Raw genomic sequence first — 144,179 nt, 5'->3', positions numbered from 1 at the left:
GTGTTAAAAGCGGAGCTGAAGTCTACAAACAGGATCCTCACATAAGTCCCTGGTCTGTCCAGATGCTGCAGGATGAAGTGCAGTCCCATGTTGACTGCATCATCCACAGACCTGTTTGCTCTGAAGGAAAACTGCAGGGGGTCCAGTGGAGGCCTTCAGATAAGCCAAAAGCAGTCTTTCAAATGATTTCATGGCCACAGACGTTAGAGCCACAGGTCTGTAGTCATTTAAGTCCAGTTATTTTGGGTGTCTATGTGACGGGGATGATGGTGGAGCGTTTGAAGCATGAGGGGACTTCGCACAGCTCCAGTGATCTGTTGAAGATCTGTGTGAAGATGGGGGCCAGCTGGTCAGCACAGATTTTTAGGCAGGCTGGTGACACACCGTCTGGGCCTGGTGCTTTCCTTCTTTTGTTCTTTCTGAAGACCTGGCACACGTCATCTTCGCTGATCTGAATTGTAGGTGTGGGGGAGAGGGGGTTGCTAGAGGTGTGAATGGTTGTGTAGAGAGGTGTTCAGGGTGGGTGTGGGATGTTTTTTCATACCTGCAGTAGAACTCATTCAGGTCGTCTGCCAGTTGTTGATTTTCCAAACTGCTGGGGGATGGTGTCTTATAACTGGTGATATCTTTCATACCTTTCCACACTGAAGCAGAATCACTGGAAGAGAATTTGTTCCTTAGCTTGCCAGAATAATTCCTCTTTGCCACTCTAATCTCCTTTTCCAGTGTGTATTTGGCCTGTTTACAAGGCCAAATACAAGACTTTATACAAGACTTTATCCCCCTTTCTGTAAGCATCTTCTTTGGCCTGACGGAGCTGTCTGAGTTTTGCAGTGAACCATGGTTTGTCGTTGTTGTAAGTTAGATGAGTCTTGGTAGGAATGCGCACATCCTCACAGAAACTGATATAAGATGTTACCGTCTCTGTGAGCTCGTCCAGATCATTTGCAGTAGCTTCGAAAACAGTCCAATCAGTGAGAGAGAAACAGGCTTGTAAATCCTGCTCTGTTTCAGTAGTCCATCTTTTAACAGTTCTTAATACAGGTTTTGCAGATTTAAGTTTCTGCCAGTGATCAGAGAGTCCTAAAGCTGCTCGTGGGGCAGAGTGCTATGCGTCCTTTATCGCTGTGTAACAGTGATCCAATATATTACTGTGTCTGGTGTGACATGTGATGTGCTGTCTGTATTTTGGCAGTTCGCGGGAGAGATTTGCTTTATTAAAGTCCCCGAGAATGATTAAAACAGTCCGTGTGTTTTTGTTCTGTCTGTGATCAGATCAGCGAGTTTCTGTAAAGCTGAGCTCGCATTCGCTTGCGGTGGAATGTAGACACTCACGAGAATGAACGAACAAAGCTCCCGCGGCGAATAGAACGGCTTGCAGTTAATGAAGAGTGTTTCTAGATCTGAACAGCACATCTTCTTTAACACAGTTACATCTGTACACCACCTCTCATTGATGTAAAAGCATGTCCCGCCCCAGCGCGATTTCCCCGTTGATTCCGCATCGCAATCTGCTCTGATCAGCTGGAAGTTAGCCAGATGTAGCACGCTGTCCGGTATGTCGCCATTCAGCCAGGTTTCCGTGAAACACAGAGCAGCAGAGTTAGAAAAATCCTTGTTTGTCCGGGAGAGCAGAAGGAGTTTGTCCGTTTTGTTGGGTAGAGAGCGGAGATTTTCACCAGATGGATGCTGGCAACGCTGTTCGAAATCCATGCTGACGAAGCTTCACTCGCTTCCCCCGTCTGCGCGTCCTGAAGCGCTTGACCAGAGCTACGGCTCCGCCAACTACAATGTCCAGCAAAACGTCAGAATAATCAAAATCCGGTAAAAGATTTTGTGGTGTGTTCTGCTGAATGTTCAGCAGGTCATCCCTGGCAAAACTGATCGTGTTTGAGAGTCAAAAAACAGGAAAAACAAACAAAAACAGTACAAACACTGAAGAGCAAATACATACATATACAGTGCCCTCCAAAAGTATTGGAACAGTAAAGACAAAATTGCTCTGTTGGCTGTGGAGTCAAGACATTTACAAATATGATTAAAAGATGAATATGAGACAAAACTACAGAATGTCACATTTTATTATTGGGTGATTCAACACATATATGTTTTACCAGCTAAGAAGTTCAGCACTTTTAGAGTTTCATCCCTCTATCTGATGTGAGCATAAGTATTGGAACAGTTGCCTCACAGGTCTTTCTAAGTGATCAGCTGTGTCCTGTTGCATTAATTCTTCAGATATTAAAAGCAGGGAATGTGTCGTATCAGTTATATCCATTACTTCTGTATTCTGAATCTTACATTCGATGATGACGCACACAAACCAGCATGAAGATGAGGGAGCTGACTTTGAGAGAAAAGCAAGGGATTTGGATGCTAAAAGAAAAGAGTAAGTCAATTAGAGCTATAGCAAAAACAAAGGGCATGGAGAAATCAAGAGTTTGGAAACCACCAGCGACACCAGCAACCAACAACTACCTGATCGGCTGAGAAAACGACTGTAGTTGATGACAGACAAATCATAAAATCTGTGAAAATGAATCCTAAAAGACGTGTCTGTAAAATCACCAACAACTTCCAGAAAGCTGGAGTGATGCTCTGACAATTTACTGTCCTCAGGAGACTTTGACACAGAATTACAGATGTTAGCAAGATACAAAACTCTGACCAGCACCAAAAATAGAAAGGCAAAAAAAGCACAAAGGTGAACCAGAAGAGTTTTGGAACTGTGTTTATGGACCGATGAGACAAAGATGAACCTTTATCTAAGTGATGGGAAAGCAAAAATGTGGAGAAAAAAAGGAAACTGCAACGATCCCAAGCATACAGCCTCATCTGTAAAGCATGGTGGAGGTGGTGTCATGGCATGGGCATGCATGGCTGTCACTGGAACAGGCCCTCTCAACTTTACTGATGACTTAATGTATGATGACAGTAGCAGAATGAATTTGGAAGGGTACAAAACCCTCTTGCCTACCGATATTCAAGAAAATGCCACCAGATTCATTGGGAAGTGCTTCATATTGCATCAGGACAATGACCCAAAACACCCTGCAAGTTCAGTCAAGGAATTTATAAGGGCAAAGAAATGGAAAGTCTTAGATTGACCAAGTCAATCTCCAGATTTAAATCCGATTGAACATGAATTTCACCAGCTGGTAAAAACAAGTAATAATTGGAATTGGCTGCATTAAAGGCTGGGAAAAGCATTTCAAAGGATGAGACCAAGAGTCTGGTGATGTCTATGGGTCACAGACTCACTGCTGTGATTGTGTGCAAGGGATCTGCAACTAAATAATAGCTTTTAATCTTTTATATCTGCCTTATGTTCAACTGTCCCAATACTTATGCTCACATCAATGAGTGGGATGAACTCTAAAAGTGCTGTTCTTTTTATTTGGTAAAACATGTATGTGTTGAAACGGCTAATAATAAAATGTGACATTCTGTACTTTTGTCTCATATTCATCTTTTAATCATATTTGCAAATGTGTCTTGACTCCTCAGCCAACAGAGCAATTTTGTCTTTACTGTTCCAATACTTTTGAACTGCACTGTGTGTATATATATATATATATATATATATATATATATATATATATATATATATATATATATATATATATATATATATATATAAATATGTATGTATATATGCATATGTGTGTATATATGTATATTTATGTGTGTGTTTTGAAAATCTGTGATCTGTGGTTAATCAATTGTGTAATGATTTGAATCCTTATTTTTATAAAAAATAAAGTTATATAAAATGATACAAATCAAATATAATGTGCATTCAGTCAGCCATTATCAATTAAATAAACACATTCAGGGACATCAAATATTCCTCTGCCACATGTTGGGGTCCTGATCACCTACTATTTTGTGATAATGAATATATATAGCAGTTCTCAATTAGGGGCCCGATGTCCACTAGGGGGCCTCAGTAATCTTTCAAAATGGCTTCAAAATGATTTAAAATAATTTTCATTATTTAAATAATTTACTAATTGATAGTTGTGATAATTGCTAAACGTGCTCAAGATATGTATCATGTACCCATTTTTAACTAAAAAGAAAAAAATCTGAAACTTTACATGTCTAAGCTCTCACTTTTACATGTTTCCTCACTGTGGCGTACAGCCTTGATTAAACAAAATTGGCAGATTTTTAATTAGTCCCCTCAAGAATTGTCAGCAGATATAAAGTTCTGTGCTTTTGTTGTTTTTTTTTTTAGCTTCTACTCATGTATCCATTAGTTCACTCAAAAATGACAACTCTCATCATTTACTGAACCTCATGTTGTTTCAGACCTATATGAATTTCTTTATCCTGTGGAACTTTTTTTTGTCTGTTCAATGAAACTTTGAAAGAAACGGGGTCAAAAACATTACAACCCACTGACTTTAATTTTATGGGCAAAAAGGATTAATGTTCTCGTGTTCCACTGAAGAAAAAAATCATACAGGTTTGTAATGACATGACGGTGGATAAATAATGACAGTTTTGTTTGTGCATGAACTAATCCCTGAAGCAATTTTTCTGGCAAAAATTGCATGAAAAAACTTGCTGCACACATGATGCAACTCATCTAGCACTTTGGACACAGCGACGAGATGATGTCATAGTGAGAGGAAGAAGAGTTGTAGGAGAGATGTGGAGTGTGTGCAAGCCTCCGCAAGGGGGAGGAAAAGAGAGAGAAACAGATGGATGGAGAAGTGAAGAGTGAATAAGGCAGAAGTGTGCGGGAGAGAGAGGGTGAAGGAGAATGGGTGAAAGTGTCTGAACACTCACACACAGCTGAGGGTGGATGTGTTCTTAGCAACAAGCCAGAGGAGTGTAGGAGGAAGAGACTGGAGAATCAGAGATAGAGGAGTGGAACACTGACACAAATGTGTATGAAGGAGCAGGAATAAGAATTACTCGTATATTTGAATGAATTATATTTTGTCACTAATTGAATCGAGAAGAGGGCATTGAGGAGCTTGCCAGGACTATATAGACTTATTTAACGTGTGCTATAATAGAGAACATAAGCAACTCACAGTGATTTTTTTAGGTTAACTTATTGGATTGTTGTGTAAGCTGCCTCGAGCTTTGGATAGAAGCTCATTTTCACAGTATTTTTGACATTTATTTTACCTTTGGACTTGATCAGTCCCTTTTTATGGACTTTCTACATTGGAATCACAATGAGGAGCTCTCTTTATAATTCCAGTCTATTGGAAAATTTTCACTATATGGTTTAACTGATCTGTGCACCTACAACGTGGTAAGTTTTTTTTTCTTTAAATACTAAATATTTTCTGTTAGTATTTAGAGAACGTATCTTATTGCAAGGTTTTACAACGTTATTTGCTTTATTTTCTGTATTTTGTTGCACTATTTAAATCCAGTTATTGTTTAATATTATGAAAGAAAAAAAATATTTGTGTATGATTTCTTCAAGTACTCTTTACTGTATATAGGTTTATGCAATTAAAACTAATCATCTGAATACTTTCCTCTCTTATCTAAGGTGTCATGCATCCATTGATATAAGTTTGAGTGTAATCGTGTTGGTTAGTGGTACTTTATTGTAATTTAGTGCATGTCAAGTGATCCAGATATTGGAGCTGGCTGGTTGTCTCACTCTCATTTTCATTTAGTTGCAGTGACTGTGCAGTGAAGTCAACAGGTTGTTGGTCCATGATTATGCTTGCGTTTCATTTTGAACGTGTGGCAGATTTAATATGTACTTCATTTGCATGCAAAAAAGTAGCCAAGTTCAATTCAAAGGTCATGTTGTACTGGATGTATTGATCAACAAGCTCTTCAATCTTGACCTTCTATGCATTTCTGGCCTTTTATTCTTGAATGAGCTTCTGTGAATACACTAAGTAGGCATGGCATTGGAAGGCTGAATACAGAGTACACAAGAAACGGGCAATGGTGCCTGTGGCTGCATGTTTAAGTGAGTTCAGTATGACCTGTGTGGCAGGCAGCCAGAATAAGACCTTGTAAACATTGTTAACAATGCTGCTGCTTAACATCACAGAGATTATTGAGTTTGCTGGAAAGGAGAGATAATATTTTACTGTCACTTTTAAATACACACACACATTCTCCCCCATAATTCTTGGCTAATAGCATCCCTGACTAATTCTGACATAATTTATGACTATTAGCTTCTCATTTGGATCATGAAACTGTATTGACATGTAAAACAGCCAATCACAAACATTACATTTTTCCTTACTCCTGGAAATTTCATAAAGCAAGCTGATCATATCAGATCTTTCAGTTTTGTGCATAATTTTTGTGCTTTAAGCATCAGAAAGGTCTATAAACAGACTGTGAACAACACATGGGTGTGCCATCTAAGGGTGACACAAGGTCTTATTGTTTATTTCCTGAGATCAACTTCCCCTACTAAATCACTTCCTGTCCACTCTTTAGTATGTTGTCAAAAAAAACCCAATGCATCTCTATAATAAATATTCTTATTTTCCTCCCAACCTGTTGTTTTTGAAAAGTTCCTTTCTTTTTGTTCTTATTTGCTTTGGATGTTTGAAGGAACATTTAGACAATCAATGAAATGATCAATATCTGAAAATATGTAGCTGATTGCAGTGAAGAATAAATCTGCCAAGGACATTGTTTAGATTGTGTGCCATTGCTTTTGCTTTGGTAGATGAATGTCTGGTCATTCCACTTGACTATCTGGATAAAATGATTGTGAAAAAGAGAATGAGACGTGGGTCAGTATGAGAAAAAGTCAAATAGATTGGCACAGCAATTTTCTACAATTGATCATCTTATTGTGCCTTTGGTTGCCATTAGAATCATTTTCTATTTTAAGTAAGATGTAATATTTTCACAAAATTATCAATTCTATGGCTTGCCATACACTACTGACATACAGATTTGAATCTTCTATGTGTGTACTATAGAGATTGTGTCTTCTGTGTGTAGCAAGGTCACAGCGTCTGGTAGTGACAGCAAAGACACGTGCTTGAACCCAATCTGAAGCTCAGTGAAAGGCAAGATTAATTAAAAGCCCTGGCTTTCATCACATTGTGCTCTATACACTTGTAATATAGTACTGTACATGAAAGATGTGAGAAGTGGTGTGCAAAGCTGTGAGCTCTGAAGGAGTCATCGCCAATTAAAATTCCAATTAATCTTGCAGTCACAAAGAAGCTGATTATTTTATCCTTCTGTTGCATTATGTCCGTAACAAACATTTTCTTCAGTTTGACAATAAAATGGTTATTACGTTTTGATGTCCATTATGAATTGTATTTATTTAATGCACTTTTTGACTTTGGATCACCGCACTCATTCATTTTTTTATTAATTTTTTTTATCACCTATTAAATTATTTTAAAGTAAACTGATTTAAAAGTCAAATTATTTGCATGTGATGTACATTGCCTAATGTTTGTTGCCTAGGAGAAACATTGTTATTTTTAGGAAAAGGAAAAGGGGATGAAATATTGGAACTCAAACACTGGAATTGAATTTTTGCCCGCATAATGTCTGCAGTAGAGGCTTAAGAATAGTAACATAGCATCTTCTGGACAGCTGTAGGGTGAAATGACTCTGAAATGATTTTAGCTGCCCCAAGTGAAACGTTCCTCAAGCACTCAGTGTCACAGACGCCTCACTTTGCCTGGCACCTCTTTTTTTTATTTTTTTCTTCTTCTCGTATACCTCTTTTTTTTTCTACCTTCCTGTCTCAGTATCTCACTGAGGTGAATGTGCTCCACACTTAAAAGTTGGTGTTGTGAGTGGTAGTGTGTTTACCCTCTGCTTTCTTCTCCCAGCATCCCTTACACCTCTGTTTGTTCTGTGCCTTTGTCTTCCACGCTTTTACGTAGACAGAAAACGCATGCCTTGAAGATTTGGGCAAAACACATACGTGCAGAATGGTGTTACCTTTAGCCCTTGTGCTTCAGTGATCTCAAAAAGCCACATTAGTGTGCTTCTCACTGTGCTCATGTGGATCACTCACCCCTGAATGCCCTAACCTACAGTGAATGACAGAGAGAGAGAGAGAGTGTGGAAAAGGCGAGACTGTGAGGCAGCAAGCAGACTAGTGAACCATAAGACTGTGTAAACCAAATGTGACATAAAAAATGTTTGGCTTTTGTAAACTCACATCTAGTTGTTGTTAGTTAGACAAATGTGAGTGTACAGGACTAAGGTATGCATCACAAATGAGTGATATAACACTTCTGCCTCAACTCTAACACTGTGGTTTAACCACACTAGAACTCATCTTCTCTCAGCCTCACTGTCCAATCTAACACCACCTCAGAGAGACATACTAGACCATGTACTTATTTGGGAGAGACTGCTAAAATATGCAGTTGGTGTCTGTCAAAAAATATATGCAGCATGCAGACTCACAGAACAAGGGTGTCAAAATAAGATAAGCAGAATATCTGACTCTCTATTGAGTTATACCAGCTTAACATCCATGGGTTGCTTTACAATTCCTGATTGCCTGCATGTGTAACTTGTCTTATTAAGTTGATGCTTGGGAGTAGATAACAGAGATGAGAAACATAGATGGAAAAAACCCCCAGAAGAGCAAGTTTTATGCAGGTAATTGCCATCTTAGAATATAGATAGATATCTCTATATAGAGAACCTGACTGCAGGTATAGCACATGGTCTCCATAGCTACTGGTCACATGATTTTGCAGAAACATGTGACATTTTCTCTGCTTAATTGACTCTCCACAAGGAGTCGATGAGCCAGCATGCCTCTTCAGCTCTCCTAGTATTCCAGTTATTTTATATACTGAAATCCAAAAATGAATGAAATGATCCAGAGTCTGTATTTAGCAGATTTTCCATGACAAAATTTAATCTTGCTGTATTTCTTATTTTAGTATGCTTAAAGAATAAGACAGGCATAGCAAATAGTATGATGCACCGAGATTTACAAAGTGAATAGTCATTTGTGGTTTTAATGCAGCTCTGTTGTAGGTAAACATTCTTGTAATTGATTTATGCATTCAGTAGCACACACATCTATATATACTAATAGAAATTGCATATAATATAATGTCAGTGTTGTTTTGCTGTATTACTTTACTGTTGCACTGTGTTGCCATGGATTTAAGTGAATGTTCTTAAAAGGTGTTTAGTTTATCTTTTGTGCTTCTTATCTGTTGTATGTTTTCTCTCCAGCAGATAAGCAAAGCCAAAAGTGCTGTTGCATTTCAGTCTTTGTATACTACTACTGCTAGAATGCTTGTAATATGTTACTTTATTACCTTTCACTTTTATTCATTTAAAAAATTTTATTTAGGTATTTATTTGCTTCACTAATTTTCACATTATTTAGGTGAATGTTTGTGTGTGGTAGATTTTTATTTAGTTTTCGATATAAAAACAAAGGGATCATTTTCAATGTGTTTCTGAGGAGAAAATTCTCATTTTGGCATATTAATATAATTAGGGTATATTTCCACATAATTCAAATAAATCTTACCACTGTCAATGGTATTTTGGACCAGGTAATGTGAAAATGAATAATTAGACACTTTCGGTGTGTTCTAGCATTGATCAAACTGTGCTTTGGGTGAGTCAGAATATATACACATGATAAATTCTTTGTGTTGTTGATTACTTTGTGTTGTTGCAAATACATGACAAAACTTTGATAAGGGAGGAAATTAACTGAAGGTATAGTACCAAATGCGTAATCAGTCATTTACTTTTCTTGACCAAATCAGTGCATTTGCACTGGGGTGATGCTTTAAGATGTACTTTTCCCCCATTGTCATGGATTTACCCCGCTTAAGTCGACTGATAATCTCTCATTTATATCATCAGATGCTGTATTTCAAGCCTGAGTAATGTGATTCAGCTCTACAGCACGGAAGAAGGGAGGAAAACAATGTTCTCCCGCAACCACTGCAATGGACAGGATGGCACGGGCGTCCCTCAATATCCCCGACCCAAAAAGAAAACTTCAGCTCCAAAGAGAAGGCAGCCTAATCCCAAAGTTGCTTTGGTGTTGCGTGGGAAAATTCATCGTTTCTTGCAGGGATCTGCAGATCATTCTGTCCAGCCTTCTGGTCTTTACTATGCTGGAATTGAGGAAGAGGATGAAGAGGGGGAAGAGGATGTTGAAAAGCTGCAGAACTACTGCAGGAGAGGATTAGATTCAGCAGAGGTCTGCTGCTCACCTCAGGTGCCAAACGGACTTGAGCTGGGAGCGTTTTCTGGGGCAGCTTGTGTTGGGGAAGTGGAACTAAATCGAGAAGGAGGCATCAGAATTCCTTGCACTTTGCAGCACAACAGTAATTCCACAGTAGTTCAAAACCAAATGACCCAAGATCTAAATGGGACTAGGTTTTCATCTGGAAGAGGACTTGATGGTGAGCCTAAAAGACAGACGGAGACTTTGCTGTGCAGGTTAAATATGGCGATGCTGGATGAAGTCGTGGAGGGGAATAATGAGGACTATCAAGAGGAAGAATCGAGTGCTATCGTTGAGCACATTCTGAAGGAATTGCGAGGGATCAACAAAATTCAAGAGGAGATTTCAGACTTGAGGGAGTACCTGTCATCTGTTCGTGGCTCTGTCGAGGAGGTCTCTAGCTGTGTAGATGCCGTCCTAATGGAGATCGAATGCATGCGGTCTGGAAACAAATCTGGTGTAGAGACTTGGCCAGGAGCAATGGGTGGCACTGAGGGTCACTCCCACCACACGCACAAATCAAATAACACTGTTAGTATGGGCTGCTACACTGTTGAATCCTCAAGTAGCTGTGGTGATATGCTCTCAGAATATCAAGTCGTTGATGGGAAGCACAAAGAGCCACCAAGGCAGTTTGCTTTCAATAGTGTTGAGATGCCAAAACACAGTGAACATCATCCTTTTACACAAGAACCAGCTAATCAAAGGTCCGATGTATCTCAAGATGCAAGGAGAAGGAAGCTTAGCTTTGGTTACCTTGAGCACCAGGATGGACAGGACTGTCCGAGCACCAGTTCCCTATCTTCGGGTCAGAGTTCCAAGTCTGAATCTGATCCAGAAAGACCCACCTCTGAACATGGAAAAGCAAGGGGTGAAAGACAGACCTGGAACCCAGTGGCTTTAAAACATAGTGGGAGTGGAGAGATTGGTTGGAGCGAAGATGATTCTTGCTCCAGACAAGGCAGTTTTGAAAAGGCAGAGTGCTGCATAGGTGAAGTGGACAGCTGGGACCCATCAAGAGCTGTAAGTACATGTACGATGGGCACCTCAGATCAAATATCCATAGTATCTGGTAAACACTACAACTCTCCTGTTAGTACAAGCAATAGAGAAGATTGGAAGCTGTATGATGCAGAAATGCTGCCTGAAGAACCTGGTTTGGGCTGCCATAATTGCAATGCAGATAGTAAATGTTCTCAGAGCTCTGTTTATCAGAATCATGTGTCTTGTGAAAATTGCGTAGTCCCATTTAAAAGTGAGTCAACAGAAAGTGTGATGATTGAGCCATCTAGGAGCCTTCTATATGAAGGTACATGTGATCGAAATGTCCCAGATTGGAAGCCAGGCTCTGCTGATGACAGTAATGTGGCGTTTAATGTAAAAAAGTTTGGTAGAGCAGTTCTTGACTTCAAAACTGCCTTTCGGGGAGCTCTGAAGAAGATGGATGGAGCTAGTGCTACTTTGCCTGGTGAAAGGGTCGGAGTCCATACGCAGATCTCTCCATGTGAGGAACAAGGAAAGGTACATGTCGTAAATACTGAGACACCAAATTTAGACATGCCTCCAATAGAGATGGAGACTACACAAACAGAAACAAATTATTCTGAGCAGCCTCAAGCCATCGGTACTGAGAAAGCTTTCTTAGAGATACCTCAATGCATCTCCACCAAAGCAAGACCTGAATCTCCTCCTCACCAGCAAAATATTGAACATTCAGAACATCCAAACTCTCCAGGGTTGGACTCCTCAACCAGTAATGCATCAGAAGCTACATCTGGACATCCAACCAATGCTCATTTACCACAGTGTTTCTCTACAGACATTATCCCAGACTCTTTTTCCCCCGAGGAACTAGCAGTAGAAGAGGAGCAAAGAACACTGGCGGGGGAAACACAGCCTTCCACCGATTCCTCTACAGAAGGAGGTAGTGAAGCAGAGCTTAGTCAGCGGGATGCACGTCGTCTGAAGTGCCTCAGGACTTTCCAGCAGATTCTAAGGGAGAAGAGAGAGTCCAGAAGACAACTCAGTATAGTGACCATGTCAACATTTTCTGAAGATGATTTGAACCCAGGTATATTGAGTTTGGAGGCTCCAAACTTTCCTGTTCATTGTCCTCCTTCGTTGTCACGTGTTAGAAGTTCTTGTCTGAAGTTTCAAAAGTGTTAGTGAATTTCTGTGAACTCAATCTTTTGAAATTTATGTCAGAAAAGGAAAGCAAATAATTCTGATGTGCTTTTCCATGGCTATGCACATCAAACATGTCTCACAAATAATATTTAAACACTTTTTTTGTATCTGTAAAATATCAGATCTCATCAGAAACGTAGCCAGTGGGTGTTTGGTCCTTTCCTGCAGATATATTAGCAAGCATCCTGCTGGGTGTTAAACTAGTCTTGTTCCCCAGGCTCAAACAAACTAATTACACTCATCGAATTGAAATGAAAACAAATCTGACATGAAAGAAGATTGCAGAGAAAATTTAGAAGCCATTATAAATGAATCATACGTCTCAGTGAAACTTTTATGAACTGTCTGGATCAATTGCGAAATCCCCACAGTTAAGCAGTTCATGTTCTCGGTCCATATACACAGGGTTATTAAACTCCCTGTCTGCAGATGTAAATATGTTCTTGGACAACAAGTTGAATTGCGTTATAATGTTATGTCTAATTAAAGAGTGCTGTTTAGTTCCGGTTAAAAATGGTGTGATAGCTTGATGTGCTGTTTGTTGTTATTTTCAGATGGAAGCCAGGATGAAGATCAGGTTATATATTTTTTATATGGTTTAAAAAGTGCCTTGATGTTTTATGTTTGCACTGCTAGAGATAAATAATGCTGTTTGAAGGTCTTTAGTGTGCATGGTGCTAACAGGCTCCCTTGATTTGGGTTTCCTGCATTGTGTCGAGTTACTTGTGTCTACATTTTATTTCATTTTTTTTAAATCATGCCTTGTTCTCATGGCTGTAGTCTATGCTGCATTGTAAACATTACACACATTTTCAGTCTGTGTTATTGATTGTGGCTCATTAAAGTATCCCTCCAGGTTATACTGTATAAAATGGAAACTGTGATGGCAGATTCATTTTAAGGCCTAGAGTTGCTGAGTCAGTTTTATAGTAACGATTTTTCCCTCAGCCTTTTTGTTTTGAGGTGTTTGGCATTACAGATGATTTTGCATAGGGAATTTATTGATTTTGTTGCAATTACATTAACAATTAATCTCTTTTGGAGTAAGAAATGCTTCATTTAGTGCACAGACTGTTGTCAAATGATGAGTTAAAATTAGATAAAATTATCAGTTTTTTGACACAGCACAGAGGTGGCATAAATGCTACTTCAATAATTTGTCCTAATTATATAGTAAATATAAATATATTTTAAATATATATTTTTTACAAAGCTTTATATAATTGCTTCTTTGAAATATAACTCTTTATCTTTCTGCATTTACATCAAAAGCAAAAATACTTTTCTCTTGTTAGATTTAGGTTACTATTGTGCATCTTGAAAGTAAATTAAATTGTGATTTTCTGACAGGAAGTTACATTAGAGAGTTCTGAGCCTTTGCATGTCTAATCTTGTCTTGACTAGAATTGTTCTCATGACTGAAACATTCTGTTTGTGTATTCGTGAATATAGTAGTGAAAATCAATCAACCAAACAGCAGGGTTTTCTCTGTTCCTCTTTCTCCCCATTTCCCACGTTTTAATTAAGTGCTGTTTCTGTTGTCTATGTGAAACATTAACATTTTATATTTGTTTTAATGCATCACAATTTGATCAATCTCTTAACAGAATATCAATGGAGACCATAACAAACATCCATGGGCCAAACCTGGGTATGATCTCTTACTCATTCACTTTCACTGTTTGAACCATGTTGTTGTTGTTTAGCTGTTCTTTACCAAACATTCATTTTCCATTACTGGAATATCCATATTATTATCTTCAGGGGAGGAGGAATATTTGGCATTGATAGCATGCCTGACCTTAGGAAGAAGAAGCCTATCCCCTTGGTTAGTGAAGTGGTGAGTGATTCTTATTCTTCATTCTTCAATTTTAATCTAACTCTTATCTAATATAATTGAATATTTAGCTGAAATCTGATCTGATCTTTTCTCATAATTTTTTTTAATGCTTTCCTTCATAACTAGGCCATGGTAAGTAAACCCTTCTATTAGTGAATGCTTTGTGTGTATATATATATATATATATATATATATATATATATATATATATATATATATGAAGAGTTTATTTGCAAAAACAGATTACTCTGTTTTTAAAAATGTCCAAAAATCATGTTTTTTTTAATGTTATCATGCTTTATTGTGTTAGTTAAAACCATGATTTTTGAGAATTGTTAAAAAAGGAGTTATCTGTTTTTGCAAATGATCTCTTCATATATATAATTCGTTTTTTAGGTCTAAATTGTTATTTAAGCTATAACACGGTGTCTTAAAAAGACATGATGTAAGAAGATTCCAGTGACAAGCAATTTGTCTGTCCACACCGAAGGCAAAAGTGCTGTCATTTTTTCACACACAAAAAATATAATATAAATTATTATTCAGATGTAGATTATATGTCAAAAATGATTTGTGCTCAGTTTCATTTTCAGTGTGTGATACCATCATCTTTGATTTGCTGCTCGATTCTGGTGAGATTGCAGTGAGCAGTAATACTATATCACCAATGAATGACCATATGGCATTCTGTCTCAAAAGAGTTTGATATTACAAGTGGTCCGTTTTTGTTTATAATGAATTTTGGTGTTCATGTCAATGTGTCAATGTAATTTTCCAGCAATCTCATAACTGAATGTCTTCTCTTCACCCTTAAAGAGGGACATCTTATGTGACTGGTGCATTAAAAACCAGACAAGTGTGCATACAACTGAGAAACAGAGCTCTATTGAAGTGCTCGTATTCTCCTCCAGTTCACTGACATGCCCATGAGTCAGAAATGGGGAACTTTCATCAATCAGTCTTTGTTGCGACACAATAAAACTGAAACCCACACAGATACATTCGACATGCTGTGGAGGGGACAGAAAAAAAGCAAAATAAAAACTTAGCTTGTGACTTGCACAACAGTTTTCATGCTTTTTTAAAAGAAATTTGTAAAAGATGTTTTAAGCTGAATATAAACAAAGGTTATTGCACAACTCTGGAAAACTCTAATCTGAATGGTCAGTCGCTGAATTTGGTGGTCAAATATTTCTGTGTAATCAAACATGGACGCTACATTCATATATTAAACATATATTGTACAAATATTAAAACATTTTATCATTAGAAGTTAATATATATTAACATACATATGTTACAAAGAGTAACATTATTCAATAGTGCATTATCCAATAATAATATATTCCATAATAGTGGTGTTCATTAGTTAAACACTTGCTTTAACATTAAACATTTACAATATGTTACCCATAATTAGAGCTTTCGAGAATTTTATACGAGTGATAAATATTATCATGTTTAACTCCGTTTTTAAAAATGTCCAAAAATGTTCCATCCAAATGATAAATAAGGGAAAAAATACGCTGCAAATTGATTTTTCTTCTTTTTGTTTGTAGAAATGACATTTTCTCCTAGCAATGTAATATCGATCCTTGTAGTTAGCTTGCAGGCCTTTTTTCATTGACTGAACCTTAACCATGACCTGCCAGCCCCCTCACTCACCCTGTACCACAATTGACTTGCTGAGCAATTTGGTGGCTGGAGAAAAGATAAAGCCTGGCCATTTGCGTGTTTTGAATTACTGTCATTAGCTATGAGAGGCTAAATTGTGCTCTTATCTCTGTTCTCATGGAAAATCAATCTTTGGAGTATTGGTCTGCCTTTAGCTATGTAACAATCACTGAGAGTTCAGCATGTTGTATCAGCGGTCTATCTAGGTTGGTTTTTGTGGGTGTTGTTGGTACTGTTCTTTATTATGGTATTTCTTTATTTACGGAGTTAGCTATGAAATGCTAAAAGCTATTTAATTAGGCATGGTACCCTTAATGGCCGAATAGTGCTTAGCATATTAATGGGAATGTAGTAGACACAAGCATAGAACAACATTTACCAGGTGTTTAAGAACACATTAAAGACAGTTTTGCTAAACCGACTGGGAGAGCACAAAATGGTATGAGTACTACTGGTATAGGCACATGTTCATATTCATCCTTTGTTCCCGTCTCAGTCTCTTGTGCAGTCCAGGAAAGCAGGGATCTCTCATGCATTAGCTGCACGCTCTTCACTGAAGGACGAAGAACTGGTAAGAGATGCAAAATACACAATCATCTGTCATCTATCTGCTTCTCACTTTATCAAGTTGTTTATGCTGTACCAAGAGTAGCGATTTTCTTCTTCATTTTTTGTGACGTACATTTGAGTGAAACAGATTATCGAAAAAGAACAAATGGAGTGCAGGACTTGGTTCATCATTGGTTGTTGATTAGATGGAGGCAGATCTAAATGCAAGCTTACAGTAGATTGTGTGTGGGGTAAATGATTAGAAGAGTCCAGCATATGTTACCAGAGGGAAGGAAAAAAAAAAAATTTAATTTGCATGGATAAACTGTTCAGATGATGCGTTTAATAAAAGAGAGGGTGTATTTTTATGCTGACTTTAATGGCATTGCAAAAAGGAAAATAAGTCACTGAAAAGCCATGATTGACATCACTGATGATCAATGTCATGTGGCCACATGTATTATAACCAGTAACCATGTGACAGTTTGAATGTAATTTTCTGTAAATAATGATTTGATTTGTATCATATGTCTTCATTAAAAAGTAATACTTAAATATTTTTTTAAATTAAAAGAAATAATTGTCTTTCAGCAGACTTCAATAATTTTTATAGCTTTATTATCAGTGTTTTTTGTCATTTTTATAACTTGACACTCCTTTTAATTTCATTGCATGGCATTGTTTTGTTTTTCGTGTTGTAATGATAATAGAGTAATTGTTGACATAATTCTAGTTAAAATGTCTTTTTATCAAAATGTAAAGTTACTCTTCAAAATGACTCTGGACGGATGAATGTTTTTGAAAAGAAAAAAGATGTATGCCACCTACACTTTATGTAGATAAAGATGTGATGTGGCTCTCATTTGGTGATCCGTTTGACACCTGTCTGCCCACTTCCATAACTACACCTACAACATGAACCAGGCCCAGAATTTATAACGAACATCTTTGTATTCTTACCTTTTTACTTCTCAATGCTTTTTCCTATTTTCAATTTGATCCATTTTTAACTACTTCATGATTTTTCATTTTAACACGTCCTGCATATGTGATCTGGGGTTTGTTTAGAAATGTCGTCTTGAGGGTTGCGTCTAGGGCCCGTTTCTGTCAGAAACTATTTTTACTGTATTTTCTCTCTCTATAGAAGAATCACGTGTACAAGAAGACCCTTCAGGCTCTGATTTACCCTATTTCTTGCACGACACCCCATAACTTTGAAGTGTGGACGGCCACCACGCCTACCTACTGCTACGAGTGTGAGGGCTTGTTGTGGGGCATCGCACGGCAGGGCATGCGCTGCTCAGAGTGTGGCGTCAAATGCCACGAAAAATGCCAGGAGCTTCTCAACGCAGACTGTTTACAGAGTGAGTCACCAACCAAATACTGAAAAACAAGCAACAACAAAACAAGCCTAAATGTATTATTACTGTAGTGTTCATACAGCAATTACAGTTAGCTGTATTTATTTTAAGCGCTTACACTTATGAATATTACATCTGTGCCATTGACAAATTCTTTTTATGAAAGTAACCAACTCACTGAGGAGAAAGCATGTAAAAATTAGTAAGAAATATTTAAGATTACGCACTATGCAATTTATGAAATAATTGCCAAAAAGGTACAAATGTAAAATAGTATACAGTGTTTGTCATTTATTTTATCCCTTTTTTATTGCATGTTTTATTTTGCAATTAAATTATATTATTAAACACTTTTCTACAATTGCTAGGAGCTGCTGAGAAGAGCTCCAAAACGGGAGCAGAGGACAGAACCCAGCATATCATATCGGCAATGAAGGACCGCATGAAGATAAGAGAGAGGAACAGGCCTGAAATCTTTGAAATTATAAGTCTTGTGTTCAGTGTGACAAAACTCAACCATGCTCAGCAGATGAAGGTCATCAAACAGACTGTGCTTGACGGAACATCAAAGTGGTCTGCCAAAATATCCATCACGGGTACGGAAGCAGGGACAGCTGCTATTGCTCTGATACCTTTGAGTTATCTACATTTTCAAGGAATGGTTGTATAAATGCAGATTTCTTATAGAGCTTTTAATAACATGCACTGTGCCAGCATTGGAATACATTTTTCCATTTTTATTTATTTTTGCTGATTTTGGGTTAATCTTACAAGAGTCTGTGTGTTTATGTGTGTTTTCCAGTGGTGAGCGCTCAGGGCCTGCAAGCTAAAGACAGAACTGGTTCCAGTGATCCGTATGTGACCGTTCAAGTTGGGAAGACTAAGAAGAGAACCAAAACTATCTACGGTAACCTCAACCCTGTGTGGGAGGAGACATTCAACTTGTGAGTCTTATACAATATTTTCTGTTCTCTTTGTTCTTTTGGAATCCTGTCTTTTATCTGCCGTGTTCTTTCTCATTTCTTTTCAATGTAATCAGGAAATCATTGCTTAGGTCTTGTTATATGTCATCACCCTTTTTTCCAAAGGTTTCTTTGGAGGAGTAAAAATAGAAACAAGAGTATATAGCTGTAATAGCATAGCTCAGGTAATTTGGTTGGTATTGGGATCTCTGATATTTAAATGCACACTTTGGTATCATGGAAAATCTGATCACTGTTTGTTTGATTGTTGAAATCTCTTTTCAAACCCCACAGGAGATACATGAAATTACTGGAGATTTTGCTCAGGACAAGAAAAATTAAAAATCTGAGAAGCAGGAGACTTTAGCAAAAGTGTCTATTTGCTCTCCATGTTATCATATTGCAGGCTAGGAGAAATAATTAGGTATTAATATAAGATTTTAAAGAGACCTCTTTGGCAAATTTTCTGTGCTACAGGGTTGCAAGTCAAAGTTTTTAATTGTCATATGTACAGTGTACAATGAAATTCTTACATAAATTCTTTCAGCTTTCTTGCAGAACTAAGACAACAAATGATTTACAAAAAATTTGAGGCAGATTTTAAAGGCATATTTAAAGCATACACTATGAAAAAGTGTTATACAGGAAGAAAGTACTGCATTGCATTACATTTTACCAATAATCTAATATGGCATTATACAGCAGAAATGAAGCAATAATCTTTAAAATAATCTAATAAAGATCTTGAGCATTACTGTGAAATTGCCATGGTTAAGCATGGTTGTAAGACAAAACTGCATGACCCCCCCCTTAACCATGGTAATGTTTTAATAGCCTGTTGTTTATAAAAGCAATAACATATTTTCAAGGATATTTTCAAGAATGTTGGTAACCAAACAGTAGCTGGTAGCCATTAACTTCCATAATTTAAAAAATAAAAAATACTATGGAAGTCAGTGGCTACCAACAACTTTTGGTTGTTTGGTTACCAATAGAAGAAGAAATACAGGTCTGGAGCAATTGAGGATGAATAAATGATGACAAACATTTCATTTTTGGGTGAACTATCCATTTAATTAAAAAAAAGAAAAGAAAATGAGCTATTACTTTATTAAAAACGAATTTATTCCATAAGCTATCACAGTAAACATTTCTTACAAGTAATAAAGTTAAGTTCATTAACATAACTGTACACTGTTTACAGTTAGTCAAAAATGTAGCAACTTGTGCTAATATTGATTAGTTGTCAACTCTCTGTTATGAAGCAGCTGTGATTTGTTCACAAATTGACCTTTTCCTCCCCAGTGAGTGCCATAATTCATCTGACCGCATTAAACTGCGTGTGTGGGATGAAGATGATGATATAAAGTCTCGTGTGAAGCAGCGTCTGAAGAGGGAATCTGATGACTTTTTGGGTCAGAGCATTATCGAGGTCCGAACCCTCAGCGGAGAAATGGATGTCTGGTACAACCTTGGTAAGTTTCTCTGCCTATGTACTGTGTTTCATTGTGGGGTGTTATTGAATTGTTTTTAAATTATTCTCTGGGGTTTTGAAAGTACTGTAGCACTCCTGATATAAAGCTGTACAGGCATGACGTCAATTTGTAGACAAACTTGAAGTCTAATTTGCTGTGGGTCCTCTCTGGAATTTTGAAAAGTTTTTATGTGTTATTCTACAAAATAAATTGCACGCCGTTACATCTCAAACATGAATTTTGAAACCTTCATGTGCTTTAATGCCAGTTGTTAAAAAAAATGAAAGCTAAAGTTGCTCCAGAAGGGCTAATGAAGACCTTATTTTTTCATAAATCTAAAACTGATATTTGAAAAACCCATTAGAAATTCTCAAGGGAACCCATGACTAGACGATGGTAATTTTCTTAAGAGTTTTAGGACGACAAACTGAATGGCTCCATTGTAGGCTACGTCACACAAGAAATGAAACCATCTGTCTGTTTAAGTGTTGCAGTTGCCGTGCAGGTCACAAATGATCTATGCCTAAAATATCAACTGTAATTTGTAAATATATATATATTTAATTCTTAATGTTGTAAAAATCCTATAATGGAATAATTTGCATGCATTTAGATGAAAGAAAAGATTGTAACTGTGAAATATGCCAAATTTTGCTTTAGCTATTCATGAAAACCTGCATAATGAATTGAATATGTCGAACATTGGTGCTAGAACTTTTACAGTCCGTCAGATGGTCTACAGCCACGTGGCTGCTTCTGTCTTTGCATAATAATGTTACAGAAATGAGAAAGTTGTTCTTCAGTTTGTCATTAGAGCTCAGTACATTTGTCTAATCTGTTCTGTAAAATGGTTTCTAAAACAATACATTGTTTCTGATGGAACTATTCAGTATTCATTTTAAAATCTTGAGTTTGAAGATACTGTTTGTTTTCTCTTGTTACTGGATCAAGGGTCACCATTACAAGATGCGGTAAATGAAGAATTGTCTTTCATATCAGATATGTAATGACCATGTGATATCTTGCAGAAAAACGCACAGACAAGTCAGCGGTATCAGGGGCCATCAGACTGCAGATAAGTGTGGAAATTAAAGGAGAAGAGAAAGTGGCTCCTTATCATGTTCAGTACACCTGTTTGCATGAGGTAAACCTCTACACACACCACTTTGAATTCTTTTTAGATGACAAATGTCTGTGTACACTACTGTGCAAAAAATGTGGGGTTTTAATTTACTTCACCGAGGATGCATTAAATTATTAAAAAGTGACCATAATAACCTTCACATTGTTAAAAAATATTTCTATTTGAAATAAATGCTGTTGCTTTGAGCTATTCATCGAAGAATGCATCATGGTTTCCACAACTGTTTACAACACTGAAAATAATGCAAAATATTGAGCAGCAAATCAGTATTTTAGAATGATTTCTGAAGGATCAGGTGACGCTTAAGACTGGAGTAATGATACTGAAAATTCAGCTTTGTATCACAGGAATGAATGACATTTTAAAATATAATAAAACACGTATTTTAAATTGCAATTTTATTGTACAATTTTAACTGAAGTTTGCATCAAATAAATGCAGCCTTGGTGAGAATAAGGCTGTGAAAATATTACAGATCTTTCTAAAATCTGATCCTAACATAAATCATATCTAAAATGTTAACTGTATGCTTGAAAGCAAACAACTCACAATCATTTCTATAGCAAAACATATCACTGAGCCTCTTTCTCCCTCTTTTTTTGTAGCATTTTTTTCACTTTGTGACGGACATTGAAGGACAAGGTGTGGTGAAGTTGCCCACGGCACGAGGAGATGATGCCTGGAAGGTCTACTTTGATGAGGTTGCTCAGGATATTGTAGACGAATTTGCCATGCGCTACGGAATAGAATCCATCTATCAGGCCATGACGTAAGGAGCATTTTGTCTGTATTCTGACAGTCCTTTTCTGTCGATAGGAAATAAGACCTATTAATCCTATTAAACACATTAATCCTGATTAGGTATTTAAATGGTGGGAATGTAGTAATTGCTCACCCTCATGTCGATCCAAACCCGTAAGACCTTTGTTCATCTTCGGAACACAAATTAACATATTTTTGATGAAATCCGAGAGCTTTCTGACCCTGCATAGACAGCAACGTAACTACCATGTTCAAAGGTACAAATGCACGTCAAAGACTGACACGGAAGAGAAGAAATTGTTGAATAAAGTTTTTGTTTGTATTTGCACATAAAAAGTATTCACGTTGCTTCATAAAATTGAACTGCTGATGTCACATGGACTATTTTAATGATGTCCTTACTACGTTTTTGGGCCTTGAATGTGGTAGTTGAATTGCTGTCTATGCAGGGTCAGAAAGCTCTCAGATTTCATCATTTGTGTTCTGAAGATGAATGAAGGTCTTATGGGTTTGGAACAACATGAGCATAAATAATGACAGAATGTTTGGGTGAACTATCCCTTTAATTATAAATAATTCTGATTAATAAATCGATACTAACACAGACTTCTGTCTATTCAATAGTGGGGCTTGTTTTGGTGAGAGGCAGTCAATCACATTAGACTTGTTGTTTATGAGATGAAAAGTCCAGATTTCCATATTTATTAAAGGAAATGAATATCAGATATTTAAAAGTGACATTTACTATTATTACATAACTGTACAACAGTTAAGTAATAATAGTAAATGTCACTTTTTGAATAATAAAAGCATGCTCAGTTTCTTACTGGATGTCTGTGTCTGTCCACCTGTAGGCATTTTGCATGTCTGTCCTATAAATACATGCTGCCTGGTGTTCCTGCGGTAATGAGCACACTCCTGGCCAACATCAACGCATTCTACGCTCATCCCACCTCAGTCACCACTGTCTCCGCCTGTGACCGCTTCAATGCCTCCAACTTTGGGGTAATGCTAACTTAGCATCGCACACAGCCAATATAGCCCGACCAAAGGACGGTTATAAAAAGTGATGTAGCTTTACTTTTTCTTTGTTACTAAATGAAAAAGTACCTTGTTATTAGAAAAGCTAGTATTTTGAATACAGATGTGCTTTTGTATGAATGTGCAAACATTTGAAATAAATACATTTTTATATTCAATAAGCATGCATAAAGTGACAGAGAAATATGTTGTTATAAAAGATTTATATTTGAAATAATTGTTCGAATAAATTCCTTTCAACTTTGTATTCATGAAAGCATCTTGAAAAAATGTGTTGCCATTTCCACAAAAACGTCACGACTGTTTTCAGCATTGGTAATATATAAGAAATGTGTCTTGAGCACCAAATCAGCACATTAGAATGATTTCTGAGGGATTATGTGACCCTGAAAACTGGAGTAATGGCAGCTGAAACCACAGGAGTAAATTATATTAAAATAGACATATAGATTAATATTAAATAATTATTAAATATATATGAAAACATTTCTTTTATATAGTAATGTTCTTCTAAAATATTAGTTTTTAATGTATTTTTAAAAATAATTTAACGTAAAATTTGATAACATTTAAAATGCATTTAAAAATCAAACTTTTGAACAGTAGTCTGAATTACTGAGTAGTTTAATGATACTGATGCATACGATATAATCTGAAAAATCCCCACAGCTAATGCACGGACTAACTGATTATCTATCTCCAACATGTAAACACAGAAAAGCGGAGTGATTCACACATTCGCACAGCACAAACTCTCCAGTTCCCTCCTTTTCTTGTACTGGACCCTTCTGTTGAAGGAGTCTTGCTCATACAAGGATTCTGAAAAGATCCAGCATGGTGAATAACTGAGATCTTGTCAGTGTCCCTGAACCTTTGATTCCCTTTCAGATTTTCTCATTGCCATCAGACGGATTTATCCAAAAGCCTGTCTGTGGTGTGTTTGTACAGTATGTTTTTGTTCATAAGTGTGTGTGTCCATGCTCTGTGTCCTTGGCTCAAGGTCTAGATTCCATTCAAAGTGAGATTGGTGTCACAGAAACACAGAATCTTGTGGGGCTAGTTTTTGCTCTGAATCTATAACTAAATCATACTTTGCCTTTCAAAACACAGAAAGAAACAGCCAATCCTTTTGTTAAATTTTATTCACCGCTGAGTCATTTTTCTCTCTGTTAATGCAGAAAGATCGCTTTGTGAGACTGCTGGATCAGCTCCATAACTCTCTCCGAATTGACCTGTCAACATACAGAGTAAGTATTCATCATGTTCATTACCTTAACCTAATCTACAGGCAGAGTAGATGCAGTCTAGGATGGTGTGGTGTAAAACAAATTACAGCTTATTTGGAAAATGACACACATTTAAAAAATATTTTGCTTACACATGTTAATTACCTTCGTTATGTTCTTTTTTTGTCATCCCATTTTATTCATTGTTGTCATACTGCATTTCTCAAGCTCTTCACTGAAACTGTTGTCTCCTTGGTAAATGTTTTTTTATTAGGGCTGGCAGTTATTCATTTATTTTAATACTGATAGATCTTTAGTCATTACTAAGTCATTAATCTTTAAAACATTTCATTTTTATTTTATAATCACCAGAACCAGAAAGAGCTTTATTGCCAAGTATATTTGCACATACAAGCAATTTGTTTTGGTGACAAAAGAAGCTTCCAGTATGTTTTCCAAAATGTTTGTTTTATGCACACATCATGATTCGCCAATCAGTTTACATATGTACATTTATTTATTTAGAATTATGTGTTTCAGAACTATGTTCATTATAGTGCAGTCTGAGATGCAGCTGATCACAGTCAGGTCTATATATATGTTTTTCCACTGGTTTTGGGAGTGTCTAGCATGCATACATTTTATAAAGATTTATAGACTTGATCGGTAAACATTGTCCGTGTGCATATATAAGTGATGCGCTGTTCATGTTTGTTACTTCTCCTCAAGTATTAATTTCACCAACGTCATACGGTGCTTCTCACTCAAGCTTCCTGTGATCTTCATTCTGTCCCTTTGATCTCCAGAATAATTTCCCAGCCAGCAGTAAACCACGTCTAGCAGATCTCAAATCCACAGTGGATTTGCTGACCAGCATTACATTCTTCAGACTGAAGGTAAGATAATGTACCTCTAAATCAGATCAAGCAATGGCATGCTGTAGTGCCCTTCTTATTGTTTTATACTGGGATGTAGGTCTTATTTGTAATACATATATTGAGTGACAGATCCTATAGAGATGAGTAATTCAATTGTGTTTCATATATTCTTGAGTAAACACTCCGTCATTTCTGTCTGCCTGAGTTCATACAGTAGAAGAGGATAATAGAAGGTTTGAGATGAAGATTGATCTATTTGTGCTGTAAGAGAGAGGCTTTTGTGCGGGCTTTCATAACGGAGATTAGTCACTATTGATTTGTTAGCGGGTGTTACATTGTTTTTGTATAGATGTATTCTTGTCTTCTCTGGTGCCCCCTGTGTCCAGGTTCTGGAACTGCAATCTCCCCCGCGTGCTGCCCATGTGGTCAGGGACTGTGTGAAAGCGTGCCTCAACTCCACTTATGAGTACATCTTTAACAACTGCCAAGAGCTGTACAACAGACAGTTCCAGCCGGCCGCGGAGCCTGTGAGTAAATACATTCGCATCATGCACAGGTGTATGTTTGCATACACACAGATGGGATGTGTACGCTTGTGTTTGACAGTAAGTTTGGATATCTCTGTTTAGATGATGTCATTATCAGAGGTTGAATTTCTCATGGGTAATACCAGCATTTCTACATGGGACATCAGCCTGAAATGAGTAATATTTCATAGAATTTATCTGTTACCATAGAGACCACGTTTGTTCATAAAGGTCAGGCCCATGAATCATCAATTCTGAGTTTCTTTCATAGACTTTTAAAGAGTCTGTCTGTCTGTCTGTCATTGTGTCTGTCTGTCGTTGTCTGTTTATCGGTCTGTCATTCTCTCTGTCTGTTGTTGTGTCTGACTGTCTGTTGTTGTGTGTGTCTGTCTCTCTGTCTAACGTTCTGTCGTTCTATCTGTCTTTCGTTGTGTCTGTCTGTCTGTCGCTCTGTCTTTCATTGTGTATGTCTATCGGTCTGTCATTCTGTTGTTCTATCTGTCTGTCTATCTGTTGTTCTATCTGTCTGTCTATCTGTCGTTCTGTCTGTCTGTCTGTCTGTCTGTCGTTGTGACTGTCTATCTGTCTACCGGTCTGTCATTCTGTTGTTCTATCTGTCTTTCTGTCTGTCATTCTGTCGTTGTGTCTCACTGTCTGTTGTTGTGTGTGTCTCTGTGTGTGTGTCTGTCTGTCTATCGGTCTGTCATTCTGTTGATCTATCTGTCTGTCTATCTGTCGTTCTGTCATTCTGTCATTCTGTCGTTCTGTCTGTTGTTGTCTCTGCCTGTCGTTCTGTCTATGTGTCGTTGTGACTGTCTATCCGTCTGTTATTCTGTCATTCTGTCTGTTGTCCTGTCTGTAATTGTGTCTGTCTGTCTATCTGTCTGTCATTCTGTCATTCTATCTGTCTGTCGTTGTGTCTGTCTGTTTGTCTGTCTCTGTCGTTGTCTGTCTGTTGCTGTGTCTGTTGTTCTGTCATTTTATCTATGTGATGTTCTGTCACTTTTGTACAATTCTGTTGTTTTATGTCGTGTTGTTTTATGTCGTTCTATATGTTGTTTTTTATCTGTCGTTCTATCTATTTCTTTCTATATCTGTTTTTCTGTATCTATCTTTTTGTTGTTAATTGGTTATTTTATCTGTTGTTTTGTCTGACTGTCTGTCTAATGTTCTCTCATTTTGTCTGACATTTTATGTTGTTCCTTCTCTTGTTTTGTCTGTTGTTTTATCTGTTGTTCTATCTACCTGTTTATCTATCTTTATCTTTCCATCTATTGTTCTGTTGTTCTATCATTCTGTGTCTGTTGTTCTGTCGTATCATGCAATTGTTCTATACAACAGAAACCACAAGAAAAGAAAAAGGTAGAAGAGGGTGAAGAAGAGGAAGACAAGACAGATGAGAAGGAGGAGGAAAATGCTGCTGTAGAGGAACCAGGACCAAGCATACAGAATTTGGACTTCTGGCCCAAACTTATCACTTTAATAGTTTCCATCATAGAGGAGGACAGGAACTCCTACAGCTCCATCATAAATCAGTCAGTCACTGCACAGATACACACACAATATTGCACGCACACACACTGAGCTGTTATGTTTGACCTGGTGTGTCCTGTGCAGGTTTCCTCAAGAGCTGAAAGTGGGGAACGTCAGTGCTGAGGTCATGTGGACACTCTTCGCTCAAGACATGAAGTATGCACTGGAAGGTATGAAGAAATATACATTTATATGTATGGGAAGCATGTTTGCCCTTAAAGGGGTCGTGAACTGAGAAACCAAAATTCCCTTGATCTGCTAACATATAAGAGTTCATTGTACTATAAAAACATCCTGTACATTTTATAACTCAAAACTTTCTTGTTAGTCTAAAAACAGCTTATATTGAAGGCAGTCTGCCAAAACGACAGATTGTGGAATGTATGACTGATGTAATAGTGTGGCTAAATACCGCCTCCGCAGAGGAAGATCTACATCACTGCCTGTGTTTAGCCCCTCCCACCGATTCACGCATGTAGTGTAAATAAAGAGAGGAAAACACAGGTCTACGCAGACATCAATGCTCTGATGACAACAGGACGTTTGTGGAAAATCAGAGTCTTCGCATAGCCTTCCTTCTTATCCCAACATTTGGAAAAAGAGGATAAACTTTATATTTAATGAAGTTCCAGACCACTTCAGTAAGAACTTGGTTCTTTATTCATTTTATTGTGGATTCGTTTACAAACAAAGCACAATTTGATGCAGAATTTTCAGAAAGATTGAAACAAAAGACGATGCTATTCCGACTATTTTGGATCAACACACAAGTCTGATTAAGGGAAAGGGAAAGGGAAGTGGTGTGTGGCCAAGTATGGTGACCCATACCAGGAATTTGCGCTCTGCATTTAACCCATCCAAGTGTACACACAGTGGTGAACATACACCCGGAGCAGTGGGCAGCCAATGCTGCGGCACCCGGGGAGAAGTTGGGGGTCCAGTGCCTTACTCAAGGGTCTCAGTCGTGGTATTGAGGGTGGAGAGAGTGTTGGTTATTCACTCCCCCCACCTACAATCCCTGTCGGACCTGAGACTCGAACCCACGACCTTCGGGTTACAAGTCAGACTCTCTATCCATTAGGCCACGACTGCCCCTTTAAGCTAAATCACGATTAAGTTTAAGCTAAATCACAGCAGCAGCGTCCATCTGTAAAGGATGTAGGCTGTCAAACATACACAACTGTTAGCCAGTCACAGCAGTGGCATTTGCTTCCAAGTCTACAATCTACCACTCCTTTTCAAATGGAGCGTTCTGATTTGGGGGGTTAAAAACAGGACGGAAAATAGCTTATTACCTCTAAATTATGTTTTTTTTTAATGTAAAAATCTTGATAACATTGTAAGTGGACCAAAAGATTAAAAAAAGGGCAGTTCATGACCCCTTGGAAGTATGTCTGTGTTCACTACAAATTTATTTGATATTACTCCTAACATCATTCCATCTTTCCTTTTTATCTGTCTCTGTGTTCAGTTCTTAATCATATCGTCTACAAACATTGGAAGAATGGTAAAGGTCATAATGCTATAAGGCCTTTTGGAGTCATGAGAGTGTGAACTTGGGCATACGTTTCTTGTAGTAGTTGCAAGATAAATACACCACTCTGTTGCATGCATAATGTGTTTCCTCAAAGGGGGCATTAATCTACACTTTTGTAACATTTAATTTTTTTAACCCTTTTTTATGTTAATTAACATTTCTTTGTACGTAGTTTAGTTTACATGAACATATTCCATTGCCAGTTCTTTGACCCTTGAATTAATCAAGCCATTTTTACTACTGTACCTTTGAGAAGTAATGGGAATTTGCAATTGAAATGTGTTGAGATTCCAACATATTAGGCACTGCCTCATCCTTTAAAAACAGCTTTTATAGCTTTGATACAAAGTGGAATGTTAGTAGAGTTAAGGTGATCAAGTGCAACATCTGCCTCCTTACTACCTCACCACGCTTATGTGGGCCATATTGCTGAGTGCTGAATAATACATTTAGCCTGTGTTGTGTTAATATGCTAATTCTTGTGACTATGCACATGAATGACTTGTTTTTGCAGTTTAGTTTGAATAATTTTCAGGGTGGGCAGGGGAGGGAGCTTTGCATTGTTAAGGTTTCATTTCAAAAGAGCAAAGCAAATCCTGTTTTCGATGATAAAAGGTTCAAAGCACTCTTTTTGGTCTCAAGTCCTCACTCTCTCATTGCTACAGCAGAGTTAGAGAATAGAACCCTCTGGTTTCCTTTTAGATCTTCCAAGTAGGAGTAAACTAGAGTTAGATTCCTCATTGAAAAAATTATCTCTTCCTTTTGATGCCAGCATCCTTTTCTTTCAAAACCACCTCTTTCATTGCACACCTGAACTTTTTCTGTTCTTCCTCAAATGTTCTTCATCACGCCATTCTCTCTCCTGCCTTGTTTTCTTGATTTTAGCACCTGCCACATTCCATATTCGCAGACTTGATTTTTATGCTGGTAAGACATACTGTTTGGTTAAGTCTCTGTGAGAGTTTATGTGTGCACATGCAAACTACTGTTTGCGGGTTGGTAAGATTTTTTGATGTATTTGAAGAAAGTCTCCCCAAGACTGCATTGAATTTATCAAAATTAAATGTAAATTAAAATGTCTTTCTGTTATGTTAAAGCTGAATTTTTAGCAGCCATTTTTTTTTTATTGTATTTTATTTATTTTTTTATATAAAAACGCTTGTTTCCCCAGAACATGAGAAGCTGAGGTTGTGTAAAAGTGCGGACTACATGAATCTGCATTTCAAAGTCAAATGGCTCTACAACGAATACGTCCATGACCTGCCCGCCTTCTCCCACACCGTCCCAGAGTACCCATCGTGAGTCACGCCTCTTCTAAAACTCTTCCAGAGCATCTTTAGCTAAACTTTTCTCTCTTTTCTTCAAATAACCTGCAGTTTGTTCTTCTTTTGAGTAGTTTTATGTTCTCACTCACACACTGTCATCACCTACAGTCCCAAATCGACTAGGATCCCTAGTTGATGCTTTCCTCTGTTGTTTAAATGTTCTTGACCACTTGCTGCTTCGCTGCCCTCCTGCTTTATTCCTCCTCCTGTTTCTCTATATTTCTTTTTCATTTCCCATCTGTAGGTGGTTTCTGCCATTTGTTCTCCAGTGGCTGGCTGAGAATGAGGAAGTGTCGATGGAGTTTATGCATGGAGCCCTTGAGAGGGATAAAAGAGAGGGGGTATGGTTCAGAAACTGCTGTATAACCTTTCTATGTGGTCCGCTCTCTTATATATATGGCTTCTTCGCTCTTGGTCTAACAGGCTTTAAAACAAGTTTAAAACAAAATTGCTGCTTGCTGTCTACTACCTGTTAGAGGGATGATTTTTCTTCAAATTGATAGATGTTTTCTTTGTTATGTAAAGGGCAAATGTAATGCCTTCATTTATTTTAGATACTTTTCAAATGTCTTTTATGAATAAAAATTAACTATATATTGTATAAAATGCAATATATTGTTCAAAGTTTGGGGGTTGGTAAAAAAAAAAAAAACATCTATATAAAAATGTATTTTTATGTTTTTGAAAGAAGTGTCTTATGCTCTCCGAGGATGCATTTATTTGATCAAATATATTTTCTATTTTGACATATTTTAAAATGTGATATGTTTTTTCCTGTGATGCAAAGCTGAATATGCTGATTTGGTGCTTTTTTTCTGATTAATATTTTTGTGGAAACCATGATGAATTTTTAGATCAAAAGAACCACATTTACTTAAAATATAAATCTTTTGTAACATGGTAAATATTTTATTGTTACTTTTATTCAGCAAGGATGCATTCAATTGATCAAAAGTATTTGTTACCTTTAAAAAAACCCAGCTCTTTTGGGCCTTGTCTCAGACTTTCAATCCTAAAACATGTAAATGCTTCATAAAAATATGAGCATTTCATGTTTTAAATTATGATAATATAAACAAAGAGTGAATTTTAATGTGTATTGTTAAAATATCTATTTTTATTATTTTCCACCACACAAACCAGTTTGCCCCAATTTCTTCCCCTGAAAATTAAAGCAAGAGCATGCCTAAGATGAAATATGAAATGTGATGTGTGAAGAAAACCTAAAACGTCACTTTTGAACAATATTCTTAGCATCATTTCTAATCAACATGCCGTTTTGTCAAGTTATGCAAAAAGGTGTAAAAATATGATTTATTTCTGTGTATTTAGGATTCATAAAATGTTGTTGTTCAGTGCATATAATTCTCATGACATTTGGATGACATTTAAGTAGAGATATTAAATAAAAACAAACAAACCGAAGACACAGGGCAAAAAGTTCCCGTAGCGAAAGAAACATCTCAGACTGAAAACCTCTCCTGTCTTTTCCACAGTTCCAGCAGACATCTGAGCATGCTCTGTTCTCCTGTTCGGTCGTGGACATCTTCACTCAGCTCAACCAAAGCTTTGAAATCATTAAGAAACTAGACTGTCCTGATCCTGCAGTGGTTGCCCAGTACAATCGACGATTTGCCAAGGTGAAGATCAACAGACCTAAACCATACTGTATGCTACATTCAAAAGATGTTTCCAGAGAAACTGGAAAATAGACAAGCATAGTCTGACAGAAAGATAATAGATGGGAAATGGAGGCAAGAGACATATAAGCTGCTGGCACACAGAGTGTTTGTCTTTAGACCATCACCATCTGTTTCTTAGCCTGTGAGTCATATCTAACTTAGACGTCTGACGCAGAGACATCTTTGTTGAATCCTACACAGGTTTTGTAGGAGCTGAGATGCATTTACATTTAATTAGATTTTAGTAAAGATCGTGACTTTACTAACTTACATGTAACTTACTTACATTTCACCGCTGGTTATACTCTGTATAATTGTGTATGGGACGAATAAAAATCTTGAATCTTGACTAAATACTAAATGCAATTATTTGACGAGATCGTAATCGTGGTATTTTCTGAAATAATTTTTATCAGTAATCAGCATATTGAGGTCTATTTCAGGGAACAAAACAGCAACTTAATGCATCTTCAACAACGTCAATTTGTCTGCCATTCCAGATTATAGACTACAGTTCAGTACAAGGTGTAGTTCATTTACTCTACATACCGTATAGGTGTAATAGTGTTCTTTCTTTTCCTTTTTCCCCTTTCTCAATCAGACTATCACCAAAGTGCTCCTGCAGTATTGTGCTATTCTAACCAAGAGTTTCCCCTCGTACTGTGAGAAGGAAAAGACGGTGAGTGTTAACAAACACTATATTTGTACCCAATTTTTGATACTTTTGATACATTAAGAGTCCAAGTAGGTCTAAGTTCTGTCTCTCTACATGTATATCTTTCTCTGTCCTCCTCGTACTGTTTGCTCTTTCCTGCCTCTGCTGCAGCCCTGTGTGTTGATGAACAACGTTCAACAGATGCGTGTGATGTTGGAGAAGATGTTTGAGTCTATGGGAGCCAAACAGGTAAGTGAAACGTGAAGTAATTACAGGCTTTTTAAGCTTTTTTGTTTTTGGGCTACAGTTGCAGCACTATTACAAAAACCTTCTGCGGTGGTACTATTATAAATTGACATACAATACAACAGGGAAGAAGCCACTGCAAATATCCAGGAAACTGGTTACCAATGGTACTTTTTTGTTTGTGCAACAAAAATGTGGTGCCTTATACGGTACACTATTGTTCGAAAGTATGGGTTTGTGAAGATTTTTCTTACATTTTTGAAAGAAGTCCCTTATGTTGACTAAGACTGCATTTATTTGATCAGAAATATAGTAAAAACGGTAATATTACAAAATAAATTATTATTTAAAGGGATAGTTCACCCAAAAATGAAAATTTGATATTTATCTGCTTACCCCAAGGGCAGCCTAGATGTAGGTGACTTTATTTCTTCAGTAGAACACAAACAAAGATTTTTAACTCAAACCGGTGTAATCTGTCAGTCATATAATGGCAGTCAATGGGACTCACGGCTTTCAGAGAAAAAAAAAACATACACAGACAAAACCAAATTAAACCCTGCGGTTCGTGGCGATACATTGAGGTCTAAAGACATGAAACGATCGGTCTCTGCGAGGTACTGAACAGTATTTATATCGTTTTTTTAACTCTGATCCACCGCACTGTCCAACTGTCCTGAGCGCGTTCACAACAGCCGGCACACGTTTTTTTTTTCTCTCAAAGCCGTGAGTCCCATTGACTGCCATTTTATGACTGACGGACTGCACCGGTTTGAGTTAAAAAAATCTTTGTTTGTTCTACTGAAGAAACAAAGTCACCTACATCTTGGATGCCCTTGGGGTAAGCAGATAAATATCAAATTTTCATTTTTGGGTAAACTATCCCTTTAAGATTTACACTAACTCTGTTTTAATATATTTAAAAATACAATTTATTTTTGTGATGGCAAAGCAGCCTTTACTCCATTTTTTAATGTCTTATTATCAAAGAACAGCATTTCTTTACTGTCCCTTTTTATCAATTTAATGCTTCCTTTCTGAATAAAAGTAAAAACAATCTTACAGACCTTTAACATTTGAACAGTAGTGTACATCATTTAGCCAAAATTTAAAATAGCATCACGTTAACTCAGGATGCACCGAAATACCCTGAATTTGTGTGTAGTGTTTGTGCTGCTTAGAGTATCGAGTTGTTTGCTTGTGTAACTGGAGAAACTGAAGTGTATGGTTTTGGTTTGATGACGCTGGGCCGGCTGGCATTTTGTGCATGATATACTTCTAGTGAGTAATGAACTGAATATTTATTATCTGTCATGAGTTCGTCCAAAAGTTCCACATCTTTTTGGAAATACTGGTGAATCATCAACTTCAAGACACGAAAATGCCATTTCTATTTTTTGGACGTCAGTGTGTTTCTCAGTTTTTGCGTCCATTTTTCTATAGATATGTGTGTGTGGTGAATGTTTATAGTAACTGAGCTATAACCATACACATATTTTTTTTGTGTGTGTGTGTGTGTGTATAGTATACTGTTGAGGAAGAGCGGGTAGGTGAAGTGATGTATTTTTGAGATGGACCATCCCTATAAACCCTCTGTGTGATTTGTGTGCTTTAGTAGGTGTTGTGTTTAGACCCTTTCACTAGGTTGTAGTGCCCTTTGCACCACCTTATGCCACCCAAAAGATTCAACCCACCGTAGTGTTGTTCTCTTAGTATAAAATCCTTAAATCACTTAAACGTTGATCTCTGTTTTCACTCCCAGCTGGAGAATGAGGAGGAGCCAGAGGACGATGAGGAGGAGGTGTGTTGAGAGCGTTTATGGATGGGGTCCAAAATTAAGCGCTAATTAACTGCCATTCATAAGTCAATTTAAATTGAGAAAATTATGGTCCATCTTTTTTATTATGGTGCTCGGCTGCATTTAATATTTTGGTCTTCTAAACTATCATTTAAACTTCTTCCAGTTAGACAAAGATGTGTATTTGTGTATGCAAATGCCAATGTAGTCTTGTTTATGAGTGTATGTGTTCAAAGCTAAGGGTCAAAAACACACAATTCTGATTCTTTTGGTCTCCCTCTGCTCAGGCTATCACTGATGATGAAGGCAATGAGGTCTGTACACTCAACAGGAGTGTGTGTGTGTGTGTGTGGGGGGGGGGGGGGGGGGGGGTGTTTTGCAAGTTTTTGTGTAAATCAGCAAGGCAGTGAAAGTCTTCTGCTACTACCTAGCACCTTCTTTCTTTTTTGTTCTTTGTTTTCACTATCACTCATCTTGTTCTTTATTTCTCATTACCAGTCGGATGAATCAGATGCTAAGGTGAGATGCAACGTCTCACTTGATTGGCTTCTTTATGAAGCTGTTTATCAAACATATGAAACATTATAAATGGCTTTTTACACTGACAGAGATATGCAGTGACAAAGTGACCGGATGCAATGCAGCAATTACATACAGTTTACGCCTACTAGCAAGTCACTGACAGTACAGCGACTTCTTAGCACTGAGATTTTCAACAGAGCAGATAGTTGCACTACAGCTGAAAGGTTTGAGGTCATTTAGGTTTTTTAATGTTTCAGTATATTTTGCTATGTAATTTATTCCTTTGATGGCAGAGCTAAATTTTGAGCAGCCATTACTTCAGCTTTTAGTGTCACATGATCCTTAAGAAATCATTCTGATATGCTGATTTGGTGCTCAAAAAATATTTGTTGTTATTATCAGTGTTAAAAACGCTTAATATTTTTCTGGAAACTGTAATATATTTTCTTCAGGACTCTTTAATAAATAGAAAGTTCCAAACAACAGCCTAGGTTTTAAAATGGAAGGGTTTTTTGTTAACCATTAAAGTTTTTGTTCTAATGTTTTATTAATTTAATGCATCTTTTCAAAATAAACTTATTAATTTATTTTCCAAACATGAATAAGATCTTATTGAGCCCAAACTTTTAACAGTAGTGTAAGTGAAGCTGCATTTATTTTTATTTATTTGGTTATTTATGTCATTGTCATACATGTCATTTAATTGTTTATTTATTATTTTTGTCTGACTTATGTATCTACATCTTTTCCATTAGTCTGGCATTTCGGATTCAGAAGGATCAGAGGTATGTTAAGAGATCATAGTCAGTGCTTTTTAAAGATGGACTAAAATCAAAAGCTCGGCTGATATACAGTACAGTCATCTGTCTGCTTTTCATTTACTCATTCATTCATGTTTGGTTTTTGTTAAACATAATTAGAGATTGTGACAGACTAAAGAAAATACAGGGTTTGAAACAGAATGGAGGCGAGTAAATGAGAACAATGTTCATTTTTGGTGAACTGTCTCTTTAAGACTTAAGGTAGTTAGTAGAATCTGATAGAGCAGATGGGTCTTTAGATTGCAGTCACACACATTAAAGCCTAATTGACCCATTAATTGCGACCAGATAATTTAATGTAGCACTTAAGCTTTTAAAAGAATCAAAAGCTTTCATTTCTACAGCTGGGATTTGTGCCTTGATTGATTCCTGCATCCATCCAAAAGCAGTGAATCTGACTAAGAGCATGAGTGAGGAGTGAAATATGTAGGTTCTCTGTATTCATATAGTAAAGAGTTAGTCTTAAATGCAAGTTAAATCCATACAAATGCGATATTTTTAATTGGAAGTGAGTGAGTACTCAATGTGATATGTCCTGTGGAGTTTGTGTTCTAAACTCCAGCTGTGATATTAATGATTGCAGCTGACTTAACATCAGCATCATTACATAATACAAGCTAATTAAATCACAGCTCCACATGAGTGACACCATGAAAGATCTGGAAAGTCCATTGAATAGAAATGACCTTTAAAATATACTATAGGGGTGAATTCAGCAAACAATAGATGCACTTTGTTGTTTGTGCAGTTATAGGAATTATTCACCCAGGAATCAATATTTGCTGAAAATCTACTCCCCTCAGAGCATCCAAGATGTAGATGAGTTTTGAAAGATTTAGAGAAATTTAGCATTACATGACTTATTCATCAGTGGTTACTCTACAGTGAATAGGTGCCGTCAGAATGAGTCCAAACAGCTGATAAAAACAACACAATAATCCACACCAGTCTATTATGCATGTTTTTGAGAAACAAATCCATTATTAAGGCATTATACGAATCCATAATAACATTTCCTCCGTTGTTTGGAGATTCGATCTGACGGCACCCATTCACTGCAGAGGATCTATTTGGTGAGCAAGTGGTGTAATGCGATTTTAGCAGGTTGGTATATTAAATTGGAGGCACACTGGACTGTAATTGGAGAATGTATGATTTATTTTTATTTGTAGATTGACAACAAAGAAAAGGAGAATAAGGTTGGTTTTGTAAAGATAAAAGTCAACCCATTTGACTTTAGTGGCTGTATTGTGTGTTGTGAAACCCTGTTGGTTGTATACCTTTCAGTAGTTTGTATCGTGCTCCTGTGATTGTGGTTGAGGTCTTGTTTTTCGATCATGGGCCGTCTTTAATTCCCATAGTTTCCTGTCCTCCCTTCAGTATTGTATAAAAAGTGGTCAAATAAGGATAGTTAACTAAAGATTAGTTTTGGGACCGTGTTGCCAGTCAATAGAACTGAATTAGAACAGCAGCAGTTTTAGGCTCAGCAGGCACTCTTCTAGTGATTGCACCTAAAGTGGGATTCCTTTGCTTTGTGTTATTGTGTCCAGGCATTTTTAAAGCCAGACATGTACAGACATTTTTAAAATTAATTCTGCATTTTAAAAATGACGCTGTGAAGCGATGACAAATATTCTGCTGTCCTTGAGTTCGTGTGAGTCAGCTGTTGCTGTCAGGGTCCATGGTAATGTTCTTTAGCGGTGAACTTTTTGACTGCCACGTTGGTGGAGTGTGTGGGGAGAAACAAATACTGTAAATGCGTAGATAGAGGCAAGAAGCATCACATTTAATACCCAGGGCAGTACTGTTTGATTAAAAAAAAAAATTCTTCAGAGTCCAGAGTCGATTTATTTTTTTAACCTTCTGTTCATCAAAGAATCATGGACCAAAAATTGTATCACTGTTTCAATCGATTTCTAAGCAGCACAACTGTTTGAAGACATACTGCTAAAAATTGAGCATTGCCAGAATCAATTACACTTTAAAATATATTAAAATTATCCTTAATATAGTTGTTGTTTTAAATTCTAATAATATTTCACAATCTTTGTTTTTACTGTATTTAAATACAGCATTGGCAAGCATAGGAAATATCTTTAAAATAACATGAAACCTTACTGACTCCAATCTTTTATGGAGTACTGTTGGTGAATGCCAGTTGATAAAATCAGCCTGTCCTAACCAGGAACGATAAAGCCTAACCTGCTGCGACTGCAATAAGTATTCTAATATTTAGTCAGTTCTTTTCTGTATATTAAATATCAGATATGTTCTGATTGCTGTCATTGTCACATGGCACAGCAGTTTTGCGTTCCGGTTGTCATTGTTGGGACAATTCTTCAATCCGCTCTGTCTAGCTGTTTTTAATGCACAAGTGCATCCTATGTGAATGGCCCCTTGAGCATTCGGCTGCTCCTGTTCAAAATTTCAACTTCCTTCTCTCTGCCATTCATCCATCTGTTATTGACTGTTGTTTCTCCTTTCATCTGTATGTACAGCTTGGCAGGCAGAAGGTGGGTTTGTGTGAGCTAAATGCTTCAGTTTGATGTATGGCAGTCGTAGTGAAGTAGTCAGTGTCGTCGTATCAGATGCTTTGAGCAGATGAATCAAATATTTAGGGAGCCAGCTTCTTCTCTTCTATTTAATTTCTTCCTCTTATTACCCGGTAGAATTATTTATCTAGATTCTTTTTCTTTCCCTTCAGTTCTGTGAGCGGAAGATATTGTGGTGTTTGAGTTCATCTATGTGCATATTTGCGTTTGGTAGCTCTTTAAACTTTGTCTTTCATTCTTATTGTCTTTTTGTTCATTCTTTCTGCAGTCTGTTGCTAAGAAAGAAAAGGTGTGTACACTTACAGTATTTTGTAATATTAGTACTTAAAGCCTGTGTGTGTGTATACAGTATATAATGTACCTATAGGTGGATGAGTATGAGTACTCTGAAGCGACAGCAGTAATCGATCAAATACAACTCGATGGAGTGCAGCTAAAGGCATGAAATAGAACATAAAGTCTTGAGATGACTTTTTAAAAGTTAAACTAGTTCTAACCCAGCACACCATCCTAAGGATGCAGTTCTTGTGCTGCAAGATGTTTAACCCAACCTTCTGGCCAGTAACCCAACCGCTGGATTCGTCCATATTTTACCCAGCGCTGGGTTGTATTTAACCCAGCATTTTTTAGAGTGCATGTATAAGATACATTTCAAACATAAACCTTATCATAATCTGTAGGCCTGCTGTGTGGAATTATTAAATCTGAATTTGTTTCTTTCAAGTAAAATGACAGTATAGTGTAACAGAGATGTAACTCTTTGATATAAAATTTTCTTGCATTATTCAAGTTCCAACATTGTCAAAATACATAAATATACACATAATACACTAACACACAAGTTTGGGGTCAATAAGAGTTTTTTTTTTTTTTGTATACGTTTTTTCACACTGAATTAACCAAAAGAGACAGTAAAAACATTAATAATGTTACAAAAAAAGAAGAAATGTTAAGCAGCATAACTGATTTCAGCATTGATAATAAGAAGTGATTTTGCTATTTAAATGCTTTTTTTGTGCAGCAAATCAACAAATCTGATTTAGAAGATTTGTTAAAGATTGTTCAAATTTATTAAATGAATGTGTGACTGAAGACTGGAGCAATGATGCTGAAAATCCAGCTTGAAATAAATTACATTTTAAATGTATATTTTTACATAGTCATTAAACATGTAGACATATTTTGCATCTGCCCCCAGGTCCGGGATCATCTTCATGATGTTTATGCTAAGTTATAACAACTAAATTAGCAAATGTTTGCATTTATTTCCCTTAATGTATTGAATAATGCATCATATGTGCTCATTTAGATTTAGCTTGTAAGAGCCTATATTTTCTGTCTTGTGTGTTGTTTGTGTGTTTCTTTGATTCATATGTTTGCTTCCATGTTCTGGCATCAGGGGGAAAAGAAGGACAAAGAGAAGGAGGTTTGTGTACACACACACACACACACACACACTGTTTGTCTGTGGTAGTGTTGCCCCTAGTCTCTGGATCAACAGGGCTCTGTGTGATATTGAATGTAATTTTGTTTCTCTGTCTCAAGGATGAGAGCACGACCACAGAGGTGGGTGATGGAGCTGAGGTAATAAGCTGATGCACATCTGTGGGTGTGTGTGTGATACTTTCTGAAACATGATAGAACAAGGTCTCATTAGTGTGAGGAGCAAGTGTGTGTATAAAATCTGATGGGAAGGAGAGATGTGTGCTGTTTGGCTCTGATTCCGTCCCCGAGGCTCCAGTACCTCATTGTCATAGAGTCTTGTTTTTAGGTGGAATAGGATTCTTGTGCCCTGATGTGACATAAAAACAATTACCCATAATTCAAAGCTTAAATAATGATGTGCCTTAGGCAAATGATATGATTTAGCTGTTGTCAGTGAATAAACGATCATTGTTTTGGTCAACACAGTAACAGATGCTTATTAAACTTTTTCCTGCTGTCTTGGAGTGTTTTTCTAGAGCATAAGTCTAGAACACTCATTAGGACAATCCGTGTGTTTTATGAGTGGTTTAAAGTAGTCTTGTGTCACCTAGCTTTTGACTGAAGTCTGGTCAACTTTGCTACTCATTTTGGAAGTTCAGATCATTTTAATGACTTGAATCTTTGAAACTTTTTCAGCAAAATAAACAAATTCTTATTCGAGTCATTTTGTGTAGTTAATTTAAAATGTTATATTTTCAATAGCCAAATTCCTCACACACCACATATACAAATTTTAATCATAATCTGAATTAGAAAATCATTGTAATGCAACCAAATGATAAATTTACAAAGAGACTTCTTTCAAAAACTTACCAAACCTTTGATAGGTGGTCTAGCCGGAATGTATGCATATTCAGATACTGAACTGACACCTGAAGTTGCCTGAACTGCATTCACCAACCAGAATGTAATCACACTAAGCAAATTGTCCATCACTTAATACACATTACATAAAAAGATACCTGTGATAAGGCTCACACGCAATATTTATCATGTGTAATTTTGCTAACTCTGAGAGATGGTGATATGAGCTGTGTCACCTGGAGCTTTCAGATCACTATCGCTATTGGACTCCAGTTTAACCTGGTGTCCGCTGTGATGAGTAAATGCTGTTGTCAATGCCAAACACTGATGATGTGAATGTGACCATAGACAGAGAGTAGACTAGACCTTACATCTGTCAGACTAAAATTGAGTTTGACTTTGAATGTGTTTCCCATTTTATTTATTCTTTTCATTTTTATTTTATTTTTTAGCCCAAAGATGAGGGAAAAGAGGTGTGTGGTGTTTCTTTTGCAGTTTAAATGTTAACATTCCTGTATTTATCTAACATTCGGAAGCATCTGTGCAATCGAGGATTTGCTCAGCTGTATAATTTTCTCTCTGTTCCTTTTCTTTTGTTTTCCCCTGTTATTTTCACCCTGTCCCTCGGTAGAAAAAGGCAACAGTCGACACAAAAAAGGTGCAATAATCATCATGGGTATATATGTGTGTCTGTGTGTGTGTGTGTGTGTGTGTGAGTGAGACTGTGTCATGTTGTTTTGCTAGAAGCCTGGCTATCTCTTTCCTCCTCCTGAGACTTTCCCTATCACTGTGATGGCATAGTGCAAAAAGACGTTCAGACAAACATGCATTTATGATCAGTTCTGTGCATTCATTGGCCTCAGTGCAAGTCCACAAACCACAATTCAAATGTAAAAATTTCCACTAAATTTTACAACCAGAAAGTATTCAAATAAAAATATATCTCAAATAAACTATTTGTATACGTTTGCTTAAAAAGCTTGCTTGTGCAACCTTTCTTTAATATAAATAGCACTTGGTTTTATACTTTATCGCAATGACATATTCACACATTGAGATTCAAGTGTCCAAATAACTTTTGGGGCCACATTCTTGTGCAAATAAAGGATAAAGATGCTATTGTTCTATATTTTTTAAAGTTGTATTGGTGCTATCCGTCTTTGAATAGCCGTAGGCTAGAAGATAGAAAGCAAACAAAACCTATTTATAAGTTTTCTCTGTTCTACCACCCTGAACCAAATCTACATCCCTTACTGTCGATATTGTGCAATGTTTTAATTATCCTTTCTCAGCAGCATTAAACTGGATAAACAAATGTTTCCAACATTCATTATGGGAATGAAAGCGTAACTCCTCCACTCTTTGTTTTGGTATTTTTACACCTGCATTAATTAAGCTGTTGTTGGAGCTGACAGATGTATTGTGGAAGATTTTTCTTACCATTGGGAAAAACGGCTTTAATAGAGAATGTTTCCAATTTGTTCCGTGATGCTGATGTACTTGCAGAACCATGACAAACAGACATGGTGATTCCCCCAACCCCCCCACACACATCTTTTCCTTGCCTCTCCGCTCCTCTGCCTAGTATAAGTTCGATATTTTCTATTAAACACTTCTTCCCGTGTGTGTGTGTGTGTGCGCGCATGTGTTACTCTCAACAGCTCGACTCAGAGGCTGCAAATGTCCTCAATGACCTGCAAGGGAAGCTTAATTCAGTTCTGGATAACCTGAGTGGCATGTTTGCCAAGAGGTAAACTTAATTTTCTGAGCCTGAATTTCATCTGAATATCATTACTACAACGTTTCTGAGTGTTCTGCTTATAAATATCACCTTTGTCATAATAGCTCTGTCAGAAAATCACTATTATTGTTTTTATTTCATTTTTTAATTTAATTCTAAAAATATTTTATTTTATTTTGATGCATTTTGAATATAATCTTAACTATTAATGAATACAATATGAACATTGCACTACTATTTATTTTGGAAATAGTGTCATTATCACTGTGGCCTTGCTTGTTGGCCTAATTTTGAATCTTCTATTTTTCCCCCCATACCATTCCTATCTCCCTCTCTCTTTTTCTGTATGTGTGTAGTTTCCAGGCCCGTATGAATGCATGTGTGCGTCAGATGGCGGAGATCCTGTATCAGATTAAAGGACCTCTGAATCAGAACAATCGTAACACGGCGGAGGCGGATGCAGACAACGCACTGCGGCCGCTTATGGAGTTCCTCGACACAAAGTCAGTTCAGCTCAACTTCCTTTAGTAGTTTTTAGACCAGTTTCAGATCAGTTGTCAATTTTGCCAAACTAAGGGTCTCCATGTATGTCTATTTCTGTTTCTTGGCACACTTTTTATTCTAAACAAGAGCAGAGAAAAGTGAAGTAATAACCTGACAGCAGTTGAATAGCACTGTATCTCATAAATTCCCCAGGGAAATTCCCCCGACTGCCAAATGTAAAATGTACATACATACACATGTCTGTTTGCGATGTGTGTTGCAGCCTCAGCATCTTTGCGGACATATGTGACAAGACTGTGTTAAAGCGTGTGCTTAAGGACCTCTGGAAGAATGTTCTGATCTGCATGGAGAAAACGATTGTGTTACCTCAGAGCAGCGACAGCATAGTGAGTTATTTTACAGGACACTTATACATGATGTTTAGTGTTAGGCACCTAAAAACTAAATTCATGACACAAACAGTAGTAGTAGCTCTCAGAACACCATGTATGCTCTTTTACTGGCACAGAGTGGTCATTATCAATGCTTTTTATTATTTTATTTTATTTCTACATTTATTTTATTTTAGAAAAGAGCCAAATTTGTCTTGTTTTTTGAGACATCCGTTTTCTAACTGGTGATAACTTGTCTGATTTATTAGACTGCAATTTCTACAGTGTTTTTAAGTTAAAACTAGTTTTTAATTGAGATGGCATCTGCGCTGCATATGGCAAGTTGTTGAAATAAAAATGTCTAGGAGATAAATGCTTGCATAGGATTAGGCTTATACTTGTACTAGAGTAGACTACATGGCCATAATGGCCTTTCTATAGTTAACACACTTTTGACATTTGGGATGTTAATAATATAATACACTCTAAAAAAAGAAATGCTGCTATATAGCACTAAAAGTGGTTCTTGGCTCCTAATCATAGGGGAACCACTTTTGGTGCTGTATAGTACCATATCTTTAAAGGTGCTATACAGCACTTTGTCAAATGGTGCTATGTAGAACCATAAGAGGTGCCGTATTGCATTGCATTTCTTCAACAAAAATGGTGCTGAATAGCACCAACAGTGGTTCTTTGGCTCGTAAAGAACCTTTAAAGGGGCTTAACAGGTTCTTTGTATGGCAGTGGTGCTGTATAGCACCTTAATCACCCCAAAGAACCGCTGAAGAACCATACAGGAGCTTAACAGGTTCTGTATATGGTAGCGGTGCTATATAGCCCCTGAGTCATGCCAAAGAACCGGTGAAGAACCACTGAAGCTATACAGCACTAAAAGTGGTTCCCCTATGATTACGAGCCAAAGAACCACATTTAGTGCTATATAGCGCCAATTTTTTCTTAGAGTGTAGTTTTCAGCCAACACTGGCAGGCAGAGGTCTGAAATAATTTTTCCTTTTTTATTATTATTATTATTATTACAGGGAGCTCAACTTCTTACTGCTGCTAAGGAACTGTCTAAACTAAAGGTATCAACCATAAACACTTGAAATGTATAATCTATAGCCTAAGGCAGTGGGTGTGGCTAATGCTTCTCTCTCATTATAGGGAGGGGTGGAGCCAAAGAGCTTGTCACCAAGGCAATGTGTGATCCTGGATACAGCACTGGATTCAATCAAGGTTTGTTGGTGGATATGGCATGCCTGCTGACTTACAACACGTTAAAGTGTCGAGTTTCTGCTTAACTGTCACACCACGTCAACACATTGCACAAAAAGTGTTTGGGTTCTTGGGATCGGTGCGTCATTAAAGTGTGTGGGAAGGAGAGAGAAACTGAAAGAGTCTGAGAAAGCTGCTCACCACAGGCATGACTTCTCACACATAATAATGTGGTCAGACAAAATAATTTACTGTGAACTGTAGCACCTTTTGCAGAAGGAAATTAATGCAAATTTTCTCTCTCTCTAACCTGCTACTGGGTAGCTCTTCTTCCATGCTGGTGGGAACGGTTTAAAGAAAGTGTACCTGGAGAAGAGCCCTGAGCTGTCGTCGCTGCGTTATGCTCTCTCCTTATATACACAGACCACAGATGCTCTTATCAAGGCATTTGTGACCACACAACATGCTCAGGGTGAGATACATACCCTTGCACACGTTTAGTGGCTGACTTTTATCAACCCTTGCACATGGCCACACAATCTGTATAAATTATTTGACATCTGCAAACTCATATATTTTTTAAATGAAACATTTCTTCTTGCAGTTCAAAATGGTATGGGCATTAGGATCACCCCCAAGGAGAACGTTCGACCCGACAGAGGTGGGCCGAAGATTCGTTCATCCTTGACTCTTTGAAGAGCTAGAAAGAGAGAGTCTCTCTCTCTTCTGAATTAAATACAGAAATATAGGAAATGGCTGGAAAAATTTACTAAAATAATAATAAAATAATCTACAATAAATTTAAAGTATACAGTGCCTTGCGAATATATTCATACACCTTCATTTTTTTCACGTTTTGTTACTGCCTTATACTTAACTGCTTTAAATTACTTTTTTTTCCCACATCAATCTACACTCCATACACCATATCGACAGAATTGCCACAACTTCTTAAATGTATTAAAAATAAGAAAAACTTATAAAATAAGTACATTGCATAAGTATTCATACCCTTAACTAAATATTTAGCTGAAGCACCTTTACAACCTCAAGTCTTTTTTTGTTTGATGCGACAAGCTTTGCTCATCATCATTTGGCAATTATCTGCCATTCTTCTCCTCGCCTCTTCACCTCTCAAGCTCTGTTAGGTTGGATGGGGCAGACACACATTTCCAGGTTTCTCCAGAAATATTTGATTGGGTTCAAGCTCAGGCTGGACCACTCAAGGACATTCATAGAGTTGTCTATAAGCCACTCCTTCTGTGCTTAGGCCAATTGTCCTTTTGGAAGGTAAACCTTCTGCCCGTCTGAGGTTCTGAATGCTCTGGACTGGGTTCTTGGTCACCACTCTAACCAAAGCTCTTCTCCATCAATTGCTCAGTTTGGCCAGGAGGCCAGCTCTAAGAAGAATCCTGGTTGTTTCAAACTTCTTCCATTAAGGGTAACAGAGACTACATGCTTCCGTGACCCTTCAATGAAGCAGAATTTTTTTTCTGAACTCTTCCCCAGATGTGTGGCTTGACTCAAACCTGTTTCTGAACTCTACAGACTGTTCTTTTGACCCCAGAGCTTGGTTTTTGCTCTGATATGCATTATCAGCTGTTGAAGCTTTTATTAAGACGTGTGTGCCTTTCCAAATCATACCCATTCAATTGAATTTGCCACAGGTTACCTTCACTCAAAGTCTAGTAACACCCTATAAGCAATATGAATGCTCCTGAGCTAAATTCCAACTGTCCCAGATAAGGGTATGAGTACTTATGCAATGGAATCATTTATGTTTTTTATTTTTAATAAATTTGCAAAGATGTTAAAAACCAAAGACTCTCTGATGCCTTTGATATTTTTAGCATTTTATGAAAAAATTGCATTTCTGTTCCAGCGAATCCCCTTCTCATTACTTGATTGTTCTTTAATATTGTGTCTAATTTGATTATGCTTAAGCTACCCCTAGTTTTACTATATCATTTGTAATGGCACATTTTACAGCATTTCATTAAATTATTTCCAATCGAATTCCATATTTTTTAACAACACTCCACATATATACTACATATATTTGAGTGTAATATGTTGAATATACAGTGTTTGTGAAATGAAGGGGTTTGATTGACAGGCTCTGGGGTTGAGCGGCCGATTGGGGAAGCGGTGATTCAGCTGGATTTGTCGCCCCCAGCTGGAAACACTGAGCAGAAACTTGGCATCAGAGGTGAGAGCACTACAGCAATAAGAGCTAAATTTAGAACTGTGCATTTAAGTGTCTGGTGGGATAATGACGATTTAATCAAGTCTTAATGCTGAAAGCCCCAGTGGTTCTAACTCTTTATCTCTTTCTCTTCCAGTGATTGCAGTAAATGACATGAAATGGCAGACCTCAGGGATGTTTCGTCCGTTTGTGGATGTTAACCTGGTCGGCCCACAGCTTACAGAGAAGAAACGAAAATTCACAACCAAATCGAAAAACAACAGCTGGACTGCAAAGTACAACGAGGCCTTTCAATTGTGAGTAAAAACGCATCTATTTGTCTATTAAATCTGTGCTTTGAAACACCAGCATTTTCTATAAGAACATTACTAATACTTACTGGCAGTTAAACTTTTATTTAAAAGTATAAAAAACATGCATATTACTGAGATATGTGTATTGTTTCCCTCCTTTATTTCAATCAGTGTGTTGGGTAAAGGCGCGAGTCTGGACTGCTATGAGATTCAGATTACGGTGAAGGATTATTGTTTCGGTCGTGCGGATCGGGTGGTCGGGATCGCAGTGCTGCAGCTGCGTGACGTAGCAGACCGGAAAAGCTGCGTGTGCTGGTGCCCCTTGGGTCCACGTATCAACATTGATGAAACTGGGACCACCGCACTACGAATCCTCTCTCAGCGCTCAACTGATGAGGTTGCCAAAGAGTTTGTCAAACTAAAGTCTGAGACCAGACCTGCTGAAGAGGGGAGGTGAAGATGAAACTCAAGGTTGACCTCTTCAATTTATCATTAGGACTAAAGCAGACTGATTAAAACAGAAGAGAATTTGATAATACAAGACAAATGAAAACACTGACAGACAAACAAGCGTTCACAAACCAATCACACAAGGACCTACACTGTTTATAAAATTGCGTATATGTTTATTCAAAGCCTTAAGAGTCACTTAACTGTCTGACTGGCTTTGCATCACTCTACATGATGGACAAGAACTCCCAAAATGAGTGCTAGCATTGAGAATAGCGTTCCCACCGTCATGGAAAATCTGGAAATATCAGGGAATTTTGGTTTCCGGGCATAAAAATTATGGAAATGTAAAAAAAAAAAAAAAAAGTCAGAACTGAAATATTTAATCAGCTAGAAATCTCTGCAATTTTGTTTTACAAAAATGATCTAGTTGAGCAAACAACTTGAAAATTCGTGGAAATTTTAAGAAATCTTCAAAAGTCGGCACTAAAATATTTTGTTGGCTAGAAATTGGTATTTGTGGGAGCAGTCTCTGCATTTTTGTTTTATGAAAATGACTGGAAGTCGTGCAAATGTAAAAAAAAAAATGTAAAAATTTCTGTTGGCTAGAAATTGATTTGTTATCTGCATTTTTTCACAAACATTATCTAGGTATTCAAACGAATGGAAAAGTCAATAATCTTTTGGCTAGAAATTGATATTTGAAGGTGCAATCTCTGGATTCTTTGCAACAATGCTTACAAAATAATCTAGTTAATCAAACAACTTAGTCATACAAACTTTATTGTGTGGGAGGCCTGTGAGAAGAGAAAAGCAGAACTAATAATGTGCAGTTATTTCAAGCACATTGCAATGAAAGGTATAAATGGCATTTCAAAAAAATGTGAGAAGATGCGAGAGTTTTGCCAAACATGAGTCTGTGTGCTCATTCCACATGTTCTTCGTGGCCTTCTGAATGGGAGGAGTCTTACAGCAGGAGGAGTGGTCTAACAAGATTCATTTACATTGGCTGCCTATTCTTTGATTGACAGGCACTGATATGCACATTTAGACACATATTTTTCTCTTTTGGTCATGTTCACTAATGTGTTCCTGAAATCGTATCTGTGATACCTTCAATACATTCATCACCTTTGTCTAACATGAAAGACATTTCTAATAGTCCAACCGCTCCAAAGATGATGGTAATCTCCCCCAAGTCTTCTCAAAACAGATAAATACGCAAGTAAATCAAGACAAATATAGACCAACCAGTAGTGCCAGCCAATGAGAAGGGATGTACTGTATGAACGTTTGTTTACCTTGTGCCAAGTAGTTTGTATGCTCTCTTTTTGAGGTGTAATGGAGTTATGGTTTTTGTTTTGTTTGTAATATATGCACAACCAAACAGGTGTAAACACAGACTACCACATGTGCATGTATTTATTGTAAATTCCAGATTTTGGTCATTTGTTTATTTATGTTTTGTCAATATGTGGAAAGCTATTTATGTATTTTAAACTATGGAAGATATCACAAATTGAATCGATATTCTGAATTTATTTATAAATAATTTATTAATTAATGTGTGACTCTGATCTCTCTTTCTGATGTGCGTTTGGATGCATAGATCTGTGGTTGTAAATCCTACACTCACTCTTTATAACTTACTATATGACATTTCCTCTCTTCCATTGTCTTTAGTATTTAGAAACATGTCATTTTGAGTGTTCCTTCTCTCTTTAGAAGTTCCTCTAGAGGAATCCGATCCTGGTAGGACAGGTCCAGCCTTGCCTAGTTTGTTGTTCAAAACCACCAGGCCATTTCACTCCTTGACCTCTGCCTTTAATAAGGTGACCTGTTTTAAAAATCAATGAAATAGACTCGTTTCTGAATAATGCAGATCAATTGTTTGCATTTAATGTTGGTGTATTTTGATGTGGAATGCATATATTTTATGGGGGGGGGGGGGGGGGGGGGGGGTGAATTACATTAATTTTGTGGCACATAGTTTTTCACATGTGAAGTAAAGCTATACACATGGAAAAGTGTTTAGTGACAGTAAGTACTCTTTGTGTGTGTGTGTGTTTTTGTCTTTATATTCCGGTGGGGACTTAAACCTGAATACACACAGACTCATGGGGACTTGTGTCACGGTGGGGACCTAAATTGAGGACCCCACGGGTAAACAAGCTTATAAATCACACAGAATTAAGTTTTTTGAAAATCTAAAAATGCAAAAAGTCTCCTGTGAGGGCTAAGTTTAGGTGTAGGGTTGGTGTAGGGCAATAGAATATACGGTCTGTACAGCAGAAAACCATTACGCCTATGGAAGTCCCCACAAGGATAGCGAAACAAGTCTTTGTGTGTGTGTGTGTGTGTGTGTGTTAGTATGCACATTAGTGTTTACTAGTTCGGATTGGTATGATTAACCTGTTTTCTATGATTTTTCTTTTCTTTTTCTTTTAAATGTGTTTATAATAAGGTTACCTATAGTCATTTCCTCTTATAAAATGTGCTGTATCAGGACTATTTTAATGATTGTTAACTTACAGGATGGAAATGAGTCATTGGCCTGTGATAGCTTTCTACCTAAATTTATCCTTGAATAATTGGTTATAGTTTGGGGACATAGAAGTGAGCAAAATATGATATATATATATATACACATACATACGTGAGGCCTTGCATGACTGTGTAACTGATTATAATTAGCTTTACATAAAAACAGAAGTCCTTGTTTAGATGGTTAAGTAAACGTGTATATTGTGTGTGTTTAGTCTGTGTGTAGCCTTGTGGTCTTAGTGAACATGCTCAGTACTGCTGTACTTTGTCAGTGGTTAGAGGAATGGGGGAAAAAAAATGGGTAGCTTCCTTTTTTGGTGTGCAGGAAATCGATACTTTACTAGCAAGTAAGTGGGTGGGTGAGAGAGGCTGAGAGATGTATAGAGATCTTAACAAAAGTTTGACAGTCTGAGTTTATCACACAGTAAGACCAAGAGTAAATGTTACCTTAGATTAACTGAAACTAGAGTGGAGCAAGAAAGAGAAACACAGAAGAGAGCACTGCAAGCTGCCGCACCTCTTCCTTGTTTATCTAGAGTGTGTGTTGTGGGGTCTCTCTCTCTGTGTATGTGTGTCTCTGTGTGTGTGAGTGAATGAGTCTAGGCTGGATGCCTGCACTCCCTGTTTCCCATCAATGTAAAGTGAGAGCAGATGGAAGACTGAGAATCGAGAGAAAGGAGGAGGAGAAAGAGAAAATAAGAGGGCAAGACAAAGAGGAGGAGACTGTTTGGCTGACTTTGGCGATCTCTGGCTGGAGAAAGAAGTGCCACACTAGACCTACACACACTACGATGTCACCATAGGACATTTACGGTAAGAATCCTGAGGGTAAAGGTTAGGGGTGCAGCGAGGGGTCAAGGTCAGTAGAGGGGGATTCGTCAGACAGTCCTATAAAACACAGGAAGTAAAGTTGTGGGTGTGAGTGTGAAAGAGTTTTTTTTGTCTATCAGCAGTCTTAAAAGTGGGGTGGGAAGAGTGAGAGGTTCACGTAATAAACAGCCTGAGGACGAGTTTTTTTGGTTTTTGTTTTCATTGGTAATATTTGGTGTCAAAACAGACTAAAAAAAAAGTTGAGGTGTTTTGAAATTTGCATTCTGTTGGACTGTACAACTTTTTTAACCAGCGTGCTGTCAGAGAAAAATATGGCACACGGGGTTTAACTCTCCTAACGTTACTTTAACACCAGGTGAGAACTGATGTAAACCACTGCTGATCTTTTGTTATTCTGTGACAAAGTAAAAAAAAAACTTCATGAATACTTTTAATTTGATCACTTTTTTACGATAGTGATAACACAAGATTAAATGTTTGAAATTCTATGTATCCCACTGAAAGCATCTTAATTTTGGCAAGTATTGTAGTGTACTACACCTCAAACTGACTTGTTGCGTGTCTGTTTGTGTGGGGTCTCTAGGGATTATAGAATATAAATATAAAAATAAAAATGATATATACATATATAATGATATATATTATGATAAATCATATATTTTAAAATAACATTGTTGAGCATTAAATAATCCTATTATATGATTTTTGCTTGTTTTTGTATTTAACATTTAGCACTGTTGATTTACAGACTTCTAAAAATCAAGCAAGAAAACTCAAATGTTTGTCTTGTACTGTAACGTATTCTCCAGACTTGTTTAGTACATTCTGCTTCTCCCCAGGTTCAGGAGTTTGTCGTGTGTAGGACGGCTGCTTTGTATGTCTGTGACTGTAGCATGACCCTGAGTTCCTCCGGTGGTCCGTATAACTCGTCAAATACAGCAGATAAATAATGCAGTGACAACACACAGCAGGCTCTGTCTGATCAGATATGATTATCTCTCTGACAGGCTGTTATTGTTAATGGATAAATAATTAAAAGGTCATTAGAAATGACATGCCTTTATCTGGTAAAATGAGAGGCCTCTCCTCCTTTTGCTATACCTGAGTGCCTTTGTAAGGATTGGCTGAATTATTCATCAGCTCTTATCTTATAGATTTTCCATTTAGTTGTGATTTATCGCTTTAATGCCTTTACTAAAAAATTTTTTTTAAATGAAATTGTTAATTGGCTAGGTGTTCAAATGCAAGCAAGCAAGCTCATTTAAGCCTACTTGAAAAAGAAAACAAATCAGTATGAATAAGTGTAAGACAAGTAGATAAGGAAGTTTAGTTTAAATGTTCAATGTTTAAGTCCCATGAAGGGATTGCAGTAAAATCAGATAAAACAGAAGTAGCTGAGTTCCTCAAATTCTATTGTATTGTGATAAGCTGCTAGTATAACAAAAAGCGAGGAATAAACTAATATTAATAACAACAACGGAAGAAGGACAGCAACATGCCACAACTAGTGCGACTTTTTTGTAGATTATAAAAAGTAACAGGCAGATGGATAAAAAAACAAAAAGCTTAAATCGAAGGAAAGACCTGATCTGTACAGTACATAGATACCAGAGGCTGGTTGCATAAACTGCATTGACTAGTATTACAAGTCATTTATTTAATCTATTTATGGTCATAATGTAGATTGGCTTATTTTGAATCCCCTTGGTTAACTGCTAGTTGACCATACTAGTTTAAGACACATAGTAGCTATTTCTGCTGTCCTCTGAATATCATGGAGATTTGCAGATTGGTTATTTTGACCTGGACCAGTAAGCAGCCACACAGAAACTGCTAAGAAAAAGTACTTGAAACAGTACTCAGCTGCCAGTCAGATCTCCATCACAGGGCCATAAATGCCAAGCATCTCACACTGGGATATGTTACTAATTCAATTCACACATCTACTGTTTAGTCCCAGCCATGTATCTCCAGTGAGATGTTGTAACCTACCATTGCTCCTTAGCTTGAGCTGCCCATCGTGTGGCTCTTCCCATGATGCCCGCCTCTGACTGACTCAGTCAGCTTGTTTTCTACACCCCTGAGTAAATGATGACATCCCACTGCAACAGCGGCACACTTCACATTTTGCCTTCAGCTCACTACACAGACTTTTAGTAGAGGGTCTGCTTCAGGACAGGTTTGGTAGAAATGATGCTGTTGGCCTTTAATGTATAACTAGAGCTTCCTGTACTGTCCCAGTGCATTAGTGCTAGAGGAGCCCTTGTGTTTATTGAGATTTTCTGCTTGGAAAGCAACGGTTGAAGATAACATTCCTTCACTAGCCATTTAATATGTAAACTAGAGGGAAAGTTGTGTCTCTTAGTCATAGCCACCTTTGCCTCTGTTGACCTAATTCAGGTTGAACCTATCAGACCTTCTAAAAAAACTGTGGATGAGTTTTGCATGGCTTGCATGTCTGAGGGACACTTTGATAAACGCAGATTAAATTTGATCTTGCGTGTGACATCATGTTTGCATAACTGAAAGAAAAACATTTTCAAGGAAACATTTTGTTAGCCAAGTTTGGAAAGAAAACATCTGGTAAACCCAAATATTTGTGTAGAGGTTACTTTTTGTATTAGATTGAACTTGACTTCAGCAGCGGTGTTTCTAGCGAACTATCTAGCGATGCTGCTAAATTAATCACAATATTTCAGTACTGTGACAGTAGTTTAGCTTTTTTCCAAATAACAACATACAATAAATATAATATTATATTAATGAATGTTCTTATTATAAAATAATACGAATATTTATGGATTCATGTCATTACAAAAATACCTGTACACTACAGTCTACTGTACTCTATCTTCTAGTGAAATATTTCCCTGATTTGTTTTTAATCCATTATATTTATGTGTATGTTTTCTAATTTTAGCTGTAAAACTGTATCTGTTCAAGTTGGATCATATCACTCTCATAGATATCCATTCATTCATTCGTTATAATGTGTGATTAAAAGTTATGATTCAATTTTGGTATCGCCTATTAACAGCTTTGTTGTTTAGTAGGCTACATTTTGTTAGTAGCTGTAGTTGGACTATTCTTGAACTTGACAAACTGTAGTTTCAAGGAATCTCTCCCAGCACCGGGTCTGCTGTCATCTCCAGACTGGAGTTACTCACTAGGCATATCTGAGGAATCCTGCTGCACGTCGCTGCATGTTTTATACTGTCCTGAGATGCATGTGTCAAACAACATAAGCTACGTGTTGCAATCGAAACTCCAGACTGACACATTTGACACTTATAATGCAGATTACAGTTCAGTGATTAATTTGAATGTTGTATAATATATCGATGCTTTAGTGTATGGTAGCATTCACTGTTTTGATGTTACAGTGTTGTGTTGAACTTGTTGCTAATCTTTTATCTTTCCCACAGTCTTTACTACAGACTGCACTGTAAAAGTCATTAGCACTTCCTTCTATTGTATGATCTTTCAGCAGTTAATCAAAATGTTGCATTTCACAATGTTTTTCTCCATTCCATCTCAATTAACCAGACTGAGTTTGAGTTGCACTGTTAGTGTTTGTGCATTCAGGGTTTATACTGTTACCTATTATATTATATTAGATTAGATTACATATATAGGTAGCTAGACACACACAGTGACATTTACTTTTGTCTTCAGTGGGTTTCTAAAGAACCCCTTGTTCAATGAACTGCCCTACTTTCAAAACCACTTAAGTGGTTTTAGCGTCTGTGTTTTCACACCCTCATCATTTGTCCTATTATTTATCTATGTTTGTAATTAAAACCAACATTTATTAAAAGTAATAGCATGTGATACTTTAACTTTTCATTCATTTATTTGCATGCTCTTTTGATTCTGTTATGATGTCTATGGCCCAGCTTAGAGTTTTAGGTTTTTAAAAATACCCCTCAGGGCACTGTAAATTATCTGAAGTGGTGTGGAACAATAGTGACCAGAGCATGCCAGCACACATACAGGCATGTGGGGTATTCTGAGACACACAAAGCTCATAAGGAGACAGGATCTAACTTCTTCTGTATGCATATTTAACTTGGATTCACTAAGCCAGGCATGCATATGTACACACTCCTTTGCTTTGTTTTTGTTTGTTTTTTTTTTTTTAAACAAAACTGGGATGGTGTTGTAATCACATTTCACAGAAACAAGAAATCACAGGAAAAAAAAAAAGATTTAATGTTGTTGGCTTTGTGTCAAAGTGAAAGGTGGAAAACGATAGGGCACACAATAGCCCCTCAGAAAACTCACACACACATGACTACCACTTGACTTCTAGACTCTAAAGAACGCTGAAGGCGAACAGAAATGAGACATACAGCTTTCTGCTTGCAGCGAGTCAGTCACGCTCATCAGGAAAGTGAGTGAAACACACACAACGCACATTTTTATCAAATAATACGGCATTAATAGCGGTTCACTTCCTTGATTTGGTACGATTGCATTCACATCAGCAGCGAACCGTACCGGAGTTCACTTGAACCGTACCCCAGACACTCTTTTTAAGGAGAGGGTGCTCGCTGCAGAGCCAAATGTGAGGTGCTGGAGCTCTAGCTCCCCCTCGCTGGAGGTAATGGATGGAGATAGACACCTAACCACACCCTAACCCCACCCCTTATCCTATAACTAAACATAACTCCACCCATTACTTCACACAGAGGTGGAGCTGGTCCTCCAGAGAGAGGGAGCTGAAGACAGCGTTCACATCATCCAAACGAACCGAACTCTGATGTCAATCAAACCCGGGTGCGCACCAAAAGTGCTAGTGTGAAAGCACCCTTAATTAGTGATTCATTGACTCATTCATTCAAAATGTTTGATTCTTTTAGAGATGAAGATTGTATGAAATGGCCACTGAGTCATTGACTCAAATGATTTGATCAAAGAGACAGATTCATTCAATAACAAAATACACATTGCTGCTCGGAAACGAAAATTGGTCTTACTCCGGCTTTGTTAAAAACACTTTAGAATAGGGAACACTTATTCGCTATTAACTACAACTTTTTCCTCAATAAATTCCTAATTTGCTGCTTGTTAATAGTTAGTAAGGTAGTTGTTAAGTTTAGGTATTGGATAAGAGTAGGGATGTAGCATAAGGTCATGTAGAATAAGGCATTAATATGTGCTTAATTACTACTAATAAATGACTAATATTCTAGTCATTTGCATGCTAAAAAGCAACTAGTTAAGAGACCCTAAAATAAAGCTTGGGAAAGCAACACTTGTTATACACTATAAAAAAAAAAGACAAAAGTTGAGCCAACTTAAAATTTTAAGTTGGCTCAACTTTTTTTTTTTTACTTCATGTAGTTAACCATCATGACATAAATATTAAACCCCTGCTCTAGACAGTGTTTGTAAAATTGCCAGTCATTGTTTTTTCCTTCCAAAGAGAGGAAGGTCAGAGTATTGAGTGAGGATTTTCTAGGTGCTGCCTTAAATTCTTTATAGGGCAGTTGATGTGTGCCTATAATTATTATTTTTTTTTCTGCTTAGAATTTATATGTATATGGTCACCATTTTTAATCATCTTTGAAATTAATTTAGAATTAAATTGGCACAACCCACTGGAAGTTGAACTGGAATTTAAATTAAAATGACAGACATAAAGGCCTGGTTTCACACACAGGGTTTAGGTTAAACCAGGATTAGGTAATAGTTCAATTAGGACATTTAAGTACTTTTCATAAGCATGCCTTTGAAAAAAAAACAATACTTATGTGTATCTTGAGACAAAAAAAAAGGTACTGATATATTTTAAGATCAGTTAGAGCAAGTTTCTTTAAATTGAAACAGCTCAAATTTACATATTAATCTGGGATTAGGCCTAAACCTTGTTTGTGAAACCGGGGGTATATGACTCTAGTTTAAAGTATTTTAACTTTGTCTTTGAATTACAGTTCATTTTTCTTCTTTAAATTCAATTTACAATTCAGCATTCTCAATTTTAATTTCTCAAAAAGTTCTCAAACATTTAATTGGAATTTACAAGGCAAGTGTGTGCTTGTGAAAGGGAGAGCACGGGGGGGATGATTTAGAATATCCGAATACAAAAAAATGGAAAGTTTTGCCTCTTTTTTGTGGTTGGATTTTTCTTTTTTTTTTCCAGTCAGTTTTTTTCCCCTTCTGCTCACACCTTACTTCATTAAGCACGTCCTGCATATGTAAAGTTAATGTAATATATTTTTTTATTTATTAAAATTTCAAAGTTTCAATACGTTTTATATTTTAGTTTTCTCAGTGACTACTTTTTGTTTTTTGCTGTACAGTGAGGGTACAGCCTAACCCTACTGTGGTGGCAGTGGGACATGTGTTCCTGTAGCATGCGTGTTTGCAAACATATACTTGCATATGTGGTTTTCATGTGTGCGTATTGTCTTTCTTTGTCCAACCACTTGCACTGTCACTCAGTGACCCCCTTATTTCTGTCCTACTCTGCCTATTTTCCTGTAAATCACTCCCTGCATTTTGTGCTGCTGTGAAGAATTAACTACAGAAAGTTTGCACATTTGGCCTGGCGTGTTGTCTCTGTCTCAAAAAAGGCCAATGAAAGTTATATGATGGCTTTTTTATGAAGTAAAGTACAAAATTAGAATAATTATTTACTTTTTTTTCCTTTTCTGACGTAGATCTCAAATAATTGTCATATGGCCTATTTTTTTGATGCATTTACTGTGCTATTCAATGCTGTCTGCTTGCATTGAATGGAAGTGAGCAGCTTAAACATTCAGTTAAATATCTCCTTTTATGCTCCATGAATCTCAAGTCAAGTCACCCAGGTTTCAAACTACATTAATGTGAGTAAATGATGACTGAATTTACACTTTTGGGTAACTATATCCCTTTAAGGCTTCCAATTAAACTTGAGTAGGACATGTACTGATTTGTAAGTCCTTAAATATTTATTTTTGGTTTTCATAATGACTAGTTTTTTTCCCAGTGATGTGGATAGCATAACCAGGCTGTGGCCGCAGTGGAAAACAGCCCTTCCAGAGGTGCTCTAGCATGTGTGCTGTACGTCTAAATCACACACACATGTGGGTTCTATAATTAACTATAATTGTGCTGAAGTCACTCTGGAATTCTGTCCAATGTGTGGGTCTCATAAGTGCTGTTTCCTCAACTTGAAATGTGTGTGGTGTGTAAATGTGCAAATATTAAAATTTTGGGATATGTAAGATTTTTAAAAGGATCTTTTATGTTCAGCAAGGCTGCGTTTAAACAGTAACATTGTGAATATTATTACAATTTAAAATAACTATTTTCTATTGTAATTTATTTTATAATCAAATTTATTTATGTGATGGCAAAGCTGAATTTTCAGCAGCCTTTATGCCAGTCTTCAGTGTCACATGATTACTTTTTTGTCTTTACTGTCCCTTTTTTATATATATATATTAAAAATGTATCTTACTGACCCTAAACATTTGAACAGTTGTGTATTAGTGTGTTCATGTCTGCATACATGCTGTGCCACAGTTGTGTTTATCCATTAAAAACTCAGGATGTATTGGTGCTTTTGTACAAACAAAAAGTGCTTAAAGATCATTTTGAATCATCATTAAGCAGTTTACACACTCTTCCTGAAAGGAAAACAACCCCCAGACAAGTGTTTTGTTCTGTTTTTCAGAGAAATTATGATTAATCCTTGAAAAGAAAGAAGGGAAGCCATGTCATTCTTTGGCTTAGACTGTATGCGGAAGACAGAAAAAGGTACATGCACGACAAACAGCTCTGTCATCAGAACACTATCAAACCAAAGTCTTTCATCGCTCAAAAGTGAATTGTCATTGGTTGATTTCCCCAAAAAGTTGCTGTTGAAAATGTTATTTTGTTTGAGCATCCTGACAAACACTTTGGCTCATCAGCTTGCCTAACCTAACCTAACCTAACCAAACCAAAAGAGTATATACAATTTTTCTCTATATTTTCTTCTAGAGGTGGAGAGGAAAATCAGAGCAAATGACAGAGAATATAACTCATCATTCAAATATGCTGTGAGTATAAAATCAGAAAATTGACAGAAAATCACTAATTCAAACCTACAAAAATGAACATTTATTTTTGTCTGATGACATTATATCCACCAAACAGCTTCCTCTTAACAGATTGCACTTATTTTAGATACCGTTCTGTTGAAAAAACCCCCACTTGCTATTTGTCATCGTCTCTAATCACATATTACTCATATTTGGAAATATGATTCCCAGCATGTGTGATTTTTAGACAAACCACACCACCACATGTAGCACGATATCTGAACAACACTACTGAACCGTCTTTAATTTCTATCTTTTCGTCCTGAAGACCAATTCCATCAAGACCTCCAAATACAACCCCTTCACTTTTCTGCCTCTCAACTTGTTTGAGCAGTTCCAGAGGATCGCTAATGCCTACTTCCTCTTCCTGCTCATCCTACAGGTGCGTAAAATCCAAATTTACTGAGTGAAGCACTGGAAACAGGTTGCAAGAGTGATATGTTCATAATATGTTTTCAAAATAAATAATGGATGAATAGGCATTTGAATACAAAGCCTGTCCAATTCAAAGGACGTGAAATTCTTTCAGGATGTTTCCTCAATTTGACACATTCATGCATATTGTGAAGAATGGGTTTGTAACGTGACCCTGATTTCCCGTATAAAGCCTACACCCCCCACACTTTCTAAATGACTAAATACTTGCACAATAATGACTGTCTCATGACCCTGTAACTTCATTTACTCGCTCTTTACTAGCATTGACTTTGAGGCAAGTCAGCTAACATCAGACATTTTTGTTATTCATCATGGGTAGCTATTTTCTTTCATGCAAGTAAAGCGACCATATACAGAAGTAAATCAATGGAGAGACTTTTACATGATAAATAACGGACAATATTTTCTTAAGCTCAAATCTCGCAGTCATATACAACTTCTCACATTCATATATGTGCAACGTCTCTGGCTCACAATACAGTAACTACATGTATGTTGTTGCCATTACTTTAATATCATGTTCCCACATTCAAAGCACATTAACATGTTTTGTTTCGTAGGTTATTCCTGCTATTTCTTCTCTGTCCTGGTTCACCACTGTCGTCCCTCTAGTCTTAGTATTATCAGTGACTGCAGCCAAAGATGCCATTGATGATATTGTAAGTACACACATGTGACCAGTGGCGGCTCCAGGATTTGTGTGTGTGTGTGTGTGTGGGGGGGGGGGTGGGGGGTGGGGGGGGTTAACAGTTCAGAGGGGGTGCTAAAAACTAATTAAATTGAGAGAAAGTAATGAACGCCTAGCTTCGGCTATCAGTTTTTTTTATATACAGCAGCTTCGAAAAAGACATTTAACTTTTTTCCTGTGGTATTAAACTGTTATTAGTAATATAACGTCTAATGCCATCTGCCAAATATGACACTTACAAAGTAATATAATTTATGAATGAATATAGAAAAGAAAGAAAGTTGGTTTATTTTATTTATTTCTTTCTTTTTTTTTTTTACAGATATCTAGTCATTTTTTTCTGACCATTAAGTGTCAGTCACTCAATGCCAACTGTTAGGAAAACATGGTAAATTCTAACCATTTACAATAGATAGTGCCGACAGTTCATGAAACTATTCCCACATGGGCACACATTGCGGGTGATAACCTCCCCGTGCTGATTTGCATCATATCATGTGTAGATGATAGCCAGAGATATTGTCAAATGCATCAAAAATTGCCAATATTAAGAGGATTTAGCATGTCCAATTAATGTAGGCCTGTTACATTCTTCTTATTATTAGGCCTATTATTATTAGATTATTTTTATTATTAAATAAATGATGCGCTGTGAGGATAATAAATTAGGCTAGCTTACTCCTCATTGAAAATGTTTAAAAAAATATATATATACAGGTCTATTAATTTATACAATGAATTATAGGCCTATAACACTGCAGTCATCAATAAAATTTCAAAGCAGCTTTATTTCAGGCACTGATTTTCAAAAACAACCTGTTTAACGCGAACTTCGTTTCTTCTCATGTTTTTCACTATTCGAGCCAAAAGAGAAATATTAAGGGAATAATTTAAGACAGTTATATACCGTTATCAGCATGTTAGAGTCGATTCGTCTCTCGTTGTCTCAGAGAGAATATGCGCCGTTAATGCAGTGTTAGCCGTTTTGTTACTTTCACTTTCTCTATACATTGTAAAAAAAAAACAACTTAAAATTTTAAGGCAACCAGCTTTTTGCAGATATTTGAGTTCTCTCAACTTATTTTTGTAGGAGATTCTCAACTTTTTGTTGTATAAACTTAAAACAAGTTGAAAAAACTCAAAAATCTGCTGACGCTGGTTGCCTTAATTTTAAGTTGGCTCAACTTTTTTTTTTTTTTTTTTTTTTTTTTTTTACAGTGTGGTGAATTGACTGACGTTCACCGTCTTGTGCAAAGAGTTGCTTGACCCCTCCCTCATATTATCAATTGTTATTAGGCACTTTTTTTTTAAATGTATTTTTCAATGTTAATGAAAGTGACACCGAGAGTTAATCATTTGGAAATCCTTGGGGGGGCAGTGCTAACCAAGTTTCTGATGGGGCTATAGCCCCGTCAAGCCCCCCCCTGGCGCCGCCACTGCATGTGACTATATACAACAAACTGAAGATCTATTCATTCTTTGTACATATTTCTTTCTTTTTCCCCTCCTGAGACGAAACAGCAAGATCCGACTGTGATTAGACTGTTTTTGCCAAATTATTCCTTTAAAGGGATAGTCCACCCAAAAAAGACAATTCTGTCAACATTTCCTCTCCCTCATGTTGTTCCAAACGTGTATGACTTTCTTTCCTCTACTAAACACAAAAGATGATGTTTTGAATGTTGATTGTTCATAACAAAGCAGTTTTGATCCCAATGACTTCCATTCTGTTGTTTGTCCAAGCTATAGAAGTCAACGGGAACCAAAACTGTTTAGCTACCAACATTAGGAAACAGTATTCCACAGTAGCCAATGCTGTACTGGATAGCTTTCCCCCACCAATCATTTCTTTTGTCCCAATGTGATCCAGAGGACCTCCAGACTTTCTGCCAGATCCCAAACAGAGTGAACTCTGGGTTTCCCATGCTCTGGTTGTGAGTCTTATGGAAATAAATGGACATTTAGCTAATGAGTCTGGCAGCTTTTACTATAATACTCAGTACACGTCTGATTTAAATGCCCTTTACTTTGGCACTCAGACGTCATCAAGCAAACTTTCCTCTGAGCAGCAGAAAATCTTAAAGCGAAAGGTTATGGATCTAAAATTTGTCAGCGGTGGACTGGAAAATTTGATACATTTAACAGGAGCCACCTCACCCTCAGCAGGAATACAATAGTCCTTATGTTCCTGGTGAGGGGAGTGGAGGGAAATTAGGGAATCGAACTCCTCGCCCCTCCTCTCCTCTTTCTCTAGCCTTCAAAAACTGGGATGAGCTGCTTTTTGGACGCAGAAGGTCTTGGCATTTGAACACAGAGAATTCTCTTCAGTCTTCAGAAATTCATTTATCCCATGAGAGCTTCTGTTACATTTTTATTTTTACTTTCATTTAATTTCCTACATGATTTTGTTTTTCATTCTTTTTATTTTTTTATTTTTTTTACAGAATCGCCACAGAAGTGACAGGAAGGTGAATAACCGTAAAGTGAATGTGCTCATCAATGGAAAGTGAGTGGCTGTCAAATTTTCTGTCAGAGCTATTGTGGGTTCAATAATTTGCTGTCAAGACGTTTTTTTATATATATTGTTTATATAACTTTAGTTTTGGTATATGGTCATGAGTGTTTCAGTAACATTTATCATATCACTAATACTATACCATCAATTATGCCTATACTGTAGCTCAACCCAGGTGCAGTTTTTCCAGATTTAGATTTTGTTCAGCTAATAATGCACTTTCTAGAGCCCAAAACATTGGCCCATTTAACTGAAAGATGGGATTTAGTAAGTGTTCTTCTCCTCATACTGGTAACCTGGAATGCTTTGAATTTTTGGTCCCACTTTATATTAGGTGGCCTTAACTACTATGTACTTACATTTAAATGAATAATTTGGTACAATGCACTTATTGTGTACACATGTTTTTACATTGTACTTATATTTAAAAAATATATATAAAATATATTATGTAATTACATCTATATTACATGTATAATTATTATTATTATTTATAATATTATATCACACCTTAACCCACCCTTAAACCTATCCATACCACCAAACCTGTCCCTAACCTTCCCCGTATCCCACCTCAATAGCAGCAAAAGTGTTTTGCAATACAACATGACCACAATAAGTACATTGCACTTATTTTTTGATGCAAGTACATAGTAGTTAAGGCCACCCACTATAAAGTGTGACCGAATTTTAACTACCTACAAAACAAACATATCAATCACAACAGGACGCAGCTGTAGACGCATCAAACGGTTCTTCCTGTTGTTCTAGATCACACACACGGTTAATGGGTGCTTGATGCCTCTATTTTTGAAATAATTTTCCTGGTGGTCCCTTATCAAATGTGTCAATATCAGGCTCAGCAAGAATGGGCTCATAATTTATATTGAGTTAAATAGAAACACATGACCCACACACCCAGAGTGTTGCAACCTATTGTAATCAGAATGATGTGGTTTATGTGGTAGACATATTTTGTTCTCTTTCTTTCAAAATAGACTGATAAGCGAGAAATGGATGAATGTGCAAGTGGGAGACATCATAAAGTTGGAGAACAACCAGTTTGTCACAGTAATGCATTTTACAGATTTAGATTATATTAAATGTAATGTAATGTTAAACTGTATATCTTTACTTAAAGATTTAGGATCAGATGTAAATTGATGCTGAATTAACATCATCTTGACTCTCTGTATCCTCCTCACAGGCAGATTTGCTCCTGTTGTCCAGCAGCGAACCTCTCAACTTAGTGTACATTGAAACTGCGGAGCTGGATGGGTGAGTACAAGATAAAGAGAATAGGCATTGTTGTTTTTATGAATGTGTAGCTATATGAAATACTTTTGTGTTGTTGAAGCTTTAATATCTCGCATGAATATTTTTTTTTATTTAAGTTGGAATACTGAATGCCTGAATTCATGTTTATGTTTTCTTTGTCACTTTTTGTCTCACAGAGAAACCAACCTGAAGGTTAAACAGGCTCTGACTGTAACGGGAGACATGGGAGACAATTTAGAGGCTTTAGCTGCATTCAATGGTGAGGAGAAAGAGAGAAAGAGAATTCCTTGCTCTAGTTAAAGGGATAGTTCACCAAAAATGACAATTATGTCATCATTTACCTTCCCTCAAGTTCCCTCAGGCTAATGTTACACATTAAAATGAAGGATGGCATGATTCATGGTATGCAATCAGTGTAAATACACAGTTTTAACATTGACGTTTATTGCGTCAATGTTCTCAGCTAAACTAAATTAGTTTAATTTTCTTCACAAAACTGGCGTCTGTCCATTGACAATAAAGCAGGCGGAAATTCCTTTACACTACTAATCGGAGCCAGATGTGACGACACACGGATTGTGATAAAGGCCTATTACTGACGCTGCCTACGCTGATGATTCGTCCAGCATCTCTCCTTCATACAGATATTAATCTCTTAAGTCTTTACTAGTTAATAATGTAGGGAAGGAACTTGAGTCAGCAACACACTACCCTTTCCAAGTCTATTTTTTTACTTGAACAAATATGGAAAATAGTGCATCTTCCTATTTTTATAATTTTTTTGTTTGCTGTGTTCTCCGATAGGAATCTCAGATAAAACTCTGATTTTATTCCTGAGCAAAACCCCAGCTTACATGTCTCCTTTAGATTTTCAAAAGAGAACAATAGTCTCATTTTGTGGTCAGAAGATATTAAAGTCTGCTAAAATAAAAGCAAATGTATCAGTTTTTTCCAAAACCATGTTATCTGAGCTATGCAATTCTCACACACAAAAAAGTTAATAGAAATGAAATGTAACCGAGAACTCCCAAATCTTCTCAAAAGTCTTTTCAACTTCTGAGCAATAACATTTTGCTCTGGTCTTCTTTGTGCTTTCTTCAGGGGAGGTGTGTTGTGAGCCTCCTAACAACCGTCTGGATCGCTTTACAGGCACGCTGACATTCGGCACACAGAAATACTCTCTGGACAACGAGCGAGTCCTGCTGAGGGGCTGCACGCTCAGAAACACAGACTGGTGTTTTGGCCTGGTGTTGTTTGCAGGTAATAAATTCAGGCAGATGAGTGGTGTGTGCTCTGGAGCGGTCTGGCGTCCCAGTTCAATTCCTCTTTATTACTGCAGAGAATGTGTGTGTGTTTTATGCTTTTAAAATGATATGCCAGCCCATAGACTAAATAGACTAGACAAATACTGACTTTTAAATAAATAATATTCTGGATTTATGATTGAAATCATTGTAGAGGTTTGTTGTCCTGAAGGAAAAGTATCATGGTTCATATATATGTTATGTCTTCAGGCCCAGAGACTAAATTGATGCAGAACTGTGGGAAAAGCACCTTTAAGAGGACAAGTATCGATCGACTCATGAATGTACTGGTGCTCTTTGTAAGTTAAATGTCTAATCTATAGTTCTTTTACTTCAAGATAAGCTCCACCTTTATACAGCATATATGTATATAGGCCTACTAATAATTTTTATTTATCAAGGATGCATTCATTTAAAAGTAAAACAACACTGATATTAAAAACACTTTTGAGGACCAAATCATCATATTGGAATGATTTCTAAAGGATCATGTCACACTGAATACTGGAGTAATGATGCTGAAAATTCAGTTTTATACATCAAATTCAAAATAATTTACATTAAAATAGAAACAGGTCTTTTAAATTGTAATAATACTTCACAGTGTTACTATATTTATGTAAATAAATGCAGCCTTATAGTGAGCATAGAAGACTTCTTTTAAAAAAATCTTAAGACCATAATCTTTGGAACAGTGTGAATAAACTATAAAAATGAACAGAAAAGTTGAATATATTAATAGAAGACTATATTTGTTCATATGATATTTAATGTCATTGGTTGGTATGTTAGCAGATGGTTGGTAACTCTAAGTTAACATGTTTGATCTCTTTGTAGATTTTTGGGCTCCTGGCTCTGATGTGTATTATTCTGGCTGTGGGGAATGGGATTTGGGAAAACCATGCAGGGCCAAAGTTCAATGCCTTTCTTCCACGGGAAGAGAACACTGTGTTTTCAGCGTTCCTCACTTTCTGGTCTTACATTATAATCCTCAACACTGTGGTACCCATCTCATTATATGTCAGGTAGAGTGCGTTCATTTACTGTATATATGTTTGTTTTCTGGGAAAAGTAACATGAATTCAAACTATCTACAATTGGCTGTAATGCTGCTGTCATTTTTCAATGAAACCTTTGACTAAAATTGTCAAGCTGATAATGCTAAAGAAAAGAATGTCGTTTTCATTCCGTGTTTTTATATTGCAGTATGGAAGTAATTCGGTTGGGCAACAGTTACTACATCAACTGGGACAGGAACATGTATCATGCACGAACTGACACGCCAGCTGAGGCTCGAACCACAACCCTCAACGAAGAGCTCGGTCAGATCAAATACGTCTTCTCAGACAAAACCGGCACGCTCACCCAGAACATCATGACCTTCAACAAATGCTCCATTAATGGGAAATCTTATGGTCAGGACCAATCCCACATGCATCAGTTGTTTATTATATTTATAGGCTATATTATTTCAAAAGATTGCCAAGACATGAAACTCCCCTGCGGCGATCAAACAGCCAGATACTGTTTGATCTTAAAAGTGTGTTTTCTCTGCTCTACAGGAGATGTTATTGATCACTATAGTGGACAGAGGCTGGAGATCACAGAGGTGAGAAACAAAGTCTCAAACAATCGCAAGGGATTTTAATGAGTCTACTGGATTAACGAGTTTGCATTTGGTAATAGGAAATGACACCAGTGGATTTCTCCTTTAACCGTCTTGCGGACCCAAAATTCTTCTTTTATGATCATAGTCTGGTAGAGGCTATAAAGCTGGAGCTTCCAGACGTTCAAGCTTTCTTCAGATTACTTGCTCTCTGTCACACTGTTATGGCAGAAGAGAAAAAGGAGGGTGAGTGGTTGTGTATGTGTCTTACCTTTTTACTGTATGTGTACCTTAAAACATGAATTGTTTTTTTTATTTACTCTTAATTTACTCTGTAGGTGCTCTAGTGTATCAGGCCCAGTCTCCTGATGAGGGCGCTCTGGTCACGGCCGCGCGTACTTTCGGCTTTGTGTTCTGCTCACGCAGCCCTGAGACAGTTACAATAGAGGAGATGGGCATTCAGAGGAGCTATGAGCTCCTAGCCATCCTGGACTTTAACAATGTGCGAAAAAGGATGTCTGTAATTGGTATGCTCACCGTTGCTTGAACAAACAGTTTTTACCCAAAAAAGAAAATTTCCTGAAAATGTACTCACCGTCGGGCTATCCAAGATGTAGAGTTTGTTTCTTCATTAGAACAGATTTGGAGAAATTTAGCATTGCATCACTTGCTCACCAATGGATTCTTTGCAGTGAATGGGTGCCGTCAGAATGAGAGCCCAAACAGCTGATAAAACCACAATATGATCCAATGTGACTCCTGTCCATTAATTATTGTCTTGTGTAATAAACAAATCCATCATTAAGACATTTTAACTTTAATTGCTTCTGGCTGGCTGCAGACTTGCACTTGCACTCTCAGACTTGTACTCTCAGACTTGTACCCTCAGACTTGCACTCTCAGACTTGCACTCTCAGACTTGCACTCTCAGACTTGCACTCTCAGACTTGTACTCTCAGACTTGTACTCTCAGACTTGTACTCTCAGACTTGTACTCTCAGTACTTGTACTCTCAGACTTGCACTCTCAGACTTGTACTCTCAGTACTTGTATTCTCAGTACTTGCACTCTCAGACTTGTACTCTCAGACTTGTACTCTCAGTACTTGTACTCTCAGACTTGCACTCTCAGACTTGTACTCTCAGACTTGTACTCTCAGACTTGTACTCTCAGACTTGTACTCTCAGTACTTGCACTCTCAGACTTGCACTCTCAGTACTTGCACTCTCAGACTTGCACTCTCAGACTTGTACTCTCAGACTTGCACTCTCAGTACTTGCACTCTCAGACTTGCACTCTCAGACTTGCACTCTCAGTCTTGCACTCTCAGTACTTGCACTCTCAGTCTTGCACTCTCAGTACTTGCACTCTCAGACTTGCACTCTCAGTACATGCACTCTCAGACTTGCACTCTCAGTACATGCACTCTCAGACTTATACTCTCAGACTTGTACTCTCAGTACTTGCACTCTCAGTACTTGCACTCTCAGTACATGCACTCTCAGACTTGTACTCTCAGACTTGTACTCTCAGTACTTGCACTCTCAGTACTTGCACTCTCAGACTTGTACTCTCAGACTTGCACTCTCAGTACTTGCACTCTCAGACTTGTACTCTCAGACTTGTACTCTCAGACTTGCACTCTCAGTACTTGCACTCTCAGACTTGCACTCTCAGTACATGCACTCTCAGACTTGTACTCTCAGACTTGTACTCTCAGACTTGCACTCTCAGTACTTGCACTCTCAGACTTGTACTCTCAGACTTGTACTCTCAGACTTGCACTCTCAGTACATGCACTCTCAGACTTGTACTCTCAGTACTTGCGCTCTCAGACTTGCACTCTCAGTACTTGCACTCTCAGTACATGCACTCTCAGACTTGTACTCTCAGTACTTGCGCTCTCAGACTTGCACTCTCAGACTTGTACGAGTGACGTCATTTGCAGTCTTTTTTATTTTTTATTTTGTTCTATTTATTGATTTTTTTTTTTTACTTTACGCATTGCGTTCATATTCTGCAGTTCTGTAACCATGGATTTGTCTTTTTCTCCTACAGATGACTTGCAGGACCCTGTTCGTTATTGTACTAAATTAGCTTTAATTGTTTAACCACCACAGCATCTTGTTTCCATTGGCAACGCACACGATTTGTGTCGAATGCAAGTGACGTTGCAGGTAGCGGAAAGTGCAAGCGGCGATTGCAAGTGACATTGTAATTTAGTTTCTTTTTTCTCGTCTTCACCACCTGGCTACTGTTGTAAAATGTTGAGAGATTCAAACCAAAAAAAAAAAAAATCAATAAATGGAACAAAATAAAAAAGACTGCAAGTCACTCGCGGAAGCGCAAGTGTCTGAGAGTGCAAGTACTGAGAGTGCAAGTCTGCAGCCAGACCCTATTGGAAATAAGTGTCCTCTATCCATACTAATCGTTTCTTCAGTGAAAAGGTCATCTCACATTTACATTTATTCATTTAGCTGACGCTTTTATCCAAAGCGACTTACAATTGCTATATATGTCAGAGGTCGCACGCCTCTGGAGCAACTAGGGGTTAAGTGTCTTGCTCAGGGACACATTGGTGTCTCACAGTGGATTCGAACCCGGGTCTCTCACACCAAAGGCATGTGTCTTATCCACTGCGCCATCACCACCCCGCCATCACCATCTCGTCTGAATCAGGAGAGAAATATGCATAGATCAAGCTAACAAGTTTACAAGTTTACACCATTCTAAATAAATATATGGGTGGGTTTTGATGTGGGAAGACAACAGGGGCTTTACTTTTTCACTAGAGGAATTGTTATTATATAGATTATAAACTGATTATTTGACCAGAAGTAATGGTCTAAAGTTAAAAATTCTTAACGAAGGATTTGGTTTTTACAAATATGCATCTTTTCGTGTTATTTGAGTCATGTGGATTACTTGTGGATTATAGTGACATTTTTAACAGCCGTTTAGATTTCATTCTGACGGCACCCATTCACTGCAGAGGATCCACTGGTGAGCAAGCACTGTAAAGCTAAATTTCTTCAAATCTGTTCAGATGAAGAAACAAACCAATCTACATCTCGGATGGCCTGGTGGTGAGTAAATACAGCAAAATGTATTTTTAGGGTAAACTATTGCTTTAAGAAGGCTCCATGGCTCTTGTCATATAGTGTGTATTTTATGTGTTAAATTTGTGGTCTTTCTTTCAGTTCGTAATCCAGAGGGCAAGCTCTCCCTGTACTGTAAAGGAGCAGACACCATCATATATGAGAGACTACATCCTTCCTGCAGCGAACTGATGAAGGTCACCACTGAGCACCTCAATGTGAGTCAACACCAGATGGCTCTAGTGAGAATACAAAGAGGATATTTGTTCATCTCTCTCAGTGCTTCACATGCTATCTCACACACTTTAGACAATATAGCTCTGTTCCAAAACTTTGTGAGCTGCCTTTCAGTCTTCTGTCTACATAGGCAGTGATCTAATTCTTTTTAAACTCAAATAGAACATCATAAGCAGGTCATTTCCATAGAAAACTCTACAGATTTCCCCACAATAGGAGTGCCTGTCATTCACAGAGTTACAGTACATATATTTTAAATCTTGCCAATTAAATACATATTTGAATTTGTGCATTCTTTCAATATGTATTTTTCTCTGCCTCTGTAGGAGTTTGCTGGTGAGGGGTTGAGAACTCTTGTTCTAGCATATAAGGATTTGGATGAGGACTATTTTTCAGAGTGGAAACAGCGCCACCATGAGTCCAGTGTGGAGCTGGAGGACCGGGAGGAGAAACTGGAGAAACTGTATGAGGAGATAGAGAAAGACATGATGGTATGAATAAAACACACACCCACACAAAAGCATAAGTAGAGGTTATAGTCTTTATATTGGCTGTTCTGTTTAATTTACCCAAAATGTTAGCTTTTTTTTGTAGAATATGATGCTAAAGTGTTTTCTGCTGTCTTTTTTGTGTAGTTAATCGGAGCCACTGCAATAGAGGATAAACTTCAGGATGGAGTCGCTCAGACCATTGAACAGCTGGCCAAAGCCCAAATCAAAATCTGGGTGCTCACTGGTGACAAGCAAGGTGCTTCATTATTTAATTCTGAAATTTCTTTATGCAATTTGAGACCTTTAATCACATCCCCAATACTGACTAGTTTAAGTCAACCTGATGTGTTTGCATTGCCTAACTCATTTTCTGTGCTGTGCATCTCATGCTATGAAGAGAGGAAAAAAGGCATTAAACAACACAATCTCTTCCCAAAGATTATTTTTTGTATTTAAACTAAAACTTCTATGTTTTACTTTATGAAAGTGCAATGATTCAGTTATGTAACATAATGAGGTCAGTGTTTGTGTCATTTATAATCGTTATATAATGTACTGATTACCCACCATTTGTGTGTGTGTGTGTGTTCATGGTTGGCAGGATTGTTAATTAAGTTCTTTTAATGATAAATTACCAAGTGGCCCTCTGAAAACTTTCTTGTTTCTGTCTGTCTGTCTCTCTAACAGAGACCGCTGAGAACATTGGCTACTCATGTAACCTGCTGAGGGAGGAGATGAACGACGTGTTTATTGTTGCAGCTAACTCACCCGAGGAGGTCAGACAGGAGCTGAGGTAATATGTCTCATGAAGATGACATAATATGTATCATGCATTGAGTAGTAAAACACATGGGCGAAGTCAAAATTCCTAATTTGGGTGGGCGTCTACAAAATGGGTGTTTTATAGGGACATTTTAATGATGTTAATTAAATTTCATATCCAAACTTTTGCTTGCAACAGTATGATTCTTTTTCCTGCTACTGTTTTGAGACTTTTTGTACAGAATTTCTGTTGTGTTTATATTTAAATGGACTCTTTTTTGCAAAGGGATGCCCGTCTAAAAATGTGTCCTGATACTGAACAAGACAAATTCCTTATTCCTGAGGTTATCCTGGGTGAGACTCCTAAAGTGGTTCAGGATGAAAACGTAAATGGAGACTACGGACTGGTGATAAATGGACACAGCCTGGTGAGAAAGTCTCTTTCTCTCCTCTGTACTTTCTTCTGCCCGATGTCTGAATGTGTGGCTGCAGAGAGTAAAAGCATCTTATTTCCTGATGGAATCTTTGTGTTCAGGCATTCGCTCTGGAGAGCAACATGGAGCTGGAGTTTTTACGGACGGCTTGCATGTGCAAGACGGTCATCTGCTGTCGGGTGACTCCTCTGCAGAAAGCTCAGGTGGTGGAGCTGGTCAAGAAATATAAGAAAGCGGTCACTCTAGCCATAGGAGATGGAGCTAATGATGTCAGCATGATTAAAGGTGAATTCAGCTTGACAACAGTACAGATGCATAATAAAATAAACATTCTTAGGAATTTCTTTGTGGTGTTTTATTATATAAAATGACATTTTAGACAGAATGTAAATAAATTTTCCTGCAGATATTAAATCACAATTTGGATCCTTGTTCATAACAATGCAGTGTTGTTTTAGTATTATTTGTATAATATTCTAGTATTTAATTAAAGTATTAATATTTAGATTTGGCTTTTATGTTAATATTTTCAGTGTTAATTTACATTTTAGTCTTCCGGGGGTTTTTTTTTCAATTCATTTTCATATTTCCATATGTGGCATAATTTTTTATTTATTTCAGTTTTAGTTTAAAAATAATTTTCTATTTCAGTTTTACTTTAGTTTTTAGTAATTCAAATTAAACTGATTTCAGTCAGCTGCAAAGCAGCATATCTAATTTTTAATATCTAAGTTTTTGAAGTGTTAGTTTTTATTTAATATTTGTATTTTATTTTATTTTAGCTCATTATTAAAAAAAAAATATATATATATATATATAGTTTAGTTTTAGTTGACAATAACAACATTTTAGCACTGAGACCAAAAGTGACTTTTATTGTTTATGATTTTTTTCCTGTGCTAATACTTGTGCTTTTAACATTTGTTCAATGTGATCCGTTATTCAAGCTTTATTTTTATTTTAGTTTATTTATTTTTGTATTGATATGATTGTCTGTCTTCTCCTGCAGCGGCTCATATTGGTGTGGGTATCAGCGGTCAGGAGGGGATGCAGGCAGTGCTGTCTAGTGACTTTTCTTTCGCTCAGTTCCGTTTCCTGCAACGCCTCCTGCTGGTACACGGCCGCTGGTCATACCTGCGCATGTGCAAGTTCCTGCGCTACTTCTTCTATAAGAACTTCACCTTTACCTTTGTGCACTTCTGGTACGCATTTTTTTGCGGCTTTTCTGCTCAGGTGAGACAAGACAAGAACTGAAAACTGTTCTTTTTTCCTTGCATTTACCCTTGCAAAGATTGTACTTAATTATTAGTAAATATAAAAAGCATTTTTGGTTCTTGCATGTCTTTCTAGACGGTGTATGATGAAGGCTTCATCACTTTGTATAACTTGGTATACACCGCCCTGCCTGTTCTGGGAATGAGTCTGTTTGACCAGGTAGGTTTTGTGTGTGTGTGTGTGTGTGTGTATGAATTTAATTAATATCTGTCCAAACATATGCAATTCTGATTATTCTGAATTCAGACAGTTGTGAAAGGCTGTTGAAGGAACACTTTTGTTTTTATTAACCTTCAAGGAACATTAAAAAGTGTCAATTCACCATGCTCTTGTGTGTTAAAAAGATGAATGAAACCTTGTAGCTTTTCAGCTGTGTATTAATGGTTAGAAATGAACTGGTTGAAATGAAATATGACTTAATATTGTTTCTCCAGGATGTGAATGCTGGCTGGAGTCTGGAGTACCCTCAGCTGTATGTGCCAGGGCAGTTGAGTCAGTACTTCAGTAAACGTGCTTTCATGATGTGTGCACTTCACAGCTGTTACAGCTCTCTAGTACTGTTCTTTGTGCCTTACGCTGCCACATATGACACGGCGAGAGACGACGGCAAAGATGGTGCAGACTATCAGTCATTTGCACTGATTACTCAAACCTGCCTCACAGTCTCTGTGTGTGTACAGGTCAGTTAAACATTTGCAGTTGTGTATGCAATTAATTTGACTGGAAGCCTTTTTTCCCCCTAATTTCTGCTCTATGTTCCATACAGTTGGGGCTTGACCTCTCATACTGGACTGTTGTTAACCATCTCTTCGTTTGGGGAAGTTTGGGAATGTTCTTCATATTGACCTTCACCATGTTTACTGATGGACTTTTCCGGTTACGTCCATCTTCTTTTGCATTCATAGGTGAGCAGGGCTTGCATGTTGCATTCGATCATTTGTAATGTGTATGTTATATCACACACTGTTTTTTATACTAATTTCCAAGAAAAAGTGTGTATAGAGTGTGTACAGTGTGTGTATGTTGTGTTTTACAGGAACTGCTCGAAATTGTCTTAACCAGCCCAACGTGTGGCTGACTGTTGCATTGACAGCTATACTGTGTGTGCTGCCTGTGGCTGCTTACCGGTTCTTCTACAGCCAGATCTCTCCTACCATCAATGACGAGGTATAGAGTTACTTAACCTCACTTTACTGATCCTCAAATACAGTTTAATTCACAGTTCCCTTTACTTGCCGAATAACAGTAAATTGCATCATTATTCCATGAACCATTATTATATCAATTACTTTTAAAATCATTTATCAAATTACACATTGGCATAATCTGAATATACAGTAATTGACTGTGTTTACATGCACATCAAATTCCGTTTAAGGTCTATATTCAGATTGCAGCCGTATTCAGAACGTTCAGGTATCAGAATATTCCTGTAATACAATATGCTCAATTTTATAAGCTTTTCAATGATAATTTAATTAGGACTAACACTTTTCACCTTCTAAAATGCCTGACACCACCACAAAAAGGAAAGGGTCAAGCAATCATTAATAATAATAAAAGTTAATTTATTTGAATAAGTCTAGAAATGCATTGATGTTTTTTATTCGTAATGCTGCAAGTCTTTTTTTCATTTTGTTCTGCAGGTGAAAAACACAGAACTGCATTCTGAATTCAGAGTAGTGCATTTAAACAGAATATTGTGATTTTCTCTGGTTTTAAAATTGAGTTTTTATTCTATTTTATTACCAAACACACAGAATCAGGTAATTGGATTGCGGCGTTAACGTGACTCAATACTAAAGTTTTTATGTGCATGTAAATGTAGTCATTGTGAGTGGCTGAATGAGAGATCAACGGGAAGACAAAATGAGATGAAGTACTGTATGCATGTTAAAATGTCTTATTGTAATTGTGCGTAATATAGTAGTATCAAGATGATAGTAGTATAATGAGTAATAGAGTAAAGAGAAAGACAGTATCTCAACTGAAATTGGTGGATAGATGGGTGCAGAAATTAACATTTGTGTTTTGATTGTTAAATACAGGTGAGGTATAAGGTGCGTGAGATGAAGCAGCCTGCTCCTCGTCCGCGCCGCACCAGGCTCACCCGAAGGAGCACACGGCGGTCCGGTTATGCCTTCTCGCACACCCATGGTTACGGTGACCTCGTGACCTCTAACAGATTTCTGCGGCGACATGCACCTGCTCGCTCCGTGGGCTTGATTCCCACAGGACGCTCTCCTGGGTTCAAGCCCACAGGTCGGTCTGCGGGCTACAGCCCGGTCGGGCGAGAACAGAACCCCAAACAGAAAGTAGAACCAACGTCACTGCAGATGTTCCGTGCGGTTAAAGACTCTTCCTTTTGAGGGTGCAGCTTTTCAACCTGAGCTAGAACCAAAACTGCCGTTTACAGGGTTTGAACTCTTGGGGACAATTTCACAGCTGCTGTGTTATGCATGTATAGCAGAATACTATATACGCACACTAAGAACGAAAGACTTGATTCCGAAATTAACAAAATCTTGTTGGGGAGTGTGCATAGATTTGTCACTCAAAAATGGAAGCGTGGTTTGCAGCAAGAACAAACTGAAGTATCCGTCATGCTGAAGGACTGAGAGTATATACTTGTCCTTTCTACTGTCATCACTACAACGGGAGCGACAGACAAACTTGACTGCAAGAGGGCAAAAACAATGGCATGTACATGATATCATAGAGGAAGTGATGAGTAATCTAATTCAAAACACTGTTTCCTGTTCTTTTCCTCTTCCAGGTATATCGACTAACTCCTTTTGACATGAGTTCAGTATAAAACCACACCCAACATTTTACAGTCATTTCATAACTCAAAACGGGTCATGGCATATTTCCTATACTTTTTTTTTTTCTGAGGTCCGTTTATAATGTTAGTCAACTTTTTCTTTTGCACCAAAACAGCCCTAGTTTAATTTTTCCTCCCTCTTTCTGGCCTTTAGAATTAAAGGGATAGTTCACCAAAAAAGTAATTCTGTCATTATGTCGTTCCAAACCCATAAAACCGGAACCCAAATTAAGATATTTTTGATGAAATCCGAGAGCTTTCTCACCCTCCATAGAGAGCAATGCAATTGAAATAATCCCAGAAACGTACAGTAGTAAGGACATCGTTATAATAGTCCATGTGACATCAGTGATTCAACTACGTGTGGTTCAACTTTCATCAAAAATATTGTGTTCTGAAGTTGAACGGGTTTAGAACGACATGAGGTTGAGTAATTAATGACAGAATTTTCTTTTGTTGGGTGAGCTATCTCTATAAACAGGCCTTTTTGCTACTGTGCCTTTAAGAGCTCATATAAGAGCTTTCTTAGCACGTGAAATGAGTAAAGGCCTGTTCAGACCAAGAACGTTAACAATAATGATAATTATGTTAGCATCCACAACAGTGCGTGATAACATTGTTTATTATAAGTGTGTGCTGCAGTTTTGTTATCTGCCGCTTTGTATGCACAAACTCTTTAAAGCAGGATGGATTCTGATTGGCTGTCAATTTTGTTATTTTTTCCCGTCAGCTGGGGAAAAAAAGTTTTGCAAGTGATTCTAACATTATTGTTCCTCTGTTTCATTATTGGTATGGTGTGTGCTATTCTTTTAAATTTAAAATGATTTTTAAAACTATATCTTTATTGTTATAGTTATCATCGTTGGCCTTAACTGTGCTGTAATGGCCCTCAAATATAAGATTGGAGTGACATGATCAAGGACCTTGTTAAAAATAAAGTCAGCCGCTCTACTAATTTTGGGATGGATTGAAAGTTGACACAGAGTCCCATATGCCACAGTAACCGACAGCCAGAAAAAGCCCATGTCTTACACTTATCTTTACCAACTTTTTACCAGCTCAAATAATCAGATCTATAAAAGTATCCATCCCACTTCCTTCTCATTATTTCACCTTGACTAGGCATTCCAAGTTGCTGAATAGACATTATTGTTGTAAATGTGGGGAGTTTGTGTTAATATATTCCTCACAGTCTCAGCTTCCAGAACAAGACATTTTTGCAGCTTTGTTTCTATACATGCTTTTCTTTGGACTAGGACAGGGGTTTTGACTTCCAAATGTTTCAGTATTTTAAATGTCACATATTTGAAAAGATCAAGGAAACATCCATTTTTCATGTCATGACATCATTATATCTATGTTTAGAGCTAAAAATAAATAAGGAAACCAATTTGGAGACATTCATAGTATTAAATACTAGAGTGCCTTCCATATGACTCACAGATCAGTGTTAGCTTAAGGAGTTATAATGGTTTGGGAACATACAAGCGTATTTTCAGCACAGTAAAAAACATTTTAATTCAGCATTACTTGGTATACTAATATACATCCTATTCATACCCTAGTTGTACTATGCAAATCCTGTATTTCTTTTTTTTTTTTGTACAAATAAAATACTTTTTTACACTTTTTTTATATTGTATAAAACTAAGTTTGTTCAAGTCTTGTCAGTTGTCATGAAATTCTGCCATTAATTATTCACCCTACACTGTAAAAAAAAATCCGTAAAATTTACAGTAAAAAACTGGCAGCTGTGGTTACCAGAATTCTACCGTTAAAAATACGGTAGCAACGTTTTACGGTTTTAACTTAAATTTACAGTTAAATACCGTAATTTCTTTAACTGTTATAATCTTAATAAACCAACCTATTAAAGTACTGAAATCTGTTTTGTTCCTTTGAAATACACTGATAACCACCAAATGCAGGTGATGATGAGAAAGTCACATGATGAACCAAAGCCCATCACAAGCAACTTTTAAACAATAGCATATACGGAAGGTGCACAGTGTCATTCACACAAGCACTAAACACCATCATTAAACTGAAATATGCTATAAACATTAATTTAACAACATTAGATGTAACATACAACCCTAATAAACATAACTGATAAGACAAAACTAAGAAGAAACATAGTTATTTCAAAGAAAAAACGTCAAATTCAAACAGAATTTGAAATGGTACGCAGGGAATTCTGGGAACGTCAGTTTACGGTTTTTCCCTGTAAATTTTACAGAAACTTTCCGCTAACCATGTAACAGGTTTTTACCGTAGCATTTTCACAGTTTTTTACCGTTAAAATCACGATCATTTTTTACAGTGTAATGGTGTTCCAAACATGCATGACTGCATGAACATAAAACTTCAAAGAATATTCTGGCTACTCTTTGTGATAAAATGAAGTGAATTAGGAGTTCACAAGGCCCCAAAAAGATTTTGAATACTTCAGACAACACTTAACAACGTAATAATGCCATTAGATCACAAAATATCAAAATAAATAGGATTTATATATATATATATATACAATAGCTCATTTAAAGCAGCAAAAATAGTTCATTTAATTTTAAATTATATAAAAATTCTGATATTTTAGCAAATATACACACAAATATTTAATTAAAATATATTTATATATATTAAAAAAAATTTTTACTAAATATTTAGATTTAGATATTGATCAAATATATTTACAAAAAGTATTTGGACAGAAACTGTACATCTGTGGAAACTGATTTGCATCACTAAAAACAATCTAGCAACATTTGTCAATTTAACAAGCAAAAGCCATTTGCAATGACATTGAAACTGCATGCCCAAAAACAGCTGTAGCCTAATCCCTGTTTTCCCTATTTTATCCAGCTAAAATTAGGTGGGGCCCCCAGACAGATGGGCCCTTAGACCATTCATGAGACACGCCAGCTATTTAACTCACAGTCTTCGAGTAAAGGCAGGCATTCTTCGACTAAACAATGAGAAATGCATCTCTAGTAATGCTAGAGAGCAGGCAGAACAAAGAGCAGCCTACAGGGGACCAGCAGTCTAACACCCCACCCACCCTTAACGCTGTCAAACCACAGTATGCAAAACCGCTCATCTGGACCAAAAATACGTGCTTTGAGACCGTGTATCAGAGTAAAGATGCCCAGAAGTCAGCTTTGTAAGAGGACGCACAGCCAGGGGAGGGTGCGCTTCATTCTGACGTAGCGCCGCTCGCTCCAGCCCTGCGCCTCTGTTGCGCTCAATACCTCCAACACAAAACCAACCCAAACTTGGCGATCCTTCGGCGTGATTTGACATCGTGACATCTAGGAACCAAGGAGATTACATTTATCGTCAACGTGAGTATAAATATGGCTTTGCTTTATTAAAATGATAATGGGAATTTGGGAAACACTGTGTGGATGAAGCTAACGGGACTGCCCGCTGGCTAATATTACATCACCGCTGCTGATTCAGATTGAACTGTGATTTTCTTCATTGTTAAGAATGAACTAAGTCGACATTATGCGTATTGTTATATTAAAAAGGTCAAATATAGACGCTGTAGGCGCATTATGCGCATTCACCGTTATAATGTAACACGCCCGTCTTTACGCTCGCATCGTCGCTGTTAACATTAAATATATTTTTTTACTGTCTTAAAGGTGGTTTTCTCCGCCTTTAGAATAATTAAAGCATCCAGAAAGCATGGTCCATAAGAGACACAATCGTGTTAATAAAACAAGCGGTCCTGGACAGGCTTAACGTTAGGTTTTTAGTTTTGATGCTGATTTGGCATTATTTATTGATGCTTCGCCTTGCTTTTATTGCGATGGCGCATTGCATGTAAAATATAAAAGAATACACACGTGATAAAATCAGTAAATAGGCCCACAGATGCAGGGAGTGCTGCTGTTATAGGCCTGTGTTTGCGCATCGATCACATTCACAACATAAACATCTGGCCTTATACATGATAATATGAACGCTAAACATTATTGCAGGAGAAAATAAGGACATTAGCTGACAAACACCAAAATAAGCCTGTTAATGTACCTTTGATATACTGTACGTTATTTACAGACAGTGATGAACTTTTATGTCCCCTAGTGTGATTTTTAAATGAAAATGCTATGTAAGTCAATGTAGTTTCGAAGAATAGATTAAAATACATTTTAAGCTTTTAATTTTAGAAGCTTTATTAGGTCTCATTATTACCCCACATGGAAAAATACTATAGCAATTTATAATAAATAAATTGTGTATGTATTATAGTATTCACAAATGAATGCTACAGCATACTGTAGTATAAACTATAGTGAACTGTAATAAATACTGTAGTATACTTTAGTTTTTACTACAGTAAACTCTAGTGTATTGTAGTATAATACACCCTATAGTTGTAGAAAGCTTAGTACAGTATTGGGTAAAGTCATTTGTTTATTATTACGATAGTTAGAATTACCAGAAACAAATTAATTCAAGTACTTTACTATAGTATGGGTCAAAAATACTAAAGTATTTACTATAAATAGTGGGTATAAAGGTTATTATTAGAGAATCGTGCAACCCATTTCTTTTTATTTTATTTATGGTTAACTGACTTTTAACTTGTTGTGCAAGGAAGTCCAAGGTTTATCTTTAATTTAAAAAAAATGCACCACCACATTTTATGATATTATACCAAATCCACTTGAATTTCAGATAAATATTATACTATTTTTATTACCAGATGTGTACACACACAGAAGTGTTCAGAAGTGCCAGTGACTGTCTGCTACTTTCCTCTATGAATATTGTTAGAATGCACACTCAGGGAGCTTGTAACATTTAGGATGCTCTTTACAGTGTGTAATTATGACCATAGCAGAATGTTACTCTCTGGACCCTTAGTGGTAATTTGATAATTTCGATGTAGAGAAATACAACTGAATATAACATTTATTTTGTGTTCCATAACTGACATGGGCTGAAATCTGTTTCTTTCCATCGCTGAGAGAACTTTCTAGTCTGATTCCCTTTAACAAAAGCAGCTTGTGTTCAAGAGATGGCTCAGATGTTGCCATTTCAATTTGAAGCCTATTATTGATTGTGAGCGGTAAAATTGACCATGACAAGTGCAATATAGTAAAACTGATTGTAGAAACTATATCATTTTTGTTTAGCATACACTTTTTCATAACAAACGGTAGTTTATTTAATTTAAATCATAGTTACATGTAATAATTGATGGTGTGTTGGGTAATGTTGTCATATGGTAATTGTAGAAGGGCTATGATTGTGTATGTAGTCTGTGGTTGGCTTTTTCATGTTTTTGCTGAACAGTAGCTTGATGTTTACTTTAATCCTGACACACTTGTAAAATAACAGAGTAAGAAAGCCAAGCGTGAAAAATTATTTTTCACCCACACTGGTTTATTACTTGTTATCTGGTCTTGTGTGTGTGTGTGTGTGTGTGTGTTTAGTGCCTTGGTCATCATTGATTTTTTTTTTATTGGACATTTAAACATGAGTCACACTGGGAAGACACATTATGGAAACCAGTAAACCTTTTTTTTATCTCTAGAAGTCTATTCAGAGACAGTTTACTCATCATTTTCTGACTGTGACCTGTTTTTCTTTAGATTTCCAGGCTATTGTTACTTCAAGTTGCCTAAATGGCTGTTTGAAAGTAACATATATCATTACAGTCTTCAAATTACAATAGTTCTGTCAACACAGCCTGTAATTCAAATCACTTTCTGCAGCTTCAAATAGGATATGTTCTGTCAGTCAGTCTCATCTTCTACTGTAAAAAGAAAGAGGGTCAATAATTTAGTATATAAATTTGCAAAATAACCTTTAGTCATTTTATCAGAATCAGAATGAGCTTTATTGCCATGTATGTTTACATATACGAGGAATTTGTTTTCGTGACAGAAGCTTCCATAGTGCAACAGATGACAGAACAAAAAAACACAGATAATAAAAAGAGGAATTAAAAATAGAACAAGTAAATAAGGAATAACAATATACAAATTGACATGTACAGGTATATAACAATAGACAGTTTTATGTACAGGTATATTATGTGCAATTTGAAATGTAGACTAAGTATGTGTGTTAAATAAATAAGTGGATAAGTGGAGATATAGTGTGTGTTCCACAGTTATTGTCAAGTGTTCATGAGATGGATTGCCTGAGGGAAGAAACTGTTCCTGTGTCTGGTCGTTCTGGTGCTCAGAGCTCTGTAGCGTCGACCAGACGGTAACAGTTCAAAGAGGGAGTGTGCTGGATGTGAGGGGTCCAGAGTGATTTTACCAGCCCTTTTGCTCCCTCTGGATAAGTACAGTTCTTGAAGAGTTGGGAGGGTTGTACCAATGATTTGTTCAGCAGTCCGGACTACTCTCTGTAGTCTTTTGAGGTCAAATTTGGTAGCTGAGCTGAACCAGACAGTTATTGAAGTGCAGAGGATGGATTCAATGATGGCGGAGTAGAACTGTTTCAGCAGCTCCTGTGGCAGGTTGAACTTCCTCAGCTGGCGAAGAAAGTACAGCCTCTTCTGGGCCTTTTTAACAATGGAGTCTATGTGAATATCCCACTTCAGGTCCTGAGAAATTGTGGTGCCCAGGAATCTGAATGACTCCACTGCAGTCACAGTGCTGTTCATGATGGTGAGTGGGGGGAGTGCAGGGGGGTTTCTCCTGAAGTCCACGATCATCTCCACAGTTTTGAGCGTGTTGAGCTCCAGGTTGATAAGACTGCACCAGACAGCCAGCTCCTTAACCTCCTGTCTGTAAGCAGACTCGTCACCGTCCTGGATGAGGCCGATCAGTGTGGTGTCATCTGCAAACTTCAGGAGCTTGACAGAGGGGTCTTTAGATGTGCAGTCATTGGTGTAGAGGGAGAAGAGCAGTGGGGAGAGAACACAGCCCTGAGGAGCTCCAGTGCTGATAGTTCGAGTGCTGGTTGTGTATTTTCCCAGCCTCACTAGTTGCTGCCTGTCTGTCAGGAAGCTGTTGATCCACTGACAGACGGAGGTTGGTACGGAGAGCTGAGTTAGTTTGGGCAGGAGGAGGTCTGGAATGATTGTGTTAAAGGTGACATATCATGAAAATCTGACTTTTCCAGGTTTTAAGTGCTATAATCTGGTCCCCAGTGCATCTACCAACCAAGGAAACGTGAAAAAGATTAACCCAGTAACTTTGTTTTAGTAAGCCTTTTTCTGCAAGCTTCTGAAAAAACGAGCGTGTCTGATTTCGCTCCCTTGATGACATGGCAAAGGGATCTCATTATAATATTACCACCCCTTAATCTGTAAATTTCCACCCGCTGCACCATCATTTTGATTAGAACTGGGACACAAGTGACAGCGGTGTACCAGTTCTAATGCCATGGTGAAAGTTTGAGAAAAACATGCTAACTGTTCTGCCTTTGGGAAGTCGTGGCCTAATGGTTAGAGAGTCAGACTCGTAATCTAAAGGTTGCGGGTTCGAGTCTCGGGCCGGCAGGGATTGTAGGTGGGGGGAGTGAATGTACAGCGCTCTCTCCACCCTCAAGCCCCCAACTGCTCCCCAGGCGCCACAGCATAAATGGCTGCCCACTGCTCCAGGTGTGTGTTCACGGTGTTTGTGTTCACTGCTGTGTGTGCACGTTGGATGGGTTAAATGCAGAGCACGAATTCCGAGTATGGGTCACCATACTTGGCCGTATGTCACTTCACTTCACTTTGGCTGCACAGACGAGCACAGAACACAATTTAGTCCCAGCCTCAGAGACAGAGCAGTGGATTTATTGATTTATTTAGTGTATGCTGCTGCCACACAGGTCTAAAATAATCATGCGATTTATTTCCCAGCTGTTTACCTTCACAGACATAACTGACTGTTTTTGTAACTCGTGTGTGTTTAAACTTGTGTGTGAATGAGAGCTTAGTTTTCTCACATGCTGTGACAGCCGCTTTCTGTCCGTGTGCTTCAGATATGTGCGCTCAGAAAACCGTATATCAGTACATCATACCATATGTTTAAACTCATATGGTTTAAAATGCATGATTTCAGCACGATAAACATGATAATCAGAACCAAAACAGATGTTTTTAGCAGGTACGAGCTGAAATGGCGCAGCTCTGTTCTGGAAAGGGGGCGGGAGCAGCAGCTCATTTGGATTTAAAGAAACAGGCACGAAAATCAGAGTGTTTCTGCTTCCACTCAAAATAGGCATTTTCAAAATGATATAATAAATGATCTGTGGGGTATTTTGAGCTGAAACTTCACAGACACATTCTGGGGACACAAGAGACTTATATTACATATTGTAAAACAGGGCATAATATGTCTCCTTTAAAGGCCGAGCTGAAGTCCACAAACAGGATCCTCACATAAGTCCCTGGTCTGTCTAGATGTTGCAGAACATAATGCAGTCCCATGTTGACTGCATCGTCCACAGACCTGAGCGATACATTATATATATGATACTAGAAAACCAGTCTGAATTCTATTCCAAATTGACTACTCAGTTGCTTAATAAATAACACAAGCAAAGCCTGTTTGAATGCTTTTTACCCAAACCTCTCTGTGTTTGTGCATGTGTGAGAGGCATGCCGTCTTATTGCCGTCTGTCTGCAGCTGTCTGTCTGATCTTTAGCTAAATGCCCAGTCTGTGGAATGTAGTGGTGTTCATGGCCTGTATTTATGTAACAATGAGACATGAGAGAGGGAGAGAGAGAGCATATTCTGCCCCCTTAACCAGCCTCTCTGTCTCTGTCTGTCCCTTTTCATTTTTTTTTTTTACTACAGCAATAGATGAGGATGTTGTGATTTACAGTAGCTTGACTGGTGCTAATAATTTCAGCCAAATACCAGCCAATAGTTGCCCTGGTCAGTCTAACGGTCTATCACTAGTTGGTCCCTACAGTATGTCTCAGTAGTGTGTGACTGATTAGATGAAGTCAGGCTAAACTGACTCATGAATTACTGGAAATAGATGCCTCAGTTCAGACTGTGTGAGCTAATTTAAGGTCTAAGATACATTTTCAGTGTTTAATGTCAAGTTGAAAGTGGAACTAAATTGAGAAGTCCATCTTATATTACCAATCAAAAGTATATGTAATTTTATTGGAAGATTGAGGTTGATAACATTTTGATTAAAAAAAGAAACATATACTTGAATTAATCATGCACAATAAAATAAACGACATGCATTTAGAAAATAGAGTGAATTTTCATTTCATGCCAAGTTTAAATACTGTGTATTTGTTTTAGAATTGGCTGATAGAGTAGCATTCCAAATGTCCTTCTGAAAATAAATTTGCAGACTGGATGACAACCAATTTGAAAATAAAGTATTTTAAAGTAATGTGGTTCAGAATATATATTTTCTTATACACACACAGACTGGCAGGAACACATGAGTGTTACATAATGGATTTTAATCTTGGCCAGACAGCAGGAGGACACAGACAGTTCTGTGAGGGTTCTCATTGACAGGTGATGTTTGCTGAGGATCTCTTGCTGTTGTATGGCCCCTCTCTGTTAAGGTAAAATGCACAGAATTTCCATATTGTTTACATAATCAATTAATGGCAATATATTAAATGTACTTACAAGAACAACCTCAGGAAAAATAATTTCATTACTGTATGTTATGATAATGGTTTTAGTGCACAACTACAAGATTTTCTAGGCATAAAAACATGTTCATGATCAACAAATGTAAAATGTGGTGATAACACTGGCCCAATAGTAACACTCTAGTATTGGCCTGGGGCCATGCTTATTGTTCAGGCCTTAACCACATGTAAAATAAATGCTAATAACATAATTTTATAATGTCCATATTTAGGCAATCAGAAAAAATAATACAAACATTTCTTCTAGTATTTAAAGGCACTATTCTGGATTATCCCATTGATTTTGTCTTGTGACTATGACCTACACTATCACCAACACTTTGGCACACACACACATGTTGGTTTTTGTGGTTTATGGGGACTCTCCATAGGCGTAATGGTTTTTATACGGAACAAACTGTGTGTGCTATTGCCCTACACCAACCCTACACCTAAACTTAGCCCTCACAGGAGACTTTGTGCATTTTTAGATTTTCAAAAAAACACCATTTAGTATGTTCTTTAAGCCTTTTGAATTACGGGGACATAGGCAGTGTCCTCATAAACCACCTTCATATTGTAATACCTCTGTCATACCCATGTCATTATACAAATTTTTGTCCTCATAAACCACATAAACATGCACACACACACACACACACACACACACACACACAGAGACTTTCAGATGATGTAATGCGCTCTACTACTTCACAGAGATGGTTTTAGGTCATTGTCAGGATTTGCACGTCCTATTCCTTTTTGGTGTAGCTGTCTGCCCACTCCGAGCCCCAGCAACAGGTCACTGACCCACAGCCATTTCCTCCTTCAAGATTTCCGCCCGTCTAAAATAAGGTCAACGTCCACCACTCACTCCTCCCTTCCTCTCTCTTGTGAAGTCGGCACCATTGGTACACCAGGAAAAATATACTGAGTATCACTTTGACCAAAATAAGAGCTGTGGCCTAGTGGTTTGCACATACGTGCCACAGTGCTTGTGCAGGTGACATGGAGTTCATCTTGCATCATTTCCTGAAGTTCACTATCATTTCCAGTCCTATTTCTTGTCCACATAATTAAAGGTTGCAAAAATATAAAAAATTATCACTGTTAGAACTGAAAGTGAGATGTAGTTTTATGTAGACCTCACTATCTCCATTGAAATCTGTTTTTATCTCTAAATGATCACCTCAGTTTTACAGTAAAGGCCCCGATATACAATTTTTTTTGTTCCTCGTTTAGGAGTATAAAAAAGTTACCTTTACTTTAAGAAGTTATGAAATATCTTTGCAGCAGTATACTGCTGCCCACATCATTCAATCTCTTTTTCTTGTAGTTTCTGTGTTTGGGCGATATAAAATATTAATAAAAATGATTAAAAAAGCATGCTTCCAAGATACTGGTTTTATTAATCACTACTAGGCCAGTGTATATGTAATCAGCTCTAGTAATCTAGTTTCCTTAATGGACTCCTCTAAGTTTAAGAATAGTTGTGTTGGTTCAAATGTATTTCCTTAATATTAAATAATATCAATTAAATCATGTATTGACTCGTGCAACAGTTTATTCATATCTTGTCTACATTCTGAATCCATTGTCAGCTGTAGACTGAGCAGATTAAGGAGCCTGTGAACTGGATTTACTTAATTATTCATTTGTTGGTTTCTTTTTGTCAGTTTTTTGATACTCAGGATTTGTCCCCATAGATCATGTTTTTGTCATCTTTGTTGAAAATGATATGATTACACAATGAGACACCTAACTAAAAAGCCCTTTCCTCTTATGAACACTGGATAGCTAAATGTCTTACGTGAAGATAAAATCAAACTGAATTCTGTCTTCTGTCTTTTCCCAGATGTTGACCTTCTGCCAGGAGATCCTGTTTAACATTTTCTTTAATGTTCCTCACTTTCCAAAACCGCGGATTGGCATTGGACGTGTGAACTAAAGTCTTCGGAAAACCACGTTCTGCAAATATCCAAATATTCTTCATCTTCACCCAGATTAGGAGAAGATGGACAGTCCACCTAAGCTTGCCGGGGAGACTCTTATTGTCCACCACATTCCGCTGGTTCACTGCCAGGTTTCGAGCTCAAGACAGTGCTGTGGTAGTCTACTGAAAAGGAACAGTAATCCTTTCAGCTGCCCAGAGAATCTGGGATTGAGCCGGACCACCTCCCTACCTGAAAGAGACATTCTTCAGCGGGAGGCATTGGTGTACAGCAGCCTCATACAGACGTCGAGCAGCAGCCTTAGCTCTAGTGACACTTTTGGGGATGGAGGGATGAGGGGAGGAGAGAAACATGGAAGAGGAGGGAGAGAAGGGAGTATGGCAAGCGACACTTCCTCTTTCACCTCGAGCAATTCTGAAGATCAGGCTCAAGGCCTGCAGATGAAGACACGTGAACGGCCGAACTCGAGACGCAACCCCTTTCTGCTCAACACTGAAGATGAAGATGACGATGAGGATGAAGACAATCTGAATGGATATTTGGAAGACTCCTCCTTTCATCTGCATGGAAATTCGCATGACATCTCAAATGCAGCACTTGCAAATCAAGACTTGCACCTGCATGACCTTGGGTTTAGTGCTGAATCTTTTCTCTTGCATGGGTCTACAGAAAAACAGTGGAATTCCGCTAATGGGCCTAGTGGGGAAGCAGAGAGCAGAGACCACACAATAGGTGGGACTTTCGTTTTATCTACTCACATGGAAGGCCTGAACTTGCTGAGATTAGATAGCCAGCGGCGCCACGGAAGCAGTGGTTCCACCCTTTCAATGGACTGTGGTGAGCAAGAATGGGGTGAGGATGATGATTATGAAGACCAGTCCATGCAGGGCGGCAGAGGAAGCTCAGAGTGTTCCAGTCTCGCAGCACCACATTGCTCCTGTTGCGGCCTTTCTCAGCCATACCCTGAACCTTTTCACGAATCGTTTTCTGAGTGTCACCAGGGCTACGGCAGTGATTCCTCCTGCAATAGCTCCGATGGAGTGCTGGTTAACTTCAGCACCATTTACAACAAGATGAACAATGTTGTCCCAGCCAAACAGTCGCTCAATATCAACAGTTCCGCCGAACTATCCTGTGCCTCATCTGTGTCTGAGCTCGTAGGGATGTGCGGAACAGAATGTAGCAGTGGACGTGGAGCTTTCTACCTGGACTTACACACCTCCCCGATCGAACCCCCCCAGCATCCTTTGGCCACTCAAGAACATGCAAACTCTTCTTCTGTATCTCAGCCACATGGTGACACTATGGAACTAGATGCCAACTGTAACTCATACCACAACCTTCTCGGAAACGAGGCACTGTCCTTTGCTGAAACCTCTGCCAATGAGCTCACCTCGTGTCTTCAAAGCCAAGCTCGATTGGTTGTAGCAACGCAGAATTACTACAAGCTTGTGACGTGTGACCTTTCTTCCCAGTCCTCTCCCAGTCCAGCGGGTTCATCGGTCACAAGCTGCTCAGATGAGCACAGCAAAGGAAGTCCCACTCAGCCAACAGAATACTATCTATTCCAACAAATGAAAGAAGATGAGGAACAGGAAGATGCAGAGGTGCTATATTATTTGCTTTATGTGGTATTAGCTCGTATTTAGCATTTTGTACTATCACTCATTCTCAGAGCTGTGTAGATAATTATAACAAATTGTAGTCCGTTACTGATTCCTGGTAACGTAATCCATTACATTACTCATTCTAGGCAATAAAATCAGAGTACTTTTTGATTACATAACTCGTTTATTGATTTAAGTAGGATAATATTGTACCATACTGATATTAAAATGCGAAGAAAATATATTCCATTTGTTGTTATTAACAGCATGAAGTGAATTAAGCATTACATTATGTCAAGGTTTCCCAAATTGGGGTTTGTGAAGGAACTGCGGGGGGTTTGCAAGTTTAATCAAAGGCTAATTATTAAGTCATAAAAATGTAAAATTAAAACAAATAATTGTAAAATTTCTTCAATCACTACCCAGCTCTCATTCTATACTTCAACATCCTTTATATTGTTATCTTTTTCTTTTGCCAGAATGAAGAAAAGGATCCAAGTGAGATTGACTCTACCCGTGAGAATGTAATTGAGGGGCAGGTGTATATCAACATCTCCCCACCTACGACAGCCTGCAATTCAGTTGGTGCTTCGGGGAGCGGTCGACCTCGTTCTCGTAGCTACGATCGGAACTTGGACAAGTCTCCATCTCCTCGCCTTGGATCCTTGGAGCGCATGCTCAGCTGCCCTGTTCGGCTCAGTGAGAGTGCAGCCCCGAGCCCGCCACCTCCACCACGTGTCACTTCTTTTGCGGAAATTGCAAGAAATAAGAGGAGAACTGGAGGGTCACCATCGCAGAAGGGTGGGACGGAGGCCACATCCATGCACTCTCACTCATCTGGAGAGTTCTCGCCCATCCTGGAAGACCTTCCACAGGGTCAAAGCCACAGTTTGCCGCCACTCACTCGATGCCATAGTCAAGGAAGCTGTGATTTGTCCTCCCCACATAGACCGCGGAGTACACCACCGCGAGAATCACCGGGGGGAGCGGGAAAACAGACTCGAACTAAAGCAGAAGGTAAGGAGACGTTTTTTCCAAAATCTTCTGAAAAAAAGGATGATTGAACTGTATTATTTGTAAGAGCTGGTTTATTTTATGGATTGACTTATTTTGTGTTTGAATAATGTTATTGTGCCGGCTGGCACCCAGAAGCCTGGTTGCATTTTTGAACTCTTCTTGACTGTGTATTGGATGGGTAGTGACTATTAAATATTCTCAGTGATTGCCATTAACATGATTTGTTTGGTTTATTGTACCGTGTAGTTGCTAGAGTGTTGCTAGTACGTTCCTTATTTTGGCCCAAGTCAAAAGAAAACAATACTGTATGCTTTGGACCCTTTACTCACCCGTCATGTCATTTCATATCCCTTCATTTCTTCCATCTCCAAAATCTCCAAAATTTTTCCTTTAATGTTCTGTGGAGCAATAAATGTTATGTGGTTTTGAAACAACATGATGGTAAATTAAATATAACAGAAATTGTTGGGTAAAATATTATTTTAATGTCTATGGCTTTTTTATTGTCTGCCATAGTGTTGGGCGGTTTGACCAAAAATCCATATTAGTTTTTTAGGTTTTTTTGCTTCACGATTTATCACATTTTTTCCCCCTGACTCTTTATTTATGTGAATCAGAATGCATGAACCACTGCATTTTAATCACGATCTAAACAAAGCTACATGTAGCTTGATCAGTTTTTGATGTAAATTAGATTATATTATTTAAAATTTTGAAGCGAAACCAGAATGATTTCACTATTTGTTGTGTAATTACGCTACATAAAACATCTGCATGAAACAGCAGACGTGCTTGAATGAGAGCTCAGATTCACTCTCGTACAGCAGGTGGCGTTTATGGAACAGCAGAATACAGTTACTGCTGTAAACAAAACAGCTGCACTTTTAAATACTACATTAATATGCTTTATATGGAGGTAAGATGGAAAGAAAATAGCATCTGAACTTTTCTGAGAACAGTCAGTTCCTGTCAGAGATACATTCATATAAACCTCCAATTTAGTATTTAGGATTTTCTTCCGATATTTCAGGCAAGATGAAGTGAGTGTGTTCTGCCTGCTATAGTATTTTCTCCTCTTTTTTCATCTTTAGTGTCTCTGGCTTCTGTTTAACGGCCATTTACATTTGTTTTATTTGCCAAGTTAAAGTAGTTTGTTATTAATATTTCTAAAAGTTCTCCAACCATTATTTGGAAGTGTATGCAGTTAACAATTTTTTTAAAAAAGTGTGTGTAATTCAAACCACATTACCATTTGACCCAGTATATCGCCCAGCACTAGGACTCTGCCAGGTAATCTCAAATTTGATGAGATTAGTAATAACACATCTTCTTCCAGCTGCATTATGTGAGGTGTCATTCATGTCTGTAGCACAAGCAGTGCGAGAGTTACCTTATGAAGTTTAATAATTAGGTTTGGTTTTATTATAAAAAATAAAATAGGCAGAGTTTGATAAACAGACAGATTAACTTGTGTTACTGGACTGCATGTTAGTTCTCTATGTGCTATGCTGCCCCTGCTGGCTGTGAGTGGGTTCTGCGGTGTACAATAGCTCTGACATATGAGTACTCAGGCATGTGGAGCAAACAGCTTGCGCAATAGCCCTGTGACGTTTCACACACACACTGTGTGCCGTCAGAGCACACGCAACACACACCTAGAGGTATACACAGAGGAGTTTCATAAACAGGCTGTTTTGGTCATAATATATTGGTTGTTTATGCACCTCTTTTGGTCATTAATTTTTTTGAGCAGTGTTTTAAGGTATGTGTTTGACAAAGTTGTATGTTTTTTGTTTTATATATGGTTTTGTTTCACTTTCATAATAAGAGCCTGTTGTTGCTGTTGCTCTTGCTGGGTTTAAATCTAGCTGTTTTAAATTGCTGTGTCATTGTCATGGGCTTTCTGGTTTAAATTTACATCAAATAACGTCATTTGATAATTATATGCATTCATTTAAAATGATTTATGCATCTTTAGATATTGTTAATGTCTGCATTACTACATTAAATGATACTCTGCTACAGACTCTGATGTTTTAGCTTTCTAATTTTGTTCTTAATCTTCATCTGTCTTATTTCCTCTGCAGCCCTCCTTGCTCATCTCTGTCTCTTATCTTTCTCCCCCTAGGTGGCCTGTCTAGCTCCACAGACTCCTCTCCAGTTGTAATTCGCTATAGCAAAGATCAACGTCCGACCTCATTACCCATTCAGCCTTTCACTTTCCAGCACCAGTTTGGAAAACCACAGGCGAAGCCTATCCTTCCTCTTCTGGACGGATACATCAGCCATATGCAGACTCGAGGGGCTGCGGCGCCTGAGGGAGGTGAAGATGACTCAGAAGAAGATCGTAGACCACCAAACGGCACCTGCAACGCACCTACAACAGTGCGGCCATCCCCACTGGGCAGCTACTCCCCAGTTCGCCTCCAAGGTGCACCCACCTCTTCTGGAACCTGCTCCACATGCACTCCGACCCCGGGTGGTCCAAAGCCGCCTCGTTCCCTCTCTTGCCCTATCTCTGCAGGTCTTCTGCCCCAACATACCCCACCTGGAATGGCCATACGTACAGAGACTCCTAAGCTTGCTCCCTTACCTCCTACACCGCCTCCACCTCCTCTGATGAAACAGAGTCCGCTGATGCCTGCATTGCCCACTAGAAATCACTGTTTCCACCGAGGCAATTTGCCGGCGCTTCCCAGCTCTGGGCTCAGTCCGCTAGCGTCACAGGAAGAGCCAGTGAAGGTTTTACCAGCATGTGTGACACAGCGACAGCCTAATGGTAGGTTTGGAGCAAAAACGAGTAAATTCAGTTCTTTTGACACTACTGTGTGTTGTTTTTGACCTTATTAATGACTTAATGATCTTTTTTTCTGCTTTCAAAGAAAACTTGGTTTTGCCTTGAGTTTGTAAAAATTATAATTTTTTTCTTCTGATTTGAGTTGGATAGAATGATATTAGAGGTGTAACAGTACACATATTCGTACTGAAAATAGTCTTTCGGTTCGGTATGCATGTGTATCGAACAAATCATTCAGTAATGCCGTTTTGCCACTCTTTTACGTGGCGTGACAGATCGCTCAGTTTAAACGACAGCGTGGAGCACGAGTCAGCGTGATCATCCCTTCCTCATTACTTCTAGTTTTAACACGAAATAAACATGAATGAACATCTCATGTAATCGCTCAATCAGTTTTTCAATCATGGAAACACATGATTAAAACAACTTGTAAACAAAATGTCCCGTAGCATTTCATTTACCTCAGGCAAGTCATCAGTGCCCACAGCTTGTTATTTCCCGAGAGAAATTAAGTCTAGAGAAGAGCATTTCTCGAAATATTAGACTATACCCATTATATTTTACTCGACCTGTTAGTGATGTTTTAGTTATTTAATGTTAATGTTAATGTTTAAATAAATCTTTTATGAAATAAGTTATGACAGCCACTGTTTATATGATTATATTTCAACAACAAATAGAAATTGTTAATTTAAAAACTGCATTATGTGCAATGTACATGCTTGCATACATTTTTTTTCATTTGAGTGTTGATTATTATAGTCAAAAATTGAATTTTAAGTTTGGGCTCTGTTGTTAAATGTATCCTAATATTAATTATAATTGAATGTACTTGAAGAAAGCAATTTGTTCAGTAAACCATTGTTTTAATTAATAAAAAAAAAAAAAAAAAAAAATTTTTTCCTCCTGCTGTACCGAAACCATACCGAAGCATGACTTCAAAACCAAGTTATGTACGAACCATCATATTTGTGTACCGTTACACCTCTAAATTGTATATAGGCTGCCTGTCTGAACAAAGCCTTAGCTTCCTTACTTAGCTTAGCTTTTCTATCCTTGAACTACTGCTAACTACTTCTCTTTTCTATCCCTCCTGTTTCCCCTTCTGCCCATGCTTTGCATTGCATCACTTTGGCATTTCCACAATTTTATCTTACCCTTCTGACTGTTTTTTCCCTTTTGCTACTTTTCACTGTATTTGTACGTTCATCCATCTTACTGTCCATTCACCAATACCTCTTTCTCTCTTTTCGTATACCATCCATCCTTTGCCACCGTCCCCATTTTCATCCATTTCACCCCCCAGTGCACCACCTCTCCCCACAGGCACTGAAATGGAGAGAGTACAGGCGTAAGAACCCTCTGGGTGTGGAGCGTGGTAAAGACGGCCCTCATTCTTTCTCTTGTGCTTTGGAAACCAAGAAACCTGGAACTCGTGTCATGCGACGCAATGTGTTTGATTTCCCTCCCACCAATCAACCACTCAGCTTCGGCAGACTGAATGGTGCTGAACCAGTTTCTAACACCCAACTAGGGTTGAAGGGAATGAGCCGGAAAGGGGGCTGGGGTGGGGTCATTTTGTTTGTAGTTAGTAAATGTAGTTAGTAGACACTTAAATGTGATTATGACTTTATATTTTGTCTGGCATCAGCTTGTTTTGTCTTGCACAGTGTCTGTGTTTGGTATATGCTTGCATTTATCTGAATGATGCTGTTTTTGTTTATAGGTCAGTCATTGAGGCAACTGCCACAGTGCTACAGCGACTTCCTGCCTGATTACTTCTCTCAGACGGAGCGCCCCCCAGAGGAATTCTGCTTATCTCCTGATGCTAATACTGACAAATCCATTTCTATAGACCTGTTGCAGAAGAGAGGTATGTGATTTAGTTTTTTTCTGTGTAGTTATGCTAACAGTGGCACAGCATGTGTTCATTTTTGTGTTTAAGTTCAATTCTCACTCCTGGTAGACATGAAATGTCCTAGTTTTATATTTGGATTTACATTTAGTCAGTTATCAGACACTTTATTGAAAGTCACTTACAAACAAGTGTGAGTCATTAAATATTATCACGTAACTTTTGACCATCTAGCATTTAAAAAGTAAAACTGCAAGAAAACCATTGTTTTGGTTGTGCTTCGGCTTTGCTCTTCTGTGTGAATGCGGTTCAAGGCACAGGTGTACTTATGGATAGACGACGTCTCATGAGAGTGGATGGACAAATAAATAACATTTTTTCTTTGTTTTTACAACTGGTGATTCTCCAGAGGTTTGCTGTTTTGAATGATCCTTGGTCAATTTTTCTCATTCATTGTGAGTAACGTAGTGAAACTTTAAATGGCTTATGTTTTATCATTGCTTTCGTACCTTTTAGGCAACATTATTGTTCTTCACACCACATATTACTAAATTAGTCTTGCACAGGAAGGTGACGCCACATAGTGACATAGTAATAGATTAGATAAGGACAAGATTGAGAAGCTGAATTAGAAAGTAAAAGGAATAGAAAAAACACAAATTTTACCATACAAATATTTTTTTTTCTGTGGAACATGAAATGACAATTTTGCTGAATGCTTGCAGTACTCTTGCCCATACAGCAAGCATATAGTGAAACTCTAAAAGACAAATTTTGCATTTTGCATAAGTTTCGATTAATGTGCTATATTCCAAGTGTTCTGATGGCAAAGACTAGCTTAGGACCTATAAAATAATTTTCTAGCACTTTTTTGGTCTTTGGAGGCCAGTTCCTGGTTCCTGCTTTTGTTGTATGGGCAAGAGCAGTGTAAACATTCTCAAAAACAGTTTTCTGTGTTCCACAGAAGAAGTAAAGTTATACAGGTTTAGGACAACATGAAGGTAAATAAAAAATCAACCATTATTTTAAACCATTCCTTTTGGCTCTCTGCCTTGTTTTGCAGTTTAAACAATGTCCAGATTGACCTGTAATCTCAATCTAGTCATATATACAGTAATATAATAACCTCAGCAAGCTCATCTTTAAAGCTTGATGTGGTTATTATGAACCTTATTGTTGCGGTAAGCCCTTTAGCTCTTAAATGAATTATAGTTTTATTGCACCGCATACACACAGCATATGAATCTGCAGTGAATGTTACGTACGCCCTAGTGACTAGAAATCTATGTCTCCTGATGTTGTTTCCACTGGGTCCTCATGTCAATCAGACAAGGCCCCTTTTGCTTTCCACTCATCTCACATCTTGACAGTTCCCATCAGATCCTCTAAACTGCATTAGCACAAGACAGAGCGTGTGTTTGTGTACTATTAGTTGGAGTTTAATTTGATTAGATACATTGAATAATATAATATTTTCCTCTGTTTGTCCTTATGTACTAGGTTTGGTGAAGGCCATAAACACAGCAGTGGATCTGATAGTGGCTCATTTTGGCACCAGTCGGGATGCAGGAGTAAAGGTACAATATTGAATTTGAAATAAATAACAGTGTTAAAGTCAGTGTACTTGTGTTTTAGTGTCTCGCTTAAGGCAGTAAAAACATAGACAGTACCTTCTTGTTCACTTTCGCTCTCTTATACAGGCCAAATTGGGCAATAGCTCTGTAAGTCCAAACGTGGGTCACCTTATTCTAAAGTATCTCTGTCCTGCCATTCGTGAGATCCTGCATGATGGACTGAAAGCGTATGTACTGGACCTGATCATCGGACAACGCAAAAACCAGCCCTGGAGTGTGGTGGAGGCCTCCACACAACTCGGTATGAGAGGGATGATGTAGGTGATTATTGTATGGATGAGAATGAAGGAAATGATTTACACTTATCCTTTCTGTCTTAGGTCCCTCTACACGGGTTTTGCACAGTCTGTTTTCTAAAGTCAGTCAGTATTGTGAGCTGACCAATCACAGTATGAGACTCAATGCCTTCATCTTCGGCCTGCTAAAGTAAGCTTCTTTTATTTTTCTCTCTTTTCATCTCCCTGCTCTTCCTTTCACTCTTTCTAATCACGCTCAAGCTTGTTAAAGCATCAGCATGAAATCAGAATGGATTTCTTAATTTACATTCCTTATTGTGCGATTCGTTGGATTCCTGTCAAGGTTTTCTCATCGAATATAGCTTTTCAATTGGAAATTCCTCATCCTATGCAAGCAAAAGGCAAACAATGACTTTAAAATGGAGGGGCTATACTATGTTGCTTTTTTAAATTTATGTATGAACATGTCTACATTTTCAAAGGACTTAGAGCACTGTTTGAGAGCTAGAGTCTCTTTTAGCAGTCCCCCGAGAGATAGACAACACAGACAGAGTGAGATGTTCGGATAGAAGGATGGTGCTTCTTAATCTTCTAGGAGTTTCTGACATGAAAACAGATGATATATATTGACCATCAAATGCATTGCAGTGTCTAATCTCAGTAACAGTGTTGAAGAGAAAAAGCTAAAAACTCAAACCCTCACTCTGAGTTTACACGTTTTGATGTCCACATATTCATTTAATTACAGTGGCTATAGCATTTCTGTCCTACATTTACATTTATTAATTTAGCTGACGCTTTTATCCAAAGCGACTTACAATTGCTATATATGTCAGAGGTCGCACGCCTCTGGAGGAACTAGGGGTTAAGTGTCTTGCTCAGGGACACATTGGTGTCTCACAGTGGATTCGAACCCGGGTCTCTCACACCAAAGGCATGTGTCTTATCCACTGCGCCATCACCATCCCAAAAGAAATGGCCAAATATTAAGTGGACATTTGAATTAAATGGTGCTTGGTCAATATTAAACAAGGATTAGATCACACAGTAATGTGTAAAAACTATCATCAGGCCGTCGGCACCCCCTGCAAGCCTTTGTTGTAATGCGTAATCTACATTAGCTCTATTGTTTATAATACATTGGCCCGGTTTCGCAAATGGGGCTTAGCTTAAGCCAGGACTAGGCCTTAGTTAAATTAAGATATTTAAGCAACTTTTACAAAAATGCCTTAGAATAAAACATTAAGGTGTGCATCTTGACACAGAACAATGAAACTGACATATTTTAAGACATGTCAGAGTAAGATATTTTCAGTTGAGACAGCTCAAACATGCATTTTAGTCTGGGACTAGTTTAAGCCTTGTCTGTGAAACTGGGGGATTATGTATTTTAACAGTTTTGTTCAATAAACCATATGATTTCTTGCTTTTGATACTTTATTTGAACTAATTATTATTGCATCATTGCTATTATATATGCATTTTAAAAGCTATTGTTCAATTTTTTATTACCACAAAAAATATATTATAATTATAGGGCCCTATGAAATCCGTTTTATTTCCAAATTCATTTTTTCCATTTTCATTTTTCTATACTCTGTTTTACATTTTTTTTACGATTGCTTAAGCATGATTTTAAAAACAAGGCTCATTTTGTCAAAACACTACACACAGTTCACACATCTACACACACGAGTAGCAGAACATCTCAGATCTTTTGCAAAATTAAACACTTAATTTAAAGTTGTCAATAATTTAACAAAACCCAGTTTCAGTACCGTATGATACACACATGGTTCATACAGTCGGATTCTGTTTGAACCACTTACACACTGCTGTACTCAATCTTAAACATTTGTAACATTTCTACCTTTCTAATGATACAGTCTGGGTTTTTTTTTAGATATTGTTAAAGAACATGAACTGACCAAACACAATACATGAGACAAGTGTTGCACACTGATGAAAGTATTTATTTCTCACCACATTGTAAAATCCTTCAGTGCATCATTGCAATTAGGTTGAAAATCAGAACTTATTCTAATTACAATATAGTACATAAACATTTGTCGAGACAAAAACACCTTCTCATCATCTCTTCGTATGGCTGGATATGGCCACTTCATCCACATTACAGGCAACGTCCAGGCAAAGAATCTTCTTGAATGGTGACTCCATCCTTACACAGACTCTGCATGTATTACAGTAGGTCACGGGCCTCCTCCATAGCTTCAATAGGGTCATAAACCTTCCACTGCCATACAGAAGGGAAAAAGGAAAGGAAGGGAGAGTGTTGTGGGAGGTACTGGAATAATGGAAACAGATACCTACTGTAGTCTGTCCAATACTTAGTCTGTCTAAAACCGTGATGTGGTCGGTGTTGTAAGGAGCTATTTTGGCATGAGGACCCCATTCTGTGTGATTGAAGCACATAATGTGATGTTACCACCATGTTGACCCGGGACATTCAAAACAGCTCTGTGACCAAAGATATTTCTTCTTTTTATAGTACTTACACCTGATTGTTGAGTTTACAGTTAAGCACCTAAGTGTCTGCACACCTGACGGCTGTGTTTGATCAATTGGTTTATAGGGGAGGTATTTTTGAAAGCAGTGCCTTGAAATGGCAAAGAAGTGACATTATGTTAGATTTCTGTGTCTAGTGTTTTGTTTTTGCGATACAATGTGTGTAATGTTTTGCAAAAAGTGTGAGGCTGAGAATGTGCTTATTGTTGTGCATATTTGGGCTGAGGTTGTGTTCCTCGAGTGTAAGGTTTCACTAACTGTGTGTTATTTTTAATTTTAGTGTGTAAGCAATCGTAAAAAACCGTAATGGTTAAATTCGATTTTATTAATCAAAAAGTCTAATTAATTGAGTTTTACAGTTTTATCTGCACCAAGTTCTGTTTTCCATTATTTTCTGAATTCCATTTGAATGGTTCCATTAAATTTTAATAATCAAAAGCATCTCCAATTAATTGATTTTATATTAAAAAAAAGGTGTTTTTTTTTCATTCTTTTTTTTCAGAAATAATGCACATTTACATTTTTTCACCTAAATAAATTATAGTAAATTTTTTTGTGGTAAATGAATCGTTTCGATTAATCGATAAATTAGTCAATAGATTAATCAAAATAAAAATAGTTGTTAGTGGCAGCCCTATATAAATCAGATTGCTCCTTCGTAGATTTGGCAAGCACAGTAATACAAAGACAAATCCTAATATTTGATGAAAAAACTATTTTAATTACAACTATGTTTTCAGCAATGCTGTATTTAATAAAATATAGAATATACATGCTTTTTTTAATGCAGTGGATTTTGGGATTGCTTCATCTGAAGGATATATGCAATATTGCTTTAGATTTTAATATAATACTTTTAATATATTTTGCCATTTTCTACCTTTGCGATGGTGCCAAAATGGTGTCTTGGTAGGCAGCACACTAGGATTTGGAACAGATCGATGGCGTATGATTTTTATTAGCACTATAACAAGCCAGGACTAAAAAACCCCTCAAATCTTGCCGTCTAAAACTCTGCAGTGTGTTTCGAGAAGTCTTTAGAAGTCATCAAAGGCTCCAGTTTTGCTTTGATGGGCCTTGATGTACTCATCTCCTGTGCAAACTTCCTCTTTTCCACTCCTATTAAAATTACAGTCAGATACACAGTGCTTTGATCATAAGTTTCAATTATCCATTCTGCAACATGCTGATCTCTCTCTGTCTGTCTCACTCTGTGTTGTGGTTACTCTTCTTCTCAAGATCAATACAAAGTACAGTTATCACTTTCGAGGCTCCTTGTTGTTGCACTTGTAGTGTTTCACTTTAAAACAGATTTCCAGGGGTGCAGTATTCAACAGGGGGTCCCCAACCCCTAATAGGTTTGCAGCAGTACTGCAGGGACAGGAGTAAATGTAGTTGTTATTCACAGGAATAATTATATTTCAAAATATATATAAAAAATAGAAGACACTTATTTTTACTTGTAATGATATTTCACAACATATATGTTTTTACTGTATATGGTGGGGGGGCTTGGTGAGCATAAAATACTTTTTTAAAAAACATTTAAAAATCTTACTGAACATACACATACACACACACACACACACACACACACACACACACGCACGCACACATCTGCAAATATATATATATTGATATAAATTGAAGACTCCTGCCTCTGGTATAAGTGCATGATTTCTGTTATTATGTTGGTATGTTATAGATTTAAATTTTACCTCAGTATTTTTGGGTCCAAGATTTTACATCACTCACTCACCTTCACTATTTTACAGCTTGCGTTCTCTGGAATTCTGGTTCAACCACATTTACACACATGAAGGTAGGACAATACTTTCTTCACTTACATTTATGCTGCAACATCAATGTTCAGTATCTTGTTTAAGAGTAGTTGGCTGTAATCAGAGGAATGGTGATGCCAAGATTTTTAGGTTTCACATACTCTATTGCCAGCATAATTCTAATAATTATTAATTAGAATTTTTTTGTGTCGCCATATGTCATTTTTTTGTTCTGGCATGGTTCCTCAGACATCATAGCAGCACACTACCACCCGTGGGGTTTCCTACCCCTGTCTCAAGGGGCCTGCCAGCCACTGTTTGAAGAGTTGCTGCTCCTTCTTCAGCCGCTCTCACTGTTGCCCTTTGACCTTGACCTGCTATTTGAGCCACACCAGCTACAGAAAGGGGAAGAACACCTGAGACGCAAAGAACAGCTGTGCTCTGCTCGCCAAGGCCTTGACCAATCAGATCGCTCCACCTTTCAGCTTATGCGAGGTTGTGGAATGTTGGAGTCTGGAGTGCAGGAAGTGGGAATTCTGCCTCAGAGAGAAAGCTTCATCTTGAGACATGAGGACAGCCGGTTTAGGATGGAGGGAGTGACATTAAAAATGAAACGAGATGGGCGGAAAAATGCGGAAACGGAGCGTGAATCACGAGTTAAGGAGGCTGGAGTTGGCAAAGAGTGTTTGAGAAAGAGTGACGGAGGACAGATAGAAGGTGGCGGGTGGTGTAGTGGCAGGATGAAGGGAGTTGGAGAAGACTGTGAGAAGGAGAAAAGGAAAGAAAGAGATGGAGCCAAACAGAGAAACAGGCAAGCTGGCTGGTGGTACCAGCTGATGCAAAGTTCACAGGTTTACATCGACAACTCCGTTGAGGGCTCAAAATTTGTGAAGTGGGAGAAGAGGAGGAAAGGTGGTGTTGAGAGCCACCGACAAAGCCATCCACCTCCAAGAGAAGGTGTGGTTGAGGGGGCCGAGGCCATTCAGCAGATGGATGAACAGTTGGAACATGGTCGAACCAGCAGTAGCAATATTAATAGCATTGGCAATGGGGTCCTCCACCAATCAGCCCTGTCAGAACCCAACAAGGTCGCTAAGGGGAAGCCATCGTGGATGGGAAGTCCACCGGAATCAGTGCTCACTGAGCTGAAGAAGAGTAAGGAGAAGCAGCCAGACTGCCAGGATGCCTATGAAGGGGTTCAGGCCCAGCCAGAAGCAGGCGAGAATGGGTCAACACAGGTGCTCCGCTGGGGTCGGCTGTTTGGAGCTGGAAACGCAAGCAAGATGGAGAAGAGTGAGCCGAAACAAGTCAGAAAACAAAAGTGAGTTGGTCAACATAACTATATTTAACTCAGGGGTGTTTAGTCCGAGGAAGCACGGGAGGCAGTCCCTCCTTAAAATATTGGATGAGAAAAAATTTTTTAGCACAAAAATAAAGCAATGCAAACATTACAAAATATAACATCAAAAAGTGTATAAATCACTTGTTTTTCTAAAGAAACATGGTCCAACGGTGACACCAGCAGATAATATTACAGCAGGAGTCTGTGTCTCTCTCTTGCCTCCCCTGAGCCCATTGAGTTTTCACAAAGCCCCTCAAGCATGCGGTGAGTTTAGTGGGGGGTAATTGAGAATGAATGGGGGAAAGTGATGCGAGATATGATTGAATATGACTGGTTATGATCGGCTGTGATTGGTTCTTGCAATAAATTCCATCTCGTGTTCGTGCACGTTCCGTGTTCACGAATCAGTCTGAATGAGCAATATAATGGTGTTAATGGGAAGACTAATTAAAAAAGTAAACAACTCACACACTTACAGTAGATACAGCCACTTTGTTACATCAAAATAAGACTTGAAATGGACTGAAAACATGATCTGTGGGATAAAATATAAAATAGATTTTTCTGATAGTGTAAGTAATGTTTATTTAACCAAGAAAATGTGACTAGGACATGAATTTACATTTACAACACTGATTATTATAAGTGAATGCTTCAGTTATGGTGTTTACGAATTTGAATGCTCAAGCTTTTTAAGGTAAGATAGGTTCTGATTGGCTGTCAATATTTTTATCTATCAGCTGGAGAACATAATTCTGAATGTGATTTCAGTGATATATTTCCTCTGTTTTCTTGTCATAGTAGTGTGAATTTCTCTATTCTCTTATAGTTAAAACAATTATCAAAACATTATAGCTTTCAATCTTGGTGTAAATGGGCGCATATATATCACAGATATTGCTATATATCAGGGGTGCCAAACTCAATTCCTGGAGGGCCACAGCCCTGCACAGTTTAGCTCCAACCCTAATTAAACACACCTGATCCAGCTAATCAAGTCCTTCAGGCTCAATTGAAAACTACTGTACATGGTTTGTGTGTTGGAGCAGGGTTGGAATTAAACTCTGTAGGGCTGCGGCCAGAGTTTGACACCCCTGTTATGTATGAAATGGGTCCATAATTACTTTTTTTTTTGGTCAAACTTCAATTGCTTTATTTTCAGAATGTGGTGGTTCTACACATTTCCAGATGCTAGCAGCATCTTTTACAGAGACATTTTTAGTATAAACTTACAGCTAATTTTCTACCTACATGTTTGTCTCAGATTGCCGTCTGGTTGGTTGAGTCTCGACCGTTCTGTGCTGGATCTGGTGGCTCAGTCTGTTGGAGTGGGGAAAAGAGTGGAGCAACAATCTCTTACGTCTCAAAGCCAAGAATCCCACCTTGGCCCAATTGAACAAGCACAAACACAGAATCCACCGACACGGAGACAAGCCCCACGGTAATGTTGTTAGACAAGTCATAATGACTAGTTTTGCTTTTCCAGAAGAAAACCAGTGCTTGCAAGGCAACAACAGAAGCGTTTTAAGGAAGCTTAGGTTTTAAGCTTTGGTTTAGGCTGTCAAAATAAAATTTGGTTGCCCAGCGTTGTAATTTTTTTAGTCATCTATATACAGATTGTATGTGTCATCTGTACATCAGCACTTATTCTGTATTCTGTGCTGTCTTTGTAATGTAAAGGTGGTTATAGTTGATTAAATAGAACAAGCTAAATAATAAAGATGAAATATAAAGACAATTCAGTATGCATTGCAAATATGGGTTATTATTTTTTTATTTAAATGTAATCTTAAATTTCTTGTATAATACAAACAAAAGCCAAACAATACACTGTACAATATTTAAAATTCAAGATTGAAATGTTTGTTTAGCTCAGAATTTGATGAAAAAGAATTGCACGTTTGATGATTTTTGAGTAGTAAGTGCTGCTTCGCCAAGTACTGTAATTAGCTTATTTAATATAATTATAATAATGTAAGCATATTTAATGTCGTTATTTGTAAATAAAAAGACAGTGCAGCTATGCCTGAATAAATCACCTGATCAATTCTCAACTAATTTTTTCTTTCTTTCTTTTTATGTCTCTTTCAGAGAAGTGAAGGCGTTATGCCATCATATTGCCACAGAGCCAGGGCAGCTCAGTTTCCACACAGGTGACGTGATGCAGGTGCTCAGCAGGGCAGACTCTGATTGGCTGCTGTGTGCTCTGGGTGACAGCCAGGGACTTGTTCCCATCATATACGTCACCCTGATCGAGGACAGTCGGGAGCGCTGATACTCACTGGCTCCTATAGAGACGGGAGTGAGATGCGGTCAGGGACAAGGAGGAGGGTCACTGCTTTTCTGAATATAAAATCTGCTGCACAAGAGAGTCTGATGGATTCATTATGTGTTTGCATGTGTATGTAAACACCAATACACCTGTGCACACACACAAACATTACACTTTGCTGTTGTGAAAGCACCTTCTTTGTTTCATTGAGCCAACCAGTGATTAGAAAGTGTAGATCTAGTTACTGAGTAGTGAAATTATTTGAAACCAAATGAAGTTGTTAGATGACACTACTGGCACATATGCCTTGTCTTTACTAAATACTGTACGATTTTATGTAATCTAGATGTTAACCAATTCATGTGTTGTGACCGAGAGTGTGTGCACGTGCCCTTCAGAGGTCATTCGTGAGCATCTCTTTCTCACACTGTCCGTGCAAATAACTGTATGAAGCTCAATAGTACATCACTGAAAAGGAACTCATCGGTTTTGAAGTCTACGGAAATTAATGTTGAAAAAGACTAAGTATTTCCCCCGTCTTACAGGCCAAGGGAAATCAACCTGTCCAGAGGCATTTTTTTTCTCCAACCTGTGCTGCTTTGATCAGAAAATTGATCCGCTAATGCTATCCCCACAATCTCTGTCCCTTCATTTCAAGCTTTTTTCACTAATAAGGGACAGTTTACAGCAAGATTGCCTGCATGTGACTGAGTGCATCACAAATGTTTTGCTTTCCTGCTCAATCTTTAACCTTAAATATTCTATGTACCTTCCTATATCAACTTTTGCTCAATCTGCAGGAGATATAGAAAGGGAAGATGTGTCTAATGTTTGTCTACATTAGATTTTTGGTTGTTTTGATTTGGTTTAAGGAGACTGTTTGTACTATATTTATTAAGATAGATCAGTCTGAATATGAACAGACGGATGTATAGATAGAATGGAATAGATATACAGAGTTTATGTAAGTATTTGAATAGATGGCGAGCAAAAAAGAGATTTTTTGGGGGTTTGGTTGCAAATCCCTTCCCCTTTCAATATATTCAATTCATAAGATGATTTCCTCCAGTTAACAACATGTACTTAAATCACTTAAATATCATCCACAAACACATTTCTCTGTTTTTGCAGTAGAGGACAAAAATGAAAAGAAAAAGACATTTAGACAAGGACGGGGAAATACTACATGGCCCTTTGATGTGCTAAATTTAATTCAAGGTGAGGCCTTATGGAATTGTGTATTATGTATTTTATTATAGCATTAAATGGTTATTTCAGGACTTGATCAGCAATTTTATTTAAAATAATCTCGGGCCCTTGGTATGACACTCAATATGCTTTTCCTTAAAGTAATATATATATAATCATATTTTGATTTGATTTTTTCAGATTGCTTTATTGAGACATCAATAGATGATTGTCAAAGTATGTTTTTGTTAAAACAGTTTTATGATTATTATTTTCTATTTATAAAATGCATTACTGTAGTTATTATTTAGTGTAATTGTAAATATGTTGCATTCTCATGTTCTCAGAAGGAAAATGACATTATTGACTTTGTTATTAACAAAGTGCTAACAGTTAATAACGAAAACCATTCAAATGTACATTACACAGTTATGGGATGTTATAAGTAGAAGAAAATGCTCTCACAAAAAGCTGCGCAATCTAGATTGTAGTGCTGCTGCTTTAGGTCAATCCTGGTCATTTGAGGTTTGTCTGTTGGTCTTCCAAATACGCTTTGCTTTCGACTAAATCCACCTGGCAAATATCAGAGAAAGAGAGAGAGATTGCGAGAGAAATAGCTGTCCAGTGCCTTTTTGAATCAATGCGTCTGCTAGTGGGATTCAAGTGTGGTTCCTCACAAGTGGTTGGTGCCATTCCAGTTGCTTTTTCCTTCTGTATGAAGCAGGAATAAACTGGAATCAGATTATTAGAGGATAAACACCAGTGAAAGAGAGGACGTTTTATTTGGGAGGGTGATATATGTTTGTGCAATGTTCTCTCTCTCTCTGTCTGCTTCGATCCTCCCAGTATTTCTGGCCTGTATATACTGTACCATACCTGTAGCTCACCTGGCTCTCCTTTCCCCTATATGACCATGTTGTGCTCCTATAACATTACCATCATGTATGATATCAATAACAAAGTGCTCATGTGAACACTGATGCAGTGCCTCTTGTCTTTTTTTCAAATTTATGTGTTTATGATAAGTGCTGTTTTAATGAGAGTGACATTTTTAATGATTATCATGTTTGCTCAATTGTTTTAATGATTGTTTGCCTTTTTCGAAACCCAGGTAGCACTTGAATCACAAGACAGTAACACTGGTATTTCATTGATGAATATACACTATATTGCCAAATGTATTGGGACACCCCCTTCTAATGAACAGGTTTGACTACTTTAGTAATTTCCATGAGTACAAATCTTAATGTTTAAGCATATAATGATATTGTAGGGAATTGTGTGTTTTTCATTTTATTGCAACAGTTTGGACAGGACCCTTTTCTATTTTAACATGACAGTGCCTCTGTGTATAAGTAAGGCAAGGTTCAAAAAGACATGATTCTAAGTCCTGATCCCAGCTGAACACCTCTGGTGTGACTTTAAATGCAGACCTTGAGCCGAAAACTCATCACCAAGCACCAATGATTTGTACATACACTATATGGACAAAAGTATTGGGACACCCCCTTCTTTAGAACAGAATAAGTCACTTCCAAAACTGTGGCAACAAAGATGGAAGCATAATTCATATATTTAAAAAATGTATTTCCATCTCTGTTGCAACAGTTTTGAAAGTGTCTAAAATGACTGCACCCATATACAAGTCATTGGTGTTTGGTGATGAGTTTTCGGCTCAAGGTCTGCGTTTAAAGAGGTGTTCAGCTGGGATCAGGACTTTGCTTTCTGCTTCTACACTGACTGAATCAATCATTTCTTTTTGAACCTTGCCTTACTTATACACAGAGGCACTGTCATGTTAGAATAGAAAAGGGTCTTTTCCAAACTGTTGCAATAAAATTAAAAATTCCCTAGAATATCTTTATATGCTTAAACATTAAGATTTGTACTCATGGAAATGACTAAAGTAGTCAAACCTGTTCATTAGAAGGGGGTGATCCAATACTTTTGGCAATATAGTGTATGTCCGCTGTTAGTTCATAAATTGTTTTGAAGCAAATTATAAAATTTGGCTTTTTTTTTTTTTTTTTCCCCAATTAGGCGCTTCAGGCTATACATAACCTTGGCACTTTTTTCTTTTTCTTTTTCAACTTAAAACAGGCCAGGATTATGGTTGTGTTATAAAAAAATTTACAAGGAGAATTTATTTATTTTTAAAAAAAAAATTTACAAAACTTTACCAGGAGAAATATATTTTAGATGAATTATTTAAACAAGGGTACTGACCCTGTGTTTTATAGTGACCCATGTAAAATTAATAAATAAATTCAGGAAGACGGTCCTGAAGGCAGCAACATGGACAAAACAAACTTTCAAAGAACCATAAGTTATTCAGAATAAAACAAACACATATGCAGGAGAAACCCAAAAAGTGACATTTTTAAGATTAAGTTTTGTCGGTTTGAGATATCCTCCCATTTTGTTGTTTATATTGACCTGCAAAGCCTGAGAGGCTCAAACTTATGAATATTTAAATAGGTTGGGTGACGTTCGCCTGGTAGGCATAGTAACATTTTAAATTAATATTCATAATTTCTTATGAATATCCTTTGTCGTAGTAAGAAAGTTGAGGAAAGATGCAAAGCAAAAACAGCATGGCATAATTAATATTGATAAGCCTAAGCCTCTCTGGGAAGGCTGCAATGCAACGACAGCATGATTTAACGTTAATATTCATAAAAATCCATCGTTATAGAAATATTTATGAATCGGATTTGTAACGAGAAGTGTTTGACAGCACCAGGATGTCAGTCGTCATAATCAAACCTATTAAAATGTACATGTATTCAAATAGTTTTTTGCAGAAATACTGAGTATATTTTATTCAGTTTTACTGGAAGAGAAATCTCCTATGTCCTTGAATTTAGGTTTAAAGAGTATGTTTAGGTTCCTTTGCTTGTGTCCTACTTCAGATTGGTGTGATGTTTGTGTCTGGTTACACATCACACGTGTTCTGACCTTTGATGCTGTTGTTACTATATTCATAGGTTGTTTGTGAGCCCTTCCCTCCCCCTTATGTCTTACCATCAAGGCTGAACTTTCCCCTAGATCCCACACATGCACTCACAGAGGGTCCACTCCGTTAAATGGCACTGATGTGGCTGTCTGCTGGCCAGCGGTAAAGAGAACAGCATTGAGTACTATGTGTACACATTCATTACCAGAGAAGATCTGGACACTGACTGACTGCTTCCCTCAAAGGTTTGGCTGAGCTCAACTCTTCTTGAGAATCCCATCGGTTTTCTAAAACTTAAATGCTTTTTCTAATATTTTATTTCTTATTTCGTTGAGAAGTTTATTAACTGTGGGCTTTTTTTTTATTTAATTAAATTTTTTTATTAATGCTTGCGATTCTGTTTACCTTTCTGATCGTGTGTAGCAGGCATGTAGTATTTCAGAGTGTTTGAAACGGTTGCTGTGTGCACTTATATACTATTATAGTATTTAGCAATTTTATTAAAATTTTAATATTTTCAGTTTTCATTAATTTTGCATAGTAATTTTGTTATATGCTTATTAGGTTTTGTTTTTTAATACTTTCTTTTAACTTTATTTTTATTTCAGTTTTAGTCATTTTATTACTTTAACCTAAAATTTTCCAGGGAAATATTCTTGTTCATTTAAGAGTATATTTTTAATCTAATAATTGTATATTATTTTATTTCAGCTTTGTTTCAGTTAAAGAGGATGATTTGTAATCATTTCTTTTTAGTTAGCTCTGAATTTTGTTTCCTTACACTTATAAAATATCTTCAGTTCCTCTATGAATTCAAATTTTGCATGGCCATGAGAATATACTATATATGAGATATATATCTTATTTAGAAATTCAGTATAATGAATGCATGAATGATTCACCCTACAGACTTTAATATCAGAGAATAGCACATTTTGCACTGTTTTGGTTGCATCATAATATTGCACACTGATGCCATCTAGTGTTGTGCACACTTTTGATAACTTAATTGTGGCATGATTTTTACAGTTGAACACTTACAAAACTCGGGACAAAAATAAAAGGAACCATTATCTCATCCTACAAGAAGGCATATGTGTAGCCTTTAAATTTGTATATATGCAACCGCTGTCAGCTTTTACTTATATAGCTCATTTGAATGCATCATCGATGTCCACAGGGTGAGAGAGATGCCATCACAAACACCCACCACAGACTGTTCAGGGGAACACTCTCCTCCAATAGACACAAAATCAGCAAGCACTACAACAGGAAATGAGGAAATTCCTCAATCAACTACTAGTGATCCCACTGACCACTCAAAAAGCACAGAAGCAGCTGTTTCCAGCACTTTTCCCATGGAAACCAGTGAGTCAGATAGGCCCAAATTCGGTTTCAGTGTTCAGGCTAAAGAGAGAATGAAGTTTATTCTGGGAGCTTCTGAGGATAATTCCTCTGATGATGAGACTTTGGTTATGGGCCAGGCCACCAAACCTCAGCCCAAAAGCACAGAGACACCTAACACACTACCTACCACGTCGTCAGAAGTGGCGCCACCCCCGAACCCATCATCCTGTTTGAAGTGAGTATCCTTAGAGATGTTTTAATGTTAATTGTGTGTGCATGAGCTGCAAATGTGCTCTTGACATGACATTAAAGGTGGGGTATTTAATTTTTCAAAAACACTTTAGAAAACTGAGTCGGGGCCGAGTACCAAAACAAACGTGTAGCCAATCAGCAGTAAGGGGCGTGTCTACTCATGATGCAGAGGAGAGAGCGTTCAGTGAACAGCTGAGCCGAGCGACAGAAAGATAGAGACGGCGGATAAAAAAACAAGAGGAAAACGCCTGCGGAACGATAAGGCAAGAAGTAGGACCCGTCTAAATATCGGATCAGCTTTCCAGCGCTGGAGAGAACTCAAGGAGCGGAAGGCCTGCGATTGGACGCCAAGGTTGCTTTGTTTCTTCTCGATAGGTGAGTAACACCGTGTCTACACCGGACGCGCCGAAACAGCTAAAGTCTGTCTACACTGGACGCGACAAAGCGACCATTGAAAATCATTCGAAATTTGTGTCAGCACGTCATAAATTGATCGCGGCAGCAGTTTTCTTTCTGGGATTTGTCGCGCATCAGCATCCAGTGTAGACAGCATCACTGATTATAATAACTTCTATAGTATTTTGTTGCGCCGCTCGCGTCCGAACATCGGTGTGTTACACGTCTGGTGTAGACCTATTGGTTTTGCTTTGTTTCACAGAACTTTGGGGTGGAGCTATAAAAATAGGGGCAAGACCCTTTTGGGGTAGGGGCGTGTTTGTTTTGGTGATTTCAAATATCAACATTGGCTTCCAGAAATCGCTTACCCCACCTTTAAGGTTTTAAAGCTGTGCAATGAAAGACAAAGGTTGATATTTTTGTAAAGGTAAGGATATTTTCTTGAAATCTATTGAAATTATTATGAAGTTAAACCTGATTTTATCATATCTAGTTTTTATCATAAGTGTTATAATATTAATTGAGGCATTATAATATTAAATTATACATTTATCATGTTATGGAATATTTGTCACAATGCAGAATTATTTAAATAAACTAAGAGTGCAAAAATTTAAATGAATGCCAACCACTTGCAGTATATTTGAACTTTTTTTTTTTTTTTTTTTTTATCTTTTATTTGTCATGAACTCATAAATAGACCAATAGACTAGGTCAGTTATGCTATCTAGTCTTGAGATTTGCTCTTCCCTTTTTACTTTTTAGAAAAGGTTTTTTATACAATCACTAGGACACATTTCTCAATAATACTAAAGTCACACAGTTCTCCTAACCATCTTTCAACTTTACCCAGCAGTTAATTTCACATTCAAAATGCACTAAAACTACCAAAACACTTCATTAATGTCTCAAATCATGTCACACATAACACTAGCAAAGGTTTTCACCAAGCAAACACACTTTATCACTCATAACACAACAACCTAAAAACACTAACAGCAGGTAGCATTATACAATGTTTTCTTTTGTAAAATTTCTTTACAAAACAAGAATGATACTCTCTACAGTTTGAACTTAAGTTTAACAGTCGAAGTGAAGTGACATACTGCCAAGTATGGTGACCCATACTCGGAATTTGTGCTCTGCATTTAACCCATCCAACGTGCACACACACACACACAGCAGTGAACACACACACACACACCGTGAACACACACCCGGAGCAGTGGGCAGCCATTTATGCTGCGGCGCCCGGGGAGCAGTTGGGGGTTCGGTGCCTTGCTCAAGGGCACCTCAGTCGTGGTATTGAGGGTGGAGAGAGCGCTGGACATTCACTCCCCCCACCTACAATCACTGCCGGCCCGAGACTCGAACCTGCAACCTTTGGATTACGAGTCCGACTCTCTAACCATTAGGCCACGACTTTGAAAACAACAGTTTTGGACAGTTTTGAAAACAGTATGTAAATGTACAAATTGGCTTGTATAGTACATAATGTTTTGGTGGTGTTAGTGTCAAAGTGATAAAAGAATTAATTTAATTTGACAGATGCTGTCAATGAATGCATTTTGTGCCAAAGCAATGATAAATGATTCACAATTTAGCCCGCTGTTGTGCTCGCCGTGTGAATAATTTTGAAAAAAAGTGACCTAAGTATTAATAAATGTGTCCTTGCAATCGCCGAGGACGCTGTGCACCACATGAAAGAGTCCAATGTCAAACAGGACAGAGTTATGGGCCAGAAATACAGCCATATGGCCTTTCTCAGTGATCACATGACTTGCTCATGCTTGTCACCTGTTAAAGTGACATGCCTCACATTTCTGTACTATTAATGGAAGCAATGCTCTAATGTTGACTTTCAGAGACATTCTCATTGCATTTCAGCGTAAAAAAAAAAAAAAAAGAGACAAAATATCCTATATATATATTTAGGGGTGTATTGGGACAAGATGTTTTGATGTGGTCTCTGGCTCATCGTGTGTAATCTGTGGAACGTTGTTGTCCTCTTCAACAAGTCACCTACTTGACATAGGCTCAATTGGGTGGACTCACTCAGAACCAATGGACAGAGGTTGATAATCCAGAGCAGGACACACGCATTTAGTGTTTCCCGTAATGGAAGTTAAAGTTTACAGGCCGAAAGGTAAGGTCATTCTTTTGGTGTCATTTGTCTACACAGATCTTTTCTTGTGGTGACATTTGTTGAGACGGATCCGTGAACAATCACCTGTTACTCTGTTTAGCACTTTGGCAAACTGCAATCAACAATTAAAAACTCTTTTCTCAAGCATGCTTTTAACATTGCTAGATTTGCAATTTTTTTCTATTTTATTTTGCACAGATTATAGGTAATAAACCTTCAGAAATGTGTAGTTTAAGAGGCATTTTGCAAGGAATTGCATTTATTTGTCTGCAGAGAATCCAAAAGCAATGAACATCCTTACCAGGCTCTTAGCTGTTTTTCTTAAACGTGGTGGTGAAGTGAGGTCCTCACTGACTTGTGGGAGGGGACATGAGAGGGCGCAAAGAGGAAAAGGGAGGAAACATAAAACATGTTAGATGTTGTTTTTCTTCTCATGCATTATCATATGATACTTCGCCATGGACAGAGAAGAAGGGCAAGCACTCAACTGGTTTCAGTGCCTCAAGAGGTTGGTACCAGACCAAACATGCACATTGTGGAAGCTCCCATTTGTAAGTGTACAGTTTGTTCTTGGCAAGAGTAGTACACTGGAAGTAAAAAAAAGGGGGTGTGGTTTCTGTAGTTGTTAGCAGTGTAGCAAAACACAGCAGCTTGTGAGTTTCTCTTAACTGCACCGTAGTGTTGGAATAGAGTTTTGGAATGCAGAACTTTGCAGGATTTCACTGAAATGCACAGCAGAATCTAGACTGTTCAAACTGTGCATGAAGTGTTACGTAATATAAACTGATAATGTCTCTCGGAGCTCAAATACTTGTGTAAGCTCAAAGAGCAGAGAACAAAAGAGATCTGGATAATGGCAATGTTTGTAAGGTTCCCTGACGCTGCATGCAGTTTTCAGATAACAGAAAAAAATAAATGCAGCTGCTCATTGTTTGTGGGCACTTAAAACGCTGGATAATTGAAATCACGAACACATGAAGTCTTAGAATGTAGCATAATCGTCAAAATCATAATCGTGTTAAAAAAAAAAATCTCTCTGCACAAAATGAGACAATTACAAAAAATAGTAATAGCAGTTTTTAAGAAAATATGTTTTGGAGTGCATTAGATTGCATGCTGCTAGGGATATGCATTACATAGGTAACATTTTTTGCATCAGCCAATACTGGATCTTATTTATTCATTTATTTTTTTAATTCGGTATATGTCTGTATTGAAAAATTATTTGTTCATGCCCAAATCCCCTATTTTTATATTTAGATTGCTTTTGCCATCATTTAACACTCTCTTAAAGTTAAACTTTAAAAACAGCAATAATTTAATAACACTGTTAAATGTTATCTTTTCAGCAAATGAATATCCATTTTTATGGATGCATGTTTTGATGCCTAAATTTCAAACGATTTAAAATAATTGAAATGATTTATTTTATTTTTTCATTTATTTAATAATATAGAATTTTAATATTTATTATATTGTCCAATAAACATTGTTGATATTGATATTGTGTTAATAGAATAGAATGGAATGGTGCGAGTCAGTGTAACAAAAGTAACATGCTTTGCCTTAAGTAATGGGTGATGTTTTTTCAAGTGGCACATTTAAAATAGTCAGCATCTCAGAGTGTTGTTTCCACTGATGACTGCAGAAAATGAAGTGTGATCCTGCAGGTGATCCACAGGTTTAAGCTGTGACCTTGGCATTATATTTAACAGTATTGTAAGCTGCATGTCCCTTATTTGTCTTCTCCATTCCGCCTTTTACTGTACATTAATTGCATTACATTCACAACTGCATAAAGACACGAGTCTGCAACTTAAAATGTAAACTCGTTGGACAGTTCAGGGTTAAGTTAAGCGTTAGTAAGTACTGTCTCTAGCATTTATGATAACACATTAAGCTGTGATTGGCTGATTTGCTAGTGTGAGCATTTATATTATAGCACACTTTGACAGAGGTGGAGAGTACAGAGGACAGATCAGTAGAGGAAACATTTTTTCACACGGACGGATCAAGTTGACTTCAAGAAGTCATGCTGATTTAATGGATTCTTCCCTCGTATGTTTGTTTTTGAAATATTTAATATGCTTATATTGGCTAAAATGCTGCTTTGTTGATGTTTCTCATGAAGGCTTACATAAAACTTTTGTTACAGCAAGTTGCACGCGTAACATTCCCATTCATGTAGACTTTACATTATGCGTTATTGAAGCCTTAACCAGCTTCCTTTTTGAAATGTATTGTACATGTATAAATAATTAAAATTATGTTTTTTTGCCTGTAGGCCTAGCATGTCAGGCTCCCATCTGCTGAAAAAGGGCAAAGAACACAGGAAGATGGACGTGCACAGAGATTTCACTGTTGCCTCCCCAGCTGAGTTTGTCACTCGCTTCGGAGGAAACTGCATTATAGACAAGGTTAGAGTCATGCCTTTATGTGTATGTTGTTTTACTTCATTTGCAACTGTAAAAAAAAGGGTTTAATATATCTCTCTCATTTTAGGTGCTGATTGCTAATAATGGCATTGCTGCAGTTAAATGCATGCGTTCAATTCGACGCTGGTCCTATGAAATGTTCCGTAATGAGAGAATCATTCGCTTTGTGGTGATGGTCACACCTGAAGACTTGAAAGCCAATGCAGGTTAACAATCAAGAATTTTATTTGTATATGCATATTTTATTATTATTTAATTTCACTTTTTAATTTCAATTTTTTTTATTTAAATGTATAATTTGTTTTGTTTTTTATTTTTTATTATTTGATTTGATCTTATATTTTATTTCATAAATCATCATTAATTTCCGGTTTTGGTTTATTTTAGAAATTATGTCTAAATTTCACACTGTTTTTTTTTTCTCTCCAGAATACATTAAAATGGCTGATCACTATGTGCCAGTCCCCGGCGGCCCAAATAACAACAACTATGCCAATGTTGAGATGATTGTGGATATAGCCAAAAGGATTCCAGTGCAGGTACAGCCTGTCCAATATCTGTCTCAGATGTGTATTTTCCATCATTTTTAATGATGGTCTTGTCTTTTTATAAGGCGGTTTGGGCTGGATGGGGTCATGCTTCTGAGAACCCCAAACTACCAGAGCTTCTTCATAAATCGGGGATATCTTTCCTAGGTATTTCATCTCATTATCTAAGACCTGTTTAGACAGTTTAGGCTTGCTAGTTGAGGACAAAGGGTGTTGATGGGATTGTCTTTTTCAGGACCTTCCAGTAAAGCCATGTGGGCATTAGGAGACAAGGTGGCATCTTCCATCGTTGCTCAGAGCGCAGAAATCCCTACCCTGCCCTGGAGTGGAATTGGTGAGAGATCCCGTTCGTTCATGACATGAGCTGTTAATAGAGCTCTCATTGTGATGTCTTCATCCCTCTTTCCTTGTCTTTTTTCAGGTCTAAGGGTTGAATGGGCAGAAGAAGAAGAAAGGCATGGCTGTGTGATCAGTGTTCCACCTGAACTTTATGTGCAGGGCTGTGTTAAAGATGTGGACGAGGGTCTAGCGGTAAGTTTTTACTTCAAAATCGGTTACAGAATTCAGACTGTGACATCAGTGTTAACAGTTTTGATTTGTTTGCTACTAATTTTGTGTTTTCTTGTGGTTAGAGTGCAGAAAAGATTGGCTACCCTGTGGTAATAAAAGCATCAGAGGGAGGTGGAGGGAAAGGCATCAGAAAAGTGGACAGTTCCGAAGACTTTCCCAGTTTTTTCAGACAGGTACACTGTGCTTTGATGTAATGTTACTTCATTATTTTGTGTAGTTATAGGTTCGGTTTCATTACAGTGTCACTGTGTGTTTGTTCTTCAATACAGGTGCAGGCTGAGGTGCCAGGTTCACCTATTTTCATCATGCAGCTAGCCGAACATGCACGCCACCTGGAGGTGCAGATCCTGGCCGACCAGTACGGTAACGCTATCTCTCTGTTCGGCAGAGATTGTTCCATTCAGCGCCGCCACCAGAAGATCATAGAAGAAGCTCCTGCTACCATTGTCTCCACCACCACTTTTGAGCAAATGGAGAGGGTGAGGCACAAATCTATAAATATTTTCTGGCCATGTAAACTCTAAATTTGAGCTGTAAAGTTCACACCATAGGCTAGTAGCTCGTTTGTAACTAACTCTGTATTTTATTTGGGTGCACAATTTGTTCTTAAGACAGAATGAAGCTCCTAGTTTGTAGCTTCTCTGTAAAGTAATGCTCAGTTGCATAATTTCATCAATGATCCAAAGACAGCCTTCAAATTTGTACACAAACGTATACTTGCAGATACATTCTGATACAAAAAATTATATTGATTTGATTGATTGACTGATTTTATTTGACATGCACAACACGGAGCGATGCATACCAAGGTGCTCTATTTAGATCAGGTTCATGATATTTTTTGTGCATTTAATTATTTCTCAGCCTTTGGTTTTGGGAACTTCCACAATGGTGTTGATATATTTATTTTCTGCTCTGTGTGTCAGTATGCAGTGCGTCTGGCTAAAATGGTGGGCTATGTAAGTGCTGGAACAGTGGAGTATTTGTTCACTGAGGATGGATGCTTCTACTTCCTGGAGTTGAATCCACGGCTTCAGGTGGAACACCCCTGCACTGAGATGATTGCTGACGTTAACCTTCCTGCTGCACAGCTACAGGTAAGTAGTATAGTGAAGATTGAGATTCTCACTGCAAAGTAACAGAAAGGACTCTTTTTTTCCCTAATTTTTTGTTGTTAATTCTTAAATGCTGATCATAATCTCCTGGTTCCTTCTCTCTGTAGATAGCAATGGGGATCCCTCTTTACAGAATTAAGGATATTCGTGTCCTGTTTGGTGAAGCTCCGTGGGGAGACACACCTATTAACTTTGAATCTCCAGAATGCATCCCCTGTCCACGCGGACATGTCATAGCTGCACGCATCACCAGTGAGAACCCAGATGAAGTGAGCAGGTTTTGACATTGATAATAAGAAATATTGGTAACACTTTAATTTAAGCTTTTATGTATAATGCACTATAAAAGTAGTTTTAATGCATTAATTATGCCTTGTAATGCGCCTTATAATGCATTGTACAATCTCATGAATGTTTACCACAGTAAATACATTATAACACTTTTCAATTCATTGTTACACTATGCATTTTAAATTCGGATTTAATTATTTACGACAAGATATAATGCATTACAACACATTATGAATAATTATAATACCCTTTTTTAATTCATTATATGTAAGTAAAGTGTTACAGAAATATTTTTTAAGCAGCAAAATCAGCATATTAAATTTCAGCTGCTGAAAAAAAATCAGTTTAGCCATCGCAGGAATAAATTGCATTCAAAATATATAAAGTTATTTTAAATTGTGATATTTCACTGTATTACTGTTTTTGACCAAATAAATGCATCCATGAGCTTAAGAGACTTTCTTTCTGTCTTTGTATTGCAAGTATCTTCCAAAATTGTCTAATAATGCAAAAAGATTGCTTGTCTAAATGAATTCACTAGTATCATTTTAGTTACTCCTGCTTAAATACAGTATCTTTTCTGCATTTTAAAAGCTTATTATTATAGTCTTTGAAGGCTACTTTAGCAGTTTATTGCCTGATTCATTTATTTGTCATTTTTGTCCTCACAAGGGCTTTAAACCAAGCTCAGGCACAGTTCAGGAGCTGAACTTCCGCAGCAGTAAGAATGTGTGGGGTTACTTCAGTGTAGGAGCAACCGGAGGCCTACACGAGTTTGCAGACTCTCAGTTTGGACATTGTTTCTCCTGGGGCGAGAACCGAGAAGAGGCCATCTCGTGAGTTCCTGGAGACTAGCAATAGAATGAAGTCTTTAATGCTTTAAAGACTTTTGGCTTTTGGACTTGAAGGCTTTAATAAAGTCTTTGTTCCTATGGCCTGCAGAAACATGGTGGTAGCCATGAAGGAGCTGTCAATCAGAGGAGATTTCAGGACCACAGTGGAGTATCTCGTCAAGCTACTAGAGACGGAGAGTTTTAGGAACAACGACATCGATACTGGCTGGCTGGATCACCTTATTGCAGAGAAAGTGCAGGTAAGACCCAAACCTGGGAAGAGAACTGTCCCAAATCTATTTTCCTCTCATGCAAAATAAACTTTGAAGCCATTTAAAGTAAAGTGACATTGGTTTTATTGTATGTTTCTTTTAGGTGGAGAGACCAGACACCATGTTAGGTGTAGTATGCGGTGCTCTACAAGTCGCTGATGCAAGTTTTAGAGAGAGCATGTCTGACTTCCTGCATTCACTGGAGAGGTATTTCCATTACTCAGGCACTCTAAGGCATTAAAAACCCAAAGGAACCACTATAATGTTACAGCATTCTGTGTTTGAATGTATTTCTGGATGTTTCAGGGGTCAGGTGTTGCCTGCTGCTAGTCTCGTCAACACAGTCAATGTTGATCTGATCCATGATGGAGTCAAATTCTGCCTACAGGTAACATAAAAAAAACTTTGATCATCTTTTGATTCATGACTAACAAATGTGAATGTGTGTGTTTGTGGTACAGGTGGCTCGCCAGTCTCCCACAACATATGTTATCGTAATGAATGCCTCAGATATTGAAGTTGATGTCCATAGACTCAGTGATGGCGGTCTGCTACTTTCCTATGGTGGCAGCAGCAACACAACCTACATGAAAGAGGAGATTGACAGGTCAGAGAAGAAAGGTTTTGTGCACTATACCACAGTGTACTTTCATATGTACCAGCTGATGTTTATTTGGTCTTTTGTCATATGATGTGTAGCTACCGCATCACAGTGGGCAACAAAACGTGTGTGTTTGAGAAAGAGCGAGACCCTACGGTGCTCAGGTCGCCCTCTGCTGGCAAGCTGCTGCAATATGTAATCGCTGATGGTTCTCATGTTCTGGCTACCCAGCCTTATGCTGAAATTGAGGTAAAGATGAAGCAAAGCATTTTACATTTCTAGGTAGCAGTTTCTCTTTACAGAATGCACTTTTTCTTATACTGTATATGACCTTTTGTGGCACTGACAGATGTTTTAAATTGCTTATTAGAGTGGTTGTTTGCTTTTGCCATCTTTTTACAGGTCATGAAGATGGTGATGACCCTGCATGTCCAGCATTCAGGTTGCATTCACTTTTTAAAAAGACCAGGGACAGTATTAGAGCCTGGGTGTGTAGTGGCCCGAATGGACCTGGATGACCCCAGCTGTATTCATCCGGTGATTCGTCTATAATTTCTCCTCACAAGATAAAGCACATGATCAAATCCACTTACCGTTTAGTACTGTTTGCATTTAGATTTAGTCATTTAGCAGACACTTTTATCCATAGCGACTTACAAATTAGGACAATAGAAGCAATCAAACCAACAAAAGAGCGATAATATGTAGATTGCTGTATATAAGAAAATGTAGGAATTATTGTAAAGAAAAACAGCCCAAGCACACTTTTCGAGCAATATAATATAAATGATGTACTGTTCAAAATTAAGAGTATTGTGACACCTTTTGGTTGTAAGATGTTAGTGTATCGTGTTCATAATTAATGTGATCAACTATTCCTGTGAGGAACTTACATTTGCAAAATAAATCTTGAAATCAGCTGGTTAAAAGAAAAGTGAAGTCAGCTCTGTTAAAAGATGTAGCATAATTTGGTCCGATATCTAATGCACTCATGCATTTTTGAACGTAATTCATGCATGTTTGAGAGTCCAAATAATTTTTGGGGCCACAGTTTTTGCTTTTTACCAGTGTCATTTATAGACGTACTGCCATCTGTGATGAGGAGTATTAATTATCTGTCTACTCCCATCAGGTAAAGCCGAATACAGAGCCATTACCATCCCAGGAGCCTTTACCTGTTGTAGGGGAGAGGCTTCACCAAGTGTTCCACAGTGTTCTGGAGAACCTGGTGAAAATTATGGATGGATACTGTCTACCGGAGCCATACTTCAGTCAAAAAGTCAGAACATTAATCCACTGAGCTGACTCAAAGTAGCAAGAGAACAGTGTGCAGTTTGGTCTGTTAACTATCGATATGCCGTTACAGCTGAAAAAGTGGCTCGACACGCTGATGAGGACACTTCGGGATCCATCTTTACCTCTTCTTGAACTGCAGGAGATTATGACCAGCGTGGCAGGGCGTATACCAGCTACTGTGGAGAAGGCCATTCGAAAGGTCATGGCACAGTACGCCAGTAACATTACCTCTGTGCTCTGTCAGTTCCCCGGCCAAAGGGTGAGTGATGAAATTAATATACATATCTGGAACAGTGCTCATATCTCTAGACAGTGTTACAAAGAGTCAAATTTAGTTGATACCAATTTATATTACTTGATAGATTCTCTTTGCAAAGATACTGTGCATGATTGAAGTTGTGGGGGCAAAAACTGTTTCCAGATAGCAAACATACTTGACAGCCATGCTGCTACACTTCAGAGGAAAGCTGACCGAGAGGTTTTCTTCATGAACACTCAAAGCATCGTGCAACTGGTGCAAAGGTGAGAATTGCCTGATGACTCGCTCAGGCTGATAACATAGATTCTACCTCAGCTGTTATCTTAAAGGAGACATATTATGCCCTGTTTTACAATATGTAATATAAGTCTTTGGTGTCCCCAGAATGTGTCTGTGAAGTTTTGAAAATGCCTATTTTGAGTGGAAGCAGAAACACTCTGATTTTCGTGCCTGTTTCTTTCAATCCAAATGAGCTGCTGCTCCCACCCCCTTTCCAGAACAGAGCTGCGCCATTTCAACTCGTACTTGCTAAAAACATCTGTTTTGGTTCTGATTATCATGCTTATCGCGCTGAAATCATGCATTTTAAACCATATGAGTTCAAACATCTGATATACGGTTTTCTGAGCGCAGACGGACACCTAAGTTCATTCACACACGAGTTTAAACACACACGAGTTACAAAAACAGTCAGTTATGTCTGTGAAGGTAAACAGCTGGGAAATAAATCGCTTGATTATTTTAGACCTGTGTGGCAGCAGCATACACTAAATAAATCAATAAATCCACTGCTCTGTCTCTGAGGCTGGGACTAAATCGTGTTCTGTGCTCGTCTGTGCAGCCAAAGGCAGAACAGTTAGCATGTTTTGCTCAAACTTTCACCATGGCATTAGATCTGGTACACCGTTGTCGCTTGCAAATCAAAATGATGGTGTCGATTAAGGGACGGCAATATTCTAATGAGATCCCTTTGCCACGTCACCAAGGGAGCGAAATCAGACGCGCTCGTTTTTTCAGAAGCTTGCAGAAAAAGGCTTACCAAAACAAAGTTACTGGGTTAATCTTGTTCACGTTTCCTTGGTTGGTAGATGCACTGGGGACCAGATTATAGCACTTAAAACCTGGAAAAGTCAGATTTTCATGATATGTCCCCTTTAAGATATCCAAAGACTTCTGTTAACTAGAAAATGTCACTATGCACCTGTTTTTAATCATTTTAGGTACCGAAGTGGCATCAGGGGTTATATGAAATCAGTTGTGCTGGATCTTCTGAGACAGTACATTCAGGTGGAGATGCAGTTTCAGCAGGGTAAATCTCCCAGTGTAATCTTGATGTACTGTCACGTCAGAGCAAACAGAAGATGATTTCAGAAGTTTTACCTTTTTTTTTTCAAATATATCTGGAAAAAGTTAGATAAAGGACATAAACCTGAAAATGATTAGTTTTAATAAAATTTTTATAAAAAGTATAATTCTCTCATTCTCATGACAGCTCATTATGATAAATGTGTCATCAACCTAAGAGAGCAGTACAAGCCTGACATGACTCCAGTACTGGAGTGCATCTTCTCCCATGCTCAGGTCTCCAAGAAGAACATCCTAGTCACCATGCTCATAGTAAGATCCTTTCTGAAATACTTAAGTGCTTATTTATTTTAAGCTGTGGCTTTGCAAGTTGATTCCACTCAATCATTATGAAAATAGCAATAGAATGTTTAAGTAGGAGTAACTTGTAGTTTGTTTTCATTGATACATTTTTTGCTCATTTATATAATGCAACATTTTTTTTCAGGACCAGCTCTGTGGCCGGGACCCAACTCTTGCTGATGAGCTCATGGTCATTCTAAATGAGCTCACACAACTCAGTAAAATGGAAAACTCTAAAGTAGCGCTTCGGGCCAGACAGGTATGAATCTCAAGGGCTGTGATCTTTGAACTCCAGCACTTATGTGTTAATGTTGACTCTGTTCAAAATAGCATATGTACTGTACTATTTTATCAGTATGTAAAGTGGTTTCAACTTTGATAATGTGACACTGAAGTCTAGAGTAATGGCTGCTGATATTTTAGAAAATAGAAAACTGTTATCTTAAACTATAATATTTCACAATATTCCCATTTTTACAGTATTTTTACTGTATGCAGCATCGGAGGGCCTTTCAAAAATATATAAAAAAAAAACTGATAGTGTATACCAGGGGTATGTCAGTCCTGGAGTGCTGATGTCCTGCAGAGTTTAGCTCACCTAAATTGCCTACCCCTGGTGTATACTGTGTAAAGTATGCACATAGGATGACCAACAACATTTTTTTTCTAAAATAATACTGTATCCCTTCCATATCCGGTATAGCATCATATCTCTTTTTGACTATATGATTGGACAGCCAAAAGCTAAATTTTGTAAAAACATAACGTCACACTCTAAATAAAACATGGAATATTGTGTAGTCATGTGATAACAAAATAGCATACTAATTTATGATGCTTATTATTTAGAAAAAAAAAATAGTTTGCAGCACGCAGTATACACAACACATTATGCACTACGCAACTGGCAATAACAACTCTGTTTCTTCAGGTGTTGATTGCCTCTCATCTGCCCTCATATGAACTCAGACATAACCAGGTGGAATCCATCTTTTTATCAGCTATTGATATGTATGGACATCAGTTCTGTCCCGAGAACCTCAAGGTAAAGTATCAGCAATTATTTTGTCTTTACCGCTTTGACACTTTTATATATTTGATTATATAAATCCTGCAGAAACTCATCCTGTCTGAAACCTCCATCTTCGACGTCTTGCCCAGTTTCTTCTATCACAACAACCGGGTGGTTTGCATGGCTGCCTTAGAGGTCAGTAAAGCTTGACCTTTTCTTCCCAAATGTTAGTGGTATGCAGTCAGGCCTTTCCAATGTATTGTGTGGGAATTCCTCAGGTATACGTACGGAGGGGATATATAGCGTATGAACTAAACAGCCTTCAGCATCATAAGCTGCAGGATGGAACATGTGCAGTGGATTTCCAGTTCATGTTACCGTCATCCCACCCTAACAGGTATAGCAGCAACCACACGTAGTATCTTTATATACTGAATAGGGCTTACAAACACGATCCAGATACTGAAATCTCCAGTGTACTCCCATGACTTCAGAAAACACACAATGGGATCGTTTTTGGTATGATCTTTATTAATGGTAGTTAATGAACTGAGCTGTGGTGCTTAACAGGCCACACTGTTCATGTAATAGAATAACAATAAAATTTTACCCGGATGCATAGTACAACTGTTTTCTAGTCTGAATGTTTCTGTATGATCCCTTGTAACATTTATTCTCCTATTTTGACATTGTTTTCTGTGTATCTCTCCTCTGAAAGAGAGCCTTACGCCTCATTGAGCCAGTCCGTGCCCAAACCCACGTAATAAGCTCTTTATTTTTTAGCATCTCTTTAATAAAGTAATATATAACAGAGTGCACAAAAACAGATTCTGTCTTACACTCCTAACTTCCCACTTTGGTGTAAAGCCTGGTTTGGGTTTCCTTTACTAAGCTATACTGGGAGATGGTATTGAGCACAGCACAGGGGCAAATGGATTTCACACCATCACGCTGGGGTGATCGATCAACTTGTTTTGAGTATGAAAGAAAAAGTGATTAGATTGCAGTTAGTTTTAATTATTTAAAATAGACACTGCTTTCTTTGTATGTGTCAGTCGACATGAAATCAAAATTGACCCTGTTTACTTTTCTACACATTACCAGCCTCATTTATCAATGATTCATCAAAAATTTTCTCTTTGTTTTTTTTGTCCATCTTTCATCAAAATTCAATAACCATAAATATGTCACATTATGGAAGTAAAATGGGTTGTGAACACCTTTTCATGTTGATTTTAAATATTAAAGCATATTTACAAATTCTTTATAGAAATATTAAAATTTCTTCAAATATAGTTTCCTTCAAGTCAAAGCAGATTGGTCAATCACACTGAATCACATTCACCTAAAAATGAAAATTTTGTCATCATTTACTCACCCTTATGTTGTTCCAAAACTATACGAGTTTCTTCCTGATGTTAAACATAAAAGAAGATATTTTGAAGAATGCTGGTAAGCAAACAGTTGATGGTCCCCATTAACTTCCATAGTTTCTTTCCCTACTATGGAAGTCAATACAACTGTTTGGTTCTTCAAAATATCTTGTTTTGTGTTCAACATAAGAAAGAAACGTATACAGGTTTGGAATGACACGAGGGTGAGTAAATGATGACACAATTTTGACTATACCTTTAACTGGGTTGTTCTGTATATGAATAGTATAAGAATTGTGATGTTTTCTCATAAAATGCTAAAAGTGATTCCCTTACAGTTACATTTGCTTGCTAATTTTCAACCTAATGATAAATAATGATTAAAATCTATTTTGATTTTTTTATAGACAAATATTTCTATTAAGATTGTTTTTAACATAATCATGATAGAAAGACATCCAAAGTTAGAGGATGACAATCCAATGCTAACAGCTCACCTGCTCTCATTTCAGAGGGAGCAGTCCTACTTTGAACAGGTAGAGTACAGCTCCTCCCTGCAACCAGTCAGCCTCGTGTGTTCAGAAACACAGACAGTAATACATCTGCAGCAATGCATGCTGGATGCAACTGTTTAATGATTTGAAGAAATTTAGCCTAAAGTGTATTCCTTTTAATTGTTTTCATTTGGATTTAATGGCTCAGATAATTGTCAATTTATTGGGTAATTCTACAATCCTAAATTGGCCTTAAATGTGCTTTTAGTCAGCACAGTATTAAAATGTGGAATGCATTTACCAATCATTCCTGAACTCTTGCCTTTTTAATTTAGATGAGCCACATAATCCAATTTCGCTCAAGCTGAAACCATCAGGAAGATCACTGAGTATTTTGCATTTAAACTTGTGCTTTCTTCATACAGCACAAGCAGTGCCATTCGTTCAGTCTTTTTGTCTTTAACTGGTACCCATAATTCCCTACTTTTGCCTGTTTGCATTCACACACCCATACACTGTCCTCTCTCCTCTCAGATTTTCTGTTCCTATGAATGATACGGGAGAGTTTCAAACGATGCGTCGTCAGGGCAGTGAGCTCTTCTTGGAGGGGGCGCTGTCACCCCCCTGTCAGAGGATGGGAGCCATGGTCGCCTTCCATAGTTTTGAACACTTCAAAAGGTGCCTTCACTTCTTCTTTTTTTGATTAAATGGTTAATATAATGGAAGATGTGATCTGATCTGTGGTTTGATTGTATTGTAGGTGTTTTGATGAAGTGATCTGCCGCTTTGCGGATCCGCTCTGTGAGAGTTCTCTATTCTCTGATGGCTGTTCCACCTTCTGTGATGGGGAGAGCTGTAAGGTCAGAGTTAGGAGAACGATTCAATCAACTCACGATGTGATACTATTCACAGTACTGATTTCACAATATGAACAAAACGAGATTTAAGACAAATTATAAAAGGTGTCCTTTTATTATTGCTTGGACAAAATTCTGCACATTTCTTTGTGAAATTGAAATATGTCAAATAACAAAACTTAGCTGAAATTTGAAAACAAACCCCAAACCAAATATATAACACAAGTAAATGAAATTAGTTTTTGCAATCACTGCATTTTATTCACGATCCAAACAAAGATACTGCATACATGCAGCATGAGCAATTTTTTTATCTGAATTAGATTAATTTCAAAATTTGAAGCAAAAACAGAATGGTCTGACTTTCGTTTTATGAAACTATACTACATAAAACCTATATGCACGAAAAACAAAAACAGCAGATGAGCTGAATGAAAACTCACTTTCTGCCAGAAGGTGGCGTTTGGTTGCCACTGTAAAGAAAGCAAGGCTTTAATATGGTTTATTCAGAGGCAAGATGAAAAGAAAACACCATCTAAACTTTACTAAAGACTGTTCCACTCAAAGATACATTCATATAAACTCAATTGTATTGCGATTCATTTAACGTCTCAACCAACTTTAATCATCACATATTTGTATTGATTGTCAAACGTCTAGGGCTGCATCGTTACATCCCTAGAAACAAACTATTTCACCCCAAATTTTTTTTTTTTTTTTTTTATGTCGTCATTTACTCAGCCTCATGTCATTCCAAGCCCAAATGACTTTCATTTTTCTATGAAACACAATATTTAGTTAATGGTTGAGATCACTGTACATGCAGGTACATCTAAAAAAAAATTGAGTATCGTGAAAAAGTTTCAAAAACTGAAACTTTCATATATATTTTACATTCATAACATGTAAAGTAACACATTTCAAAAGTTTTTCTGTTTTAATTTTGATGATTAGTTGTGTTAGATGTACCTGTATGGTCTTTCTCTGTTTCAGAACATGAAGGAAAATCCCATACACATCATAAATGTGTCAATCAAACAAGCAGACACTGAAGATGATGATGCTTTAGTCAAAGCTTTCACTGTCTTTGCTAATTCTAAAGTAAGTACATTAAAGTCTTGTCCTTTTAGCTGTGCGTGCTGTGCCATGACTTAACTCTTTGTGCCTCATTTCAGAAAACTCTGCTCTATGAGTATGGAATCAGAAGAATCACATTTTTAGTTGCTCAAAAGGTGAATGCTCAGATGCATAAATGACAAAATATGTTGTCAATTAAAAAAGATTAAAATGATAAATCTTCCCCTTCAGCGGGAGTTCCCGAAGTACTTCACGTTCAGGGCCAGAGATGAAGTAAGTGATGCATCTGTTGATTCGATCATTTAAAAATGTGCATTGTAGAGTAACACCTGAACATTGTCCTTGTTTTTCTCTTTAGTTCCATGAAGACAGAATCTACCGTAACCTGGAGCCTGCTCTGGCCTTCCAGCTTGAGCTGAATCGTATGCGTAACTTTGATCTGACGGCCGTGCCCTGTGCCCATCACAGGATGCAACTGTACCTGGGTGCTGCTCGTGTGGAAGAGGGGGCAGAGGTCACAGATTATCGTTTCTTTATCAGAGCCATCATTCGCCACTCTGACCTCATCACCAAGGTAACCAATATTACTACTAGACAGTATGAAATATTATATTTAATGGAAATGAAACTACAATATACAACTTATAGATACATTTTTCACAGTCTTTTATTTTGTCAGTGTGAATATTTGTGTCAGAACTCATGTGATTACATTAGTCTAACTGGACACCATCATTAATGCATGCTTGAATAACTCTTGGCATAAATCTTAAAATATTTGACTATCCTGAATAGAATTTTTGCACATTTGTGCAAAATTATTTTTGTTTATAGAACACTAGCATTTAAAATATGGGGTTAGAATTGTAAGATTTTTTTAAATGTCTTTGAAAGACTTTTCATCAGCCATTACTCCAGTCTTGAGTGTCCTCAAGAAATCATTCTGATATGCTGATTTGGTGCTGAAGAAACATTTATAATTATTAATGTATTGTACTTGCTACGTGTACTGCGTTAGGCTAACCGAGACTTGTCATAGCACTATTGTCCTCTTTTGTAAGTCGCTTTGGATAAAAGCGTCTGCTGAATGACTAAATGTATAAATGTAATGCAATGTAAGTTTTTTGTGAAAATTGTGATGCTGTTCTTCAAAAATTTCTACACATTTTTCAACAAAGAAATATGCATTTATTTGAAATATATTTTTTGCAACAATTTGAAAGTCTTTATTGTCACTTTTGATAAATTGAATGCATTCTTGCAGAATTAAAGTATTATTTTTTAATTAAAATCAAAAACTTATTTAACCCAAAGCTTTTAATGCTAGTTTATATATTGATGCACATTGTGTCAAATTGCTTCAAACATACACTTGTTTCAGACTTGGCAATTGAAAATAGATGTTAAAATGTTAATAGTAATTCATAAATCTTGTATTAAAAGTTGTAATTTCATTAAAAAAAAAAAGACGCAGGTTGTTGATGGGTATATATGTCCCATATTTTATGAAAAGCTTTTCTGATTTAATTTTTTCATTCTTTCTGTAGGAGGCCTCGTTTGAGTACCTGCAGAATGAGGGAGAGAGGCTGTTGCTGGAAGCGATGGATGAGCTTGAAGTGGCCTTCAGTAACATACCCACTCGTACTGACTGCAATCACATCTTTCTCAATTTTGTACCCACTGTTATAATGGACCCCTCAAAGGTTAGATTCAAAAACATGAAACTCTTTTTCTTTTAACTCTTAAATGTATTAAATCATAGCTACTGTCAGTGTTCCTGACCTGTATTGTTCTGTCTTCTTTTCCTACAGATAGAGGAGTCTGTCCGCTCAATGGTGATGCGGTATGGTAGTCGTTTGTGGAAGCTGCGCGTTCTACAGGCTGAGCTGAAGATCAACATCCGCCTCACCACCAATGGAGATGTCATTCCCATCCGCCTCTTCCTCACCAATGAGTCCGGCTACTATTTGGACATCAGCCTATACAAGGAGGTCACTGACCCCTCCACTGGACAGGTAGAATCTACATTCACCGGATTGTGATTATATCACATGACACATTGGCATAACACCAAGTAGTCAAGGAGGAATAAATGTGTGAAGGAATTACTTTTTCTTTATTCAGTTACGGATTTCAAAGGTACGTAGACTGATATCTGACCCAGTTGTTTTTTGAGAGTCACTGCTCAAGTGCAGAACATTTGAAGGTCAAAAGTTCAGTGGTACATCAGCTCAGACACAACAGCAGCTGTGTTTATCAATATGCTTTTGGACTTGGTAGCGTTTCTTCACCTGACCGTTTTCTTCCTACCAACATAAAAACTGTTTTTTTAGAGGGTGCAAGACTGCTAAACCACAACACAGGGTCATGAGTGTAGTTTGAGTATAGCTTGCACAAACAATGGCTAATTCAATGTCATATATGTGCTTTCATCTATATTTGTCTGTGCATTTGCAATTCCTCTTGCCAACTGAACCTGATTTACTACTGATTGCCACATTAGCTTGGCCATCTAAAAATAGGAAAAATGGTCATGGTCTTGAGCGTTTCAGTCTTAAGTTTCCCCCATTCAAGTAGATATTGCATTACTCTAAACAATAAATTACCAAAACGGTATGTCCTCTGAGTGAGACTTTGGTGTTGAACAATTCTAGACAGGCTAGAAATCAAATAAAAAACTACAGATTGTATTAGAATAAATTTATTAACTCCAAGGCCACCTACTGTCCACAACAGTATCTGAAGACCACATGGCTTCTCCATTTTTTCATAATTTACCGAATAAGGGTTAGGGATAAGGATTTTGTCAAATACTTGCGTGTTTTAATGTTCTGCAGATAACGTTCCAGTCGTTTGGAGACAAGCAAGGTCCACTGCACGGCATACTAATCAACACACCATATGTCACAAAAGATTTACTGCAGGCCAAACGCTTCCAGGCTCAGACCCTTGGCACCACGTATGTCTATGACTTCCCTGAGATGTTCAGACAGGTGAGGTGATTCAGTTAAGATTAAACCTGTTCTCACTGTGATTGTGGCAGTCTTGTTTCTGGAATGTATTGACATTAGCCCATTATTTTTCTTTCTGTTGCCAGGCTTTGTTTAAGCTTTGGGGACCAGGAGACAGCTACCCTAAAGACGTGTTGATGTGTAATGAACTGGTCCTGGATTCTCAGGGGAGACTTGTGCAGATGAACCAACTACCAGGAGACAATGAGGTGCATCAATGAATTCTCGCCATATTCCTTGAGGGATTTTCTCTTGCACAGGACTAATTCTCTGTGGATCATAGGAGAATGCTGTTCATCAATCAGAATTATGAAGCTTGTTTACATTTTGATAATTTACCTTGTAAAGAAAAGATAGTAAATGTAAATAACTTTTTTGCAACAATGAAGTAAATGGATGAGCTCTATGCAAGTCATTTGTTTGTCCTCCCTTTCCAGATTGGCATGGTGGCTTTCCGCATGAAAATGAAGACTCCAGAGTACCCAGAGGGCCGAGATATCATTGTGATCTGTAATGATATTACCCATATGATTGGCTCATTTGGGCCCCAGGAGGATGAGCTTTTTTTACGGGCATCTGAGCTGGCCAGAGCAGAGGGGATTCCACGTATCTACATCGCAGCCAATAGTGGAGCTCGAATTGGCCTGGCGGAGGAGATCCGCCACATGTTTCAAGTGGCTTGGATCGACCCAGATGACCCTTATAAGGTGACCGAATGCTTAATGTGTGGTCAAATTTACCGTTGCTTGGCTGGGCAGTTTTGTGTTAATTTTGCTGTAAAATCGCTAATGTTATTGCAGCTTTGTAAAATCAAACCATCACTGACTCTTGGGTTTTTTAATTTTATGAATCAAATTTGATGCAGTTTTGCTTTGTTTACACAGCTTTTGTTCAAGTCTATTATTCTGTTTTGCCCCTGCAGGGTTTTAAGTACCTATATCTGACGCCTCAGGACTACACCTGCATCAGTTCCTCTAATTCTGTCCACTGTCACCATGTAGAGGAGGGAGGAGAGTCAAGGCAAGCCTACTGGTTTCAGTATGCACAGAAAGACCTATACCCAAACACCTCTCTCTCTCATCGGCTCTTGTGTGTTCAAATAATGTCTCAGGTACATCATCACAGACATCATAGGGAAGGAGGAGGGTCTTGGAGTGGAGAATCTGAGGGGTTCTGGCACCATAGCTGGAGAAACGTCTCAGGCTTATAAGGAAATCATCACCATAAGCATGGTAAGATTTAACATCTACCAATAATCTCATCAAACAATTTACAGTGTGCCAGGAACAAAATGCCAATGTGTATTATATATGCAATAATATATCATCTATGTTTTGGTCTTCTAGTAATCGTTCTGTGTTCCTCTAGGTCACATGTCGTGCTATAGGAATTGGTGCGTATCTGGTACGTCTAGGACAAAGAGTAATTCAAGTGGAAAACTCCCATATCATTCTGACTGGGGCTGGGGCACTAAACAAGGTGTGGAATTTCACATCTGCAGTCACACCTTAACATGTCAAGTGTCATGTTTATGTGGGCTGCGTTTCCTTAATTCTTGAGAATAGATGAAGCCACTTTAATTCAGTGATTTTAAGTCTTGAATTTTTTAATTCTGTATTTCTTTTGTAGGTACTGGGTCGTGAAGTCTACACCTCCAATAACCAGCTGGGAGGGGTTCAGATCATGCACAACAATGGAGTGACGCACAACATCGTGCCAGATGACTTTGAAGGGGTGTTAACTATACTACAGTGGCTATCCTACATGCCAAAGGTAGTCTGTTCACAAGATACTGTTGGATGAATCTCAAAACAAACAAACAAGAAAACATGTCCAGTTCATATTTATCCCCAAAATAATCAGTCAAATACTTTTATTTAGCAAAGATGCATTAAAGGGTTAGTTCAACCAAAAATGAAAATTCAGTCATTAATTACTCACCCTCATGTCGTTCCAAACCCATAATACCTTCGTTCATCTTCGGAACACAAATTAAGATATTTTTGATGAATTCCGAGAGCTCTCTTACCCTCCCATAGACAGCAAGGGTACTCCTATGATCAAGGTCCAGAAACATAGTAAGGACATCGATAAAATAATCCATGTGACATCAGTGGTTCAACTGTAACTTTTTGAAGCTACGAAAATACTTCAACAATTTGTCTCCTCTGCATCACCCTGGTGGCAGTTTGGAGATTATCACGACATATGCGCATGCTTTGATCTGAACTAACACACAACCACTGATGTCACATGAATTATTTTATCGATGTCCTTACTATGTTTCTGTGCCTTGATGGTGGTAGTGCCCTTGCTGTCTATGGGAGGGTCAGAGAGCTCTCGGAATTCATCAAATATATCTTAATTTGTGTTCCGAAGATGAACGAAGGTATTATGGGTTTGGAACGACGTGAGGGTGAGTAATTAATGACAGAATTTTCATTTTTGGGTGAACTATCTCTTTAAGTGACAGGCTTAAAGGGTTACTCCACTCCAAAATGAAGCAGGGTGGTAGTGATCTCACACAGCTCTGACAGTGTGTGACTCTGACACCTATGTGTAGCCATTCATCCACATTTGAACAGAGTGGACAGTGAAATTGCTATAAATACAGAGTGATAAGGAAGAAAATAAAAAATCAAACCTGGTTTAAAATCCAGCAATACAACTGTAACTGTGTAACTTTACAACAGCAACACTGCTTTACAAAAAAAAGCAAAACAGCAAGACTGATTTGAGATCAAAACAAAAATTTAAAAAATGCTGTCTAATTGCTCTTGCGGTATTTTGATGTCACACACAGAACGGTCTGTGCAGTGCTGCTTCAAGTCCAACACCTATTGTGTTTTATTTGGAGACGCACAACAGTTTTTCGGTGGCTTTATAAGTAATATTTTCACGTACACAATTTAGCAAAATCAGACAATATTGTGTCTAATACCTCAATAGTAACTTCTTTATTTACAACAATTCAATAATAAGATCACATTTGCAACTGGTCAGTGTTCAAAAAATGCTGGGAAATCACTTCATGTAGCCCTACAAGAGTGATTACTGATAAACTGTCTGAAAAAAGAAAGTCACGTTTTAGTGAAGAAAAAAAATCACCCACTGACTTTCAAAGCTGCTACATAGTAACGACTTTCTACTTCGCGGACCTTGATAGAAATGAAGTGGAGTGAAAAGTACAATATTTGTCTTTCAAATGTAGTGAAGTTAACGTCATAATTTTCCAGAAAAAAGTAACACTCAAGTAAAGTACAGATACTAAAAAGTGTACTTAAGTACAATACTCAAGTAAATGTACTTAGTTACTGTCCGCCTCTGCTTGTAGGTGTTACTAGACTTTGAGTGAAGGTAACCTGTGGCAAATTCAATTCAATGGGTATGATTTGGAAAGGCACACACGTCTTAATAAAAGCTCCAACAGATGATAATGCATATCAGAGCAAAAACCAAGCTCTGGGGTCAAAAGAACAGTCTGTAGAGCTCAGAAACAGGTTTGAGTCAAGCCACACATCTGGGGAAGAGTTCAGAAAAAAAATTCTGCTTCATTGAAGGGTCACGGAAGCATGTAGTCTCTGTTACCCTTAATGGAAGAAGTTTGAAACAACCAGGATTCTTCTTAGAGCTGGCCCTGCTGGCAAAACTGAGCAACTGATGGAGAAGGGCTTTGGTTAGAGTGGTGACGATGAACCTGATGGTCACTCTAGTGGAGCTCCATGGTCATATGTGGAGATAGGAGAAATCTACAGAAGGACAAACATCACTGCAACACTCCACCGATCTGGGCTTTATGGCGGTGTGGCCAAACTCAATCCTCTCCTCAGTGAAGACAAAAGAAAACACACTTGGAATTTACAAAAAAGCACCTAAAGGACCCTCAGGCTCTGAGAAACAAGATTCTCTGGTCTGATGAACCTCAATTCTAAGCATCATGTTTGAAGGGAACCCGGCTCTGCTTATCACATGCGGAGTACCATCCCAAAAGTTAAGTGTGCTGGTAGCAGCCTCATGCTATGGGGCTGTTTTTCAGCAGCAGGGACTGAGGGACTCGTCAGAGTAGAAGAAAAGCTCAATGCACCAAAATATTGAGATAGCCTTAATGAAAACCCAGTCCAGAGCATTCAGAACCTCAGATGGGCAGAAGGTTTACCTTCCAACAGGACAATGGGCCTAAGCACAGAAGGAGTGGCTTATAGACAACTCAATGAATGTCCTTGAGTGGCCCAGCCTGAGCTTGAAACCAATAAAATATTTCTGGAGAAACCTGGAAATGTGTGTCTGCCCCATCCAACCTGACAGAGCTTGAGAGGTGAAGAGGCGAGGAGAAGAATGGCAGATAATTGCCAAATGATGATGAGCAAAGCTTGTCGCATCAAACAAAAAAAGACTTGAGGCTGTAAAGGTGCTTCAGCTAAATATTTAGTTATGAATACTTATGCAATGTACTTATTTCAGTTTTTTTATTTGTAATTAATTTACAAAGTGACCGTTCTGTTTTTGCTTTGTCAATAGGGTGTATGGAGTGTAGACTGATGTAGAAAAATAATAATAATTTAAAGCAGTTAACAAGGTAGCAACATAACAAAACGTGAAAACAATGAAGGGCACTTGTGTGTGTAATATGTACACACACATACATATTACAATTGAAATAATAATGTTGCACTTTTCAGCTTTACAGAAATGAAAGTTGGATGGTGAATGGGTTTAATCTTCAAGGTTGAATTTTTATGCCAATAAATAAATTATATATAAGACATTTGCAAATATGATTAAAAGATGAATATGAGACAAAACTACAGAATGTCACATTTTATTATTAGCCGTTTCAACACGTATATGTTTTACCAAATAAAAAGAACAGCACTTTTAGAGTTCATCCCACTCATTGATGTGAGCATAAGTATTGGGACAGTTGAACATAAGGCAGATATAAAAGATTAAAAGCTATTATTTAGTTGCAGATCCCTTGCACACAATCACAGCAGTGAGTCTGTGACCCATAGACATCACCAGACTCTTGGTCTCATCCTTTGAAATGCTTTTCCCAGCCTTTAATGCAGCCAATTCCAATTGTTGCTTGTTTTGGGGAGTTTCTGTCTTTACTCTCCTCTCCAGCTGGTGAAATTCATGTTCAATCGGATTTAAATCTGGAGATTGACTTGGGCAATCCAAGACTTTCCATTTCTTTGCCCTTATAAATTCCTTGACTGAACTTGCAGGGTGTTTTGGGTCATTGTCCTGATGCAATATGAAGCACTTTCCAATGAATCTGGTGGCATCTTCTTGAATATTGGTAGGCAAGATGGTTTTGTACTCTTCCAAATTCATTCTGCTACTGTCATCATATATTAAGTCATCAGTAAAGTTGAGAGGGCCTGTTCCAGAGACAGCCATGCATGCCCATGCCATGACACCACCTCCACCATGCTTTACAGATGAGGCTGCATGCTTGGGATCATTGCAGTTCCCTTTTTTCTCCACATTTTTGCTTTCGCATCACTTAGATAAAGGTTCATCTTTGTCTCATCGGTCCATAAACACAGCTCCAAAACTCTTCTGGTTCACCTTTGTGCTTTTTTGCTAACTCTAATCTTGCCTTTCTATTTTTGGTGCTGGTCAGAGGTTTGCATCTTGCTGTGTAGCATCTGTAATTCTGTGTCTAAGTCTCCTGAGGACAGTAGATTGTCAGAGCATCACCCAGCTTTCTGGAAGTTGTTGGTGATTTTACAGACACGTCTTTTAGGATTCATTTTCACAGCTTTTATGATTTGTCTGTCATCAACTACTGTTGTTTTCTCAGCCGATCAGGTAGTTGTTGGTTGCTGGTGTCGCTGGTGGTTTCCAAACTCTTGATTTCTCCATGCCCTTTGTTTTTGCTATAGCTATAACTGATTTCCTCTTTTATCATCAAAATTGCTTGCTTTTCTCTCAAAGTCAGCTCCCTTATCTTCATCCTGGTTTGTGTGTGTCATCATCGAATGCAAGATTCAGAATACAGAAGTAATGGATATAACTGATACGGGGGATGAAACTCTAAAAGTGCTGAACTTCTTAGCTGGTAACACATCTATGTGTTGAATTACCCAATAATAAAATGTGACATTCTGTAGTTTTATCTCATATTCATCTTTTAATCATATTTGTAAATGTCTTGACTCCACAGCCAACAGAGCAATTTTGTCTTTACTGTTCCAATACTTTTGGAGGGCACTGTATATTAGGGATGGTAAAATTTCATAGATTTGCATCGGCATGAAAGCTAATGATGCGAAGCGTCATAAAAAAGTGTGCATCAGATAGAAGTTGGCATTTGTATCCCGATGCATCATTTCTAACATATTTGCATCAGTAAAAACGGTCAAATATATATATTGTCCAGTTATGATCTTGACAGGCTTTAGATGTAATCTTTAGCTTGACTTTAAGTAGTCTGGGCTGTTAGTCCAAATGACAAAAGGGCCAGAGGTGTTTTTGTGTTCGATTAAATTAACATCAAACCCTACTTGTGTTTGCTGTTATAATTTAGAGCAATCAAAGTCCTGTCCCAATAATGCCTCCTACTGATCCAGTTGAGAGAGAGATCGATTTTGTTCCCACAAAAGCCCCCTATGACCCTCGCTGGCTGCTGTGTGGACGACCCCATCTCAGTAAGAATCTAATTATTCACACAATCTGTTATGAACATAGACATACTCTCAGCCTGTCTGCATGGGAGCTCAGGATGATACTGCAAACTCAGCCTTTCTTTCTTTGAATTTGTGTTGATAGCTGTGAAGGGAGCATGGCAGAGTGGGTTCTTTGACCATGGTACGTTTATGGAGGTGATGGCTACCTGGGCACAGACAGTGGTGGTGGGCAGAGCCAGGTAAAAGACAGAACATTAAGGGAAGATGTCAAACAAACATTTTGATTTAACTGAATATTCTCAGCTGAATGAGACTGTGAATGTCCTACAGGCTTGGTGGGATTCCTCTTGGTGTCATTGCTGTTGAGACCCGCACAGTTGAGGTTACCATTCCAGCAGATCCAGCCAACTTGGACTCAGAGGCAAAGGTCAGAGTCCTGACACTATGAACATTTTAGGCCCTGACTGTGGTTGCCTTAAGTCTTCCCTGTGTTTGCTGTTAGCATGTCCCAATTATTCTTATCATTATGCACTTAAAGTGTCTTTTCTGCCTCAGATCTATCAGCAGGCTGGTCAAGTGTGGTTCCCAGATTCGGCATATAAAACCGCTCAGGCTATTGAGGATTTCAACAGGGAGAAACTTCCACTTATGGTGTTTGCCAACTGGAGAGGCTTCTCTGGAGGCATGAAAGGTATATAGGTGGTTTTCATATGAGTTTGCATTTTAATGGACCCGTTCAAAAGGTTAGGGTTATAAAGTTTTTATTTTATTCAGCAGGGATGCATTAAATTGGTCTTTCTATTCATCAAAGAATGCTATCATGATTTTCACAAACATATTAAGCAGCACAGCTGTTTTCATCATTTATAATAATAAGAAATGTTTCTTAAGCATCAAATCAGCATATTAGAATGATTTCTGAAGGATCATGTGACACTGAAGACTGGAGTTACTGACTACTGAAAATTCAGTTTTGCCATCACCGAAATAAGTTACACTTTAAAATATATTCATATAGAAATTAGTTTTTTTACCATTTTAATAATATTTCACAGTATTACTGTATTTTTTATCAAATAAATGCAGCCTTGGAACTTTCAGGAACAACTTTTGAATGGCAGTGTATCTGCAACGTTTTAAGGGGTTTTCTTTCGGCATGAATGCTCTGTGTGTCAGATATGTATGACCAGGTGCTAAAGTTTGGCTCTTACATCGTGGATGCCCTGCGAGAGTTCACCCAGCCTGTACTGGTTTACATCCCTCCCCACGCTGAGCTGAGAGGAGGATCATGGGTCGTGATCGACCCCACTATAAACCTTCAGCACATGGAGCTCTATGCAGATCGAGAAAGCAGGTGAGCTTCTCGATACAGCTTCCCACTAAATCTTTTTGCCCATTGATCTTATTTGACTGTTCACCTCAATTCCTCTTCAGAGGGGGTGTTCTAGAGGCCGAGGGTACAGTAGAGATAAAGTTCAGAAAGAAAGACCTGCTAAAGACCATACAAAGAATTGATGTGGTATATTCCCGTCTGGCTGAGCAGCTAGGTATAGCAATTCATCTCACTTGAACACAAATTTACTCACTGGCCCAGGGAATGTCTACCTGTGACACACGGTTTACTGTTGTACTCCATGTAGGCAACCCGGAGTTACCAAGCCAGGAGCGCAAAGACTTGGAGGCCAAACTGAAGTCTAGAGAGGAGTTCCTTCTTCCCATCTACCACCAGGTGGCGGTGCAGTTTGTGGACCTTCATGACACTCCAGGAAGAATGCAGGAAAAGGGTGTCATCACGGTATAAACAAACTAAACATTAGGCACATAAGGCTCCATATGTCACCTTTTATGAAGAGTTTTTTCCCATAGCTGTGGATCACGTGCAAGAAGTCTACCAGTTTTAAAGAGGGGCCAATCTGATTTTTCACCTAATCAAATGTTTCCAGGACATCCTGGACTGGAAGAACGCTAGGTCATTCTTTTACTGGCGTCTGAGGCGACTGCTGTTGGAGGAGGTAGTGAAGGGGGAGATCATGCAGGCCAACCAAGATCTGAGCAACGGCCACATACAGTCCATGTTACGCCGCTGGTTTGTGGAGACAGAAGGGGCTGTAAAAGTAAAGAAACTTAATTCATGTATGATGGGGAAAAACTGAAGATTTCTGTTTTTCTCTCTTACTGAAGTCGACAATTTATAACACAAATTCAGACAATTGTCAGCTTAGTTTCTGACATGGTTTGCCAAAAAAAAAAGCAACAGTTATTGTAAAACACTAAAAATCATTTTTTGTTAATTGGATCTTTCAGGCGTATCTATGGGACAATAACAAAGTGGTGGTAGAGTGGCTGGAAAACCATCTGTCACAGCAGGATGGGACACGTTCAGTCGTCAGAGAGAACATTAAATGCTTAAAGAGGGACTACGCTCTCAAACACATCCGCAGGTAATTTTCTCCCCCCCGGATAGGCATTGAATTCGTTTTTTTTCCCATGGATGCATTAGCACACACTACTGTAAAATACTTTTTTTTTTTTTTTTTTTGTATAAAATATTTTTTGTTTTTCAAAGGTATCTTATGTTCACCAAGGCTGCATTTATTTGGTCAAAATTACAGTAATACTGTAAAATATTATTACAATTTAAAAGAGCTTTTTACTATTTTAAAATGTAATTTATTCCTGTAAAGGAATAAATCAAAGCTGAATTTCAGCAGCTATTACTCCAGTGTCACATTATCCTTCAGACATCATATGCTAATTTGGTGCTCAGGAAACATTATCAATGTTTCAAACAGTTATGCTGCGTAATAGGCCCTATTTGTGATAATTTGATACATTTTCTGTGATAAACAGAAAGATGAAAAGAACAGCATTGATTGAAAATGTCGTTTTTTGTATAACAATGTCACTTTTGATCAATTTAATGTGTCACTACAGAATAAAAGTATAAACTACTTTTTGAAAAAAATCCCCGAAATGACCCCAAACCTCTAAAAAGCCAAAAGCCAAAGCTTTGCATCCAACACCATTCCTGGTTTTCTGTTTCTCAAATCTAACATGATTCTCAAATCTTTTTTATGATAATTAAACTTTAAGTCAAATTTAGCACAAACACAATGACCAGCAAACAGTCATTGGTTGTATAAGCAAACCTCTTTTAAAACTTGTCCTGCATTATATGTTTAGCTTAGTCCAGGCCAACCCAGAAGTGACCATGGACTGCATCATCCAGATGGCACAGAACATCACTCCCTCACAGAGAGCCAAAATCTGCCACCTGCTGGCTACTATGGACAACTCTACCACCAGCTGATCACTTCTATGCCATTTAAATAAACCTACACAGAGAGATGATATTCAAATGGTATTAAATAATAGTGCTTTAAAACTTAAAAAAATAGAACTCTTTTGGTCGGTTCTTTGGATCAACACATTGGTCAGTAGCCTTAAACGCACAATTTTAAATGTCAGCAATCGCATAGTCCACCTACTCATCTTACTGCACAGTTGCTGTTAGTGTGACTCACAGTGACCATGTTAGGATGAACATTTCTCATGGAGCACCAGAGCATTTCTTTAAACTCACTCTCAAGAGAGGGAAACTAGTATACAGTGTTTATCTGTTCACACTTGTGCCTTTTTTTTTTATCTGTTCACACTTGTGCCTTTTGTGTCCTTTCTGTGGAAATAACCGACTGATGAATGTACAATGAGTGGACGAGACTGAATATCAGATGGTTTTAGGGAATCACCGATGCTTGGAACGCACATTCATGCTGTATAGCACTTCCTCAGGAATGTATGCAACATTAATTAAGCAGAACAAACTATTAAATCTATAGTATTAGAATGAAGTAACAGTATTACACTGTATAGATATCAGGGGAATTATTGATGATAACGTTCATTTCTAATAACATATAGTAGTTATGAACAAACAAATATACATTCAAATTTTGAAATTCATTTATCTGTTCATATTGAATGTACATTAACTAATCTGCTTGGTGTTAAAAATATTACATAATGAAAGTAGTTATCCAGTGTTATTTATCAATATCAGGGCCACTGCATATTTGAATGGCTTGAACTTTGGTTGTTAGAATAGTTTATTTCACACGACTGCAGGTAATTCTTCTGTTCATATGAACGCAGCCATACAGGATGTGCTGGTTCTATGAATGGATAAATTTGTGTACCTACTGCTGCTGTACTGTACTCAGCTGTTGATTCTGATTAAAGAAGACTTCTTGATCAGATGTAATGCATTAAATCAGTTTTGTGTGTTTTTAGAACATACAAGTCAGATTAATACTAGAGCCAACGTGCCTGACTTTATCACGCTGTTTTTAAAAAGAGATTTATGATTATGCATTAAATAATCTGTGTTTTCATTTTGGTGAGTTTGTGGTCATTTTTCCAATTCATAATTATCTTAATCTTAGAAGAACATTGTTTTGCCAAATCATTTATATGCAGGGTGGCATTTCATTTATGTAATGTCACTCATATCACTTCAGTTAAATGCCACCATGCAATACAGTTCATACATACTGTAAGTAGCTAGTTACAGTACGTCATTTTATCACATCGACATACCAAATTTGATTGATTTCTTTCATGAATTGCAGTGATTGCTCTAAAATATGAGACACCAATGTTTCAGGAGTTTAGGACCCATTCCTATTTGGGTTTATGTATATGCTTTATTTTTTTAAGATTAACTGTTTTTTCCAAGCCATTGTTAGATGCCTGTGTTTCCTATCATAGCTGTGCAAAGATTTCAAAAACAGTATCATAGCTACTAGACTATTTCTTGTTACAGTTTCAAATCTGTATTTAACCTCAGAATTATCTCAAAGTAAGTCTGATTTTGTGGTGGCTGTGCTTTTAAATTATTATAAACTTAATTCAAATGATGAAGGATGGACAAATGATACAAGGTTAACCTTGTCTGGTTTACATGTTTGAAAATGATAAACAGTTGAAAACTTTTGAAATTTAGATAAGGTAATCTGTAACCTATTACATTTCCAAAGTAACCGTCCCAACACTGGTAAACAAAAAAAATTAAAAGTCATTACGAATTAAAAGGAAATTAAATGAATACGTCTTTCAGTCTGAATGTGAAATTTTATTGCTTGCATTCAAAATATTTAGATATGTACAATAAAAAATGATTCATGTCACCATTTCAGCTCTTTTCATAAATATAAATAATAAACAAACATTAAAGAGCAGATATAGTGTCTATCACAGTACAACAAAAGACACACAACTACAGTTACAAGGCTAACAGTTACATGGACAAAATGAGAAGAAAATGAGTTCCTTTTATGATACAGAAAAAAGCTTGGCAACACCCAAAATCATAATTCCCATGATTTGATATTTGTTCCTTAATTGTTGTGTTAACTCACAATTTGCATTAGGCTTACAATGATAACAACACTGTAGTTCGTACGATTATGTTTGGCCACAATGCCAGTATCTGCACTGGACTGCACTGTTAGAGGATATCTTTAAACTCCTCATCAATACTCCCTAACCATGCAAATTCTCTAAAAGAAAAAATTGCTGATTTGGTCCCTTCAAACCCATTGCATTTAATGCAATTAATACAGTCAATGCAAATGACATCTTTGAATACTGTGACGTCACCATAAATTGTTACTCATTTCAGTTCAGGACGTTTTCTTTCTGATGTTACAATAATTTTTCTAAAATTTTTGGCTGCCTTGGAAGAAATCTGTGTTGCAGGATGTTTTTTGTGTGGAGTCTGACACACCACGAAAGCTATTATTAAAAGCTTTATAGATCCTGGGAAGTAAAGCTCAGCTTGTTTAATTTATCGTGGGTGCAATTAAAGCAAAACGATAGGTTTTGTTCCTCCTTGTGTGTTCATGTACTGGTTAGAAAGGGCATCCACAGCCAAGTATGAAGAGTAGAGGCCTGTCACCTGCAGGTCTGGGTAAGGCAGGCCTCCTGCATTGGACACAGGCGTTGCATTGCCAGTGTCCAGGTCACAGTCAGACAGCCGAAGCGGGGAGTTACTGAGTGTACCTAATGCCTCCAGGTTAAAGCTGTCATCCTTCATCTCCTCCCACAGGTTTCCTGCAATCAGAAGAGGAGAGCTGTGCTAGATATCAGCTTAGAAACGAACAAACGTTCTGTGGCTTTCAATATTTTAACATTAGTCGATTATTAACATAGTTACCTTGCCAGGCGAAGTCCATAATACTTGGGTCCAGAGCATCCACCTCTGAATTCACGTCAGTGCCGTGAACTGTGTAGAAGTCGCTGTGCTGCTTGGCAGGATGCTGAGGGAGGGAGCTGTTTGTCAGGTCGGGGATGGTGTGGAGAGGGGGTGTCTGAGCAGGAGCAGGGGAGGCCGGAGCCAAGCGAGACTGATTCTGGAGCTGCATTTGAAAGTGCTGATGCATAGGGAGGCACTGTAGAGAGAGAGTGACCACTGGTTGGTGCTGCATCTGCGCTGGGATCGGGAGGGTCGGCCCTGGTGGGCAGCTGGGCAAGCGAGTCATGCCAGTCTCAATGGACTTTTGTCTGCAGCTCTCCGGTCTGTCTGTAATGAGTTTGTCTAATTCATCTGGTAAAAGAAAAAGTACCAAAACAGGACAATATTAATGACAGGTTAGATTTCTACAGTTACTTTTCTGCTCTAGTGTCTGTACTACTTAAGCTTATGCCTTGCACTATGAATATTGTTGGTTCTTGTATGATAAAATGCCTGTGTGGCTCCTCATCTCCTCAAGTTGCCTTAGATAAAAGTATCTGATAAATGACTCAAACCTGGAATACACTACATTAATCTTTACAAAAAGTTTTGCCCCGTTTTACAGTGTGGAGGAGTCAATGCTAGTTGCATAAAGTCAGAGCAATTCTGCAGATTTTGTGCAGTAGGAGATTTCACTGAAAATCTCATAGTGTGTGATGGGCACAGGCTCTAGTTTTTTGGGGGGATATGAAGCATACTTGACATTTCTAGTC

At 37.7% G+C, this 144,179-nt stretch overlaps 4 protein-coding genes across 9 annotated transcripts in view; 3 read left to right on the top strand and 1 right to left on the bottom strand.

The window, feature by feature from the left end:
• Positions 1 to 50,692: 50,692 nt before the first annotated feature.
• On the top strand, positions 50,693 to 77,845 carry LOC306869961 (putative phospholipid-transporting ATPase IM). Its single transcript, XM_079416941.1, has 28 exons — positions 50,693 to 50,927; positions 58,612 to 58,694; positions 58,920 to 58,978; positions 59,289 to 59,402; positions 60,019 to 60,117; positions 62,591 to 62,652; positions 63,660 to 63,732; positions 63,869 to 63,939; positions 64,116 to 64,198; positions 65,041 to 65,199; positions 65,454 to 65,542; positions 66,081 to 66,268; positions 66,450 to 66,658; positions 66,806 to 66,852; positions 66,930 to 67,095; positions 67,188 to 67,376; positions 70,050 to 70,165; positions 70,511 to 70,675; positions 70,820 to 70,931; positions 71,363 to 71,468; positions 71,724 to 71,865; positions 71,973 to 72,156; positions 72,881 to 73,104; positions 73,222 to 73,305; positions 73,581 to 73,826; positions 73,913 to 74,051; positions 74,183 to 74,313; positions 75,195 to 77,845. Exons 2-28 carry the CDS (start codon positions 58,652 to 58,654, stop codon positions 75,513 to 75,515), a joined length of 3,621 nt encoding a protein of 1,206 aa, XP_079273067.1. The 5' UTR covers positions 50,693 to 50,927; positions 58,612 to 58,651; the 3' UTR covers positions 75,516 to 77,845.
• A 1,387-nt stretch (positions 77,846 to 79,232) lies between these two features.
• On the top strand, positions 79,233 to 106,731 carry LOC306870029 (AP-4 complex accessory subunit RUSC2-like). Its single transcript, XM_079417059.1, has 12 exons — positions 79,233 to 79,314; positions 87,400 to 89,103; positions 89,583 to 90,120; positions 92,249 to 92,899; positions 94,644 to 94,790; positions 96,273 to 96,349; positions 96,473 to 96,647; positions 96,727 to 96,832; positions 100,944 to 100,990; positions 101,199 to 102,270; positions 103,556 to 103,732; positions 104,383 to 106,731. Exons 2-12 carry the CDS (start codon positions 87,559 to 87,561, stop codon positions 104,564 to 104,566), a joined length of 4,719 nt encoding a protein of 1,572 aa, XP_079273185.1. The 5' UTR covers positions 79,233 to 79,314; positions 87,400 to 87,558; the 3' UTR covers positions 104,567 to 106,731.
• A 2,090-nt stretch (positions 106,732 to 108,821) lies between these two features.
• LOC306869626 (acetyl-CoA carboxylase 2-like) lies at positions 108,822 to 140,574 on the top strand. 6 transcript variants are annotated; one of them, XM_079416438.1, is made up of 55 exons: positions 108,822 to 108,952; positions 109,888 to 110,289; positions 115,133 to 115,265; positions 115,351 to 115,489; positions 115,713 to 115,822; positions 115,897 to 115,978; positions 116,067 to 116,165; positions 116,253 to 116,362; positions 116,464 to 116,574; positions 116,671 to 116,880; positions 117,328 to 117,498; positions 117,624 to 117,785; positions 118,480 to 118,643; positions 118,750 to 118,900; positions 119,016 to 119,119; positions 119,219 to 119,300; positions 119,374 to 119,519; positions 119,612 to 119,762; positions 119,916 to 120,050; positions 120,646 to 120,792; positions 120,880 to 121,068; positions 121,231 to 121,331; positions 122,289 to 122,377; positions 122,561 to 122,685; positions 122,861 to 122,974; positions 123,647 to 123,760; positions 123,833 to 123,922; positions 124,006 to 124,124; positions 124,446 to 124,487; positions 125,613 to 125,636; positions 126,129 to 126,272; positions 126,355 to 126,454; positions 127,445 to 127,552; positions 127,627 to 127,683; positions 127,760 to 127,801; positions 127,887 to 128,102; positions 129,076 to 129,231; positions 129,340 to 129,543; positions 130,366 to 130,521; positions 130,626 to 130,748; positions 130,977 to 131,246; positions 131,462 to 131,559; positions 131,651 to 131,771; positions 131,908 to 132,018; positions 132,169 to 132,312; positions 137,075 to 137,195; positions 137,317 to 137,413; positions 137,505 to 137,601; positions 137,730 to 137,865; positions 138,351 to 138,528; positions 138,609 to 138,721; positions 138,815 to 138,969; positions 139,118 to 139,288; positions 139,479 to 139,615; positions 140,358 to 140,574. In XM_079416438.1, exons 1-55 carry the CDS (start codon positions 108,894 to 108,896, stop codon positions 140,482 to 140,484), a joined length of 7,257 nt encoding a protein of 2,418 aa, XP_079272564.1. In that variant the 5' UTR covers positions 108,822 to 108,893; the 3' UTR covers positions 140,485 to 140,574. The 6 variants fall into 6 exon arrangements, with proteins under 6 accessions (XP_079272564.1, XP_079272565.1, XP_079272566.1 ...); XM_079416439.1 differs by lacking the exon at positions 124,446 to 124,487; XM_079416443.1 differs by lacking the exons at positions 108,822 to 108,952; positions 109,888 to 110,289 and adding an exon at positions 110,553 to 110,681.
• Positions 140,575 to 142,287: 1,713 nt separating this feature from the next.
• Positions 142,288 to 144,179, bottom strand: part of LOC306869625 (forkhead box protein N4) — a 5,723-nt gene continuing 3,831 nt past the window's right edge. Inside the window, exons 9-10 of the mRNA XM_079416437.1 lie at positions 143,389 to 143,778; positions 142,288 to 143,285 (exon numbers count right to left, since the gene is read on the bottom strand). Of these exons, the coding sequence (XP_079272563.1) occupies positions 143,035 to 143,285; positions 143,389 to 143,778 (641 nt within the window). The 3' untranslated portion in view covers positions 142,288 to 143,034. The remainder of the gene's footprint in view (positions 143,286 to 143,388; positions 143,779 to 144,179) is intronic.

This window comes from Barbus barbus (assembly GCF_936440315.1).
Source record: "Barbus barbus genome assembly, chromosome: 5".
NCBI classification, from domain to species: domain Eukaryota; kingdom Metazoa; phylum Chordata; class Actinopteri; order Cypriniformes; family Cyprinidae; genus Barbus; species Barbus barbus.
The sequence above is the reverse complement of the archived record's forward strand: the minus strand, read 5'-3'. Positions and strand labels throughout refer to the sequence as shown.

What these genes read in the sequence shown, in the direction of transcription:
- LOC306869961 (XM_079416941.1), top strand. Translation starts at nt 58,652, where the DNA reads ATGTCATTCTTTGGCTTAGACTGTATGCGGAAGACAGAAAAAG. An exon ending in TCTTCCTGCTCATCCTACAG is followed by an intron (nt 59,403 to 60,018) that starts GTGCGTAAAATC and finishes TTTGTTTCGTAG; the next exon opens with GTTATTCCTGCTATTTCTTC. An exon ending in TGATAAATGGACACAGCCTG is followed by an intron (nt 71,866 to 71,972) that starts GTGAGAAAGTCT and finishes CTTTGTGTTCAG; the next exon opens with GCATTCGCTCTGGAGAGCAA.
- LOC306870029 (XM_079417059.1), top strand. Translation starts at nt 87,559, where the DNA reads ATGGACAGTCCACCTAAGCTTGCCGGGGAGACTCTTATTGTCCACCAC. An exon ending in AGGAACAGGAAGATGCAGAG is followed by an intron (nt 89,104 to 89,582) that starts GTGCTATATTAT and finishes TTCTTTTGCCAG; the next exon opens with AATGAAGAAAAGGATCCAAG. An exon ending in CCACATTTACACACATGAAG is followed by an intron (nt 100,991 to 101,198) that starts GTAGGACAATAC and finishes ATGGTTCCTCAG; the next exon opens with ACATCATAGCAGCACACTAC.
- LOC306869626 (XM_079416438.1), top strand. Translation starts at nt 108,894, where the DNA reads ATGTGTACACATTCATTACCAGAGAAGATCTGGACACTGACTGACTGC. An exon ending in AGCAGTCCTACTTTGAACAG is followed by an intron (nt 125,637 to 126,128) that starts GTAGAGTACAGC and finishes CTCTCCTCTCAG; the next exon opens with ATTTTCTGTTCCTATGAATG. An exon ending in GTGGTGGTGGGCAGAGCCAG is followed by an intron (nt 137,414 to 137,504) that starts GTAAAAGACAGA and finishes AATGTCCTACAG; the next exon opens with GCTTGGTGGGATTCCTCTTG.